This window comes from Oncorhynchus masou, chromosome 16, assembly GCF_036934945.1.
Source record: "Oncorhynchus masou masou isolate Uvic2021 chromosome 16, UVic_Omas_1.1, whole genome shotgun sequence".
Taxonomy (NCBI): domain Eukaryota; kingdom Metazoa; phylum Chordata; class Actinopteri; order Salmoniformes; family Salmonidae; genus Oncorhynchus; species Oncorhynchus masou.
The window spans coordinates 17,983,311-18,109,043 of record NC_088227.1 but is presented as its reverse complement, the minus strand read 5'-3'; the positions used below and the strand labels follow the sequence as shown (position 1 = coordinate 18,109,043).

The window sequence follows — 125,733 nt, the reverse complement described above, 5'->3', positions numbered from 1 at the left end:
GTTAAGCCTGGCTCGCAGTCGGCGTTCCAATTCATCCCAAAGGTGTTTGATGGGGTTGAGGTCAGGACTCTATGCAGGCCAGTCAAGTTCTTTCACACCGATCTTGACAAACCATTTTTGTATGGGCCTATCTTTGAGCATGGGGGCATTGTCATGCTGAAACAGGAAAGGGTGTTCTCCAAATTGTTGCCACAAAGTTAGAAGCACAGAATCATCTAGAATGTCATTGTATGCTGTAGCATTAAGATTTCCCTTCACTGGAACTAAGGAGCCTAACCATAAAAAACAGCCCCAGACCATTATTCCTCCTCCACCAAACTTTACAATTGGCACTATGCATTGGGGCAGGTAGAGTTCCCCTGGCATCCACCAAACCCAGATTCGTCCGTCAGACTGCCAGATTGTGAAGCGTGATTCATCACTCCGGAGAACGCTTTTCCACTGCTCCAGAGTCCTATGGCGGCGAGCTTTACACCACTCCAGCTGACACTTGACTTTGCTCATGGTGATCACAGGCTTGTGTGCGGCTGCTCGGCCATGGAAACCCATTCCATGAAGCTCTCGACGACCAGTTCTTGTGCTGACGTTGCATCCAGAGGCAGTTTGGAACTCAGTAGTGAGTGTTACAACCAAGGACAGACATTTTTTACTCGTTACGCACTTCAGCCCTCGGCGGTCCCGTTCTGTGAGCTTGTGTGGCCTACCACTTCAAAGCTGAGCCGTTGTTGGTCCTAGATGTTTTCACTTCACAATAACAGCACTTACAGTTGAACAGGGCAGCTCTAGCAGGGCCAAAATTAAACAAACTGACTTGTTGGAAAGTTGTCATCCTATGATGGTGCCACGTTGAAAGTCCTTCTCCAGCCAATGTCTGAAGATTGTCTATGGAGACTACATGGCTGTATGGTAGATGTTATACACCTGTCAGGAACGGGTGTGACTGAAATAGCAAAATCTACTAATTTGAAAGGGTGTCCACATACTTTTGTATATATAGTGTACATGTTTTTTTTTTTTTATCAATTAGACCATACCCATTTTAATCTTATCTTAAGAAATATACAGTACCAGTCAAAAGTTTGGACACACCTACTCATTCAAGGGTTTTTCTTTATTTGACTATTTTTTATACATTGTAGAATAATAGTGAAGACATCAAAACTATGGAATAACACATATGGTATCATGTAGTAACCAAAAAAGTGTTGAACAAATCTAAATATATTTTATATTTGAGATTCTTCAAAGTAGCCAACCTTTTGTGGAATTTCTTTCCTTCCTAATGTGTTTGGGCCAATCAGTTGTGTTGTAAAAAGGTAAGGGTGGTATACAGAAGATAGCCCTATTTGGTAAAAAACCAAGTCCATATTATGACAAGAACAGCTCAAGTAGACAAAGAGAAACAACAGTCCATTATTACGTTAAGACATGAAAGTCAATCAATCCGGAAAATTTGAAGAACTTTGAAAGTTTCTTCAAGTGCAGATGCAAAAACCATCAAGCACTATGATGAAACTGGCTCTCATGAGGACTGCCACAGGAAAGGAAGACCCAGAGTTACCTCTGCTGCAAAGAATAAGTTCATTAGAGTTATCTGCACCTCAGATTGCATCCCAAATAAATGCTTCACAGAGCTCAAGCAACAGACACACCTCAACATGAACAGTTCAGAGGAGGCTGCATGAATCAGGCCTTCATGGTCGAATTGCTGCAAAGACACCACTACTAACGTTTAGGGTAGCCTTCCAAAAGCTTCCCACAATAAGTTGGGTGAATTTTGGCCCATTCCTCCTGATGGGCCAAAATGAGTCAGGTTTGTAGGCCTCCTTGCTCGCACATGCTTTTTCAGTTCTGCCCACACATTTTCTAAAGGATTGAGGTCAGGGCTTTGTGATGGCCACTCCAATACCTTGACTTTGTTGTCCTTAAGCCATTTTGCCACAACATTGGAAGTCTGCTTGGGGTCATTGTCCATTTGGAAGACCCAATTGCGAACGCGCTTTAACTTCCTGACTGATGTCTTGAGATGTTGCTTCAATATATCCACATAATTTTCTTTCCTCATGATGCCATCTATTTTGTGAAGTGCACCAGTCCCTCCTGCAGCAAAGCAACCCCACAACATGATGCTGCCACCCCCGTGCTTCACGGTTGGGATGGTGTTCTTCGGCTTGCAAGCATCCCCCTTTTTCCTCCAAACATAACAATGGTCATTATGGCCAAACAGTTTTATTTTTGTTTCATCAGACCAGAGGACATTTCGCCAAAAAGTACAATCTTTGTCCCTATGTGCAGTTCCAAACTGTAGTCTGGCATTTTTATGGTGGTTTTGGAGCAGTGGCTTCTTCCTTGCAGAGAGGCCTTTCAGGTTATGTCGATGTTGGGACTCGTTTTACTGTGGATATAGATACTTTTGTATCGGTTTCCTCCAGCATCTTCACAAGGTCCTTTGCTGTTGTTCTGGGATTGATTTGCGCTTCTCGCACCAAGGTAGGTTCATCTCTAGGAGACAGAGCGCGTCTCCTTCCTGAGCGGTATGACGGCAGTGTTGACCCATAGTGTTTAAACTTGCGTACTATTGTTTGTACAGATGAACGTGGTACCTTCAGGCGTTTGGAAATTGCTCCCAAGGATGAACCAGACTTGTCGAGGTCTACAATTTATTTTCTGAGGTCTTGGCTGATTTCTTTTGAATTTTCCATGATGCCAAGCAAAGAGGCACTGAGTTTGAAGGCAGGTCTTGAAATACACTCAAAGGTACACCTCCAACTGACTAAAATGATGGCAATTAGCCTATCAGAAGCTTCTAAAGCCATGCCATCATTTTCTGGAATTTTCCAAGCTGTTAAAGGCATAGTAGTGTATGTAATCTTCTGAACCACTGGAATTGTGATAGAATGAATTATAAGTGAAATAATCTGACTGTAAACAATTGTTGGAAAAATGACTTGTGTCATGCACAACATATATGTCCTAACAGATTTGACAAAAAAATAGTTTGTTAACAAGAAACTAGTGGAGTGGTTGAAAAATGAGTTTTAATGACTCAAACCTAAGTGTATGTAAACATTCAACTTCAACTGTATGTAAATGTATTATGGGGTTTTGTGTGTACATTTATGAGGATAAAAAAAATCAATTTTAGAATAAGCCTGTAACATAACAAAATGTGGAAAAAGTCAAGGGGTCCGAATATTTTCAGAATGCACTGTATATATATCAGAATATTTAGGGAAGATAGCTGGCTCACTCGATGCTGCTTTGTAGTATACCCCTCAGGTTGAATAATGCTAGTACAACACTCACTACAAGCTTGCTAATCTCACCCACCAGCTTGCTGGAACACTTTGACTTTCTCAATTACCAACACTGAGCTAGGTATGTGTATTTTATTTGGAAGGATTATTACAGGGGTTTAAAACCAGTTTTGACATGTCCTTAAGGCACATTGGTCAATTTCACAAGCAGTGGAATCTTTCAAAGCATGGATCTACAATTACCCGCGACCACCTGAAACCTTTCATAAGACGTTTCCACCGTTTGAAAGCACTGAGCTGGGTCGGCACGCAAGGCTTCAGGAGATCTCTGTTTATTGGTTTTAACAGTATGTGCCCTGAGAACATGTGGGGATGAGTCTCTGTTCTAGCACTGCAGGCTACAGTGCTTCTACTTGACATGCCTTTTTGATTGGATAAGATACCGATACATACATTTACATTTAAGTCATTTAGCAGACGCTCTTATCCAGAGCGACTTACAAATTGGTGAATTCACCTTCTGACATCAGTGGAACAGCCACTTTACAATAGTGCATCTAAATCATTTAAGGGGGGGGTGAGAAGGATTGCTTTATCCTATCCTAGGTATTCCTTGAAGAGGTGGGGTTTCAGGTGTCTCCGGAAGGTGGTGATTGACTCCGCTGTCCTGGCGTCGTGAGGGAGTTTGTTCCACCATTGGGGGGCCAGAGCAGCGAACAGTTTTGACTGGGCTGAGCGGGAACTGTACTTCCTCAGTGGTAGGGAGGCGAGCAGGCCAGAGGTGGATGAACGCAGTGCCCTTGTTTGGGTGTAGGGCCTGATCAGAGCCTGGAGGTACTGCGGTGCCGTTCCCCTCACAGCTCCGTAGGCAAGCACCATGGTCTTGTAGCGGATGCGAGCTTCAACTGGAAGCCAGTGGAGAGAGCGGAGGAGCGGGGTGACGTGAGAGAACTTGGGAAGGTTGAACACCAGACGGGCTGCGGCGTTCTGGATGAGTTGTAGGGGTTTAATGGCACAGTCAGGGAGCCCAGCCAACAGCGAGTTGCAGTAATCCAGACGGGAGATGACAAGTGCCTGGATTAGGACCTGCGCCGCTTCCTGTGTGAGGCAGGGGCGTACTCTGCGGATGTTGTAGAGCATGAACCTACAGGAACGGGCCACCGCCTTGATGTTAGTTGAGAACGACAGGGTGTTGTCCAGGATCACGCCAAGGTTCTTAGCGCTCTGGGAGGAGGAAACAATGGAGTTGTCAACCGTGATGGCGAGATCATGGAACGGGCAGTCCTTCCCGGGAGGAAGAGCAGCTCCGTCTTGCCGAGGTTCAGCTTGAGGTGGTGATCCGTCATCCACACTGATATGTCTGCCAGACATGCAGAGATGCGATTGGTCATCAGAAGGGGAAAGGAGAAGATTAATTGTGTGTCGTCTGCATAGCAATGATAGGAGAGACCATGTGAGGTTATGACAGAGCCAAGTGACTTGGTGTATAGCGAGAATAGGAGAGGGCCTAGAACAGAGCCCTGGGGGACACCAGTGGTGAGAGCGCGTGGCGAGGAGACAGATTCTCGCCACGCCACCTGGTAGGAGCGACCTGTCAGGTAGGACGCAATCCAAGCGTGGGCCGCACCGGAGATGCCCAACTCGGAGAGGGTGGAGAGGAGGATCTGATGGTTCACAGTGTCGAAGGCAGCCGATAGGTCTAGAAGGATGAGAGCAGAGGAGAGAGAGTTAGCTTTAGCAGTGCGGAGCGCCTCCGTGATACAGAGAAGAGCAGTCTCAGTTGAATGACTAGTCTTGAAACCTGACTGATTTGGATCAAGAAGGTCATTCTGAGAGAGATAGCGGGAGAGCTGGCCAAGGACGGCACGTTCAAGAGTTTTGGAGAGAAAAGAAAGAAGGGATACTGGTCTGTAGTTGTTGACATCGGAGGGATCGAGTGTAGGTTTTTTCAGAAGGGGTGCAACTCTCGCTCTCTTGAAGACGGAAGGGACGTAGCCAGCGGTCAGGGATGAGTTGATGAGCGAGGTGAGGTAAGGGAGAAGGTCTCCGGAAATGGTCTGGAGAAGAGAGGAGGGGATAGGGTCAAGCGGGCAGGTTGTTGGGCGGCCGGCCGTCACAAGAAGCGAGATTTCATCTGGAGAGAGAGGGGAGAAAGAGGTCAGAGCACAGGGTAGGGCAGTGTGAGCAGAACCAGCGGTGTCGTTTGACTTAGCAAACGAGGATCGGATGTCGTCGACCTTCTTTTCAAAATGGTTGACGAAGTCATCTGCAGAGAGGGAGGAGGGGGGGAGGAGGAGGATTCAGGAGGGAGGAGAAGGTGGCAAAGAGCTTCCTAGGGTTAGAGGCAGATGCTTGGAATTTAGAGTGGAAGAAAGTGGCTTTAGCAGCAGAGACAGAGGAGGAAAATGTAGAGAGGAGGGAGTGAAAGGATGCCAGGTCCGCAGGGAGGCGAGTTTTCCTCCATTTCCGCTCGGCTGCCCGGAGCACTGTTCTGTGAGCTCGCAGTGAGTCGTCGAGCCACGGAACGGGAGGGAGGACCGAGCCAGCCTGGAGGATAGGGGACATAGAGAGTCAAAGGATGCAGAAAGGGAAGAGAGGAGGGTTGAGGAGGCAGAATCAGGAGATAGGTTGGAGAAGGTATGAGCAGAGGGAAGAGATGATAGGATGGAAGAGGAGAGAGTAGCGGGGAGAGAGAGCGAAGGTTGGGACGGCGCGATACCATCCGAGTAGGGGCAGTGTGGGAAGTGTTGGATGAGAGCGAGAGGGAAAAGCGATACTCTGTATTTATTCAGGATACACCTTTTAAATCTTCTCTCCTCTCATTCCACATTTGCTTGCAAGGCGTGCGGTCTAAAAACAATGACTGTTTGTCATCCTGGACCATTCAGACTGACAGATGCTCAGATCCAGTTGAGGTATCCGGGTAAAGATACCAAACAAAACATTCCAAGGCAAAGTTCACTCAACAATGTAAAGTCCTGTTACAACTTGTGAGCACACCGTGCATCTTGGCATTATATTTGAACCCGAGTTATGGCAGGAATGAGAAACATGTATTTTTTTAATCACTGTAAAAAAAGGAAGAGAGAAACAACAAATGAGACCTGCTGGAAAAAAATCAGTGAGTTATCAAAAATATACTTTTATTCACACTGACTTTAGGCTCTGTCTGCATACAACAACAGCATTTCCAGTGGACAGATTTATGTGCTTTATACAGTTAAGAAATACCAACAAAGCAGCTGGCTTTGGTCAGGAAATATGCAGACTGATATCTGGCTATGCACTACATAACCGATTAGATGGTCTCAAGGGGCCTTAGCACATAAAGCCAGCCTCTGTGAGCATGTGTGTCAAATGCTTATCATTCCACAGTTCCTAGTCTTAAATCATACAGGCTTGATCACCAAGAGAATATTGCTCTTTTTTTTTTACATCTTAAATTCAAAACAATTTAAGACAATAAATGTGTTTACTGTAAAGCCCATCAATGCTAATTATTTCTGTAACACACACACACACACACCTGTTCCATATCAAAGTAGGTTTTGCTTATACACAGCTTGTGGTTTTTGGCATTGTATGGAATTAAGAATACATTCACTATGTGCTACCTGGCTTTCTATAGTGGTAGATATTTTCACAAATAGCCTCAGGAATGTCCCGTGGCCTCAGTAACTCCAATCCCAACAGAGAGGTTGTTAGGTCCGTAGTGTCAGTATTTGCCTAGAAGTGTTGGGACAGTGACACGTGTTGTTGTTCTGGCTCTGTACTCCAGCACTTTGGTTTAGGAATGATACAATGACTATGAGGTTAAATTGCAGTTAATGTAGACTATCAGCTTTTTTATTTGATTATTATAAATGTTTTGGGTGAACCGTTTCAAAATTACAGCACCTTTTGTACATAGTCCCTCCCTTGTAGGGAACCAATGTATTTGGACAAATTCACTTATATGTGTATCAGCAGTTTAGTATTTGGTCCCATATTCCTAGCACTCAATGGCTAACTACATCAAGCTTGTGACTCTACAAACTTGTTGGATGCATTTGCAGTTTGTTTTGGTTGTACTTCAATAGAAATGAAGGGTAAATAATGTAGTGTCATTTTGGAGTCTCTTTTATTGCAAATAACAATAGAATATGTTTCTAAACACTTCTACATTAATGTGGATGCTACCATGATTACAGATCATCCTGAATGAATTGTGAATAATGATGAGTGAAAAAGTTAGAGGCATAAATATCATACCCCCCCCAAAAAAAATGCTAACCTGCCCTGTTATTGTAATGGTCAGAGGTTGTCTTGGGGGGTATGATATTTGTTCTTCTGTAACTCTCATTCATCATTATTTACGATTAATTACGATGAAGATTATCTATAATCATGTTAGCATCCACAATAATGTAGAACTGTTCCGAAACATATTCGATTCTTATTTACAATAAAAGTGACTCCAAAATGACAATACGTTATTTACCATTAATTTCTATTGGGCACAAAATAATCTGAAACACAATCAAAACAAACTGCAAATGTATCCAACAAGTTCGTAGAGTCACAAGCTTGATCTAGTCATATCATGCTAGGAATATGGGAACAATTACTAAAGTTTTGAATACCTTAATACACATAAGTGAATTTGTCCAATTACTTTTGGTTTCCTAAAATGGGGGGGACAATGTACAAAAAGTTCTGTAATTTCTGAACGGTTCAACTGATATGAAAATGGCCTCAAATTAAAGCCGACAGTCTGAACTTTAAAGGCCCAATGCAACTATTTTTTTAATAACAATTATCAAATAATTTCTGGGTAACAATTAGGTACCTTACTGTATTAGTTTTCCATCAAAATTAACAAAAATAGTGTTTTTAGCAAACAAATATTTCTCAAGCAGGAATTTTGCTAGGACAATCTGAGAGTGGTCTGAGTAGGGAAGAGAAAACTGAAAACTAGCTGTTACTGGCAGAAATGTTTGGAATTCTTTGTTGTTGGTTTATTAACCAATTACCACCTGCTGATGTCACCAGGCAAGCCAAAGCTCCCGCTCATGCAAACCTGCTGATTTAGAAGGTCATGTGTAGATTTTTATTTTCAACCAGAAACAAATCAGGAAATAACACTGATAAAATTGTTTACATTATTACAGTGTCAGTTTCCTCAGCTGTTGTACAATATGATACAAAACAGGAAAAAAATAATTTTTCACTGCACTGGGCCTTTAACATCAGTCCCCCCCAAAGAACTGTCACTGTCCAAATACTTGTGGAAATCACAAGGCACACTCCACACAGCACTGCCAGTCTCTCCTCACCACTCTAGTCCAGGGTGTAATAGGTGCCATTGTAACAGTGTGTTCTTCAGGACTGGCCTGAAACAGCTCACTGGAGCGGCAGGATGTCCTGTATGCTCCATGGAAGCGTCTGCAACGCCTGGGCTACGCACGTTTCTAACAGCAGACCCACACACACAGCCATCAGGGAGAGCCTTCTGCTGCAGCTTAGAATGACTGGAAAAGAGAGGAGAGAAAATGATCACGTCTTGCAAGGACACAAACATGACAATATGCAGGAAAAGTACTTCTTCTGAACATCTTTGGAATCATGTTGAACTCCTACTTGGTATAGAATAGAAAAACATTTATACGAATGAGATTAAAGCCCTATTCACACGGGACTTGTATTACTAGAGAACGTTGATTATATAATTATTACCCCAGAATGTCCGTTATTCGAGAAGACGATTCGGACAGGATTAGTATTTTCCAAACTGCAGCCTGTAATTCTTAATTATTTTCAATATATTGACAGTTATGATGGAAACCTGGAGGTTTTTTTTCTAGGTGTGAAGATATTTCAATAGGTCCAGGCCATAACAGGGCTACACTGATAACTTGAGCTTGGTTCCCGAGTTTCTAAACCATACCATCCATCATTGGTATAGTGTTGCAATAATATTTGAATTGAGAGGCAGTGTGAACATAATCATTCGGATATTTTAGCGATCTGCAGTAGATGTCCTAAATGCCAAAACCCCATAATGACAAAGAAAAAACAGGTTTATAGACATTTTTGCAAATTTATTACAAATAAAAACCGGAAATACCTTATTTACATAAGTATTCAGACCCTTTGCTCTGATTTTATTTTTAATTGTATTTGTGTTTATTTATTTAACTAGGCAGCCAGATAAGAACAAATTCTTATTTACAATGACGGCCTACGCCGGCCAAACCCTAACGACGCTGGGACAACTGTGTGCCGCCCTATGGGACTCCCAATCACGGCCGGTTGTGATACAGCCTGTAATCGAACCAGGGTCTGCAGTGATTCCTCTAGCACTGAGATGCAGTGCCTTAGACCGCTGCGCCACTCGGGAGCTATGAGACTCGAAATTGAGCTTAGGTGCATCCTATTTCCATTGATCATCCTTGAGATGTTTCTACAACTTGATTGGAGTCCACCTGTGGTAAATTCAATAGATTGGACATGACTTGGAAAGGCAGACACATGTCTATATAAAAAGGTCCCACAGTTGTCAGAGCAAAAACCAAGCCATGAGGTCGAAGGAATTGTCCGTAGAGCTCAGACAGGATTGTGTCGAGGCACAGATCATTCTTAAATGGAAGAAGTTCGGAACCACCAAAACTCTTTCTGGAGCTGGCCGCTCAGCCAAACTGAGCAATCAGGGGAGAAGGGCCTTGGTCAGGGAGGTGACCAAGAACCTGATGGTCACTCTGACAGAGCTCTGGAGTTTCTCAGTGGAGATGGGAGAACCTTCCAGAAGGACAACCATTTCTGCAGCACTCCACCATTCAGGCCTTTATGGTAGAGTGGCCAGACGGAAGCCCCTCCTCAGTAAAAGGCATGACAGCCTGCTTGGAGTTTGCCAAAAGGCACCTAAAGACTTTCAGACCATGAGAAACAAGATTCTCTGGTCTGATGAAACCAAGATTGAACTCTTTGGCCTGAACCCCAAGCATCGCGTCTGGAGGAAACCTGGCACCACCCCTACGGTGAAGCATGGGTGGCAGCATCATGCTGCAGGAATGTTTTTCTGCAGCAGGGACTAGGAGACTAGTCAGGATCGAGGGAAAGATGAACGGAGCAAAGGACAGAGAGATCCTTTATGAAGAGAGCTCTGGGGCGCTCAGGACCTCAGACTGGGGCGAAGGTTCACCTTCCAACAGGACAACAACCCTAAGCACACATCCAAGACAACACAGGAGTGGCTTCGGGACAAGTCTCTGAATGTCCTTGAATGGCCCAGCCAAAGGCCGGACTTGAACACAATCGAACATCTCTGAAGAGATCTGAAAATAGATGTGCCGCAATGCTCCCTATCCAAACTGATAGAGCTTGAGAGAATCTGCAGAGAAGAATGAGAGAAACTCCCCAAATACAGGTGTGCCAAGCTTGTAGCGTCATACCCAAGAAGTCAAAGCTGTAATCGTTGCCAAAGGTGCTTCAACAAAGTACTGAGTAAAGAGTCTGAATAGTTATTTAAATGTGATATTTCAGTTTATTTTTTATAAATTAGCAAAAATTTCTAAAAACCTGTTTTTGCTTATCATTGGGGTATTGTGTGTAGATTGATGAGGGGAAAAAAACAATTGAATCAATTTTAGGAAAAGGCTGTAACTGAACAAAATGTGGAAAAAGTCAAGGGGTCTGAATATTTTCTGAAGGCATCGTACATAAAAGCATTCACTGTGAATGTTGATACATGTAAGCCGTTCATATATAAACTATGTGCAGCACTTTGTTCAATTTATCAAATAAGTTATTGTTTTCTTGCTCAAACTCAGACATTACTCTCAAAACACAGGGATGTCTATTCGCAAGGGACTAGTATTATCAGAGGACTTTGGAGTTTACCAAAAAACAGTAGGTTATTCTGTCCGGAATTGTTACTCTCCTGCCATCCAAAAATTACTGACACGGCAGATTTGGACGGGACTAAAATGACATACGTGGTGTTTTGTGCTCGCGCACAGTTACATTACCCCAGTAAAACAATTCCCATACAAATAGGGTCTAATGATTAAATCACCTTATCCAATCCATTGCAGAAATAGTTCCATTTAATCATTATCGTCAGGAAACTGAATAACCCATCACTACAATAAACAGATACAAAAATCCAATAGGCCATTATCCTGTGAAATGTGACAAATCACAGCGGCACACAGAGACAAATGCTTGCCTTGCACGGCTGATTGTTTAACAACAAAAAAAGCATAATGCAAGAGTAAGCCAGTTAATTAATGGATTAGCTTTGGACAGTTTTGGAACAATTTATAAACTGCCTATTTTAGTGACTCTAGAGAACAACTGAATTCATGTTCTAACATAGATTCAATCTAGGAGTAAGAGCTGCCATCTGCTGGTGCACACTAGTGCTCCTAGCCTCCCAATCAATACCCTGTGAGCCGTCCATTTACCCTTTAATTGAAAATGTGATATCTATGGTGATTTTTGTACACTATATATATACAAAAGTATGTGGACACCCCTTCAAATTAGGGGTGTCACCATGCAGAATGCCAAGTGTTGGCTGGAGTGGTGTAAAGCTCGCTGCCATTGGATAATGGAGCAGTGGAAATGCGTTCTCTGGAGTGATGAATCACGCTTCACCATCTGGCAGTCCGACGGATGAATCTGGGTTTGTCGGACCCCATGGGAATGCTACCTGCCCCAATGCATAGTGCCAATTGTACAGTTTGGTGGATGTGATATAATGGTCTGGGGCTGTTTTTCATGGTTGGGACTAGGCCCCTTAGTTCCAGTGAAGGGAAATCTTAACGCCACAGCATATAATGACATTCTAGACGATTCTGTGCTTCCAACTTTGTGGCAACAGTTTGGGTAAGGCCCTTTCCTGTTACAGCATGATAATGCCCCCGTGTACAATGCGAGGTCCATAGAGAAATGGTTTGATGAAATTGGTGTGGAAGAACTTGACTGAGTCCTGACCTCAACACCATCGAACACCTTTGGGATGAATTGGAATGCCGACTGCGAGCCAGGACTAATCACCCAACATCAGTGGCCAACCTAACTAATGCTCTTGTGGCTGAATGGAAGAAAGTCCCGCAGACAATGTTCACACATCTAGTGGAAAGCATTCCCAGACAAGAGGAGGCTGTTATAGCAGCAAAAGGGGGGACCAACTCCATATTAATGCCCATGATTTTGGAATGAGATGTTCAACGAGCAGGTGTCCACATACTTTTGGTCATGTCACGTATGAAATAGGTTATATTCTAGTATCAATAATGAAAAATTTGAACTTTTCAATCAGTTTCCCCTCCAAAGCCCTCACTGAATTGTCAAGAATAGAGCTAGAGCTAGATGTGAGTGACTAATGGGAGCATTGCAACACTGATGGAGGAATTGTTTAACGTACCTCTTATGGCTTGAGAGTTGGACGTGAGCACAAACAGCTTGATGAGGCTGAAGCAGAGCGGGGAGTAGTCATGCTCCCATATGACTGCAGGGATGAGCAGGACTTTGCCATAGCTGGACAGCAGGAGGGCTTTCAGCAGTAAGCTCAGTTCAAAGTCAAAGCCAAGCAACCACTGAACCAGCCACAGGAAGGACAGCACTCCGACAGAAAACGCACCCAATTCTGTGGACAAATGAACATGAAATCAGTACAAAACATCAGAAGGCTGTTATTTGTATGGAATCAATGTGTAAAGAAAGCAGGATTTGTCACTTCCACTACACTTGGAAACATTGTTATAACAATGCTATTAACATTGTCATATGCATGTTTGCTAATGAAATGCATGAGTTGTAGTAATAATAATAATGTGACTGTCCTTTTTTCATGCTTTATATACCCACCAAGAGCTGCCACCCCAAACATGCAATAGAAATCCCATTCCTTGGTGTATCTAATGATGTCTGCAGGGTCATTGCTCTGCTCAGATCCCTGAAGTTGTGACCACCTCAGGTAGGCCTCACACAGCAGGCAAAACACACACAGCTTCCAGTGAATCTGTGGAAGAAACCATCAACAAGACATGGCATCATTTCTTGAGTCCTCTGTCTGCAGAGTAAATGCAATGCAATGTAGATGAAGCTGCATACATTGTCTAAAGCGTGCATTGTACTCTGACTCTAGTGAATAGTTTTTTTCAGTGTCTTACTGTACTTACGTTCAATGTAGTGTTGAACAGAATGTGTCTGAATGCTTGAGTTTTGCATAAAATGGCATCAATCAGAATAATGACGGGATCATATTCAATGTACTTGTCTACAGGCTTTTGGCAGGATCCCTGAAATAAATAGAGACAGACCACAAGCACTGACTTGCCTAGTTAAATAAAGGTTAAAAAACATTTTTAAAGAAAAAATAACATTTCTCCAGCTTTTATGGCTAAACTAAATAGCTAGCTTACTGTTTACTTTGTTATAAGGGTAGAGACCCAACCACTAAGTCTATATACATTTCAGCTAGCAATCCATCATCAGGCATCATAACTTGAATAGAAACAGCAGAGAAACCCAGCTAGCTAAGTTACACAGCTGGCAGTCATAGGTCCCTTTGGCTTAATTTCTAGCTAAGCCTAGCATCAGCAGTTAGCTAGCTAATATCTTAACCAATAAATCAACATGAGCCAGCTAGTCAACTCACACATATGGTTATCTTCAATATCCCATTACTGTAATCTCTGTGAAGCTCGTGGGCGTCCTTATTGCATTCAACACATCTAAACCGCTTTGCCATTCTGTTTTAGGTTGGCAACTATGGAGAAACCGGCTTGAAAAACCTGACTTCCTGGATTTGTGCGTGATAGGTTGGGAGTTGTAGTCGTTTACAGTTTGACTGGTAGTTCAGTTCACGATGGGGAGTATGGGACGGGAACTACATTACCAAAGCTCCAGCGCTCCTCACCTACACATCAAACACAACATGGCACCTGCTGGCAGTGTTGTTGTGGTAGCTCTCTCACTTCTGTACTTATCCCGTGCTATATTTTCCACGGAATACCTCTCCACACTCACTTTTTTCAATAGCGAACTGCACAAACATGGTTGCAGCTCTCCGTCAGAGTGGGAGGAATACACAACGGATTGCGGTAAGCGGTCTTTTAACACAGTTTTGCCACGTCCTCGTAACTCGCTGTGTAGGCAGCTAGCTAAACTAACCAAACCTATTCTTCCGCACCCGTTAACAGGAAGTTACATAGCAAGCGAGAGAGAACTCGTAGAGGTTAGGATTTGATTGTAAAGGTCAGGGTGGAATCAGAGACCCCGCAACTAATCTTTCAAGACTAACAGAAAGTACTTCGACAAGGTCCCCAGTTTCCCCGAATAATGCAGTGCTATGATATCCTTATGTATCTAAGTTTTTAACACGATGTCAGCAAGTACACGCCTTTCCTGAGCGTGAACGTAACCCAGAGCGCACCTCAACTCCCGCGGACTCATTCATTGTCTTGTTGGAACAGGTTATGTATTGGAATGTGCATTGTAGCGAAAGAAAATCAAATTACTTTGCAAATGAATAAAAAATATCCAGCTGAATGAATGAATGAGATCATCCCATGGGGTTCCCACTGAAGTGTCACAACTTGTTGAGGCTTTTATGACTCAATCAACAATACAGGATTAGTATTTGATGAGCAGTCCCTTCATTGCAGGTAGAAAGAAGCCTTGAAGCCTGCCAATGTTTGATCCTTATACACTCAGGGCCAGTTTATTGGGTACACCACCTTGTTCACGAGAATGATTCGCTTCTACAGTGTCACGAGGCCATGGCTTGCTATATAAAGCAGGCATTGAGTTACTGTTTGATTCAAAGTTAGACTGGACAAAACGAGTGACTTAAGCGACTTTGAGCTTGGTATGATCGTCGGTGCCAGGTGCCCTGGTTCCAGTATCTCAGAAACAGATGACACGCATGACAGTGTCTTTGGTGCGACAAACAAAAAACATCCAGTCGGCAGCAGTCCTGTGGGTGAAAACGGCCCGTTGAAGGAGAATGGCCAAGAATGGAGCAAGCTAACATGCTGGCCACAAACAGGCAAATAACAGTACGACAGTGGTGTTAAAATCGGCATCTCGGAACGCACAACTCGTCTGCCCTTGTCACGTATGGGCTATTGCAGTAGACGACCACACCGGGTTTCACTCCTATCAGCTAAAGTCAAGAAGAAGCAGCTCCTGGGCACGCGATCACCAAAACTGGACAGATAAGGAATGGAAAAACATATGCCCTGGCCCTGGTCCCATTCTGCCTGGTGTCAACAGTACAGGCTAGTGCTGGTGGTGTAATTGTGTGGGGAATGTTTCCTGGCACGCGTTAGGTCGCTTGATACCAATTGAGCAACATTTCCATGCCCTGAAAAATTCAGTCTGTTTTGGAGGCAAAAGGGGGTCCAACCCACTAGATGGCTGTACCTAATAAACGTGTGGTTTTATACACACACACACACACAGTCAGCAAAAAAAAGAAACGTCCCCTTTTTCAGGAGCCTGTCTTTCAAAGATAATTTGTAAAAATCCAAATAACTTCACAGATCTTCATTGTAAAGGGTTTAAACACTGTTTCCCATGCTTGTTCAATGAACCATAAACAATTAATGAACATGCACCTGTGGAACGGTCGTTAAGACACTAACATCTTACAGACGGTAGGCAATTAAGGTCAAAGTTATGAAAACTTAGGACACTAAAGAGGCCTTTCTACTGACTCTGAAAAACACCAAAAGAAAGATGCCCAAGGTCCCTGCTCATCTGCGTGAATGTGCCTTAGGCATGCTGCAAGGAGGCATGAGGACTGCAGATGTGGCCAGGGCAATAAATTGCAATGTCCGTACTGTGAGACATCTAAGACAGGGCTAAAGGGAGACAGGACAGACAGCTGATTGTCCTCGCAGTGGCAGACCACGTGTAACAACACTTGCACAGGATCGGTACATCCAAATATCACACCTGAGTTTATGTGTGTGTGTCACCATAATGACCAAGTTGGTAGCAGTCTGGGTGCTTTGTTGTCTGATGCTGTATATTTCCCTACAGAGTCCTTTATTCTACAGTTGGAGGACCCAGACTGTGAGGAAGGAAGTAACCCACCATGCGAGTCTGTCTTCTCTCTCAACGCAGAGAAAATCCTGGTGAGATGCAGCAAATTCACTGAGATCTCAGTGCTTTTGCCTGGGCATTTCTGTTTGACTGACTCATTGTAGTGGAATTAACTACCATTGTCTTCGTTCAAACAGAGACAAGCCAAGTTGTTCATAGAGCAGAAGCGATTCCCTTTTGCAGTGGACAACCACAACACAAATGAGGAGCTTGGTAAGAAGTTATTCCTGAAAGAGTTTGGTTTGTGGAGTGTTAGCTATACATTGCTTGACTCTCATTATTCATTTCATTGCAGCTATAGGATATGTTCTTATTGGCAATGGCCTGTACGATGAAGCCATCAAACACTTCTCCTTGTTACTACAGGTTGGTTAACATTCATTCATAGATGCATGAATTACAATACTCATCTTTGTACATGTCTTGGTCTGGCCTTCTTGACAATTCTGAATAATGCATGTTTTTTTGTTTAGACAAATATATTAATAGTAGAGAGACAGACATACAGACTTCATCGGCCCCCGAACTGTCGATCTGTCTCCGTTCGTCTCACTCAATCTCTCAGACAGCACTGGTGCGATTTTGACTACACTTGGGTGAATGATGCGTCTTGCCGTAGAGATCCTGCATTTAATAAATTACACTAATTGGCCATATGGTGGCGCTATAACAAGCGATTGAAAATGCTAACTTTGAAAGGTCACGCCCCTCACCCCATTTGAGATAAAGTCATGAAATTCAGTATGTAGGTCCCTCTCTTCACAAGGAACAAATGCGCCCCAGGAACCCCTATGGCCCGCCATGATGGCTTTTCCACCATTTTGAATTTTTTAAACACTTAAAACGGTACTCTTCTAGCAAAGAAGGACCAACCCGCATGAAACTTGTTATACGGCATCTAAGGTCAAAGGTCTCTCAATGCAATATTTTCCAGACTAGTACTTAAAATAACATGGCCGCTATTGACCAATGAACATTCACGTGGGCGTGGTCTGGCACATAAATGCATCTAAATCAGTCACAGATAATCATACTGTAACAACATTTGGTACACATGTTGCAAACACTCAAGACACAACATTCATATCGACGAGAACAATCATGGCGCTATAACGGGCACACATTTTGTTACTGTCAGTGTAGTCTGCTTTGAATTATTGTCACTAATTGCATCATTCGTGGGGGACGACATGTTTACTGTTGCCTTGTTTACGTTACAGTACTTCCCCTCTTTTCTCCCTGCTTTGAATATGTTGTGCAGTTTGCAATGGAGGACATATCAGTGTGTGTTGTCCTCTACTAGGGGGATCCAGAGGTGGTCAGTGCCATCTACGGGAGAGGGATAGCATACGGGAAAAAGAGTCTGCAGGTAAGTGATCACAGCGGCATGATACTAGTTCACAGAATGTTGATACCAGCAGTTTTATTCACAGCAAATGTTTTCAGTGTGACACATCATAAATAAAAATCTAATCTGCAATGCTCAGCAGTTAGCATATGTGCTTGTCAGTGGACGTGATTGATGTAGGCTGCGAGTGGCCTTCTTCTTTTTTTGTGTGTCCTGGTGAGTCCAATAGGGGTCACACTGTCTCTCTTCTTTTCTCCTTCTATGGAAGGACATCAAGAATGCAGACTTGGCACTGTTCGAGTTGAGCCGAGTCATCACTCTGGAGCCCAACCGCCCTGAGGTGTACGAGCAGCGGGCAGAGGTGAGGATAATGCTAGGCCTGTTAATGCTTCATGGGTTAACCCGCTGTTTGTGTTATACCTTGCATTAGGGTATTGGTTTTCATTGGTGTTTACTATCATGCTTTCATTGCATGTCTGTTTTTAAATGAGGCAAGTTTCTCTGTCACCCCATGCAAAAATGGTTACAAATGAGTGAGGGCAGTGTTATTCTCTTAAGCAGGCTTTAAAAAGAAATCTTACACAGGAGGCAACTGCTGTTGTATTAACGCTATGGCTTGAAGTAGTCTAGTTACTAGACCATTAGACCTTTTGGATTTCATTTGTGTCAAGTTTTACTTGAATAATATACTTGCAGATCCTTTCTCCGCTTGGGAGGATCAGTGAGGCTCTGAGTGATCTCTCCAAAGCCATCCAGCTCCAGCCCTCCGCCCGCCTCTACAGACACAGAGGAACTCTGCTCTTTATTGCCGAGGTCAGACTGACAAACCATGATCTGTAAATGGGGTCTCTGATTGGTGGTGTTGATATATAAAGTTCTCATAGTTGGTTTTCTGATTTTGTTTTTCCCCAAATAGGATTATGTGGCAGCTATGGAGGATTTTCAACAGTCTTTGGATCTGAAGAAAAATCAGCCCATTGCTATGCTATACAAAGGTCTAACATTCTTCCACAGAGGAATGCTAAAGGTATAGACATTTTTGTAGAAAATCACAGTTACTACCAGTGTAGCCTGTTTTGTTTTTGTTAAATCACTGCATGTTTACGACACAATCTTGTCTCCCATTCAGGAAGCCATCGAAACATTCAAGGAGGCCCTGAAATTAAAATCTGACTTCATAGATGCGTACAAAAGTCTCGGACAGGCCTACAGGTACAGTGGGCTCTATGACCTGCTTTGGTTCCAACCTGGTCAGTTCACATCGTTGGTCAGGAAAAGGTCAGGGCCTTAGTACTCATGGGGCCAATGCAGTGAGTGATCCATGTGTCCTGTCTGTAGGGAGCTTGGAGACTTTGAGGCAGCTATGGAGAGCTTCCAGAAAGCCCTGATGCTCAACCAGAACCACATCCAGTCTCTGCAGCTGAGAGGCATGATGCTGTACCACCATGGCAGTCTCCAGGAGGCAGTCGGCAACTTCAAGGTAATGGCCGCGTCGCACAGCTTCTTTCTCCGGACACGATATCAGTCTACCAATTACAGTACAGCTGAATTAGTTATTCTGCATCTCCCCTCTCATGATAACAGACTGCTTTACTGTGGGCTGTATGTGCAATAGTACTGGCTAGAGTGGGGCTGGCCTGCCATTCAAATGATTCTCATTTGCATCAGTTTTTCTAAGCAGGCTGCCTAGAGAGAACCCCCTTGGATCAATACTTGTCCCACTCCCTTTATAATATCAATCCAGCCGTTACAAGCGATTCTGCTGATGCTTTGTTTTCACTGTGGCATCAGGCGGTTGATGGCATCGCAGTCTAACGAACAGCAGTGCCGTGCCCCTGATCAGACTTGTGTCACGTAGGCCACACTTTGACTGTCGTCATCATTCCATATCCTCTCTCTGTCCCCATGATAGCATTTGGCAGTGTAAACGCCCTGCCTATTTGCCTACTGTCCCATCAGCAGCCCCGCTGTGGCGACTCAGTAGGCCTCACGCGTTACTATGACGGTTACTGTTACATCACCTTGCATGACTTTGTCATGTGCTTCCCAGGCTGCCTGTGGAGAATGTGTTTTGGTGGGGTCATGACTCACCAGGCTAGAGCTGTTAGCCTCAGGCTGTTCACACAGTCAACACCGAAAGGTTAAGTGACTGCAGTGACATCCACTTTGAGTCAGAGTTAATTTGAGGTTCCCTCCCTCTGTTTTTTAAATTCTTACACCTATGTGTGTCATTGGACTTGATGTGTAACATCTCCGTGTTGTGTTTTTCAGAGGTGTCTACAGTTGGAGCCCTACAACGAGGTATGTCAGTACATGAAGGGTCTGAGCCACGTGTCCATGGGCCAGTTCTATGAAGGCATCAAGGCTCAGACTAAAGTCATGTTGAATGACCCTCTGCTGGGCCAGAAGGCAAGCTCTGAATATCTCAAAGTGAAATACCTCCGAGGTGAGCGTAGCATTAGGGACCTTAGCTGACTAAACTCCACAGTGAAGGAAGTTCCTGATGAACTTCCCCAACGGAGGGGAGAAGAGACCAGGCTTTCTGGAATTCAGCTTACCTAAAATCGATTCACCCAAGGTCAATTCTTTAAAAAAACTTAAAAAAACGACATTTAAAATATGAAATTCTTACTATGTACTACCTATGTTTGTCCTCTGTATTTGCGTGCCGTTCTTTGCTGAAATTCATGCTTTTTCTGTAAACGTTAATCAAATACAGCCACCGTCTGTTTCCTTGTTGCGATTCAATTGCCGCATTTGCGCTGAGTTGCCATTTTAGAGCAACAGCAATGAGCAAACAGTCGGCGGTTGTATTTGATTGTTTATTGAAAAAGTGTGGATTTCAGCAAACGAAGAAAGGCACGCAACTACGGATGAAAAACATGGGTACAAGGTAAGCATTTCATCATTGAAATGTAAGTATTGACCTTGAGTGAGTCGATGTAGCCTACGTTGAATTCCACAAAGCCTGGTCTCAGCTCCACTCCTTTGGTGGAGTTCATCAGAAACTTCCTTCACCGAGGAGTTTAGCCAGCTATAGTGACCTCCCGAACTAACATTTCAACCTGGAGCGGAATGTTGTGTCTTTGATAATTTCTTGCCTATGGAGATATGGTTAGAATTTTCCTCATGTCATTTCCCCCCCACAGAATACTCTCGCTACTTGCACTCACATCTCGACAAACCTGTGGCAGAATACAATGTTGATCAGGATCTTCCAGGGAACTTCAAAAACCACTGGGCAAAACACCTTCCTTTCCTTATAGAGGACTATGAGGAGCAGCCAGGACTGCAGCCTCATATTAAGTGAGTTTTAAGCACCTGCTGCTGACTGAACATAGTACAGTATTTTCTGCCAGGTATAGGTAGTATAATAGTAGTATAGGCTAACTGATGGGTAATGGAGCAGGCTCATTTACAGTAGATGACTTTGACCTACTTAGTGTTTGTGCTATTCAACTCATTTGTAACCTGCCCAACTGATCTTGTTTCGTGCCTTGCCGTTGTAGGGATGTTCTACCTCAGAACTTTGAAAGCTACAACATTGAAGTTCAGAAGCTGATTTGCGCTGCTGATCACCTTGGTGCCCTTATGCAATACGACACACCAGGATTTCTTCCCAATCGCAGAATACACAGAGGTGGGTGAGATCCTGAGCACATTAGAGTTCAGACTCAAATCTATTGTACATTCTTGGCTGAAATCAGATGAAGTAATTCTGTCAGTTTCAATGTGACTAACAGCCCTGAACAACATGTCCTTTGTTTAAAAACAGTGTGCATGCTGGAACTCATTTCAACATAACAAACTATTGTACATGTTGGTCTTTCTAGAATACATATCGTCTCACCCCATCCTATGGCTTTAATCCAGTAGCTCCATAACAGTATATTTCCAAGTTCTGAAATTGAATGTGTGCTGTGTATCACCTCAATAGCCATGGGCCTAGCGACCCTGGAGGTCATGCAGGCTATGCAGCGCACCTGGAGCAATTCAAAGGTGCGAGTCAACGGCAAAACCAGGCAGATGCAGTGGAGAGACATGTTTGATATTGCCGTCAAATGGAGGAGGTGAGGCTTGGGTGTGAGATTGTTTTATAGTAACTTTTTTTTAAAACAAAATGTTATTACCACAATGGGCCATCTGCAGTGTCAATCACCACCCTGTCTGTTTCTGTATTGTCAGTCGGAGGTTTGGTACATGTTTCAAGTCATTGTGGTATTCTGTCCCTCTGAAGGATCGCTGATCCAGACCAGCCTGTTCTGTGGCTGGACCAGATGCCTGCCAGAAGTCTCAGCCGAGGGTTCAATAACCACATTAACCTCATCAGGTAACCTAAAGGAAAATGACATCAAATCGTCTCAAAGATAGTCGCTGTGTAAATCTGACACAACTGTTGAGTCAAGTTGTTTTTAGATATTCCTTTTCATTATGTGGTTTTCCTGTTTTGTTTGTTTCCACAGAGGACAAATCATCAACATAAGATACTTGGCCTACTTTGACAACATACTCAATTTCATCAAAGACAGAATATTGGTTTACCACAGGTGTGCCTTTTAAAGAAAATACAGATTGTTTATTAGAGAAATATTTTCTACACGGTGATATACAGTGCATTCAGAAAGTATTCAGACCCCTTGACTTTTTCCACATTTAGTTACGTTACAGCCTTATTCTGAAATGGATTAAATTGTTTTCCTCATCAATCTGCACACACAACCCCATAATGACAAAGCAAATGTATACAAAGTAAACGTATACAAGACCCTTTACTCTACTTTATTGAAGCACCTTTGCCAACGATTACAACCGCAAGTCTTCTTGGGTATGACACTACAAGCTTGGCACACCTGTATTTGGGGAGTTTCTCCCATTATTCTCTGCAGATCTTTTCAAGCTCTGTCAGGTTGGATGGGGAATGTCGCTGCACAGCTATTTTCCGGTCTCCGGGGTATTGTGTGTAGATTTATGGGGGGGGGGGGTGTGTAATATAATCCATTTTAGAATAAGGCTGTAACTTAATAAAATGTGGAAAAGGGGAAAGGGTCTGAATACTTTCAGAATGCACCGTATGTTGACTTACTGATGCATTGTCCTCAGGGCATACAACCCAAGAGGCCTACTGGAAGTCAGACAAGCACTGGAAAATGTGAACACGGTGGAAGACCTTCTCCCCATAATGAAGGTAATAAGAACACAGGGTTAGACATACAGGGGGGGTTTAGGAAACCCTCCGGGCCAGTCGATAATATCCATCAGTGGCCCACATGGGCTAGTGATTTTTGTTGTTGTAATAATGCTATTTTTAATCTAGGCTATATAATTGATTCAAAAAACTAAATTCCCGAAGCTGTTAGTTTGTTGATTATTTATCACATGCGCGTTGCACAGCCTAGATAATTTGTCAGGCAGAGAGGGTGTGCAGCTCTCAAACAGCTGGTTGTTTGGTGGAGCAGCTCATCAACGACCGACAGTGATACAGTAGGGGTAGGAAAGATGTTCCAAGTTGTGATATCTAGCTCACCAGTAAACGCTAAGGCAAGGCTTTTGAAGTTTAAAGTCTTGGTTGAATATTTGCGATGCACAATGAAGGCATCATTGAATATGCTTCCAGACACTTGTAGCAATATACTTATTCCGGGATTTAATTTCTGATCGGTTTTTAAGAGATTTTGCCGCTTTTGTTTGTTTCAATTGACGGGTGTTGCGCTAGTCTGTTGATTTCGTTAATAAGGTAAAGCCGAGCATTATGAGCAAGAGAGACAATGTCAAATGTTGGCCACAACTTGCTTTTCCATACAAAGCGTTCAATTACATTTTTTTACAATTTTATTTCGCTTTCTCGTTTTAGGATACAATAACCCCTCAATAACTCTTCTCAAATGGCAAGACCGAGTAAAGCTACCACATGGACAGACTTCATTAGTGTGTTTGTGTCAGGATAATCTATTGTTGTATTTAGTCAGTCAATGCCCACATTATTCTGACATATTTTAGAATGTAAACATAATGTGAATGTCAATGCATAATTACATTGTGTAGGGATATGAAAAATGCAATGTTCATCAAGTGGTAATGATACTTTTTTTGTATAATGTGTTTTTTGTTGTGGGTGGGGCGGAGATCTATAGACTAACAACAATGAAATGTAAAATGTAGGTCGTTGAATTTGGCTTGCCAGTATGAACTGTGTATATGGCTACTCAGCCTGCAAATGAAATATAAAATCACTTGCTATTGAAATTATGGGAGCATCATTCACTTTCCTGTCAGATCTTGACTCTGGACAGTATTTTATTTATTTTTTCATTTGCGTCAGTAGTTTTCAGTTGGCACTGTCCTGGTGAGCCACTGGCAAATTTACCTGAATGTCAAGCCCTGGAACAACACCCTGATAAGAAAATATTGACTCCTCAAAATAGTATGATAGTGTTTTCGGTTTGAGGCCTGACTTATTCATGGGAATAGCATCTAGGAACTACTGAGTTGTGTGTGTCATATCATGTAGATCAGAGTTGATCTAGGTCAACTTGGCTTGTGTTTCAACGCTGATAGAATGTCTGATTTGCTGCTGTTTTGCATTTCTATCCTGAAGCAGTTTAACAGTAAAACGAGAGATGGCTTCACAGTTAACTCCAAGGTGCCCAGTCTAAAAGACCCTGGCAAAGAATATGACGGCTTCACAATCACCATAACAGGAGACAGGTCAGTTTATTTGGTTCTAATACATGAATAAAGAACTGAGCTCTTGACATTATAGTCTATCTCCATCAGTGGTTTACCTAAGATTTTCCAATCAAATGGAAATTTGAGAATTTTTCACATCATTTATTGTGCGAAAATGGCAGGGTTTGGTATGTCAGTCACCAGATCTCAACCCAATTGAACACTAATGGGAGATTCTGGAGTGGAGCCCGAGACAGCGTTTTCCACCACTATCAACAAAACACCAAATGATGGAATTCCTTGTGGAAGAATGGTGTCGCGCCCCTCCAATAGAGTTCCAGACACTTGTAGAATCTATGCCGAGGTGCTGTGAAGCTGTTCACCGGGTTGTGGTGGCCCAACGCTCTATGTAGACGCTGTATGTTGCTGTTTCCTTTATTTTGGCAGTTACCTGTGCTTCAATGAATAACATTTTTGTTCATTTGAATTCACAGCTCAGATGTTTCTGTCTGGGAACTTTTTAACAAATGTTCTAGGTCTGTTTGTTGACATTGCATTCCAGTTACATTATGTAGTAGAAACAACTAATCCTTTCCTTGCTAAAACCATGTTGAACAGGGAAATAAAATCTACCTTTCCCAAAAAGCCCCGTGATGGGAAAGAACCAGACAATCAGTCCATTTGGGGTTGCAGAACAAAAACACAGAAACTGCAAGAGGCAAGAGCTGCAGTGAGAAACATATTGTATAGGATTCCTCAAGTGTGGAACATTATCAAAAAAATAAATGGTTGCGCTTGAGAAATGAAATACACTGCTAAAAAAATAAAGGGAACACTAAAATAACACATCCTCGATCTGAATGAATGAAATATTCTTATTAATTATTTTTTTCTTTACATAGTTGAATGTGCTGACAACAAAATCACACACAAATTATCAATGGAAATCAAATTTATCAACCCATGTAGGTCTGGATTTGGAGTCACACTCAAAATTAAAGTGGAAAACCACACTACAGGCTGATCCAACTTTGATGTAATGTCCTTAAAACAAGCCAAAATGAGGCTCAGTAGTGTGTGTGGCCTCCACGTGCCTGTATGACCTCCCTACAATGCCTGGTCATGCTCCTGATGAGGTGGCGGATGGTCTCCTGAGGGATCTCCTCCCAGACCTGGACTAAAGCATCCGCCAACTCCTGGACAGGCTGTGGTACAACGTGGCCTTGGTGGATGGAGCGAGACATGATGTTCCAGATGTGCTCAATTGGATTCAGGTCTGGGGAACGGGCAGGCCAGTCCATAGCATCAATGCCTTCCTGTTGCAGGAACTGCTGACACACTCCAGCCACATGAGGTCTAGCATTGTCTTGCATTAGGAGGAACCCAGGGCCAACCGCACAAGCATATGGTCTCACAAGGGGTCTGAGGATCTCATCTCGGTACCTAATGGCAGTCAGGCTACCTCTGGCGAGCACATGGAGGGCTGTGCGGCCCCCCAAAGAAATGCCACCTCACACCATGACTGACCCACCACCAAACCGGTCATGCTGGAGGATGTTGCAGGCAGCAGAATGTTCTCCACGGCGCCTCCAGACTCTGTCACGTCTGTCACATGTGCTTCGTGTTAACCTGCTTTCATCTGTGAAGAGCACAGGGCGCCAGTGGCGAATTTGCCAATCTTGGTGTTCTCTGGCAAATGCAAATGTCCTGCACGGTGTTGGGCTGTAAGCACAACCCCCACCTGTGGATGTCGGGCCCTCATACCACCCTCATGGTGTCTGTTTCTGACCGTTTGAGCAGACACATGCACATTTGTGGTCTGCTGGAAGTCATTTTGCAGGGCTCTGGCAGTGCTCCTCCTGCTCCTCCTTGCACAAAGGTGGAGGTAGCGGTCCCGCTGCTGGGTTGTTGCCCTCCTACGGCCTCCTCCACGTCTCCTGATGTACTGGACTGTCTCCTGGTAGCGCCTCCATGCTCTGGACACTACGCTGACAGACACAGCAAACCTTCTTGCCACAGCTCGCATTGATGTGCCATCCTGGATGAGCTGCACTACCTGAGCCACTTGTGTGGCTTGTAGACTCCGTCTCATGCTACCACTAGAGTGAAAGCACCGCCAGCATTCAAAAGTGACCAAAACATCAGCCAGGAAGCATAGGAACTGAGAAGTGGTCTGTGGTCACCACCTGCAGAACCACTCCTTTATTGGGGGTGTCTTGCTAATTGGCTATCATTTCCACATGTTGTCGATTCCATTTGCACAACAGCATGTGAAATTTATTGTCAATCAGTGTTGCTTCCTAAGTGGACAGTTTGATTTCACAGAAGTGAGATAGACTTGGAGTTACAATGTGTTGTTTAAGTGTTCCCTTTATTTTTTTGAGCAGTGTATAAACAGCCTAGCCCCTATGGTGTAGGCAATCATTGTAACTGACTTGCCTAGTTAAATCATTTGAACCGATATGAATTCTTTGTCATTCAGCTCAAGCTTTCTAAGACACCTTAGAATGCAAGGCTTGAAATACTATGATTCAGCTTCTTCTCAGCTCTAACCCTGTAGCTTTCACTAAAATGCACCTTGTTGTCTGTCCCTTGATGAATGTTGATGTACAGCACCACGGCGGTTGTATGGACCATGTTACAGACCACAGTGTTTGTTCAGACGGTGTGTATTTGTGTGGCCTTAGAGTGGGCAACATGCTGTTCTCAGTGGAGACCCAGACCACAGAGGAACGCACTCAGCAGTACCAGTCTGAGATTGAGTCCATCTATAAAGACCTGACTGCCAAGGGCAAGGCTCTCATGCTGTCCACTGAACTTGGGGTATGCTCTCTCTCTCTCACTTGTTTTCCATTGCCTCTGTTTTCTTTTGTCTGACTGTCAGTGTTGGCTTCCAGTTGTGAAATGAATTGCCATCTCAACAATCCGATCCATAATGTTGCTCTACTATCTGATGTAAATCCAAAACTGTCCTTTTGTCGTGTTGATAGATTCACTCTCTACCCCTGAAAAATTGGGAGCGGACAGTTTTGCACGGGGCTACCTAACCTTGTCCATTATTCCGTTCCTTATTGGACTTAGTAGGTCCCTCCCAAGTTAAAATTCAGTTATCAAACTTCAGACCTGACTTAAATCATGACGGCCCACATGCAGTATCAGTTTCCCATTGTTGTATAATGATATTACCTCTAGGTGGACCCTGTAGTATGAATTGGTTTTGTTTTCTCTCTTTCAGGATGCAGATGCAGTGTGTAATTTAATTCTCTCCCTGGTTTACTACTTCTGTAATCTCATGCCCCTCTCCAGAGGGTCCAGGTAAGGAGTTATCCAAGTCATTGTTTTTCTGCTGTGACCGTCAAGACATGATGTAACGACACAGTTTTCAGTCTGGTCGGTCTGAATTGTGATTTTAATTTGTGAACGTTTTTTTTAGTTATGAAATCTGTCTAATTTCTCTATGTTTTGTCCCCGTTTCCCTTTACAGTGTTGTGGCATACTCTGTTGTCATGGGAGCACTGATGGCCAGTGGAAAGGAGGTGATAGGCAGAATCCCCAAAGGGAAGGTAATATTGCTGAATAGTTTTGCTCTCTTTTACACCACGTCATTATAATACATTACATTTTCCAGTGGTGGAAAATGTGTTATTCATAATCATGTATACTATATGTAGTTATCGATGAGCCTGTTTTTAAGCATTTTCCTTGTTTATGATTTTTTTTAAATTTTTTATTCCTCCAGTTGGTTGATTTTGAAGCCATGACAACACACAGTCCTGACAGCTTTAGTAAAACAGCAAAAAACTGGATGAATTTAAAGAGGTGAGTAGTTCGGCATATCCACTTGCATCACCTTTAAACACACAAGTTGGCCAATTTATTTATTTCTATGTGTATTGATAACCATATACAGTTCCAGTCAAAAGTTTGGAGACACCTACTCATTTTCTTTATTTTGACTATTTTCCACTTTGTAGAATAATAGTGAAGATATCAAAACTATGAGATAACACATGGAATCATGTAGTCACTAAAAAAGTGTTAAACAAATTAAAATATGTTATGTTTTAGATTCTTCAAGTAGCAACCCTTTGCCTTAATGCCAAGAGAGTGCAAAGCTTTCATCCTCTCAACCAGCTTCATAAGGAATGCTTTTCCAACAGTTTTGAAGGAGTTCCCACATATACTGAGCACTTGTTTGGTGCCTTTCCTTCACTCTGCGGTCCAACTCATCCCACACCATCTCAATTGGGTTGAGGTTGGGGGATTGTGGAGGCCAGGTCATCTGGGGGCGGCAGGTAGCCTAGTGGTTAGAGCATTGGGCCAGTAACCGAAAGGTTGCTGGATAAAATCCCCGAACTGCCAAAGTAAAAAAATCTGTTGTTCTGCCCCTGAACAGTTAAGGCAGTTAACCCATTGTTCCCCGGTAGGCCGTCATTGTAAATAGGGATTTGTTCTTAACTGACTTGCCTAGTTAAATAAAAAAATCTGATGCAGCACTCTATAACTCTTCTTCTTGGTCAAATAGCCCTTACACAGCCTGGAGGTGTGTTGGGTCATTGTCCCACTGATAGTCCCACTAAGCTCAAACCAGATGGGATGTCGTATCACTGCAGACTGCTGTGGTTGCCGTGCTGGAATTCTAAATAAATCAGACTGTGTCACCAGCAAAGCACCATCGCACCACCACCGCCATGCTTCACGGTGGGAACCACACATGGGGAAATCATCCATTCACCTACTGTCTCACAAAGACACAGCGGTTTGAACCAAAAATCTCAAATTTGGACTCATCAGACCAAAGGACAGATTTCCACCGGTCTAATGTCCATTGCTTGTGTTTCTTGGCCCAAGCAAGTCCTATTATTGGTATCCTTTAGTAGTGGTTTCTTTGCTGCAATTCAATCATGAAGGCCTGATTCCCACAGTCTCCTCTGAACGGTTGATGTTGAGGTGTGTCTGTTACTTGAACGCTGAAGCATTTATTTGGGCGGCAAATTGAGGTGCAGTTAACTCTAATGAACTTAACATCTGCAGCAGAGATAACTCTGGGTCTTCCATTCCCGTTACAGTCCTCATGAGAGCCAGTTTCATCATAGTGCTTGATGGTTTTTGCATCTGCACTTGAAGAAACTTTCAAAGTTCTTGAAATGTTCCAGATTGACTGACCTTCATGTCTTAACGCAATGGTGGACTGTTCTCTTTGCTTATTTGAGCTGTTTGTGCCATAATATGGACTTGGTATTTTACCAAATAGGGCTTTCTTCTGTATACCACCCCTACCTTGTCACAACACAACTGATTGGCTCAAACACATGAAGAAGGAAATAAAAAATAAAAAATATATCCCATTTAGCAGACGCTTTTGTCCAAAGCGACTTACAAGTCGGCTGGGGCCACTACTTTTACATATGGGTGGCCCTAGCGGGAATCGAACCCACGACGCTTGGCGTTGCAAGCGCCATGCTCTACCGACTGAGCCACACAGGACCAAATAAATTCCACAAATTAACTTTTAACAAGGCACACCTGTTAATTGAAACAAATTCCTGCTAACTGCCTCATGAAGCTGGTTGAGAAAATGCAAAGCTGTCAAGGCAAAGGATGGCTACTTTGAAGAATCTGAAATATACTTTGATTTATTAACTTGTTTTGCTTACTACATGATTCCATATGTGTAATTTCATAGTCTTCACTATTATTCTGCAATGTAGAAAATAAGAAAAAATAAGAAAAACCCTTGAATGAGTAGGTGTGTCCAAACCTTTGACTGGTACTATGTGTGTATATATATATATATTTTTTTTTTATATTTATTCTCTTAGCCTACCAGTGTGGTACCAGAGTCTTCCGTCAGTAGCAGGAACCTTCCCAACGACTAGAACCATGATTGAGGTCCTCAACACGGACTCCACATCGCACTGTCCAAAGAAGTCCTAACACCCCTTCTTCTGATGAGAACAAGGGCCTGTCTGTCTGCTCATAGTCTCTGGCCAAGCTCAACCCCCAAAGCACAATGTCTGTCTAAAAATGATTCAGAGCAACGACATGTTGTTCAGGTATGGCCCTATGTATGCAATACCAGCAAAACCCTAGTGTCTAGTATGTAAAAGCTACGGAATGTAACTAATTACATTCATTTGAATGATAGGTAATCTCTCGATTGTGATTGCCACAATTCTGTTTTTAACAACCCTCACAGCTATTCAGTCTAAGCAGAGAAAGTGTGGGATGAGATTCTAAGATGTAAACTTAACTTCAGGGCTATGCAGTTCCACTTGGGATACTTGAACATTTAGAAAAGTGAAGCAATCATTTTATTTAGTCTTGTTGATATTGGACAGTGTTGCTCTGTGCCATTGCCATTTTCTGGAATTGTTTTTACCTTGACCCAAAAAGGGCACGAGGAAGGGTTGGTTTCAGGTTGTGTCCAACTTGTTTTGGGAGAAGAACACATTGTGCCATGATATCATTCCTCTGGGTTTATTTTGAGACCCCTGTGATTTTCATTGTTGCTTTTCTTTCTTTTTTTGTAAAATGTTCGAATAATTTGACCATGGTCTTATAGACACAACATTAAAACAAACGTTCAGGGATTCATTTTGGGGATTTTGTTCAATTGCTCTGAAGAACCTCATGTCAGGACAAGCTTTGGTTTTCAGTTTATGTTCCCCACTTCCCCTTTTACTGTTAATGACAGGATAGAATATGCATTGCCTGCTTGGGTCCTTATTGAATGAGCTCCAGAGGATCACAACAACAACAGGGATCACTGCTTAGTTGTCTTTTTTGGCAGAACTACTGTTTAATAATGTTTCCATATCAATGATTGTGCTGAATTGCTGGGATCTTTTTATTTTAGCACTGGGTGAATTAGCTATGTTTATTAAAGCTCAAATGTGGATTTTTAAGTGAGCAATATGTCCCATCTTGAAGTTTTAAACTTGAAGGAATGAAATCTGGAGATTTTGGGGAATTGGTATGTTCAATACAATTGGTTGACAAATGAGTGGTTTGTTTCTTATTTCAATTCAACCAGAGGTGATAATTACATGTTTATTTACAGTTGTGCCACATCACCCACAAAGATGTTTAATTTAATGAGCTTGCTTGCTTAACCTTTCCAACACACCTTACTTGTACTTCATGATTAATGTCAGCAGATGTCGCACAAGTGCTCCTAAATACTGTAAACCACCGTCCTTTAGCCAAGTCATGTGTGATGTTCGATAAGCAAGGATATGGTTTGCTTGCTTGCTGTACAGTAGCAGTTCAACACTAGTGATTCTGCTCTGCTGGAGGAGGCTGACCGGGTCCATACATGGCTGAAGATATCAGTGAGGCAGAGGATACTCTTATTTATGGTTTAACAGGCTTGAATACTATGGGAAGAATCCTACTTGAAAATGGCAAGCAAGAAGCAGCAGGTACAGTATATAACGTTTCTACCAGTATTTCTGTACCTATCTTGTTACATTATCTAGCTAACTCGCATGTAACCTACGCAAAATTGTAAAGTAAGGCAAAAGCAGTAGACTATAAATAGCTATTAATATTGACCGTGTGGTATCTGTAAGCACTAGAGTGAATTTTGCTACCATCAAATTTTTTAAAAATTTCCCTGAAATCTACTGATACATTACATGTAGCCTACAGGGCATGTTCTTTAAGTAGGAAAGTGTGTTAGGGATTAATAATTGAACAATGGGGAACTAAGCCCTGTCATGCGTTTGCCAACACTGACGTTTGCACAATCAACTGGCTGCATTGTTCCTTTGTCATTCCTCAGGTTCCATTGAAGATTTTGTCCCAAATAAAATTACAACTTTATTTGGACTAATGACTTGTGCTGCCAACTTCTACAAAAGGTGGGTGCATTTTAGAGACAGTTGCCAACCTATACAACAGGTGGGTGCATTTTAGAGAGGTTGTGGTACCAACTTCTACAACTGGTGGGTGCATTTTAGAGATGTGATGCCAACTTCTACAGCAGGTGGGTGCATTTTAGGTGGGTGCATTTTTTTAGAGATGGTTGTGGTACCAACTTCGACATTTTACAGGTGGGTACCAACTTCTACAACAGTGCATTTTAGAGATGTGATGCCAACTTCTACAACAGGTGGTTGCATTTTAGAGATGTGATGCCAACTTCATTTTAGAGATGTGATGCAACTTCTACAACAGGTGGGTGCATTTTAGAGATGTGATGCCAACTTCTACAACAGGTGGGTGCATTTTAGAGATGTGATGCCAACTTCTACAGCAGGTGGGTGCATTTTAGAGAGGTTGTGGTACCAACTTCTACAACAGGTGGGTGCATTTTAGAGAAGTTTGGCCTAATTTTATTTTCCTCATTTGTTTTGCTGACATACTGAGGGTTGGGGTCATTTTGGTTCAATTCTGCTGAATAATTTTGTTAACATCTGTTAGTATTGGTGTGAAGAAGAGGATCGACGCTGAAGACGTGTGGAAGAAGTCTTATCAGTGAGTTTGAAGATCAAGTATCAAAGAACTGTGTGACTCAAATCTACAAACAAATGTTATTTTAGAAGAAACTGACACCTCTTTGACAGACCTCTCTCCCAATATTTCACCAGCCATGCCAAGGTGCAAGAGCAAGTAGAGGAGCTCTTGCAGTTGGAGGTTAGTCTTCCAGTCTGCACAATGGTCCATTGTTATGTGGTTAAGGTGTACCCTTGGAAAGACTTGAGACATGAGGATGTGTGTGTGTGCTTTTGCTTCTAAAGGAGGAATGGGATGCCTTTCTGGACCGCATAGACACTGAGCTGAAGACAAGTGACAAACGGCTCACAGGAGGCCCAACTTCACAGAATCTGAGTGCTGATACACCCCTCACAGATGCCAGGAGTGGAGAGTGAGTCACCATAGATAGATACTGAACAAAAATATAAATGCAACATGCAATAATTTCAAAGGTTTTACTGAATTACAGTTCATTTAAGGAAATCAGTCAATTTAAATAATTAAATTAGGCCCTAATCTATGGGAGTACAGGTATGCATCTACTGGTCACAGATACCTTTAAATGCCTGGCTGTGCGAAGTTACTGGATATTGGCGGGAACTGGGACACGCTGTTGTACACGTCGATCCAGAGCATCCCGAACATGCTCAATGGGTGTCTGGTGAGTATGCAGACCATGGAAGAACTGGGACATTTTCAGCTTCCAGGAATTGTGTACAGATCCTTGCGACATGGGGCTGTGCATTATACTGAAACATGAGGTGATGGCGGCAGATAAATGGTCCGACAATGGGCCTCAGGATCTCGTTACGGTATCTCTGTGTCTTCAAATTGCCATCGATAAAATGCAATTGTGTTCATTGTCCATAACTTATGCCTGTCCATACCATAACCCCACCAACACCATGGGGCACTCTGTTCACAACGTGACATCAGCAAACTGCTCGCCCACCGACACCATACACATGGTCTGCGGTTGTGAGGTTGGTTAGACGTACTGCCAAATTCTCTAAAACGACATTGGAGGTGACTTGTGGTAGACAAATTGACATTCAATTCTCTGGCAACAGTTCTGGTGGACATTCCTGCAGTCAGCATGCCAATTGCACACTCCCTCAAAACATGAGACTATGGCATTGTGTTGTGTGACAAAACTGCACATTTTTAGAGGGGCCTTTTATTGTTCCCAGCACAATGTGCACCAGTGTAATGATCATGCTGTTTTAATACGCTGCTTGATATGCCACACCTGTCAGGTAGATGGATTATCTTGGCAAAGGAGAAATGCCTACTAACAGGGATGTAAACAAGAAATAAGCTTTTTGTGCGTATGACATTTTTTGGGGATATTTTATTTCGGCTCATGTAGCACGGGGACAACACTTCACATGTTGCGTTTATATTTTTGTTAAGCATATTTGTATTTTGTTTTAAATAACCTCTCCGAAGAACTAGGAGAAAGTTACAGAGAAAATCGTGTCTGCTATTTAGACAGAAATGACCCAAACAAACCCTCTGTTGTGTTGTGCAGGAATGTGACTCTGGGAATGTACTTTGGGAAAGGGGAAAATCTGCTGCTGGTCCTGATCCGACACTTTGGATGACTACCGTGACGCGAGCACGTGGCTGAGCTTGTGACCCAACAGGTCAGTCAACCTGAGAGGAGCGTGTCTCCTATCATCTCTCAGTGCTTCTGACTTCATGTAACATCACCTACCCTCTTTCAGTGCCCTTAACTTGTAACGTCCTCTAGCAGCCTAGTGTCAGTGCCCTTATTGTACTATGTATCTTCAGTAGGGATGGGCGTGAGTACTAAAATATTTTTGAGTACTCGATTCAAGGTTTGTATTCGATTGCTAATGATCAAGTACAAGTACTCAATGTACAAATGCAACTATTTAGCAGGTTGAATTAATAAGCACTGACAAAATGTAAATCTCTAAGATGTTTATTGTTTGTGGAGTATGTAAAATGCAGTGAAAACATTTTACATTTCGTTTTCAGGTGTGTATCGGAACAACCAGTAGACCTAATTGGAACAACCGATAGCATAGTACAAACTTATTTTGTATTTCAAACCCATTTTATACGCTAACAAGCGAGTACTTGAGTACATAAAATGATTTGCACAAGAGTACTCGAAACAGACATTCTTTCAAATGCCCATCCTTCATTTTCAGGGACTTCTAGATTCTCAGTCAACTCGGGTACTGGTGGTCTCCTTTGGCTGTCGGGAAGGTGCTCAGATTTGGCTAGATCAGACGGGCTGCAAGTACGACATGCTGCTTGACCCAGAGAGGAAGGTAAGAGCTGTGCCGCCACTATAGAGGGTCACTCAGGGTTGATCATGACCTATTGACCTCTGGTAGCTGAATGTAAAGCTTTTATGTACTCAGTGTTATGCCAATGTTTAGACAACTGGATACATATTCTCTGTTTCAGATTTACAAGGCATTTGGCCTGGGATCTTCCTATTCGAATGTGATGAATTTCGATGCCTTGCTTCAATATGCAGAGTATGTTGTGTTAGGCCAAGAGTTTCCTGACATCCCACCACGTTTCCTGGAAGACTTCTATCAGGTATTCAGATATATAACTGAACATATTTAATCCTACTTAAGATACGAACCTACAGTAGCTATACATTAAACACATATTTCCTCTTTCCATGAAGAATATCCATACAATGCCCAATTATTTTAGGATAGGTTTGTATAATCCATGTCCTCATTCTAACTCTGTTTTTGATATGATTTTAGATGGGCGGGGACTTTGTCCTGGATGAAGGCGGGACAGTGATCCTCTCTCATCCCTGCAAGAATCCAATGGACAGGCCTGAAGTAGCACAGATGGTGGCTACCATCTCATCTGTTGGCCGTCCTATCAGCTTCTAATGTAGTAGTGACTCACTGCATCTGAGTAGACATGGCAGTGACCCCTCAGAGGAAGCGCACCACCTTGGCTTATGTGGATGAAGACACTGATCACACTCATGACCTCATGAAGAGCAGTGTCTGATGGGAACTCACAAGCCAATGACAACCGCCTTTCCTTCTGAGGGATCAGTGCTGTGCTACTGCTATTATTCCTGACTGAATTCTAAGATTGTAGATTCTAATGTTTACTGACATTTAAATGAATTCTGAACTTAATTATGATTTTTAAGGATAATCATTAACTGAGTAAAAATAATCCTGATTATGTGAAAAAAATGAGCCTTTTCAAATATTTTATTGCACATGAGTTGCTGTTCTTGGGTTTACACTAACTGTGAAAAAGTACAGTAGTAAATGGTATACTTTTAATCATGATACATTTAATAAATATATTGATAATAAAAACAATTGTGTGAGTCTTTGATCCAAAGTATTCAGCGAAAGAGACTGGCTTAGTTTACTGTGAGTATTGAGTTCTGTATGTTTCTTTTTTCAGTGTGGATTAATGAGCACCATCTGTCTAACTTGTGTACAGTATGTTAAATGTGTTGTGAATTATTATTCAACAAGAGCACCATCAGCTAGTAAACATTTTCTTTGTCGATCAGCTTCATCCCCTATTGCTTTAAAAAAAAAGATTTTACATGAAATATATAAGACGCATGACTACCCATGATACACTATCCACTCAAAGTTGTCATCAAGCTTGGCTGGATTTGTTTTTCTGACATTTCTGATGAAAAAGGATCAGGCATCAAACTCACAGAGGTAATACATGTTCCTGTCACAATAGTTGTCCCACCAGTCCCCATCATCTGACGCCATGGCCACACAGTTCTCCCGCTTGCCTCCGTCCGGCTGGCTGGAGAGGAAGTGCTTGCGCCACTGGAAGTAGGTGACTCGTGTGTTGTCCTCAAACAGGTAGAGTCCCTCAGAGCGCAGGTCATTGATGCCCAGCCACACAGGCCAGTTCCCTGGCTGGAAGAAAGCCTTGACGTAGTCTGCCAGGGCTTCCTGCTCCTTCCTGTCCTGAGGCATGGCCATCCTGCCTCCCCGCTCCATGCACTTCTGAGCTGCACCTGGGTACGTCTCATATGTGCGGTAGATCAGATAGCACTTATACCCCACCCGCCGGCCCTTCTGACATCCTAGGAAGTGGAGGAAACATTTTACCTTTTTCACGATTTTGTCATTGTTTCTCAGTATTCCATTGTAAAACATTTCAACTAAACAGAGGAAAAGGGAGGTATATGAAGACATACCCTCCAAGCGGCCAATCTCTTTGCGGTTCTCCTTGGTGAGGAGGGATATCTGTTGCATGGTGTCCTGTACCTCCCCAATGGTGCCGTCCAGCTGGGACACTCTGTCCACCAGCTGGGTCACCTTCACGTCCAGTGTATAGTGGCCCACATTCAGCCTGTGAATGGCCTGATCCATCGCTGACAGCCTGGACACTGTGCAAGAGAAGACCTCGCAAGACGTTAATGTCTGACAACTCAGCAATCATTTGTACCGTGTGTAGCATATACTTTTGATGAGTTTGTGCAGACGTACAAATATAGTTGTATGTGTTGTCAAAATCTGAGACAGGACTGGTTGGCTCTGGCTCCTCCGGTACATCTCCTCTTGCCTGTTTCCCCTGAGTCTCTGGGATCTGAACGAAACAGTGAAGAGTAAACCGTGGAACCGATACTCCTGCTCCTTTGATGATTGTCTTTATAATGATGAGATTGTTATACTTATTCCACAAAAAGACACTAGTTAAAAACACACAAAACTAGTCTAGGGGTTTCCATGTAATTATGACAATATCACAAAGATGTTACAGTACTCTATTTGTGTTTATGTGCAGGGTGCTGCTGTACCTCAACTGATTTGATGTCTTAGCTCAAAATTTGCAAGCGAGTACTCACCTCAGTTGGTGTTGCATCGACAGGATCTCCAACTTTGGTGTCGCCGTCCGAAGCACTCAAGCTGAGTGAACACATACACAAGACGGTGACTAGGATGGCTGCTATTCCCATTTTCCTCTGTAATAACGTTGTTTTTCCTCAGTATCCCTCCTCTGTCCTGCCCTCTCTTTTTCAATCTCACTCCCTCCACACTCTGTCGTTCTGACTTGTCCTGAGCGCACCACCCCAACAACAGGAAATCTCTTTGTTTTTCCTATCACCTCCCACTTCCACGCTTTGTATTAAGTGTACTTTTACAGAGAAGGACCTTTGGTGGCACACATGTTCCTACAGTCCACTTTTAATGGTCTTATTAGGGCTAACCTTTGAGGCTTTGCCAATGGAAATAAATCATAGAGGCAGGGTTGTGGTGATTACATTGCAGGGGAAATGAGAGTCAATGTATGTGCTGAAGCAATGGCAGACATGAGGAACGCCAGTTAAAATGCCACACAAATCAGTTTACATTCCACAGGCCCCGGGACTTGGATATGAGCTAGCTAGGTCTGCTAGGATGTGGCTACAGCCAGACACCGAAAGGGCTGGGTATGTGGCTTAACTGAAATGTTCAGATTGCTGTGAAAGAATAACTCAGTACAATAAAAAAATGTTTTAAAGGATTTGCAGTATCCTCCGTCTACATGTCTTTGACAGTATATACTTCTGATTGGAGGAACTTGACCAATAGATATAAAAGTACCTATAGGTCTGATGCTTTGCTGGTTTTACATCTCGATTTCATCAGGGCAAGGGAAGTGCTGTTGAAACGTTTGCCCTTTGCAATAATTGATAGTTCACAGTTGATTCTCTATTTGTGGATTTAGAGATTCTCTCAAATGAACCCACAAGGTTTATGCTGCCACATGGTGGACTGATATTGTCACTGTGTCTAAAAATAACTTCATCCCTGAACAATGACCTGGTTCCATTTAATTTATTTGCTTTGAATCTGTGTTTTCAAAATGCATGAGTGCAATATAGCATATTATGATACAATGAATATAGTTTACATACAAAATTCAGTAAAATAGTACTCTCTAGTATTGTAAAATGGTTGTAGATCTACATTGCAAGTGGTATAAATCACTTAACATGCTGGCTTACCTAAACATACCAATTTGAGTGCTTCTCATTAGTGTACACTACTGTAATGCTTAGCACTAATACAAGGTCTGAGTAATAAAGGTAGAGAAACAGTTGAAAGGTGGGGGTTCTGGCAGTGGGGAAACAAAAGCACGCATGTAGTGAGATATGCCATAACAAGCCATTTTAAGATAAATAGAGATGGTCAGTTCAATAGTTGGCTTTCCATAAAATGGTCATCATAAGGGTCCTTCTAGTGTTGAGTTGATCCAGTCACTCAAGTTGTGTTGCTTGAAGCTGCTGTTACCAGTTGTCAAGAAAGTCAAATCCGGTCTTCAGGAGGTTACTGCTGGTATTAAACTGGTAAGAGAAAATAGGAAATCTTAATTAGAACTGTGCACACAACTTGAAGTAAATGTACTATGTAACATGTTATTTCAATGTTGTTAGCAGAGTAATTAGAATGCTAATACACAGGTAAGTGCTGTTGCCAATTTTTCTGGATCAAAATATCTTTGATCAGTTTTAACATTTACCTTTTAGCCATTCAGTGGACGCTCACAATAGGTTGTTCCAGAAACTCACCTGAGCGAAGGTGGGACTGGTTGCCAGTTGCGACTCAGTCTGAGCAGCAGCCTTTTCCTCTCGGTCTCTGGCAGTGTTGCCTGAGCGGGCAGGGGACTTGGTGAGCAGCCCCGGGGATTTGTTGGCCAGCCCTGAAGTGAAGACTTCCTCCACTGTGTTGCTGACTGAGGGGAGGGTGCTCTGAGCACGCTCCCAGCCAGCCACTGTGGATGACACACTGATAGGAGCAGGGGTAGGGGTCACGCTCATAGGGGTCACACTTATGGCTGTTAGGGGGGGCACACTGATGGGTACAGGGGGAGGAGGCGCAGGCGGCCTTGTGGCTCGCTGCTTGGTTACTCGTGGTGGAGGTGGAGTCTCCTCTGTCTCCTTGGGGGTGGGCTCCTGACGGAGATAAGAGGGCAGTGGCTTCTCCCCCTTCTCCAGGGACTTGATTTGGCTGGGGGTTAGGGAGTGGAAGTCTGCCTGTTCACCCTCCAGCCTGGATCTTTCAGCACTGATCTTCCAGAAGGAGGAGGACTCCTCTTTCCTGCCCAGGCCGAGGCTCTCGCCATTGGACACCTTGCTGCTCTGGATCATCTTGCCCACCTGGCTGCACTGGGTGACCTTGCTTGGCTTGTAATCAGCTGTCGAAGAGGAGATGCCCTGCACCGATTCCCCTGTTGTCAGGTTGAAGTCCAACTGGCTCTGTAAAATGAAAGGGAGATGATGTGTTGACAGAAAATAAAATGTGTAGTCCTACATCAATTTAAGGTCATCTTGTAAATGATAGAAGAAAACACAGTCATACGCACCTTGGTCTCCCAGGAGAATGGGGAAGAGTGCTCATCTTGCCAAGTTATGTCCTGAAATTGAACACAAAAACAGATGTTATCTTAAAAGTGTGATGATTCGTGATAAACCACTACTCTTCACATGCAGAAACAGTCTGCCAGTCAAATCACTGGATTATAGGACTGTACTACCTGGCTGTCTGAATATTTTGATAATCCAGCGAATTGAGTGCACAACATAAAAGTCTATTTCCCCAGTTTTGTCAAAATCAGACAGCGCATGGTATCGTATAAATAATTATTCCCATGGGGAAGGCAAAGACCATGATGAAAATTGCCATCAGATCCAACTCGCTCTCTTGCATTGTGTTGTTGGTGTGACGTTTACCACCAGCCCAAATATTCGTCGTGGCTAGCTAGCATGCTACTTTAGCGCACGTCTGACACGAATGTTGAATACAATTATATTTGAACTTTGTCTACGGTGATGGTCTTTCAGCAAGTCGAAATTAGACACATATCCACAAGAAATGGTTATTAAACCAACTTCAAAACGCGGGTACATTTATGTGGCAATCAAGATGTTTGCTCATGACCGGAGGTAGATGCGCAATATGTACATGCACGCATACTAATAGGTGTTTAACATTGGTTTGTGCATGTGCCAGGTGATAAAATATCCACATGAAAATATTGTTTACCCGACTTTTTAGAGCGCCAGTAGGCCTACTGAACTTGACATTTCTGTCTCAAATGTCGAGCAGTTTACCACCAGCCCAATTATTCGTCGTGGCTAGCTAGCATGCTACTTTAGCCATTTTTAACTAGCTGGAATCGTGCAACGAAACGTAGCTAATTCTCTCAAATTAATATGTGGCTACCAATGCAAATGGGGTAAAAGTCCATACCTCGTCACCAAAATGAACTATTTTCTGTCCTGTCTGAATGAGTAACTTAGGATAACAAATGATTTCTTCTCGGTCAACCCTATGCATAGCATATCGAGCACTAATATGGGGGTCCATCATTCCATTGTCGATTGCGCTGTCTTGTTCATTCGGTGTCATTTTCTCCCAATCGGATCCATGTCTCTCCTTGATGTTCTCCCTTTCTTGCATTATTTTCCTGGCCATGGAGTTGATGGATGAGAAATACTCCAACTTTTTCTGCTCCATCCTATGGACATCGGCCCCTTCCATCGACGGCGCAGTCATTTCTCTACCAGCTGTACAGTACTCTCCGTGGGCGTTGAAATGGAGCAGTCATTGATGACGTTTGCATGTAAACATGATCATTTCACGGATGTGCAAGCGCCATCTGGCGCCAGAAATAAACGATGCCCTATGTGCATTTTAGGATAAGAAGTAGTTCCTCAAAATCATTCATCGCAACAAACAGTGGATCATTTAATGTTACACCAAAGACAGATTTAGAAACTGCGGCTGAATTGCAGTTCAGCCATCTCGCTCTGTAGAAATGTTTGTTCTACGGTAGTCCATAAGGAGTAATAGCGACATCTAGTGTCCAGTTGGGCTAGTTCTACGGTAGGAATAAATAACACAATGGAAAAAGTGTAACAGAGCAACATCAAAGGCTGATGATGGACTGTCCAGTATTCATTTTGTTGCACTTTGAGAATATAAACAGAGCATAGATGACTTGTGATTTTAACCCCATTTCATTTGGCTGTCTTTTTTTCCTCCAGACATTTGTTGTGCTCTAAATTCAAATATATGTTTTCACGATGACTCATGGAAGGTCATACCACGTGACGTCTTATTTCGTGTGTTGAGTTTATCATGTGATTCACCTTGTTCCTGTACGACGACTTCTGTTGAATGATGTCGGACATTGTGCTCTAGAGTCTCGTTTCTAATACTGAATACAAAGCATGGACTCGCCGTGCAATTGGAACAAGGCTGTGCCTTGGAAAATCGTTGTAGCGTTACTTGTGTCGATCACAACGGTCCTGGTGACATTTCCCTCGGATACAACGGGCTCTGATGTCAGCCAGTGGTACCAAGACCTCTGCAGGTAAGGCACTGCTCGCTCTCATGGCAATAAACAAGGGCGTATAAAGCTTCTTAGCAAATGGAAAGTGTATTTAGCAACAAACGCAGCTTATACAGTGCATTTAGAGTGATACAGTACAATGTTTCTCTCTCTCTCTGTGTGTGTGTGTGTGTGTGTGTGTGTGTGTGTGTGTGTGTCCTATTGTCAGCAGCTTCTCATCTGTCACGAAACGTGGCGATGTCTTCAGTTGTGTAGGCAACACCACGCACGTCTGACACGAATGTTGAATACAATTATATTTGAACTTTGTCTATTGTCTGTGGTGATGGTCTTTCAGCTAGTCGAAATTAGACACATATTCACAGGAAATGGTTTTTAAACCAACTTCAAAACGCGGGTACATTTATGTGGCAATCAAGATGTTTGCTCATGACCGGAGGTAGATGCGCAATATGTACATGCACGCGATGCATGCATACTAACAGGTGTTTAACATTGGTTTGTGCATGTGCCAGGTGATATAATATCCACATGAAAATATTGTTTACCCGACCTTTTAGAGCGTCAGTAGGCCTACTGAACTTGACATTTCTGTCTCAAATGTCGAGCAGCTGAAGGACAACCGGTAGAGTAAGTTCAAATGTAATTGTATTCAACATTCTATCTTGTAAGGCACATTCCCACAATTTTGCAGTGTATTGTTTGACTGTATCCAAGATCCAATTGGTATTAAACGTATGATTTATTAGGCAAGCGTAGTTCCTGGTCCAGTTTTGACAAGGCAGTTTGGATAGAAAGGTGGTGTGTCCCCCGTTCAGTTGGCTGATCAGGCTATTATGAGACACTTTTATGTATTTTGTATTGTGTAGTGAGTGATACGTGGTTGTCTAGTCTGGCTATCTTGAAATGAATGCACTAGCTGTGGGTCCCTCTGGATGGGAGCATCTGCTAAATGACTAAATTGTGATGTAAATGTAGTGCTATGTATTTTATTTGTTGTGTTTTGACCCCAAGAAGAGTATTATTTTATTTTTTTTGTCCATATTTTGAGGACACATAGACAACTAAAGAGTCAAATGTGTGCTTTGAGATTGTGTGAATGTTTACAAAGGAATTCTAAATGTGATTTATTATTTTTATTTTTTTTCTCCACTTTTGCTCAAGTTACAAATGGGAGGCAATAGACCGGGACAGCAAAGTGAAATACACACTGAAGCTCTGTGATTCCTCACCTAACACAGGATGTGGAGCTGGTAGTGCTGTCTGTGCCCACAACCTCACCAGTCAAAAGAATCAGTCAGTGGGTGAGTATATTTAGTGACAGGTGTTTTCCCTGATAAGGTGATTTGGTCAGGACCAACTGGGAACAGGGCCTTGTCGCTCCTTAGAAGGCTCCAGAGTTTTTCCTGGTCTGGTATAATAATAATATTTTATTTTACTGCAAATGGCTGTCCTATCATTCTTAATTGTCATCAGTTGTTACCTTGATGATATAGAATGCATCACTATAGATTGAGCAAGGCTTTTCAAAAGTGCAATAGCAACTATATTTATATAGGTGATTAAAACAACCTTTATTGTATTTAAAAGTGCAACTGTAAACTGTTATCCATTACTGCATTCAGCTAATATAACAATCATAAAACTAACAATACAAAACAGTGTAATAATATTAATGTTGTAACAAGGAAACATGCTGACAGAACTTATACTTGGATAATGAAATAAATGTTTAATCTCTTCTCAGAATAACTAATCAACTTGCTGTTAGGGTTTAGGGTAGGGATGTCCCAAGCACCCCAGATAGCACTAACCCTCTTCCCGTATAGTGTCCGCGATGGTACCAATAATGTTTTTGCAGGACACTTTCCCTATGTCGGGTTGATTTGTCATCCATCATTTTTCTGGGTGGGTAACATGGGCCTGAATTTCGTAAAAGCCATCTCCTTTTTGGCAATGCAGTAAGCTGTGTTAATTTCAATTTCTATCTCAATTAGCTCTGCCTGTTGAACAGCTTGGGCTGCTGCCTGTTTCATGTCAAATACGTCTGCCTGGTAGTGTAGTTGCTCCCGCCAAAATTGGTCGCACTTTAAAGGACTGGCCCAAAGTCTAGTACAGGGCTCTGGCTCTGTCAGGAGGATGTGCTGATGGTTCATTAAGTGAGGCTGGCATCTGACGAGCTGCCCTGCTGACCAGGCAGAATGTTTTTCTGATGGAAGATAGATCACTGTAGGAGATGCTGCTGTCAGGACGCAGTAAGTGACAGCAGTAGCAACATGAGCACCTTGTCAGGATGGGCCTTAAAGGCTTCCAGTCAGATGCCAGTCAAGTCATAATGTCCTATGATTCAGTTTGTTTGTTTCAGTGATGTGTCGGTTTAGTGCTGTTCCACGAAGACACAATTTGTGATAAAGGACAAAGTATGCTTTAATGATTAAATGTCAAGAGTAAGGTCTGGTCAGTGAAACAACTTAAAAGGCAGGCTACCTTTTAGTGGGAGTGTATCTGATCAGACTGTTCCTCAATGATGACAGAAGCTTGGCTTTTCCTGTACTATTTGTAATGAATGTCATAAAATCCTCAAACTGAAAACACCTTATCCTCAGCTTTTGCTGTAAACAGAGGAAGCACTGATATCAAACTTATTGAATCACACAGATTGGTACTTAGCTTTGCTTCACTTTAGTGCTGATGTTGCTAAGCATTTCAGAGAAGTGGTTTTGCTCTTTCAGCTATAAATCTTTGGTGGTTTACATGGACTCATACATTTCTTTAAAGCTCAAATGAACCTGTATGAATGAATGTACATTTGTAAGAAGACCATTCAGAGAACAGGGCTACTGGGCTAGACTATTCCAAAACATGATGACTATATGTCCCGGCCCGGGGCACTTGGTCATGACCTTCGCTCAGTGACAAATCAGTGTTAGGTCACGCTCAGGAAGAAACAATTGGGTCGTGTGACCTCATGATTAAAGTCTACATGCGATAAATGCCTGCAGCTGGTATGACACCATGGTCTCAACCCGACAATGTCTGTGTGAGAGTAGGACAGGAAGGGGATCTAATGCTGATAACTACCGTAGCGACTAACCTGTCTTTTGTGTCGGAATAATCAGAGGTTAAAGGTGAACCCAAGCAGCTGCCTGTTCACATGATTCTTCATGCTATGGAACACAGAAGCACTGATAAGCATGGAACAGACCATTCGCACGCTTAGAAATCCTCTCACACAGCTTTGCTCTGAATTCCACCAGGTTGCTTCCATGCAGGTAATTGACCTTGCATAATATGTGTTGGAGTGGAGTGGCCTTTTTCATTCATTATTTGGAAGCATTAAACTTTCCGGTTAAAATAATACATGTCATAAAAATCTTTGTTAAATATCCTGAATCAAAATGTATACAAATAATACATTATCTGATGAAGTTGCTTAAGAAAGGGGTACGAGACAGGGATGTCCTCTCTCTCCCTTCTTGCACTGGCAATTGAACCACTTGCAGAAAGAATTAGACAGGACCCAAGCTTAACAGGTATCAGTATTGGTAAGCATGAATATAAACTAAACTTATTTGCCGACAATCTCTTGATATATACGTGACTAATATTGTAAAGTCAATGCCTCCCCTTGTTGAATCATTTTCAAAATAGTCTAAAATATCAGGATATAAAATTTACGTGATTAAAAAAATATATATTATAAGAAAAATAATTACTCATGACCTACACCAATACTTTTAGTGGATCACAAAAACTATTAAATACATAGGATCCTTAACTTAATAAAACAACCAAATATATAACAATGACTTTATCCCATTACTCAACAACACAAAAGCAGATCTAATTAAATGGAATAACCTCCCGATAAAATCTTACAAGTAGAACAAATCTCTTTTAGAATGGAAAGACTCACAAAGTTTTATATTTATTACCCCATGAAGACATTCTTTTAAAAAGTATACTTGTCCATAACAAACTTCAAATGGGCAAATAAAACTCATACAATAAATAGGAAAGTTTTGCAAGTGGCTAAATCTGAGGGTGGTTTTAACCTTGCAGATTTCAAATTGTATCAATTTGCCACCCAAGGCTTTTACTTGTGATTTATTGTTAAATGCACTAAAGATTAACAATGGGTATGTGTTGATGATGCGCATGCACATCCCCAGAATCTTTTCACGTGTAGATTTTCAAAGAATGGAGCTAAGATAATGAACAACTTCACAGTTAACAACATGGAAGATAACGAAACGGATTTTACAAGAACCAATATCACTCCCTAAAAACACCCCCCTATGGAACAATCCTTGGATAGCTTTTATGAATTTACCGATAAATTGGCCCACATGGAAAACTAAAGGCATAGAAACCATTAATGACATGGTAATAGGAAATACAATTTCCATGACAGATTTAAACATTTATTTTGGACTGTCCAATGTAGACATTTTCAAGTATATGCAACTTAAAGCTTAGAAATGTGAGTTATTGATCTGTCATTGTATTTGTAGCAACTCTAAAAAGCAGTATATATGTTCTATGTCCTCTATTTCTATGCTTCCCGTTCTTATGTTTCGTTTTTGCGTCTTTTACTTTTGGTTTTGAACACAAGCTATATTTCACAGCAGTTTAGAGCGTACAATGATTCTCTACACTATGCGTGCTGGTTTTGTGGCAAACTGTTATAATTTTAGCAACCAGGAAATGGTGGAGCAATTTCTGCATAGTGCACCTTTTAAATGTTGTAAATCATGATTTCGGCCTGAAAGCTTTTGGACATCAGAGCAATGTTGAGGGAATCCTATTTGGCTCGATAAAGATACTCATATCCTACGTAAGATAAACAAAACCTTTCAGAGAGCCTATCCAACTGACAATCTCTCATAAAAAAATATATAAACTATTGGAATCAAGACTTAAAATTAACTGATATAGGCACAAAATGGAGGGAGTGTTGGAACACAACTAACGAAATTAACGTCAACGAAAATGTACTCTTAATCCAGTATAAACTAATGTATAGAATGTATTATACAAATTCTACAGCACAACGGCAGAGTCATGTCTTAAGTGTAAAACTAACAATGACTCAATAATTCATGCCTTCTGGGAGTGCTAAGTCCAAAAGTTATGGGTGGAGTTAGAACGTTGCCTGTCAGAAGTTTTACATTGCAAGTTTACTTTTAATCCCTCTAACGGCATATTTTAAGACATGGCATATGAGGGTGCAGTGAGATACCCAATGGGGTAGACCATACTTTTCTCGTCAAGGATTTTGAAAAAAATTCTACTTAAAAACTGGAAATCAGATGATCTTCCATCACTACAACGGTGGATTAATCCAATTTAGTTGTATTTAAATATTGAAAATTGTGGGCTACGGAGGAAAATAGAACAATGCAATTTAAAGGAGAGAGAGTGCTACAACTACTGGAAAGTTCCAGGGGAAGGATGAGATGGAGTGTGGTTGTGAGATACGTGATGTGTATGCTTGCAGGGGGAACATGTGGGTTTGAGCAGGTGTGACGTCATTGATTTTAGTTGAAATTTGTGTGTGTCTGTTCATTGTCTTTTGTTGATTTATGGTTTGAGGAAAAAAATAAAATTGAACAAAAAAATAATCTAGGTCACCTCTAGTAATTTATCTTACTGGGTCAGCTGAGTAGCAAATTGTCAGCTCCAGGCTCTGCTGAGTAGCTTTCGTTTATGACATGGCAGATATCTAATGTTATATGAGCGATAAAGTATGGTGCAGCGAGCAGTAAGGGGATTACAATGGAACTTGTGAGTGTGACCGTGTTCAATAACACAGAGGTGGATACAGTCACTGCAATCAAATTACAGTACAATCAATAAAAGCTAATAGTGGCGTCTGTTTATTCAGTACTATCTGGGACAAGCGGCAGAACATGTTTAAATAGACTAGCGATGGTTACCTACAGCTTTGCAGTTGGTGCTGCACCCTAAACCTCATCACTTATCTCTGAGAAGGAGTTTTCTGCCGTGAAAAGCAGTTAGTCCTTGCTGTATTCTGCCCCTGGGAAACAGAAGGTCCAGCCAATGTGGTTAGAGGGGAATAACTGGTTAGAACTGGTCATAAAGTTTGTTCTCTCTGCTCTGTTCTCTCTCCAGTTGGAGTTGAACTGTATGTATGGAGCCTGCCCAGGGGCCGGGCTGTTGGCAGACCAGACAGAGATAGGCAGTGTTGTCCAATGGGTCATATTCCCATGCTATTTATCTCTCAGGGCTGTACACAGCCAGACAGCTCGGCAGAAAAAATGTCCTCGGCTACTTAACCTCCCTGACCCTGTGCCGTAATGCTTTGACCCCACCACTGTAGGGACTGTGGGAGTTGGTGGAGGCTTCAGATTCAGTTGAAATCTATATTAATCATCCGCTAGAAACCACTGGGAAAGTTCTGGGTTTTGGTGAACTGTTTGTTTTGTAGGTAGTGCACTGTTCAGTATAGCCGACTGAAATAAATCCTTCAACAATAATCTTTTAGCGTTTGCATGTTTAAAGAGGCATGCGTTTCTCACTCATCCACTTCTATTTCCAGGTGATCTGTCCTTGAAGAAGGCGACTGAGAGCAGCGTGATAGATTTCAACAGCACTGAGAAGTGCCCAGGCAGTAGTGGGACTAATGTCCAGAGCAGCATCAGTCTCCAGTGTGGGAAGACAATGGTAAAGTCATCCAGTCGCACCTGTCATTACAAATGAAGAGTAGTCATGGAAATAATACGTATTGAAGGCTGCTTGTTAATTTCCTGTCAGATCACACTTGTGGGTTTAGGTTGAGAAGGATTTTACCGCAAAGCATGTCTGTTCTTTGTCAGTCTGGTGGTGAAATGAAACAACAAACACTGTGGTGGTCTCTTTTTATTGAACATATTTAAGTTCTCTCTACAAACAGAAGCGTGAATGAAACATGATATTAAATAGCATACAGTGATGTAATATCTTTAGAATGAATACCTGGCCTGCTTATTGATAAGCAGTGGTGTGTAACCATGTGATTGCAGTATTGACAGTGATCATAGCTGGAATGGTAGCTTTGCAACAGAACAAAAACAGTTTTATGGTAGCCCAGTTCCTCTAGTGATGACATACAAGGAAGTCACTACATGTATTGAAGCAGAGAGGAGATGAAACTAACTGTCATGTCATATGTCAACTAAAACTATGTTTTTGCTCTTACCCCCCTCCCCCCCTCAGGGAACACCAGAGTTTGTAACTGTGGCCCAGTGTGTTCATTACTTTGAATGGAGAACATATGCAGCCTGCAAAAATAATAAATACAAGCCCGATAAAGAGGTATGTCTGAATAGTGAAGTGCAGCGGACACAACAGGATGTGTGTGTCACCTCTTAGTGGTTTGAATGTAGGCACGCGCGCGTGGCAGTGTGTGAGGCCGCAGTGGTCTCCATGTGTGGGGGGAGGTGAGTCTGTGACTGGCACATTCTCCACTGTGGAAATGTCACTCGCTGTCTCTTGTGTATTTTTATTTATTATTGAACCTTGATTTAACTAGGCAAGTTGGTTAAGAACACATTCTTATTTACAATGACAGCCTGGGTTAACAATGGGTTAACTGCCTTGTTCAGGGGAAGAACGACATATTTTTACCTTGTCAGTTCGGGGATTCAATCTAGCAACCTTTCAGTTACTGGCCCAATGCTCTAACCACTAGGCTACCTGTAGAGAGAAAAAAATAATTAAGAAATGTGTTTTCATTTAAATATGAACTCATTCCACTATTATATTGGACTTCAGTTACAGTATGTGCCAAAACACATCGGAAACTCTTCCTGTCATGTTGTAATTCTACCCTTTTAACTCTGTCTAGGTCCCCTGCTATGTCTTTGACACGGATGGGAAAAAGCATGATCTGAACCCACTCATCAAACTCACAGATGGTTACCTGGTGGATGACTCCGATGATGAAGTTCACTTTTATATTAACATATGCAGAAGCCTAAGTAAGTTTCTTTAATAGTAGTAATTATCTTGTGATTAATTGAAGATGTTTGTGCCAGTGGTTTTTCTTATTGCTTCGTATTGTGACAAAAATGGCTCTGCTTCCTCCCCAGACCGTCCAGGGAGCCTCTGCCCCGCGGGCTCTGCTGCCTGCTTGACCACCAGCAAGGGCTCCTTCAGCATGGGCCTACCCACCACCCAGCTAGAGCTGGAATCCAGTGACAGGTATAGCCATGCTAATGCTAACCTGTCCACGCACAAAGACCATGCTAACCGCTAGCTAGCATCCTCTGTCTCTAGCGTACCTCAAGCTTGATAATTGCTGTGCGACCTTCATGCTGACCGGTTATCGACCTGCCCCAGAGCTGCGTTGCCTTTCTGAATGGCTGATTTCTCTCTTTTTCTCACCGTGCCAGATTGAGGCTGCGATACGAGGAAGCCCCGGACAGCACGCCGGACTTCTGCAGCGGCCACACCCCTGCTGTCACCATCACCTTCATCTGCCCCTCACGCAGGCAGGAGGTAAGAGAGACCTGGGTGTCTGACCCATGGGATCATCCATTGGTCAAACCATACTACAGAATTAACACATAGAATAGTGGTAATTCATCAAATAGAAGTATGCTCCACATGTCAACCTACACGTATTAAAGTACAATATCTCCTTAATTTTGATTGTGTGTGTGACCTTTGACCTTGTCATTGCAGGGTACTGACCCCAAGATGACAGCCAAGTCCAACTGCAGGTATGAGGTAGAGTGGGTGACAGAGTATGCCTGCCACAGAGACTACCTAGAGAGTCACAACTGCACCCTGACCAGCAAGCAGCACGACATCAACATAGACCTCACCCACCTCACCCTTGGCTGTGAGTCCGCCCAGCCCCACACACAGGCTTTGCGAAACATTTGATGCTATGCATAATCATCTAATTCTAATTCTCACTGACTAATTCAATTCACAGTTGAAGCCAGTTCCTCTAACAGTGAATGATAACGTGTTGAGATACACGTAACTAATATCATTGTGTCACGTTCTGTGTGTGTAGCTACAGACGACCCCTATATGGCTGAGGCCAAGAGCAGCGATGGGAAGGACAACTATTTCTACTACCTGAATGTGTGCGGGGAAATCAAGGCAGGAGAGTGTGGTGGCGACCCGCACTATGTGTCCGCTTGCCAAGTCAAAGCAACGGGAGATCAAAGCAAAAAGATAGCTGGGAGATACCACAATCAAACACTAAGGTTGTTTTAATAGGAATACATATTTCCTCTTCATCTCTCGCCATCTCAGCTTGTCTCTCCTTCTCTTTGTAATTTGGAACATTACTCAACGTTTTGTTTCGCTCTATCCCAGGTACTCCGATGGCGACCTGACACTGATCTATCCAGATGGGAGCAGGTGCAGCTCTGGCTTTCAGCGCATGACCATCATCAACTTTGAGTGCAACAAAACAGCGGGTGAGCATAACCCATAGCATGCCTAAGGAGAAAACAACAAGGCCCTTTTGTAAATGAACAATACTTTCTTCCGTAGAGGTCACTCGCCTAAGTCTTGTCCATCACATTCTCATTATTCCTCTTCCTCATTTCCTCATTTGTGTGATTCACAGGAAACGACGGCAGAGGCTCGCCTGTGTTCGCTGGTGAAACAGACTGCACCTATTACTTTGACTGGCAGACGGCTTCCGCCTGTGTCGAGAAGGAGGAGGAGGATCTACTCTGCAGGGTCAGCCAGTATAAACACTATGACCTGTCCCCCTTAACACGCTACCCTGGTAAGATGGAGTCCTGGTTAATCTCTATTCACAGAGAGATGTTGCATGGGCTGTAGCAGACATAGTTTGAGTTTGAGTTTATTTTTATTTTTACAGGGACAGTGCACATTAATCAACGTTTCAGTAAAAGTGCCGGTTTTAGCCAGCCGGCTAATTTTCAACCGCAGTCCCTGGGCAGGTTATTAAAAACAATTACAATATAGACAATAGCAACATAGAACAAGCAAGACATAGCAACATAGGACAAGCAAGACGTAGTATACAGACAGAGCAACATAGAGCAAAAAGCAGCAAGACAAAATTCATAAAAGCAACAAAGTGTTTCCACACCTCACAAGCTACAGACAACAGACAACATGGAAAGCGGCAACACACAGCTAGGGACCATGTTCACAAATCTGATTGACCATTAGCCATGTCTTCAAGCATTTTGTGAAAGTGTGATATGTGGTGCAGTTATGTGTGTCTGATGGCAGTGTATTCCAGACATGGGAAGCTCTCACAGAGAATGCAGATTTACTAAAGGTGCTTTTCCTTAGGGGAACTATACAGTCACCTCTCATGGCAGACCTTGTGGATCTGCTGCCATATGTCTGGGTTTTCTGTTTAACAAAAATATTGAGTGGAGGGGGAGCCAGGCCATTAAGGATCTTGAATACAAGACATGCGTCGGTGTATTGCACAAGATTTTCCCAACTCAAGAGCTCATGCTTTCTAAGGATGTGACACTGATGATGGCTATTGGGCTTCCTATCAAGCACTTTGAGAGCCTGTTTGTAGACAGACTGAATAGGTTTTAATGTTGTACAGCAAGCTTGGGCCCAACTAGTCAAGCAGTATGTTAAGTGGGGGAGTATCATAGAGTTGAAGTACAGTTTTGCTACCTCTGTAGTCAAACAATTTCGTATAAATCGGAAATTAGCTAGGTTGAATTTAGTTATTTGAATTACCTTTTTCACATGCTTTTTAAAAGAGAGGTTGGAATCAAGTATGATGCCAAGGTACTTAAAATCGGATACCACCTGGAGCTTCTCCCCTGACACATAGACATCTGGCTCAGTAGCATCTGTTGCCCCCTTTGTGAAGAACATGCAAACAGTTTTTTTCACATTGAGATGCAAACACGAGTCACTGAGCCACTTTGTAACCTGGACTATTACAGTAGTGAGTTCTTGTGCAGCTTGTTGTTTGCTCTTTGCATGCACATATATCACTGTATCATCTGCATACATTTGAACTTCAGACCCAGTACAGACAGAAGGCAGATCATTAATGTACAGGCTGAACAGGAGGGGCCCCAGTATTGACCCTTGGGGCACGCCCACATCATAGCTACGATAGGGCGACAGCTCATTGCTCACTCTGACACACTGAGTTCTGCCTTCAAGGTATGATTTCATCCATCTCAAGGAATCAGGGGAAAAGTTGAATAGTACTGAAATGTTGTGTTGAACATCATTATTTATGAATGTAAATGCCCAGGACCTGACTTCCAATTTTACACTTGAAGTGAAAGTGATCCGAGCCCAACACATTTAAATATGGAGGTTACACCACGTAACATTCTGTACGTGGTGTTATTTGTCTTTCAGAGTCTGAGTCGGCCCAGAACTGGGAGGCTGTGGACGCCAACGCCTCCAAGTCAGACAAAATGCGCTTCTACGTCAATGTGTGTCACAAAGTCCTCCAGCAGGGGGCCACCAGTACATGCCCCGAGGACGCTGCCATCTGCGCCGTGGGTAAGTCTGGAGAAGATCTGGGTCTGTTTTCATAAAGCATCTCAGAGTTGGAGTGCTGATCTAGGATCAGTTTAGCCATTTAAATGATGAAAGAACAGGGGGACCCGATCAGTTCTCCTACTCTGAGATGCTAATCTATACAACGCGTTCTATCAAATCTGAGAAACAAAGATATTTGTTGTCCTTAACATGTATTCAATCCTCTCTTTTAGGAAAAGACAAAGTTGTCAGCTTGGGCAAATTCCTGACCTCCCCGACAAAAAGAAATGACAGCAACGACATACGCCTGGTCTACACAGAGGGAGATGAATGTAGGAAGAACATGAAAGTGAAGAGCATCATGATTCTGAAATGCAAGCCAGGTGAGTGTTCGATAGACTTGTAAGTTAGCTGCAGAGTTGAAAGTGAACAAGGAAGTGCCTGAAAGTGGAGCTAGCTAGCGTTCAGTCTACTTGTTCAACTCCTCCTAACTTTCGTTGTGTATTCCCCCCCCCCCAACCCTCCTGTCCTCTCCAGGTGATCTAGAGAGTGCTCCCATCATGCGGCACATGTCCAGTGATGGCTGTGTGTATGAGTTTGAGTGGTACACGGCTGCAGCCTGTGTTATGTCCAGGACAGTCGGGGACAACTGCAAGGTGGAAGACCCCTAGCTGGTAGGTCACGGACCCAGTGGACCCAGATGCCTACCAGCGATGGTGATATGATACACTATTGGCTGTTTAATGCAATAATACCACTCACTCTCTTTTGTCTTCTCTCTACAGGATTCTCATTTGACCTGTCCCCCTTGTCTAAACCCGGAGGAGGCTTTTACAATATGTCCAACGGAGATTATGACTATTTCATTAATGTCTGTGGCTCTGTCACTGCAGCCAAATGCCCTCTGAAAGCCGGGGCCTGTCAGGTGGACCAGAGGCATGTTTTATCATACTAAATAAATCTTTATGAATATAGAGGAGGGGGACATGCCCACTAACAGTAGTAGGAAAAGCTTGTATCTGGGCTTTGTACATGTGCTTTAGAGTTCTGACGAATGTTTGAGGTGGACTTAATGTTTTAGCTTCTGTTCTTCTGTTCGGTGTGTCTGTCTGCTACAGTGGCTCGAACTCATGGAGCCTGGGGGAGTTTAACTCTCAGCTGTCCTACTATGACGGGATGATCAAGCTGTCCTACAGCAACGGCTCTCGGTACAACAACGTGCAGCACACACTGCGCTCCACCATGATCTCATTCCTCTGTGACCGAGAGGCCGGCGCCGGCAAGCCTGAGTTCCAGGTACTGATTGGTTCCTGCCATGTGCTGCTGACAGAGCTCATCCAATCTCTAATAAGTAGCTCCTCGTATGGTTCACTTATGCGGTGATTAAACTGTAAAATCATTTACCATGAATATACCACTTTCATAACCATATTGATCCTCACAGGTTGAGGACAAGTACACCTATAACTTCAGGTGGTATACATCCTACGCCTGCCCAGAGAGGCCACATGAGTGTGTGGTGACAGACCCCAATACACTGGACCAGTATGACCTGTCCAGGTGAGACCCCTGCACAAGGATATGTTATGACTAGAGCCGGGAATCTTCCCGAACCATAAAGCTTGATCTGGAAAAACTCCAGGTATAGACAGTAACCACGTTTTACATGCACACTAATATCCCGTTATTATTCGGGTTACTCAAGTATTCTGTTTTTGAGTTGACGCATATAATCATCATATCCCATTTACAGTAACCCGAAAAAGCTTGTATCCTGGTTATGAGAAACCTGGATAAGATGCCTGGGATATGCTATCTTAAACGGGATACTGTGGCATGTAAACATCTTGTTTTTCGCCGTCTGAACAGGCTCTGTTTTGCATAGTGTGGGTGTTGTGTGATGTTTTAATCTGATTGTCAAACAAATAACTTAAAGTAGGCTACTTGCGCAGTTACTGCATATCCACCATAATAATATACTTTTCTCATACTCCGTACTGGACCGTATAGCCTACTGGCTACTTTCCCCTTGGATTTAGGAACGTTTCTTCTTGTACTTTCCGACATTTGGTAGGCCATATTATGTTTTCCTACTTTTGGTAGGCCATTTGTTTGTCAACTATACTGTCCTACCAAGCAAAAAGGCAGTAACTGCTCATTTGGTCGAAAATTAGTTAGTAATTTTTGCTACATTAAATACATGCTTAATCACGTGGACAAGTATCCTCCCTCGTATTGTGTTTTGGAGAAAATGGGGGTTATGTTAACAGTAACTGCATAAAGTGAATGTGAAACCAAGGTAAATAAAAGCCATTTTTCTCAGTTCCCCACTACAGTGCCTTGCGAAAGTATTCGGCCCCCTTGAACTTTGCGACCTTTTGCCACATTTCAGGTTTCAAACATAAAGATATAAAACTGTATTTTTTTGTAAAGAATCAACAACAAGTGGGACACAATCATGAAGTGGAACGACATTTATTGGATATTTCAAACTTTTTTAACAAATCAAAAACTGAAAAATTGGGTGTGCAAAATTATTCAGCCCCCTTAAGTTAATACTTTGTAGCGCCACCTTTTGCTGCGATTACAGCTGTAAGTCGCTTGGGGTATGTCTCTATCAGTTTTGCACATCGAGAGACTGAAATTTTTTCCCATTCCTCCTTGCAAAACAGCTCGAGCTCAATGAGGTTGGATGGAGAGCATTTGTGAACAGCAGTTTTCAGTTCTTTCCACAGATTCTCGATTGGATTCAGGTCTGGACTTTGACTTGGCCATTCTAACACCTGGATATGTTTATTTTTGAACCATTCCATTGTAGATTTTGCTTTATGTTTTGGATCATTGTCTTGTTGGAAGACAAATCTCCGTCCCAGTCTCAGGTCTTTTGCAGACTCCATCAGGTTTTCTTCCAGAATGGTCCAGTATTTGGCTCCATCCATCTTCCCATCAATTTTAACCATCTTCCCTGTCCCTGATGAAGAAAAGCAGGCCCAAACCATGATGCTGCCACCACCATGTTTGACAGTGGGGATGATGTGGTCAGGGTGATGAGCTGTGTTGCTTTTACGCCAAACATAACGTTTTGCATTGTTGCCAAAAAGTTCAATTTTGGTTTCATCTGACCAGAGCACCTTCTTCCACATGTTTGGTGTGTCTCCCAGGTGGCTTGTGGCAAACTTTAAACGACACTTTTTATGGATATCTTTAAGAAATGGCTTTCTTCTTGCCACTCTTCCATAAAGGCCAGATTTGTGCAATATACGACTGATTGTTGTCCTATGGACAGAGTCTCCCACCTCAGCTGTAGATCTCTGCAGTTCATCCAGAGTGATCATGGGCCTCTTGGCTGCATCTCTGATCAGTCTTCTCCTTGTATGAGCTGAAAGTTTAGAGGGATGGCAAGGTCTTGGTAGATTTGCAGTGGTCTGATACTCCTTCCATTTCAATATTATCGCTTGCACAGTGCTCCTTGGGATGTTTAAAGCTTGGAAAATCTTTTTGTATCCAAATCCGGCTTTAAACTTCTTCACAACAGTATCTCGGACCTGCCTGGTGTGTTCCTTGTTCTTTATGATGCTCTCTACGCTTTTAATGGACCTTTGAGACTATCACAGTGCAGGTGCATTTATATAGAGACTTGATTACACACAGATGGATTGTATTTATCATCATTAGTCATTTAGGTCAACATTGGATCATTCAGAGATCCTCACTGAACTTCTGGAGAGAGTTTGCTGCACTGAAAGTAAAGGGGCTGAATAATTTTGCATGCCCAATTTTTCAGTTTTTGATTTGTTAAAAAAGTTTGAAATATCCAATAAATGTCGTTCCACTTCATGATTGTGTCCCACTTGTTGTTGATTCTTCACAAAAAAATACAGTTTTATATCTTTATGTTTGAAGCCTGAAATGTGGCAAAAGGTCTCAAAGTTCAAGGGGGCCGAATACTTTCGCAAACACAAAGATATAAAACTGTATTTTTTGTGAAGAATCAACAACAAGTGAGACACAATCATGAAGTGGAACGACATTTATTGGATATTTCAAACTTTTTTAACAAATCAAAAACTGAAAAAAGAAAAAAATTTGCACGCCCATTTTTTCAGTTTTTGATTTGTTAAAAAAGTTTGAAATATCCAATAAATGTCGTTCCACTTCATGATTGTGTCTCACTTGTTGTTGATTCTTCACAAAAAATACAGTTTTATATCTTTGTGTTTGAAGCCTGAAATGTGGCAAAAGGTCGGCAAAGTTCAAGGGGGCCGAATACTTTCGCAAGGCACTGTATATCTCAACATCAACTGTTCTGAGGAATCTGCGTGAAATCAGGCCTTTGTGGTCAAATTGCTGCAAAGAAACCACTACTAAAGAATACTTTCGCAAGGCACTGTATGAGCAGTTACTGCCTTTTTGCTTGGTAGGGCAGTATAGTTTGTTAGATATATGCAGCTTCTCTTCTGTCATAACTTGTTCCCCCAGAAGACTAAATAAAGATGTGTTCACCAGAATAACGTCTTACATTGAAAAAATGAATATATTCGTGATCTAGTTGACACTGGTCTGTTTCATTAAGGGAATGCAACAACTCCAAAACAGATTGTTCCTGTGCAAAATGTCCAAATGTCAACAGTTTGACCGGTTTTATGGAAGTGAAAAGCTGAGAAAACGAAACACTTTACTGATAACCTGAAGTCTTATCTTGGCTGCATATTTGATGTGTTTTGAAATACTGTCTGCTTGCATAAGTGTCAAAGATAACACGTTATATGTGCATTCACATTTTCTCCACTCCTGTTCCCTGAAATGTTTCAGTTTCTGTTCCATTTAATCCATATGAACTTAAATGAGGAACATTCTGTTTATTCATGAATACAGGGATACTCGTGAGTGGGATATCAAAGGTGCATGTAAACCGCTTATCCCGAATAAAACCTTAAGCGGGATATGAGTTACTGTTCGGAATACTGTGTGCATGTAAACGTGGTCAATGACTACGGCTTAGAATTTGTACTGGTCAGGTCATGGAAAAACTCCCAGTCCTAGTTAAGTCCGTAGAAGGCAGACATGAAATAATATTTGAGGAATAATGTGTGTAACCCTCCTCTCTGTCCTCTCTCCCAGTCTCTCCCGGTCTAGTGGAGGGAGGAACTGGCAGGCCATGGACCTGTCTGACCCTAACAACCTGAGGAAGTACTACATCAATGTGTGTCGTCCTCTGAATGCTGTGCAGGGCTGTGACCGCCAAGCCTCTGTCTGCCAGATGAAATACCAGCCTCAGCAGGTTAGTGTCAGAGCTGTGGGATATCCTGTAGGATGAGTTTCACACACTCGGATGTGTGCTAAACACTGTTTGGGTCATGGAATGTCAGTTTCACAATTTCTGACAATAGCTCATTAATAAACAGTATTTAAAAGGTTCTGAGACTATTCCTAAAAAATTATTACAATTTTAGTTGTTGATATAAATTGAAGGTAAGGTTGGTAGTATCCCTCTTCTGGTTCTGGTAGCCATCCACTGTGGGTCTGTCTTAGTACTGGACTGTAGCTCGATGTGACTGGACTTTCTCTGTGTTGTTGTCATCAGGGCATTCTGTCTGAAACAGTGTCTGTCAGTAATATGGGCCTGGCTAAGAGAGGTCCAGCGATCGAGGAGAAGGATCGCCTGCTGCTGGAGTACTCAGACGGCTCCGAGTGCATCTCAGACGGCCTGAAACTCACCTACACCACACGTATCCACCTGGTCTGCTCCAGAGGATTTGTGGTAAGTGGAATGGCATATTTTTTTTTTTTTTGGGGCCCTGTGTCAAAAAGAAATCAGATTTAGTTGAATCTTTTATGTCATTATGTCTGCCTAGGATTGTAACACTGCGACGTGCCTGTCTTTTTCTGTATTTGCAGTCGTCCGGCCCTCGTTTCCTCAATTATGGGAACTGTACTGCCAACTTCATGTGGGAGACCGGGGCAGCTTGTGCCATCAGTACTGCTGACGACCAGAACATGGTGAGCTGTTACATTCCACATCAACTGGATGCATTATAGTGTTTGTCATGATGTCTAACCTAACATAGCAGGTGTAAAAGAAATGCCTGAGTGGGGTTTCTTTCTAGTAACTGTCGGAGGAGGTTCTCTTCACTGTTCAACCAATCCAGTAAACGTGGAGGAGTTAAGATGGAGTTTCGCTTTGTTACGGCCAAAAGCGGACGTTGCGTCACAGGCTCTCTTTCCATTTCCCCTGAAATGGGCGCATGATGTTTGTAAAGACCTGTTTTAGATTGGCCGAGGTCTCATCAATCATTTTTCTTGATCGTTCTATTGTATGGCAGACCTGCTCTGTGAGGGATCCCAACACTGGCTTTGAGTTCAATCTGCTTCCTCTGGCCTCCAAGACTGGCTACAAGGCTGAAGGCAATGGGAAAACCTTTGTGGTAAGTCACAGTCAAGCACTCTCAGTGTTGTGGCCTCAGGTAATAGCAGAAATTGTGAATAATGTGCATTTTCCAATCCATTTCCCCGGGCTTTCCCCCCAGGTGAATATCTGTGGCGAGGTGGCAGAGTGTGGGAAGGACCAGGGGAAGCCTGTAGCTGGGTGTGAGCTGGACAATGGCCTGGTTGTTGGTCCTGTGGGAGTGGAGAGATCTCTACAGTACTCTACTGATGGCCTGCTCACACTCACATACAAAGGAGACATGAACAAGCCTACAGGTACATTCAATGGATCCAACCATCATCACTCACTAAGGGCTAACCCTGGGGGCTCCATTAGCATTGCTGGAATATGGAAGTCTGAACGAAATGCATGTTGTGACACTAAAGTCAGGTTATGAATGTTTTAGTCTGAGCACTAACTTGTTTCCTCCCTCTCCCCCCCCAGGCACCAGGGACACCTTCACCATTAGTTTTGTTTGTGACCAGGACGCCCACCTCGGCACTCTGAAACTGGTCCGAGAGGAGCTCAGCTCGTCCACACTCGTCACACACGATGTCTTATTTGAGTTTTCCACAGCCCTGGCATGCATCCCTGCCCCTGTGGACTGTCGTGTCACTGGTAGGAACAAAACTGTTAAGGCAGCAGTTCCCAAACTAGGGGTCGCAAACCCATGTGGGGTCCAAAAAACACATTTTGTATAAAGAAATGTATCTCAAAATCATTGTAATGTGGTTAACCTTCAAAATCTAAGATTTGTTTTTGTATTGAAATCTAAAATATACAATTCCACCATAGAGAGCCCTTAGATGCGTGGGAAAAGGCCGCAACTTGACCGATGAATCATTCCGATTCAAGCGCAAAGTCAAGTGGGGCCTCTCAAGCTGTCATGTGACTGAATGCTGTAGACAATGGTTTCACGGGTCACTACAGAGGACTTTTGGTTCCTGACTCAAAGGGAATAATACCCTGCCTCCCCCCACAGAGCGTTAAAACCCATGGTACCCTTCGCCAGCTCATATCTGTGTGAAGCTGGATTCAGATCTAAGGTCTGCATTAAAACCAAGTATCAATCCAGTTTTGATGTGACAGCAGAGTTGCGGTGCGCACTGTTGACCACGCCCCCTGACTTTGAGAAGCTCTGACGTGACATTTTTATTTATTTTACCTTTATTTAACCAGGTAGGCAAGTTGAGAACAAGTTCTCATTTACAATTGCGACCTGGCCAAGATAAAGCAAAGCAGTTCGACACACAACGACACAGTTACACATGGAGTAAAACAAATATACAGTCAATAATACAGTAGAAACAAGTCTATATACGAGGTGAGATAAGGGAGGTAAAGGCAAAAAAAGGCCATGGTGGCAAAGTAAATACAATATAGCAAGTAAAACACTGGAATGGTAGATTTGCAATGGAAGAATGTGCAAAGTAGAAATAAAATTAATGGGGTGCAAAGGAGCAAAAATAAATAAATTAAATACAGTATGGAAAGAGGTAGTTGTTTGGGCTAAAATATAGGTGGGCTATGTACAGGTGCAGTAATCTGTGAGCAGCTCTGACAGTTGGTGCTTAAAGCTAGTGAGGGAGATAAGTGTTTCCAGTTTCAGAGATTTTTGTAGTTCGTTCCAGTCATTGGCAGCAGAGAACTGGAAGGAGAGGCGGCCAAAGGAAGAATTGGTTTTGGAGGTGACTAGAGAGATATACCTGCTGGAGCGTGTGCTACAGGTGGGAGATGCTATGGTGACCAGCAAGCTGAGATAAGGGGGGACTTTACCTAGCAGGGTCTTGTAGATGACATGGAGCCAGTGGGTTTGGCGACGAGTATGAAGCGAGGGCCAGGCGAACGAGAGCTTACAGGTCGCAATGGTGGGTAGTATATGGGGCTTTGGTGACAAAACGGATTGCACTGTGATAGACTGCATCCAATTTGTTGAGTAGGGTATTGGAGGCTATTTTGTAAATGACATCGCCAAAGTCGAGGATTGGTAGGATGGTCAGTTTTACAAGGGTATGTTTGGCAGCATGAGTGAAGAATGCTTTGTTGTGAAATAGGAAGCCAATTCTAGATTTAACTTTGGATTGGAGATGTTTGATATGGGTCTGGAAGGAGAGTTTACAGTCTAACCAGACACCTAAGTATTTGTAGTTATCCACGTATTCTAAGTCAGAGCTGTCCAGAGTAGTGATGTTGGACAGGCGGGTAGGTGCAGGTAGCGATCGGTTGAAGAGCATGCATTTAGTTTTACTTGTATTTAAGAGCAGTTGGAGGCCACGGAAGGAGAGTTGTATAGCATTGAAGCTTGCCTGGAGGGTTGTTAACACAGTGTCCAAAGAAGGGCCAGAAGTATACAGAATGGTGTCGTCTGCGTAGAGGTGGATCAGAGACTCACCAAGGCTTGGGCGAGTTGCTGTGGGGGGTGCAGTGCTGTTTACCGGGGTAGGAGTAGCCAGGTGGAAAGCATGGCCAGCTGTAGAAAAATGCTTATTGAAATTCTCAATTATGGTGGATTTATCAGTGGTGACAGTGTTTCCTACCTTCAGTGCAGTGGGCAGCTGGGAGGAGGTGTTCTTATTCTCCATGGACTTTACAGTGTCCCAGAACTTTTTTGAGTTTGTGTTGCAGGAAGCAAATTTCTGCTTGAAAAAGCTAGCCTTGGCTTTTCTAACTGCCTGTGTATAATGGTTTCTAGCTTCCCTGAACAGCTGCATATCACGGGGGCTGTTCGATGCTAATGCAGAACGCCATAGGATGTTTTTGTGTTGGTTAAGGGCAGTCAGGTCTGGGGAGAACCAAGGGCGATATCTGTTCCTGGTTCTAAATTTCTTGAATGGGGCATGTTTATTTAAGCATTTAAAAAAATATCCAGGCATCCTCTACTGACGGGATGAGATCAATATCCTTCCAGGATACCCCAGCCAGGTCGATTAGAAAGGCCTGCTCGCTTAGAAAGGCCTGCTCGCTGAAGTGTTTCAGGGAGCGTTTGACAGTGATGAGTGGAGGTTGTTTGACCGCTGACCCATTACGGATGCTGGCAATGAGGCAGTGATAGCTGAGATCTTGGTTGAAGACAGCAGAGGAGTATTTAGAGGGCAAGTTGGTTAGGATGATATCTATGAGGGTGCCCGTGTTTAAGGCTTTGTGGAGGTACCTGGTAGGTTCATTGATAATTTGTGTGAGATTGAGGGCATCAAGTTTAGATTGTAGGATGGCTGGGGTGTTAAGCATGTTCCAGTTTAGGTCGCCTAGCAGCACGAGCTCTGAAGATAGATGGGGGGCAATCAGTTCACATATGGTGTCCAGAGCACAGCTGGGGGCAGAGGGTGGTCTATAGCAGGTGGCAACGGTGAGAGACTTGTTTTTAGAGAGGTGGATTTTTAAAAGTAGAAGTTCAAATTGTTTGGGTACAGACCTGGATAGTAGGACAGAACTCTGCAGGCTATCTTTGCAGTAGATTGCAACACCGCCCCCTTTGGCAGTTCTATCTTGTCTGAAAATGTTGTAGTTTGGAATTAAAATTTCAGAATTTTTGGTGGTCTTCCTAAGCCAGGATTCAGAGACAGCTAGAACATCCAGGTTGGCAGAGTGTGCTAAAGAAGTGAATAGAACAAACTTAGGGAGGAGGCTTCTAATGTTAACATGCATGAATCCAAGGCTATTACGGTTACAGAAGTCGTCAAAAGAGAGCGCCTGGGGAATAGGAGTGGAGCTAGGCACTGCAGGGCCTGGATTCACCTCTACATCACCATGAGGAACAGAGGAGGAGTAGAATAAGGGTACGGCTAAAAGCAATAAGAATTGGTCGTCTGGAACGTCTGGAACAGAGAGTAAAATGAGGTTTCTGGGGGTGATAAAATAGCATCAAGGTATAATGTACAGACAAAGGTATGTTAGGATGTGAATACAGTGGAGGTAAACCTAGGTATTGAGTGATGAAGAGAGAGATATTGTCTCTAGAAACATCATTGAAATCAGGAGATGTCATTGCATGTGTGGGTGGTGGAACTAATAGGTTGGATAAGGTATAGTGAGCAGGACTAGAGGCTCTACAGTGAAATAAGCCAATAAACACTAACCAGAACAGCAATGGACAAGGCATATTGACATTAAGGAGAGGGATGCTTAGTCGAGTGATCAAAAGGGTCCAGTGAGTAGAGAGGTTGGTTGGGGGTCACAGCGATTTAGACAGCTAGCCAGGCCATCGTTAGCAAGCTAGCATAGGATGGAGATCTGTTATTAGCCACCTCTTGCGTTCCGTCAGTAGATTAGTGGGGTTCCGTGTGGTAGAGGGGATTAATCCAAATCACACAACAACAAAAAAACAATAGATATAGTTATAGAGGCCCAAGAAGAAGAAAACATTACAAAATAATAATAAATGCATCAAGCACACCCATCTCATTAGTGGTGGTAAGATAATGGTGCTTTCAAGACATCAGTGATCTTTCAGGTCAGAACTTTAGAAAAAGGCAAGAGTTCCCGAGTTGGAATTCCGAGTTCGTTGACCGTTCAAAACGATATTTCCCAGCCGGAGCTTGTTTTTTACGAGTTGAATGCTCGGAAGTCTGAGATTTCCTAGTTCCCAGTTGTTTTGAACGCGGCATTCGAGACATGTTAGACCAATTTGCAATTGACTGTCATAGCCCCACATTAAATGTACTGTATGTGATAGTGAGGTGAGAAGACAATCAGAAATACTGTTATAATTTTTAGCAATTGACTACCCAAATAAAAAAGTGAACATTGTCTGTAAGTGACATATTTCTTTCAACGTGATTGGGATCGCTTGAATTTTGAGAACCCCTGTATTAATGTCTTCAAAACGGTATCGATGTCTTCAGTATGGCTCTAAAGTGGCATATAATTTTATTCACTTTAGAAAACTCTGGTCATACAAATGGGTCTTCATATTAATTGAAAGATATTGTTCAGCTTCTCATCCTGGATTCACAGAGTGATTGTTGTTCTACTCTTTCAGATTCCCACGGTAACGTGTATGACCTGAGTCACCTGAGCAGGGACAGTGACGACAGTCCCTGGGTGGCCATCGACACGTCTGAGCAGGCCAAGGAACGCCGCTTCTTCATCAACGTGTGTAAACCTCTGCCTCCAGTCCAGGGATGTCCCGGTGAGTCGCATGCAATTAGCCTATGTGAAGGCCAGGCAATGAGTCATCGCTTGGCCTTTACGAGGATAAAAAGGGTGCTGTTCAATCGGTATTAATTGATTTTCAGCTTTTGCTTTTGACTACATGCATGTGTACAGTATAGAAGAGTGTTTAAGTGTTTCAGTCAGACTGTATACTAACAGATGAGTGTCTTGTCTTTTTATACGTTTGTACCACGAAGGAGTCGATTAGTTTATCTCTCCGTGTGTGAGGTGCTGTCCGTGTTAATGCCGTCCTTTGCTAACTGTCTTCCTCCGTCTGTAGATGTTCTCCTGGGTGCATGTGGTACCTTGGAGGGTAAAGGTGTGAACCTGGGCTACATCCAGTCCAGCCCCCAGGTGGCATCTGACGGCTCCATCAGCATCGTCTACCTCAACGGCGACCGCTGTGACAAAGGCCACCACTCTACACGTATCATCTTCCAGTGTGACGACAACCCTGTGAGTGACCTACACTTGCTCTCTATAGGAATGCTCTTCCATGTTATGGCCGTAGAGTGGCAAGAATCTGTTTGAAATGTTACTTATCGATGTTGCTGATCCCATTTACCATATATGTTCCTTCCTAATCCCTACAGTACCAGTCAAAGTTTGGACACTGTTAGAGGAATTCAATTCCTATATGTTTAATACCCAATTAAATTATTACACTCAGCCCATTTCTAAGGATTTGTAAGAAACTTATTTGCATAAAATGGACGGAGACCAGTCTCAAAATCGAGCACTAGCGTTTATTCTCGAGAGTACTGAACATGATACATGATACAACAGGTTAGCCTAGTGGTTAGAGTGTTGGACTAGTAACCGGTAGGTTGCAAGTTCAAACCCCCGAGCTGACAAGGTACAAATCTGTCTTTCTGCCCCTGAACAGGCAGTTAACCCACTGTTCTTAGGCCGTCATTGAAAATAAAAATTTGTTCTTAACTGACTTGCCTAGTTAAATAAAGGTGAAATAAATAAATAAAAAATAAACTGAAAATGATGTCATTAGTTTTCGAACTGTCCCGTCTCTCCTCCACTCCGGTACAATGGCAGTATAGTTCTCAAGCCTTCCAACATCGTCTCCCACCAATTTAGATAATTTATGACCAAGCCAAGGTCTTCCTGTGTAGATAAGCATTCTAGCCTGTCTGACGACAAGTTAATTTGTTTCTACCAAGGAACAGACAGTCATTGTTCTAATTCTTGATTATAATTACACACATTATATTCAGTACTAGGATTAAAATAAAATTCATACATCTATACTGTAACATAATAGTATTCTGATTAGTCAGTCCTGATTTGAAATGTATACATAATTAGTCATTATTGATAAAACAAATCCCTTAACAGACACACCTACTCATTCTAGGGTTTTTCTTTATTTTTTAAAACTATTTTCTACATTGTAGAATAATAGTGAAGACATAAACTATGAATTAACACATGGAATCATATAGTAACCAAATAAGTGTTAAACAAATCAAAATATATATGCCTTGACAGCCATTCTTTGCCTTGATGACAGCTTTGCACACTCTTGGCATTCTCTCAACCAGCTTCACCTGGAATGCTTTTCCAACAGTCTTGAAGGAGTTCCCATTATGCTGAGCACTTGTTGGCTTTATGCTGAGCACTTGTTGTCTGCTTTTCCTTCACTCTGCAGTCTAACTCATCCCAAACCATCTCAATTGGGTTGAGGTCTGGTGAATGTGGAGACCAGGTTGTCTGATGCAGCACTCCATCATTCTCCTTGGTCAAATAGCCCTTACACAGCCTGAAGGTGTGTTGGGTCATTGTCCTGGTGAAAAGCAAATGATAGTCCCACTAAGCGCAACGCAGATGGGATGGCGTACAACTGCAGAATGCTATGGTAGCCATGCTGGTTAAGTGCCTTGAATTATAAATAAATCACTGACAGTGTCACCAGCAAAGCACCATCACACCACTTCTTCCATGCTTCACGGTAGGGAACCACACAAGCGGAGATCATCCATTCACCTACAGTACTCTGCGTCTCACAAATACACAGAGGTTGGAACCAAAATTCTCAAATTTGGACTCATCAGACCAAAAGACAGATTTCTACCGGTCTAATGTCCATTGCTTGTGCTTCTTGGCCCAAGTAAGTCTCTTATTCTCATTGGTGTTCTTTAGTAGTGGTTTCTTTGCAGCAATTTGACCACAAAGGCCTGATTTCACGCAGATTCCTCAGAACAGTTGATGTTGAGATATACAGTGCCTTGCGAAAGTATTCGGCCCCCTTGAACTTTGCGACCTTTTGCCACATTTCAGGTTTCAAACATAAAGATATAAAACTGTATTTTTTTGTGAAGAATCAACAACAAGTGGGACACAATCATGAAGTGGAACGACATTTATTGGATATTTCAAACTTTTTTAACAAATCAAAAACTGAAAAATTGGGTGTGCAAAATTATTCAGCCCCCTTAAGTTAATACTTTGTAGCGCCACCTTTTGCTGCGATTACAGCTGTAAGTCGCTTGGGGTATGTCTCTATCAGTTTTGCACATCGAGAGACTGAAATTTTTTCCCATTCCTCCTTGCAAAACAGCTCGAGCTCAATGAGGTTGGATGGAGAGCATTTGTGAACAGCAGTTTTCAGTTCTTTCCACAGATTCTCGATTGGATTCAGGTCTGGACTTTGACTTGGCCATTCTAACACCTGGATATGTTTATTTTTGAACCATTCCATTGTAGATTTTGCTTTATGTTTTGGATCATTGTCTTGTTGGAAGACAAATCTCCGTCCCAGTCTCAGGTCTTTTGCAGACTCCATCAGGTTTTCTTCCAGAATGGTCCAGTATTTGGCTCCATCCATCTTCCCATCAATTTTAACCATCTTCCCTGTCCCTGCTGAAGAAAAGCAGGCCCAAACCATGATGCTGCCACCACCATGTTTGACAGTGGGGATGATGTGGTCAGGGTGATGAGCTGTGTTGCTTTTACGCCAAACATAACGTTTTGCATTGTTGCCAAAAAGTTCAATTTTGGTTTCATCTGACCAGAGCACCTTCTTCCACATGTTTGGTGTGTCTCCCAGGTGGCTTGTGGCAAACTTTAAACGACACTTTTTATGGATATCTTTAAGAAATGGCTTTCTTCTTGCCACTCTTCCATAAAGGCCAGATTTGTGCAATATACGACTGATTGTTGTCCTATGGACAGAGTCTCCCACCTCAGCTGTAGATCTCTGCAGTTCATCCAGAGTGATCATGGGCCTCTTGGCTGCATCTCTGATCAGTCTTCTCCTTGTATGAGCTGAAAGTTTAGAGGGATGGCAAGGTCTTGGTAGATTTGCAGTGGTCTGATACTCCTTCCATTTCAATATTATCGCTTGCACAGTGCTCCTTGGGATGTTTAAAGCTTGGGAAATCTTTTTGTATCCAAATCCGGCTTTAAACTTCTTCACAACAGTATCTCGGACCTGCCTGGTGTGTTCCTTGTTCTTTATGATGCTCTCTACGCTTTTAACGGACCTTTGAGACTATCACAGTGCAGGTGCATTTATATAGAGACTTGATTACACACAGGTGGATTGTATTTATCATCATTAGTCATTTAGGTCAACATTGGATCATTCAGAGATCCTCACTGAACTTCTGGAGAGAGTTTGCTGCACTGAAAGTAAAGGGGCTGAATAATTTTGCATGCCCAATTTTTCAGTTTTTGATTTGTTAAAAAAGTTTGAAATATCCAATAAATGTCGTTCCACTTCATGATTGTGTCCCACTTGTTGTTGATTCTTCACAAAAAAATACAGTTTTATATCTTTATGTTTGAAGCCTGAAATGTGGCAAAAGGTCGCAAAGTTCTAGGGGGCCGAATACTTTCGCAAGGCACTGTATCTGTGTTACTTGAACTCTGTGAAGCAGTTATTTGGGCTGCATTTTCTGAAGCTGGTAACTCTAAAGAACTTATCCTCTGCAGCAGAGAGAACTCTGGGTCTTCCTTTCCTGTGGAGGTCCTCATGAGAAACAGTTTCATCATAGTGCTTGATGGTTTTTGCGACTGCACTTGAAGAAACTTTCAAAGTTCTTGAAATGTTCTGGATTGACTGACCATGTCTTAAAGTAATGATGGACTGTCGTTTCTCTTTGCTTATTTGAGCTGTTCTTGCCATAATATGGGCGTGGTCTTTTTTCCAAATAGGGCTATCTTCTGTATACCACCCCTACCTTGTCACAACACAACTGATTGGCTCAAACGCATTAAGAAAAAAATAAATTTAAAAAAATAAAATAAATTATAATTGGTTACTACATGATTTCATAGTGTTGATGTCTTCACTATTATTCTACAATGTCGAAAATAGTAAAAATAAAGAAAAATCCTTAAATGAGTAGGTGTGTCCAAACTTTTATCTGGTACGCTATATTTTTCATGCTTGGTTCATTTACCAACAGGGCTCTCCTGTATTTGACCGTCAAGACGGCTGTGAGTATGTGTTCATCTGGAGAACCTCCGAGGCGTGTCCTCTCACCAGTGCAAAGGGTAGGTTTTGGAGGAGGAGGCTGCCATGTTTAGTGTCCTGGCTCTGGCTAAGACTGGTACTTTTCTCCACCAGTGTCATCATCGTGCTTAAGGTAACTCTCCTCTCCCTGACTCCTGCAGGTGAAAACTGTAAAGTCAAGGACCCCAGAAGTGGCTACATGTTTGACATGAGTTCCCTGTCAGGGAAGGACTACATGGTGAAGAGTGGCCAGTACCAATACCACTTCTCTGTCTGCGGGGGGCTTAAGAGCGGGATCTGCACACACAAAGACACAGGAAGTGACCAGGTGTCAGCCTGTCAGGTGAAAGACAGCACCCACAGAATCGCTGGTATGTAAATCTGTCCAGAAATATCTTGAGTTGGTTCAACTCCTTTATAAAGCGTTGATGTTCTTTCGGTAGTAATTGATAAAACCTCCTGAGAAATGTCTGGTTGATTATTCATCACAGGGATGGCCTCACAGACTCTGAGCTATGTTGGAGATCAGATCGTCCTCAACTACACTGGTGGGGAGACATGCCACAAGATCTACCAGAGATCCACAGAGATCTACTTCTCCTGTCATCCTAAAATGAACCCTGTGAGTCGGAGTGAAGCTCCAGAGCAAACGTGTATTATGACATCTATGCTCGTCCCAAAGTGTTTGTGAATGTGGGAGTTACTGGGTTGTTGTGGTGTTTCTGCCTGTAGGGGGTGCCAGAGTTCATCAAGGAGACTGCGGAGTGCACCTACCTGTTTACCTGGCGTACTGCTCTCGCCTGTATCCCAGTCAAGACTACCAGCTGTTCCTACCAGTATGGATAGTCCTATTCCATTCTGGGAGCTCTCTTCCCAACACAACCTCCTCTTCCTCCCAGACAATGACTAGTTCCCCCTTTGTCAGTTATTTCCGACTGACTGTTCGGTATTTTTCCCCACACAGAGATTCTAATGGGAACTCGTACGACCTCTCTTCTCTGGCCCTGGACTCCAGAAACTGGGTGGTGGAGACCAGCACTGGGAAGCAGGAGCGCTACTACATCAACGTCTGCAAGTCTCTGGTGCAACAGGGGGGTAAGTGCCTATCCTCAACACCAGCATCCGTTATATGAAGGACACTGGTGGTTCCTGTGTAGCTTTAATTGACCCATTTGTGTGAACAAACATCAACCTTCTCGTAAAGTCTTCAGTTTGAATGTGGTGCAATTATGCTCGCCTTCTGAACCATGGGATACATCTTTCTTTCCTCTCCTCGTGTTGTAGGCTCCTGGAAGTGTCCGTCCAACGCAGCGTCCTGTCTGAAGAGCGGGGAACACTATGTGAGTCTGGGAGAGGCCGAGTCGGCGCCACAGTGGGACCAGAACATCCTGGTACTCAAGTACACCAACGGAGAGTTGTGTCCCGGCGGACAGAGGAATAAGAGTACCATTGTACGCTTCAAATGTGACCGGGACAAAGTGGTAAGGGATCATAGACATCAGACACACACACACGTAACACAGGCTGAGTAGACTGAACATGTTTTTCCCGTCCCTGCCCCAGGACTCGAGGCCTACACTGATAACGGCCATAGAGGAGTGTGTCTACACCTTTGTGTGGTTCACTGCAGCCGCCTGCCCCCTCAACAGCACCCAGCACGGAGATTGCAGAGTCACCAATCCAGTCACCGGTTAGTCACACTGCCTGTACTAGGCCATGTTACCATTCTGAAAAGGTATTTGCATTAAGTATGATTAACGTAGGATCTCAGTGCAGTCAGGCAGGCCACTGCAAAGAGTTAGTGAGCAACTTCTCCATGTGCTATTGTTTTGTTTTGACACCTGTCTGTACTGTGCTGCCCTCCTGACCCCAGGCCACCTCTTTGACCTGAACGGACTAAGCCAGGAGGGAGGCTACACTGTGTACGACAACCTGGACCCTAGGAAGATGTTCCGGCTCAACGTGTGTGGGGAAATAGCCAACGCAGGCTGTGGACCAGACACCGGTACAACAATGTTATATCTCACAGGCTCTGGTTTGGCTGGGAAATCTCTGCCCCTTACTGGTAAAATCCTGATTCCCACAGCAATCATTTAACAGTCCTGCCAATGTCAGCTGGTCAGCAATGATGAGGTCACTGAGCCATGGACCAGACACGGGTCCCAAGACAGCTGTTTAAAGATTAAACCCACTTTTCAAGAAGATGGTGGTTCATGCAGCTGGGTTATGTAATGGGCTTTGTCTCTGCATAAAATGTAGTCCCTATTGTCTTGAAATGTATCAACGAAGACGGTCACTTATGGTCGTTTTGATGTGTGTGCAGGTGTGTGTATCAAGGACACCAAGAGTGCTCTGAGTGGTGGGCGGGCCAGCAAGGAGCTGTCATACCTGGACCAGGTGGTGGAGCTAACCTATGAGGGCGGGGCTGTGTGTGCCGCCAACCCCGCCCTCACACACAAGAGCATCATCAGCTTTGTGTGCAAGGCCCACGGTGAGGCCAGCACGGCGCCAGTACTGGTGGACTCGGACAAGAACACGTGCACACACTTCTTCTCCTGGCACACGGCCTTGGTGTGTGAACACCAGGTAATGACCGGTGGCGCTTCCCAATTCCAAAACAACCCGTAGCCTCCTACCCCTTAAACTTAGTAGATCTGAAAGAATTGGATAGATGTAACCATTATGGCAATTTGCCTTTTGATACGCTAGCTGGAATTTCTTCAACCGTGCTTACCAGTCATGCCATACAGATCAGGCAACCAGTGAGTCCTTGATGTAGAGTCATTTCAAACAAGTCAGTGTGCTGCTTGATAAGGTAGCAGTGTGGTAGACATCAGATAGAGGCCCCATCTACTGTAACTGATCACTGAGGCTCACTGTCTGTGTTGACTAACTAAACTAAGTAGTTCATGTGCTATTTCCGTAAATGACTCTACTGTTAGTTACCACTATGAGGTGGAAGAAAAAAGGCAATGTGAGTACATCCTGTTTAGTCTGCTGAATGGTAGACCATTAGAGATTACTTGTATGTTGAGTTTAACCTGACATATAGAGGTGTACAAATCTTAACAGCTGTCCATTTTGCATTAGAATTGGTTTACTGTGATAGGTGTATTATATCTGTACATTTTTGTAATAGCGACTTTAATATTTAAACATCAACTTTGCTGCCTGTGGTATGCCTTTTGTCCTTGCTAGCCCCCTCGTCTGTCTCACAATCGTGATGTGTTCCGTAGGTCAAGTGTTCAGTCCTGAACGGCTCTACCCTAATCGACCTGACCCCTCTGATCCACGTGACGGGCTACGACACAGCCACCAACGAGGACCTGGTGGACAAGGACCAGTCCCCTGACTTCTACATCAACATCTGCCAGCCCCTAAACCCCATCCCTAGGGTCACCTGTCCCCCAGGGGCCGCTGTCTGCATGGACCCAGTTCAAGGACCCCCCATAGTGAGTCTCCAAACACAGAAACATGCGCGCGCACACACACACACACACACACACACAGCAGAAATGAACACTCATCAATAGTATTCCGTCTGTGTTTACAAACCAACATGTTCAATTATATATTTCCCTGTGTCTCTCTCTCTTGCTAACAGGACATTGGTCGAATCACCTCCGGTCCGGAGTTCAACAGCGTGACCAATGAAGTGTCAATCACCTTCAACAGCACCACCGCCTGCCCCTCTGACCCCACCCAGAACTACACCTCCACCATCATGTTCACCTGCCAGAGGGGCCTGGAGCTGGTCAGTACCACATTAGTGGCACAGATGACGTGTCTGTATATTAGAGACCTCTCATTGTCTTGTTTTCTCTCTTGTGTTGAAATAGTTTTCATCTAAAATTAGGTTTGGCGTCTTGGAAAGCTTGTGCATGTTTAGTCTTTGTGGTATTAAAGCCACTCTCCTGTCCTGTCCTGTCCTGTCCCCCCCCCCAGGGCTCACCCCAGATGATCAGGAAGCACAAGTGTATGTATGTGTTTGAGTGGGCCACTCCCGTGGTCTGTTCTGACGCCACGCAGACCAAAGGCTGCACCCTGACAGACTCACAGCTGCAGTTCACCTTTGACCTCTCACCCCTCTCTGGGGAGATTCAGGTGGGTAGACCTTTTTATATATGTGACCTCTTACCCTCAACATATCTACCTGTTCTGTTCTACTTAGCTATACGTGGAAAGTATTTCTTTTTCATGATGCCTTTTCATCCATTGTCTTTCTCTTCCAGGTGCCTGTCGGCTCAGAGACCTATAAGATCAATGTGTGTGGGGAGGTGGCAGACCCCAGCTGTAAGAACAGTGCAGTGTGTGTGCAGTCGCCGGGCGGATCAGCGTTCTCCTATGGCATCAGCCAGGCCATGACTATGGACTACAAACACGAGGAGCAGGCTGTCATCATGCAGTATGGAGGAGGAGACGTCTGCCCTCCAGGTTAGACAGGCTATCCTCTGTACCACACCCTGGTGTCTATGGGCAAGTCAAATGACAACCTTCACGCCACATATATTGCACAATGTTTGACCAGTGTCCAGTGTAGCAGTGGTTTATAGGGAATAGGGTGTCACATAAGAGTGCAGCCTGTAATGCTTTGATGTTTATCAGCCTGTTGTTGTGCTGTATCTCAAACGGAAGCTCGTTTGGGCCTTATATGCTTTCCATTTCTCCATTTCAGTGACTGAGAATGAGGAGGTTTGCGTTTTTCCCTTCAACTTCCTGAAGAAGTCGTATACGGTGTGTACAACCGAGGGCAGGATGGACGGGAGACTATGGTGTGCCACCACCAGTGACTTTGACAAGGACAAGAAATGGGGATTCTGCGTTGACGGTAATGACTGTGTTGAAATGTGTGTAAAAAAAAAAGAAACTATTTTGAGTGTGTGTCTCCCAGGGGCTCTGGGCGTAGCTGTGCTCAACTCTGTTGTGTGTGTCGTGTCTCAGTGAAAGGGAAGAGGCAGTCGTCCATCCTGTTCACCTGTGACCAGTCAGCCGGCCATGGCACCCCACAGCTGCTGAGTGAGACTGGGGGCTGCGCTGCCACCTTCCAGTGGAAAACTATGGCCGTGTGCCCACCGAAGAAGATGGAGTGTAAGCTGGTGAACCAGCACCAGACCTTCAACCTGCGCACCCTCTCCTCTCTCACCGAGCCGTGGAAGTTCAGCCACAACAAAGCAGCGTATGTTTAGCTTTTCCCTACTGCTTCTCTTTCTCTCTCCTCCTCTCCCTTTCTTCCTCTCCCTCTGTACCACTTGACGAGGATTGAACATGCACAGTAGTGGTTAGGCGCTAGAAAACATTTTGCCATCTGCAGGTATTACATCAACCTGTGCCAGGGGATCCATGGGGGCCTGCCAGACTGCCCCGAGGGCGCCACGGTGTGCCGGAAGACCAGCGATGGGAAGACCCAGACCCTGGGCCTCGTCTACACCCAGAAGATGGCAGTCTCTGGTGGGTTTTACAGACTTACTTACTGACACTTACTTCAAGTTGCATGTTTGTGTAATGAACTGAAACGTCTTACGTTCTTCTTAGGTTTGTGTGTTTTGTTAGGAACCCAGTAATATTAGTCCTGATACTTATCCCCTTTAAGGAACCCAGTAATATTAGTCCTGGTAGACTTATCCCCTTTAAGGAACCCAGTAATATTAGTCCTGGTAGACTTATCCCCTTTAAGGAACTCAGTAATTTGAGTCCTGGCAGACTTATCCCCTTTAAGGAACCCAGTAATTTGAGTCCTGGCAGACTTATCCCCTTTAAGGAACCCAGTAATATTAGTCCTGGTAGACTTATCCCCTTTAACCATCCCTCTTTTTCCCAGATAAGAAGATCCTAGTGAGCTACGCTATGGGAGACACTGTGTGTGGGAATGGCCTCCAGGCCAAGACAGTGGTCCAGCTGACATGTGGTCCTAATATAGGCCATCCCAAGCTGCTGAGGTGAGTGAGCGAGCTGTGAGTAGCTAGCCTGGGAGAGCTTCCTCTCCTGTAACCCTGTCCCATATCTCTTTGTGACTTATATAACCAACTTGTATTGTTGTTGGCTATTCAGCACAAACAGATCTGGGACCAGGTTACCTATCCTACAGAGGAAAGCCAACTGGCCTCCAGCCAGCAAAATGATGTAGCCATGTGGGCAAAATAAACCTGTATCCAACTGAATAACACTAGGAAAAGTTACTGAATGTTCAAGTTGAAGGGGCACATCTAAACTCCTTCTGAGTTGAAAATTGACCACTTAAAGGCTATATTCAATTTTCTCGTTAAACTTTTCCATCTCTCGTGGTTTCATTTGTCACTCTTTGAAGGATGTTTAACTCTCACTGTACCACACACATACTGTACACACACACACACTCTCAGTGTCTCTGTCTCTTTGTGCCTAGCATGGATGATGCCTCGTGTGAATTCGTGCTGGGCTGGGAGACGCGTGCGGCATGCGCTGTTCAACAACATGAGGTGGTGATGGTCAATGGAACCATCAAAGTCCCCGATACAGGGGCTATCTTCAGCCTGGGGGCCCTCTACCACAGGTGAAACCTCTCATCACCAACACAGTTCAATCAACTCACTTTGTCACAACAATCCAGGCCAATTATCACATTCACCCTTCAGATCCACTAATGAGGATATTGACATACAGGAACTATCATTCAGCCAGAGTTAAAACATCTTATGTTGAAACCTGTTATGTGTCAAGTTCATGTGCTGGGCCAAAAAACTGTTTTTCTTCAGGTCATTGAGGTTATATATTGCAAAACAAGATTCTTTGCATCCAATCGGTATCACATAACGACTTTACTTGCTAAATTAATGTAAAGTCAGGAGTGCCTGTGAATTGATTCACATCAGGATTTCCTGAACCCAGACAGAGCGAGATCACAGGTCAAAGCCTCTTATATCAGAGAGTCAGATGATGCTCCGAACTGCATGAACGCCTATCACAACAACAGTGGGCCTCCTCGGACACAGTTGAACCTCTCTACGGTTGCAACAGGGAACAGAAAACATTTATCAATGTACTAGAGGAAAGATGAAATAAGCCTTTTATAAACGTCCTCAGAACAGGTTTTTTGTCCCCCTGTCCACTCTGTAGGCTCTACCAGGCCTCTGGGGACATCCGCGCCAACGGGGACAAGTACATCTATGATATCCAGCTGTCAGGCATCACCAACAGCTCCTCCTCCAAGTGTCTGGGGGCCAACATTTGCCAGGTGAAGATCAATGGAGACCACAGGAGGAAGATCGGCTTCTCCAGCAAGGCCAAGTACTACATCAAAGGTACAAGACACAGGTGCCAAACACAGGTTTACTCCAAAGTGGTCTGGGCTTTTGGGTAATACAGTGTGAGTGGGTTTGGGGAATAGTTTTGAATGTCTCACCTTGCATTTATTAAATATTAAACAGATTTCAACATCACTCACAAGATACAGTACTTGGGAATCAAGTAATGCAACAAGTGCACTCCATTAAGCTGCTTGTGATTGACAGATGGTATCTCTCTCTCTTCTTTCTCTCTCTTTCTCTCTACTCAGATGGTAACCTGGACGTGCTGGTCCCATCTGAGTCTGTGTGTGGGCGGGACAAGTCCACGATGGTGTCGTCGGCCATCTTGTTCCACTGTAACCCCTCAGCAGGAGAGGGCATCCCAGAGTTCCTGTTGGAGACGGATGGATGCCAGTACCTCTTTACCTGGCACACCGCCACTGTTTGTGGTCTAGTGTGAGTCGACAACACTTTACACACGGACATCAGGGTAGTGTTCAGTTGTCTCGAAAAAGGAGAAAGGGCTTTGAAACAGAGGAAGTACTACCTAAAGTTGTCCTATAAAAATGCTACGATTTTCATCTTACACTTTAAAGCTCTTTCTTCCATTCATTGAATTGGACTTTGAATTTGAATGAAAGATGCTGTATAAAGTAAAGAGGTGTGACATTTTGTCTGGTGTGCCATGCAGAACCTCCGTGTCCAAGAAGACTACTGACGATGGAGGGCAGGACAGTACAGGCCTGTCTGGAAGGAGACGGGCAGTCCTGAGCATGCTATTGGTTGTGGTGGCCATCTGTCTGCTGGTTCTGCTACTGCACAAACGAGAGCGAAGGTAAGAGATACCTACCATTATTTTCCTCCCCGCAGCTTTGTACAGTTATTACAAAATCTATATGTTTGAAAACAAAATATAGAAAAAGCTCCTCCTATAATCTTTTCCTAAATCTCAAATGTTCTGTTTCCAGGGAGCTGGTGATGCAGAAAATCACTGGATGTTGTAGGAGAGGAAATCCTGTCTCTTATAAATACTCAAAGGTATGCATGTTAATAAATACTATAGTACACCAAATCAAATCAAATTTTATTTGTCACATACACATGGTTAGCAGATGTTAATGCGAGTTAAGCGAAATGCTTGTGCTTCTAGTTCCGACAATGCAGTAATAACCAACGAGTAATCTAGCTAACAATTCTAAAACTACTACCTTATACACATAAGTGTAAAGGGATAAAGAATATGTACATAAAGATATATGAATTAGTGATGGTATAGAGCGGCATAGGCAAGATGCAGTAGATGGTATCGAGTACAGTATATACATATGAGATGGGGGGGGGGGGGGGTTGTTTTACGACCTGCTGCACTGGAAGCTAGCATGAGCCACTTTATCCTATTGTTCTCAGGCGTGAGCTGCACTTTGAAATCTTGAAAATGGAACCGAAGCATAAGTTAGAGCAGTACGAGTCTCTTGATAAGCCGGCGCATGTTCTGCAAACGTTACACATCCGGTGTAGCTCCGACGTTAAATCACATTATGCTATAGTTTCTCTTTCAATTCAGTGTTTATTTTTTCACAGCTATTGATTCTATGTCAATGTACAGTCGTGGCCAAAAGTTTTGAGAATGACAAACATATTAATTTCCACGAAGTTTGCTGCTTCAGTGTTTTTAGATATTTTTGTCAGATGTTACTATGGAAAAAACTGACGTATAATTACAAGCATTTTATAAGTGTCAAAGGCTTTTATTGACAATTACATTAAGTTGATGCAAAGAGTCAATATTTTCAGTGTTGACCCTTCTTTTTCAAGACCTCTGCAATCCGTCCTAGCATGCTGTCAATTAACTTCTGGGCCACATCCTGACTGATGGCAGCCCATTCTTGCATAATCAATGCTTGGAGTTTGTCAGAATTTGGGAGGTTTTGTTTGTCCACACACCTTGATAATTGACCAAAAGTTCTCAATGGGATTAAGGTCTGGGGAGTTTCCTGGTCATGGACCCAAAATATCAATGTTTTGTTCCCCAAGCCACTTAGTTATCACTTCTGCTGATGATTTTAAAAAATGGTTCTAGTCAGGATTCTGGCAGCCGTATTTAGCACTATTTAAGTTCATTTAGTGTTTTATCCGGGTAGCCGGATAACCTAGAAGTGACAAAAGCATGGATTCATTTTTCTGCATCATTTTTGGACAGAAACTTTCTGATTTTTGCAATGTTACGTAGATGTAAAAAAGCTGTCCTTGAAACAGTCTTGATATGTTTGTCAAAAGAGAGATCAAGGTCCAGAGTAACGCCGAGGTCCTTCACAGTTTTATTTGAGACGACTGTACAACCATCAAGATTAATTGTCAGATTCAACAGAAGATCTCTTTGTTGAACAAGCATCTCTGTTTTGTCCGAGTTTAAAAGTAGAACATTTACAGCCATCCACTTCCTTATGTCTGAAACACAGGCTTCCAGCGAGGGCAATTTTGGGGCTTCACCATGTTTCATCGAAATGTACAGCTGCGTGTCATCCGCATAGCAGTGAAAGTTAACATTTATATTTTCGAATGACATCCCCAAGAGGTAAAATGTGTATATATAATGAAAACAATAGTGGTCCTAAAACGGAACCTTGAGGAACACTGAAATGTACAGTTGATTTGTCAGAGAACAAACCATCCACAGAGACCAACTGATATCTTTCCGACAGATAAGATCTAAACCAGGCCAGAACTTGTCCGTGGAGACCAATTTGGGTTTCCAATCTCTCCAAAAGAATGTGGTGATTGATGGTATCAAAAGCAGCACTAAGGTCTCGATAAATGTTTGATTTCGGTGCAATCTTACTGGCACCAATATCCTTGCCTGTGAAGCCCTTTTTGTGCAAAGCAATTATGACGGCACGTGTTTCCTTGCAAGTAACCATGGTTGTCAGAGGAAGAACAATGATTCCAAGCACCACCCTCCTTTTGAAGCTTCCAGTCTGTTATTTGAACTCAATCAGCATGACAGAGTGATCTCCAGCCTTGTCCTTGTCAACACTCACACCTGTGTTAACAAGAGAATCACTGACATGATGTCAGCTGGTCCTTTTTGTGGCAGGGCTGAAATGCAGTGGAAATGTATTTTTGGGATTCAGTTCATTTGTATGGCAAAGAGGGACTTTGCAATTATTTGCAATTCATCTGATCACTCTTCATAACATTCTGGAGTATATGCAAATTGCCATCATACAAACTGAGGCAGCAGACTTTGTGAAAATGAATATTTGTGTCATTCTCAAAACTTTTGGCCACGACTGTAGGTGTTGGTGTGGTGAGTTCCCAGTGCTAAATCTCACCCCTGTCTGTCTTGTCTGTCCCTGCAGGTGAACATGGATGATGAGGGAGGGGAGGATGAGATGGAGTGGCTAATGGAGGAGATTGAGGCACCAGCCATGTCCTCCCGCCTGGGGAAGGAGCACCAGGAAAACGGCCACATCACCACCAAGCCCGTCAATGCCGACGCCCTACGCTCCTTTTCCCTGGAAGAGCAGGAGGACAGCGAGGAGGAGGAGGTCTTGTCCGTCCCCGGGGTTTGCGTCCTCGGTGGCCGGACCACCCTGCGGCCCTCAGGATCCAGGACCCGCTCCACGGGGCCCCTCCGCAGTGCCCTGTTGGAGGAGGAGATTGACGAGGACCTGGTGGGGCTCCTGGGGGACGGAGACAGGAGGGGTAGGGCCAAGCCTTGCCATAACAGACCCCCCCACAGGAAACAACAAAACTCCCAGGATGACAGCGATGAGGACCTGCTGACAGTGTGAGGGACTCTCCATCCTCCCCCTTTCCACCTAAACTATTACCTCTCTCCTCTTCTCTCCTCTCTCTTTGAATGTCTCCACACAACGATGACAACGCAAGAAAGCAGAAACCCTTAGAGGCTTGTTTTTTTCCCTAAAGAAAACGATGCAGAATGTCTGTTGGCTGTTTTACAGTTTTAAAAAGCAGATTTGTTTTTGTCCCCTCTTCAAAAGAAAGTTGATTCCTTCTTGATGACAAATGGTGTTTTCATCAAATAATTGTATTTGGACTATTTGATTTAGTTGATGTACATTGGTAATGTTATAAAGTGCCTTCAGAAAGTATTCATGCCCCTTGACTTATTCCACATTTTGTTGTTACAGCCTCAATTCAAAATGGATTAAAAACACACAATACCCCATAATGAACAAGTGAAAACATGTTTTTAGACATTTTTGCACATTTTTTGAAAATGAAATACATACTGTAATTGGACAGGGAAATGTGCGGTACAGAGTTTTATTGGACAAGTTTAAAAAGATTGACGTTTCGGACTTCAATGGCCTTCAGAAGAATCACAAAGGGAATGTAATATGGAAAATGAAAACTTATTGACTCAAAACATTTCCGCTTGTTATGTTTAATTAATCGTAAACATTTCTAAAAACATAATTCCACTTTGACATAATTTTGTATTGTATGTAGGCCAGTGACACAAAGTCTCAATTTTAATCAATTTAAAATTCAGGCTGTAACACAACAGAATGTGGAAGAAGTCAAGGGTTATGAATACCTTCTGAAGACACTGTGCATATATGGATTTAAAATTTGTCACTTGCATTTTCCAGAGAATCACTTATTCACATTTTAAATTAATTTTGTGGACTGATTTTCACGTTGAATCTCTATACTGCTAACCTTGCAAGGTTTGGGCATGAAAAACCTCTTAAGTTATTGGGGGAAAAAAGGGACTGGAAACTGTGGTGCTCATTTCATGAATCATAGCAATGGTTAATAGGATTGTTAGGTTGTATTATTCAGAGATCCTCAAATCATTATGGGGTTTTGTACTTGCGCACCAAATATGCGTCACAGGCACAGCTAGTTGCTGTATCTGTTAAGTGCTAAACATTAACTCTGCTTCTAGAGCAGGGCTATTCAACTCTTACCCTATGAAGTTCAGAGCCTGGGTTTTCTCTTCTACCCACCTGGTCTAAATTAGTCCCTGATTAGAGGGGAACAATGAAAGAATTCAGTGGATCGAGCTTCAAGGTCCAGAGTTAAGTTTGAGGGTTCTAGATGTTGCCTTGTCAAAGTCATGACCTAAGTTTATTTGAAAAGGGAAGTTTTCTGTCGAGCAACAACTCCCCTTTTTGTCAAACTGCATGTGCTATCCCTCATAAATGGAAGTAAGGAAAGCTGTAGTGCCATGATTAAATGTATTTGTGAGCTTGAGATCCCCTTTCAGTCTTGCTCAGCAGTATCTATCCCATGCAGTCTCTACTGCAGGGGTGTCAAACTCATTCCATGGAGGGCCTCGTGTCTGGGTTTTTCCTTTCAATAAAGACCTAGACAACCAGGCGAGGGGAGTTCTTTACTAATTAGTGACCTTCATTATCAAGTACAGGGGAGACAGCGAAAGTCTGCAGGCACCCGGCCCTCCATGGAATGGGGTTACAGCAGCCATCGCAGTGAGTATTTTTCTAGGAAAATACAGTGAGCTACGAAGTATTGGGACACATTTTTGTTGTTGTTTTAGCTAAGTACTCCAGCACATTTAGAAGTTACTGCACTTTTTGTACATAGTCCCCCCATTTTAGGGGACCAAAAATATTGTGACATATTCACTTGTGTGCATTAAAGTATTCAAAAGTTTAGTGTTTAGTCCCATATTCCTAGCACACGATGGCTCTACAAACTTGTTGGATGCGTTTGTGGTTTGTTTTGATTGTGTTTCAGATTATTTTTTGCCCAATAGAAATGAATGGTAATAATGTATTTTGGAGTCCACTTTTATTGTAAGTAAGAATAGAATATGTTTCTCAACACTTCTACATTTAATGTGGATACTACCATGATTATTGAGAGTCTTGACGGGATCGTGAATAAAGACAAATTATACCCCCCAAAAATGCTACCCTTCCCTGTTATTGTAATGGTGAGAGGTTAGCATGTCTTGGGGGTATGGTATTTGGGAAAATACCCTCAAATTAAAGCTGACAGTCTGTACTTTAACCTCATAGTCATTGTATAATTTCAAATCCAAAGTTTACAGAGACAAAACAACAACAAAGTGTAACACTGTCCCAATACTTTTGGAGCTCACTGTATGGATTATTTGAAATTAATTGAGCATTTATCAGTTGGCATATATATACACACACACACACACACACACACAGTACACAAACCATATGTACACAGGCAGTCACTAATTCTACTCTCATGTATCTTTAGTTGGGACAATGTCTCATAAATGTCAGTGGTACAGAATAGAAATGAGAAAATGCTTTTGAAGTGGAACTCACCTCACTAACAAGTCTGACTATATGATTCTTTGACAAAGTTCTCTCTCTTGGACTGGACTTCAAGTCGGACTTTAAGATGGAGAGTTTATTTGTAATGCCACTGTTTTATCACTAGTGTTGAAGCTAATATTCACACCGTAGCAAACGGCCGGCCACATAGCGACCTTATCCAAAAAATAATGGTTCACCTTTCAGGGTATTAAGGTTTGTACACGTTATTAATAGGAGAAAAGTTTTGCCGAGGTGGTCCTCCCCGCAGCAGAAGAAAAAGCTTCACAGTATTTTCAATTTTTTTTTTTTTTTTTAATCACATTTTTGTATTTATTTTCATGTTTCCACACCTCCAAGATCATGAATTGAATTTGTGACATAACTGCACAAGGGTACTTTGATATGGGGAAAGAGCACTTGTTACTGTACCTTCTCTGGAGCGATAGAAAGTCATCCTGTGTGGTAATGATGCAACGAGTAATGCTTGTTGCATCATGTCTAGCTCTGCTGTAAGCACCAAAGCACGTCTGCTTGGTTCATTTATTTGGGTACGAAACATGGGGAAGGGGCTCCTTGAGCTCCATTCTGATGATGTAATTTTGTTCTTGTATGTTATGTTCTCAAATGTGTTTTACTGCATTTTTCTGTTTTTCATATTTCAAATGTAAAAAAAAAAATATTGCATTATTTTAATAAATAAAGAGATCAGCTGTCTGACAGTTTAAAGAGTAACATAATTTATCACTTCCAGGATTGTGGAGATTTTTTGAAGGTCAACCGTTTGACCTCAACACATTGATGCATGTATTAAACAGAACCTCAGAAGTCTCTGTACTGTACACCAGTACTGTTTGTTTCTAAGTCACTACACGTTTCCCTATTGTAATAAATCACTGAGGCCTCACATGGCAAACTTGAGGTGGGCCTACATTGCTGTTGCTTCTAAAACTCCCCAAGACCAGGTAATCAAGTAAGTAAACAAAGACAAGTATTAAAAACTAATGTACACTGCTCAAAAAAATTAAGGGAACACTAAAATAACACATCCTAGATCTGAATGAATGAAATATTTTTCTTTACATAGTTGAATGTACTGACAACAAAATCACACATTGTGATTGGAAATCAAATTTATCAACCCATGGAGGTCTAGATTTGGAGTCACACTCAAAATTAAAGTGGAAAACCACACTACAGGCTGATCCAACTTTGATGTAATGTCCTTAAAACAAGTCAAAATGAGGCTCAGTAGTGTATGTGGCCTCCACGTGCCTGTATGACCTCCCAACAATGCCTGGGCATGCTCCTGATAATAATAATAATAATAATATCCCATTTAGCAGACGCTTTTGTCCAAAGCGACTTACAAATCGGCTGGGGCCACTACTTTTACATATGGGTGGTCCCAGCGGGAATCGAACCCACGACGCTTGGCGTTGCAAGCGCCATGCTCTACCGACTGAGCCACACAGGACCATCTGATGACCACCTGATGAGGTGACGGATGGTCTCCTGAGGGATCTCCTCCCAGACCTGGACTAAAGCATCCGCCAACACCTGCACGGTGTTGGGCTGTAAGCACAACCCCCACCTGTAGACGTCGGGCCCTCATACCACCCTCATGGAGTCTGTTTCTGACCGTTTGAGCAGACACATGCACATTTGTGGTCTGCTGGAGGTCAATTTTCAGGGCTCTGGCAGTGCTCCTCCTTGCACAAAGGCGGAGGTATCTGTCCTGCTGCTGGGTTGTTGCCCTCCTACGGCCTCATCCACGTCTCCTGATGTACTGGCCTGTCTCCTGGTAGCGCCTTAATGCTCTGGACACTACACTGACAGACACAGCAAACCTTCTTGCCACAGCTCGCATTGATGTGCCACCCTGGATGAGCTGCACTACCTGAGCCACTTGTGTGGGTTGTAGACTCAGTGTCTCATGCTACCACTAGAGTGAAAGCACCGCCAGCATTCAAAAGTGACCAAAACATCAGCCAGGAAGCATAGGAACTGAGAAGTGGTCTGTGGTCCCCACCTGCAGAACCACTCCTTTATTGGGGGTGTCTTGCTAATTGCCTATAATTTCCACCTGTTGTCTATTCCATTTGCACAACAGCATGTGACATTTATTGTCAATCAGTGTTGCTTCCTAAGTGGACAGTTTGATTTCACAGAAGTGTGATTGACTTGGAGTTACATTGTGTTGTTTAAGTGTTCCCTTTATTTTTTTGAGCAGTGTATAATGTAACAATGAAAAAATGATGGATATCCTTTGTGGTTTGTGATGGACCATCAGTGAATATGTAATTGGATTGGAAACTTTACCAAAAACCAAAAGCTAATCATTCTAAAGTGATGTTCAAAGTTCCCCATGTCTGCAGCCTGCTCTAGTGAACATGTCTAAATGCGTTGTTGGTCACTAGTAGGTCGAAGGTCAAATTCTCTGTTGGACCCTTGATGTCTTCACACAGTTAAAAACCCTGCACAGGTCCCTCTGCAGTCACAAATGTCTTTGAGGCCGAAAGAACTGCTACCATGTACTCATACACTTTTGATGATATCCTAGAGGAGGCGGGCAAGTTCGGCCGATCGCAGAAGCGTATCTTTGCCCTGCTATGCATGGTCTCCATGCCATGGGCCGGTGTCTACGTAGGTATTGTATTCCAAGGGTTCACCCCAGAGCACTGGTGCCGAGACTCAGGGGTGAGTCAGATCCGGAAGAGCTGTGGCTGGAACCTGATGGACACTAGAAAGATCACGGTCCCGGTGGTCAACACCTCAGGAGTGTTGGTCCACAGCCAGTGTGAGCAGTATGAACTGGACTGGAATGCTACGGGTCTGACATGTGACAACCCAGAGTCTGACCTCACTGACGCCCTTCGCAGCAAAGCTCCCATGACCTCCTGCAAGGAAGGATGGGAGTATGACTACAAGGGGAGACAGTCCTTTGTGACAGAGGTGAGAACTCCATGAAGTATTCCTGAAAATGTTCAAGACATTTAATTTAAATTGGATGTCAGAACAAAGAACAGATGAAGATGGCAGTAAATGACAAGGTATTTGATCATTTCAGTTTGACCTGGTGTGTGCTGATGCCTGGGTGGTGGACATGTACCAGGCTACACTCAATGTGGGCTTCTTCATAGGGAGCATAGCCATTGGATACCTAGCTGACAGGTAAGGAAGTCTATGTGGATGGTCAGACAGAAGATCCCACCAGTGCAGATGTCTTACTGACTTTTAGAAGGACTTAAAAACAGCAAAGTGAAGGGAATGGACTTGCTAAAAGGGTGAACCCTGGATGAAAGAAGTAAACTTCTGAAATACTGTATGGAGATGGAAACATTAAATTTACATCCCCGTATTTACCTTCTCTTTCATTTTAGATTTGGCAGAAAGGCGAGCTTCTTGGTGTCCAACCTCTTGAATGGGATTTTTGGAATTCTTGTGGCATGGTCTCCAAATTGGGTATCCATGCTGGTCTTCCGAGCATTATATGGCTTCGGTGTCAAGGGAGGCTGGGTGGCTGGATATGTTCTGAGTAAGACAACATTACTTACTTAAACAATGTCTAAAATTGTAATTTTACATTTGAAGTTGTAGTTTTACATATTGTAGTTGTAATATTTACATTTCAAGTTGTAGTTTTGCTCTTGTGGAGATAATATTTCAGCTTCATGTCAGAAGCTACCTCACTTTCCCTATGTATTCTCGGGGTCCTGTCCTCATGCCCTGCTTCTCTCCCCTCTCCTCAGTCACTGAGCTGGTAGGAGTAGAGTACAGGAGGACTGTGGGAGTCGTCTACCAGATGTTCTTCAGTGTTGGAATTCTCATCCTGCCCCTCATCTCCTACTTCATCACAGACTGGCGCTGGTTGCAGGTGGTCATCACTGCACCTTATATCCTCTTCCTGTCCTACTACTGGTAAGACCTGGAACTGCCTCATACTGTAGATATTCAGGTATATTTAAGTTTATGTTTCATGTCTTCAAGCTTTTTATAATGAGTTTTTTGTTCTGGCTTCCAGGTTTATCCCGGAGTCTCCAAGATGGCTTCTCTCTCAGCACAATGCAAAGAAAGCTGTGGAGATCACTGAGGCAATAGCGAAAGAAAACAAGAAAACCCTCTCCAAGAACATTGAGGTGAGAAATTACGGCTGAAATGAGTAACTGAAATGTAGTTTAAAATGACTCACATTTGGCCATTGTATCTTACAGATACTCAAAGATGCCATTTCATGGTAAAATAGGTTGTAACTTACATAATGCTACTGTACTTACAGACGATGAGAGACGACAATGCCGATACCTCAACCGCCTCGTTCATGGACCTAATCAGAACTCCAAAAATGAGAAAACACACCTTCATCCTTAGTTTCAACTGGTAAAATCTATTCGACAAACAGCAAGAACATTACTGGAACTTTAATAGCCTTATTAGTCACAGCTCACGACTATAATGTTTCCTTTACAGCCACCGTAGACCACTCAGTAAATAACTGGTGTCTTTCTTCCAGGTTCACTAGTGCTGTCGTCTACCAGGGTCTTATCATGCGTCTAGGAATCCTGGGAGGAAATGTCTACATTGACTTTCTCATCTCTGGTCTGGTGGAATTCCCTGCTGCCTTCCTCATCCTCTTTACCATCGATCGTATCGGACGGCGTCTTCCCTTTGCCACAGCCAACATTGTAGCTGGAGCTGCATGCTTCATTACTGCCATGATCCCCGAGAGTGAGTCTACGATAACGTCGATGTCAAATGGCAATGACCTGCCTGGTTGAATTTGTGTTACGCTTTTCTCTCATTGTTCTTTCTCGCACATACAGCCATGTTCTGGTTCAAAACAGCGGTGGCCTGCATAGGCCGGTTGGGCATCACCATGGCTTTTGAGATGGTGGTGTTTGTGAACACTGAATTGTACCCTACGTTTGTCAGGTAAGAGTAACCCGCAGGGCTTTTGAAGGCAGTCAATTCAGGAAGTAAACTGAAGTAACAATTCAAAATTTGAAAAAGAAAACGGCATCCATTTCCAATGACTTGTAAATGACCTGAGGAATAGAAGCTATTTGTTTTCTATTAAAATGCTTTCCTGAATACTGACATAACAGAAAGTTTAGTTTAAAGCTGAAATTCCAGACAGTGACAGTTGTTTCCATCCTCAGGAACCTGGGTGTGTCTGTGTGCTCCACTCTGTGTGACATCGGAGGCATCGTGGCCCCGTTCCTTCTCTACAGACTGGCTGCCATCTGGCTGGAGCTGCCACTCATCATCTTTGGTACCTAATTACAATGTTAGAAGATGATTATACATATGCGTCAGTAATATTTTAACACGGCAACGCTGTAAGAAGTTGAATCAGGTACTGTACCAGTATCTCAATATCTTGAGCTTGAAACTAATACTTTTGGCTAATGTAGCCTCAAGCTGTTTAGAGAATGCAGGCACTCATATGCTGATGGTGATTTATTTGTGTTGTACAACACAGGGGCCCTTGCGTTTCTGGCTGGAGCTTTGGTTTTGCTGTTGCCTGAGACCAGAGGTGTACCACTTCCTGACACCATCGATGACATTGAGTTTCCAGAAAAGTGAGATTTCTAACCATCAGTTTCTATTATTTCTACAAGTGACTGTGTTGAAACATCATGCTTTCAAACAGTAAGGTTAATATTTCAATAAAATGTCAGCGGGGAACAATCTATTCATTGTGTATGTATGTGTTCATCTTACCGTCTCAGATGCGAAGAAAAAGCTCTGAGGAGTAAAGAGCTGAGGAGGAAAGAGATGATAATGCTCTTACCCACCGCCACGATGACCAACAAAGAACCCGAGACTGTCTGATTCCTTCCTGGGAACTTCACGTTTTGTGATGAAAGTATGAGAAAGTAGTGATGAGCAGTATTTTATTATTTTATGTTAAAATGACCTGTTTGTTTCATTTGTTGTCTCTAATACGAATTAAGGATTTCCTTCACCTTTACCATGTTTCCTGGTTTTACTTATCCGTTAGTTACAGTATGATTTTCCTCTCAGATCATGCGCGTTGTTTGTTTTTTTGATCGTGTGTTTAAAGCAATATACTGATTTTTTTTGTCGTCGTTTTTGCCCAAGCTTTTTTATAAATGTTGGTAATATTGTCGTCATATAAAGTGCATTCAGAAAGTATTCAGATCCCTTCCCCTTTTCCACATGTTGTTACATTACAGCCTTATTCTAAAATGGATTAAATACACGTTTCCTTATCAATCTACACACAATACCCAATGATGCAAAAGCGGAAAAATAACAGAAATTATTTTCACAAGTATTCAGACCCTTTGCTATGAGACTCGAAAGGTGCATTCTGTTTCCATTGATCATCCTTGAGATGATTCTACAACTTGATTGGAGTCCACCTGTGGTAAATTCAATTGATTGGACATGATTTGGAAAGGCACACACCTGTCTATATAAGGTCCCACAGTTGACAGTGCATGTCAGAGCAAAATCCAAAAGAGCAGCACCCTACCGACAAAAAAAACTCTTAAACGATGCCGAAAGATAATTATTTTCCTGACACTGGTCATAGACCCATACAAGATTACTTTGAATGTAGCCAAAGGGAGAGTGACCTCTCGAAAGAACTGTTAAATGTATCTAAGCGCCAGGCGAGAATGCGTCACTCTTAGTGATTATGTGCGTCAAGGCAATATTCCACCGGGCCTCAGGTGGCAAAAAGAACCATCATTGGGACAGCGCACAGATGATTACTGTGAACGCTGGTGTGCCACCCTGAACAAATGCTCTATTGATTTAATGACATTAATTGTTGACCAGTTGAAGAAGGATTTTATTGAAATGGATAACACGATTAAAGACAAATGCACAGCTCTACAATTAGCTGTTAATGATGATGGCATATTCAATGAACTGATGAAAACTAACCAAGCGCTCCAGGACAAGTTGTCAACAGAAATAAAGGAACTTAAAATCAAGAAATTCAACCAAGACAAAAAAGGCCGAGGATAAAGTCTACTTCTGGAGAAACCCTGACAAGGGAGGTCCTGCTCCCCCTCTCCATGGCAGACGCAGGAGGGATACCGCTTACTTCGATCCACCCCAGTCTGATCAACGCTCTACAACCAGCGCCTCATCGGCTTCCAGTTTTTTATTCAACGAGAGACTGGACGGACGGAAGGGCGGAGGTGGCCGCAATCACGCGCATCGACGAGATGCCGCACCCGAAGGGGTAAGAAGAAACGACTATCAGAGGCAGAGGAGACCGTTCACACGGTCCCAGAACCCACGGGACTGTGTCTATAATTTATATTAAATATTGATATTGAGCCCTGCCCATGTCTCTTTGCTTAATAAAGGGTTATCTTTTGTGCTTACAACCCAGTGCAACGATTTTGATGTTACGGTAGGTAGACATGTTTTAAATTTAAGGGAATATTTTAGCTCCCCTAATTCTGACACTTCTATTGAACCAGTAGGTGGCTCTCCTGCACATACTCCGACCCCTTTTAGAAGCTAGAGTTATTTTATACCTCCAGCAAATCGCAATCACTCTCACTCTATCGAGACAAATTGCAGACTTGTGGAAAAAGATGTTGGACATCTCCTTGAGAATAAACAGGGGTCCAAATCTTTCCATAATTTACCTAAGGGTGAAAAACAAGCTTTGCTTGATATACAAGCCGATACGTCAGTCCTTATTCGTCCTGCTGATAAGGGTGGGTCGGTTGTACTCATGGATAGGACTGTTTATGTAAATTAGTGTCATAGACAGCTGCTTGACAACACCTTTTACAAGAAACTCAGAAGTGACCCTACTTCCCAATTTCAGAATACTATCTTTACTGTCCTAGATGGTTATTTAGGTTCTGGTCAGATAACCAAAAAAGAACATGCTTTTTTGGCTATTCAACACCCTAAAATTTCCACTTTCTATACTTTGCCGATGTTACAAAACTTCCAGGGCACCATATTGTAGCGGTCATTGATGCAGTAACGGCCCCTCTATCTTCTTTTGTTGACTTTTTTTATTAGACCACTGGCAGATCAGCTCCCCTCTGTTGTGAAAGACACCAGCAGTGTATAATCTCTATCATTAAATCTCTTGATCCTCTCCCTGAGAATACCTTGTTAGTTACTTTTAATGTTGAGTCGTTATACACAAATATTCCACACGAGGACGGTATTGAAGCTATGGAACATTTTCTTCTGCAACGTGACCCTAATGAACTACCTTCCAGTGCATGCATTATAACATTGGCTGAAATAGTACTCACACATAACTATTTCATGTTTCTAAATGATTTCTTTATTCAGATGAAGGGTGCTGCTATGGGATCCCCCGTGGCTCCTAACTATGCTCAGTTGTATGTGGGTTACATGGAGAAACAGTCTATTTTCAATCCTCTCAAAAATGTTTTCTTGCCTATCATTATTTGGAAACGGTATATTGATGATATTTTTGTTCTATGGAGGGATGATGCAAAACAGCTCCAGGCGTTCCATGCTTTTCTTAACTCCTGTTCTGAGCATCTGAGATTTACTATGCAATCTGACACACATCAAATCAGTTTCCTTGATCTTCTGATCTTGTGTGGGGATAACGTTCTATACACTGATCTTTACAGGAAACCTAAAGATCGTAACAGTTTGTTGAGGGCTGACAGTTGTCACCCACTTCCCTTGAAAAATAGTTTGCCCTACAGCCAATTCTGTCGAATCAAAAGAATTTGCAAAAAATAATCAGATTTCGACAGAAATATGGCTGAGAAGCAAAGAAAGTTCAAGGAGAGGGGCTACAAAAATGATCAGATTAATATTGCCATTGAGAAAATTCAAAACAAAATGAGACATGACCTTTATCAAGGTCAGTCTCGCAAAAAGACGCATTCTTGTGTTCTAACTACCCGCTATTCAAAGCGTTCTGAACAAATTAAGGGGATTGTTCACAAACATTGGCACATTCTAAAATCCGATGATAGGCTCGGTAATGTGTTTTCGGACCTTCCCTTTGTCGTATTCTCACGGGGCAGAAATCTCAGAGACCAATTGGTATACTCTGATTTACCACCCCAAGATATTCCTGAACAACGTCTATTTGCGCCCCTACTGGATGGAAATTACAAATGTAATTGCTGTGCTCAATGCAATGGCACTTACAAATGTAGATCCTTCAAACACCCACAAACAGGGAAATCGATCCCAATCAAAGGTGTTATCACGTGCTCCACTAAGGCAGTTATTTATCTTATAACTTGTCCTTGTGGGTAAAAAAAGCGCGAATTAAAAGTACGTATCTCAGAGCATTGTAGCACCATTAGGTGTACAAACTTTACTTACCCAGTTGCGGCCCACTTCTTGGAGGCAGGCCACTCGATTTTGTCTCTGCTTAATATTGGCATCGAAAATGTCACCCTCCCTAGGAGAGGGGGTGACCTTGATAATTTATTGTTAAAACGAGAGGCTGTCTGGATCTTTAACTTAAAGACCCTTGTTCCCTTCGGTCTCAACGTAGATTGATCTGAAGCCATTCTGGTGATTATTGTGACTTGCCATTGTAATTGTTTGTAATCTTGTGTAGTCTAAAGGGTATTTATGATCATATGCTTTCCATTTGTTGTTTGTATGCTGTTCTTTTGTATGCCATTTTAATATTTAATAATTAACCAATGATATTAGGCCACTCTTGGCCATGATTACAAACACCTGTGCCTTTTGACACTACATAAACGAGTCATCCTGCAGTGTTTGTGATTATACCCTGATGAAGACAGCTTGGCTGTCGAAACGTTGGTTTTTGCATCTGAGCTCCTAGAGTGTTCGGCTCTCTTTTATTTTCAAGAGCAAAATCCAAGCCATGAGGTCGAAGGAATTGTCTGTTGTGCTCCGAGACAGGATTGTGTCGAGGCATAGATCTGGGGAATGGTACCAAAAACTTTCTGCAGCTCTGAAGGTCCTTAAGAACACATGGCCTCCATCATTTTTAAATGGAAGAATTTTGGAACCACCAAGACTCTTCCAAGAGCTGGCCGCCTCGCCAAACTGAGCAATCGGGGGAGAAGGGCCTTGGTGAGGGAGGTGACCAAGAACCCGATGGTCACTCTGACAGAGCTTCCTCTGTGGAGATGGGAGAACCTTCCAGAAGAACAACAGTCTCTGCAGCACCACCAATCAGGCCTTTATGGTTGAGTGGCCAGACGGAAGTCACACCTCAGTAAAAGGCACATGACAGCCAGCTTGGAGTTTGCCAAAAGGCACCTAAAGGACTCTCAGATCATGAGAAACAAGATTCTCTGGTCTGATGAATCCAACATTGAACTCTTTTTCCTGAATGCCACGTGTCATGTCTGTAGGAAACCTGGCACCATCCCTACAGTAAAGCATGGTGGTGGCAGTATCATGTTGTGGGGATGTTTTTCAGCGGCAGGGACTGAGAGACTAGTCAGCATCGAGGCAAAGATGAACGGAGAAAAGTACAGAAAAATCCTTGATGAAAACCTGCTCCAGAGCACTCAGAACCTCAGACTGGGGCGAAGGTTCACCTTCCAACAGGTCAACGACAATAAGCACATAGCCAAGACAACGCAAGAGTGACTTCTGGTCAAGTCTCTGAATGTCCTTGAGTGGCCCAGCCAGAGCCTGTATGTGAACCCGATCGAACATCTCTGGAGAGACCTGAAAATAGCTGTCTAGCGACGCTCCCCATCCAGCCTGGCAAAGAGAGAAGATCTGCGGAGAAGAATAGGAGAAACTCCCCAAATACAGGCGTGCCAAGCTTATGTCGTCATACCCAAGAAGACTTGAGGCTGTAATCGCTACCAAAGTTTCTTCAACAAAGTACAGATTAAAGGCTCTGAATAGTTATGTAAATGTGATATTTCATATTCTTTTAGTTTTACACATTTGCAAACATTTCTAAAAAACCTGTTTTTGCTTTGTCACTCAGGGGTATTGGGTGTAGATAATATTTGTTTTATTTAATCCTATTTAGAATAAGGCTGTAATGTATCAAACTGTGAAAAGAGGGAAGGGGTCTGATACATTCCTGAATGCACTGTAACAGTGAGTGGATTTTTGACAGTTACTTACATGCCATTCTATAGAAGTGAATGGATTGTGTTGTTTCTGTGAATTTACATTATGCTGTGTGAGCATAGAATATTAAAGATGTGTATCTTTACTGATGGTAACTCTAATACTATTTAAAAGGTTACACCCCCCCTCCCCACACACACACAAGTGACAATTATTTAATTGTATTATCTTGCAGGAGTATACCCAGAATTCCACAGTGTCCAATTTGCACAATAACCACCCAACTTAGAATAAACTATGCTCCAAGTTCACTTTTTGAGAGTAAAGTATTTGCATAATAAAAGTACACTCAGTGACAGAGCATTTTGGGGCGGCAGGGTAGCCTAGTGGTTAGAGCGTTGGACTAGTAACCAGAAGGTTGAAAGTTCAAACCCCCGAGTTAGGCCGTCATTGTAAATAAGAATTTGTTCTTATCTGACTTGCCTAGTAGAATAAACTATAAATATGTCAAACTATTTTTATTGCGGAAATAAATCTAAGAGTTTTCAAGAGCTCTCTTTCTTAGTGAAACAGTAAGAACGTGTCTTATATACAGACATGTTACACAGTGAAATTGCATAACTTCAGCCATCTCTAGCTCTTCAGCCAGACAACTGCAGCCAGCTCTTTAAAGGGTAACATGCTGAGTCAGTTGACGATTCAGTGCTTCGTTGGTCAACCTCTCGATTGGACTCTTGATCTGATCTGTGATTTTTAAAACCCCGGCACAGATCCCACTGAGGTCTCACGTGTAGTGTCTCTGCTTCTGACACCTAACTGTGCAACCATGACCACTCTCGTTGAAATTCTGGAGCAGGCACTGAATTTTGGTCAAAAGTGCGTATTTTCTCTGGTGTGTACTGTCTTTGCCTTTTTCTGGGGTCTATGTGAGCATTGTGTTCTAGGGGTTCACCCCAGAGCATTGGTGCTGGGACACAGGGGTGAGTCAGATTCAGCAGAGTTGTGGCTGGAACCTGATGGACACTAGAAAGATCACGGTCCCAGTGGTCAACACCTCAGGAGTGTTGGTCCACAGCCAGTGTGAGCAGTATGAACTGGACTGGAATGCTACGGGTCTGACCTGTGACAACTCAGTCTGACCTCACTGACGCCCTCCGCAGCAAAGCTCCCATGAACTCCTGCAAGGAAGGATGGGAGTATGACTACAAGGGGAGACAGTCCTTTGTGACTGAGGTAAGAACTTTACTCACTCAGTGAGATTACGATTTTCTGATTAGACAATAACTTGTATTGTTATGCAACTCTGAACAATTGAATGTATTAGGACATTCAAATGGCAGTAAATTATAAGGTATTTGTTCATTTCAGTTTGACTTGGTGTGTAATGATGCCTGGGTGAAGTACCAAGCTACATTCAGCTTCTTGATGTTCAACCACTTGAATGGGGTTGCTTGAATACTTGTAGCAGTGGCTCCAAACTATACTGACCTAAAATGTAAACAGAGCAATTTCAAAGTTTTTCTTGAATTACAGTTCATATAAAGAAATCAGTCAATTGAAACAAATTCATTAGGCCCTAATCTATGGATTTCACATGACTGGGCAGGGGCACAGCCATGGGGTGGGGCCCACTTGGAAGCGAGACCCACACACTGGAGAGGCGGGCCCAGCCAATCAAAATGAGTTTCACCCCACAAAAGGGCTTTATTACAGACAGAAATACTCCTCAGCACCCCCGTACTGCCAAATTCTCTAAGATTACAGTGGAGACAGCTTATGGTAGAGAATTGAATGTTAAATTCTCTGGAAACAGCTCCCAGTGGACATTACTGCAGTCAGCATGCCAATTGCACACTCCATCAAAACTTAAGACATCTGTGGTATTGTGTTGCGTGTCAAAACTGCACATTTTAGAGTGGATTTTTATTGTCCCCAGCACAAGGTGCATCTGTGTAATTATCATGCTGTTTAATCAGCTTCTTGACATGCCACACCTGTCAGGTGAACGGATTATCTTGGCAAAGGAGAAATGCTCACTAACAGGGATGTAAACAAATTTGTGCACAAAATTTGAGAGAAATAAGCTTTTTGTGCGTATGGAACATTTCTGGGATATTTTATTTCAGCTCATGAAACATGGGACCTGCAATTTACATTTTTGTTCAGTGTATGCTTGTATTTTGCACAAGCTTTGGCTTTGCTGTCAAGGGAGGCTGGATGTCTGGATATGTGCTTAGTATGAAAAACACAATTTGCCCCACAAAAGTTAATGCACGCAGGCATAACGTTAAGTCGCTTTGGATAAAAGTGTCTGCTAAATGGCATATATTGTAAAAGTTAATAGATTAACTACAGAGTATATGATTTTGATAAATAATTAACAGCAAATGAGTCTGTTTTAGCAAATATTAAGTTATATTTGATTTCTTATACAACATTCAACTGAGGAGGATGGTGAAATTACAGTATGTTTTAGTAATAACTCTTGCTTGATTAAAGTTACTTGCTTTACTATAAAGTAAGTGTCTTTTCTGTCTCCTCAGTCACTGAGCTGGTGGGAGTTGAGTAGATGAGGATGGTGGGTATGCTTTCACAGATGTTCTTCAGTGTGGGCATTTTCATCCTTACCCTCATTGCCTACCTCATCACTGACTGCCACTGGCTACAGATGGCCTTCACTGTGTCATACTTCATTTTTTCTGTCCTACTTCTAGTAAGGATATACAGTGCCTTGCGAAAGTATTCGGCCCCCTTGAACTTTGCGACCTTTTGCCACATTTCAGGCTTCAAACATAAAGATATAAAACTGTATTCTTTTTGTGAAGAATCAACAACAAGTGGGACACAATCATGAAGTGGAACAACATTTATTGGATATTTCAAACTTTTTTAACAAATGAAAAAATGAAAAATTGGGCGTGCAAAATTATTCTGCCCCTTTACTTTCAGTGCAGCAAACACTCTCCAGAAGTTCAGTGAGGATCTCTGAATGATCCAATGTTGACCTAAATGACTAATGATGATAAATACAATCCACCTGTGTGTAATCAAGTCTCCGTATAAATGCACCTGCACTGTGATAGTCTCAGAGGTCCGTTAAAAGCGCAGAGAGCATCATGAAGAACAAGGAACACACCAGGCAGGTCCGAGATACTGTTGTGAAGAAGTTTAAAGCCGGATTTGGATACAAAAAGATTTCCCAAGCTTTAAACATCCCAAGGAGCACTGTGCAAGCGATAATATTGAAATGGAAGGAGTATCAGACCACTGCAAATCTACCAAGACCTGGCCGTCCCTCTAAACTTTCAGCTCATACAAGGAGAAGACTGATCAGAGATGCAGCCAAGAGGCCCATGATCACTCTGGATGAACTGCAGAGATCTACAGCTGAGGTGGGAGACTCTGTCCATAGGACAACAATCAGTCGTATATTGCACAAATCTGGCCTTTATGGAAGAGTGGCAAGAAGAAAGCCATTTCTTAAAGATATCCATAAAAAGTGTCGTTTAAAGTTTGCCACAAGACACCTGGGAGACACACCAAACATGTGGAAGAAGGTGCTCTGGTCAGATGAAACCAAAATTGAACTTTTTGGCAACAATGCAAAACGTTATGTTTGGCGTAAAAGCAACACAGCTCATCACACTGAACACACCATCCCCACTGTCAAACATGGTGGTGGCAGAATCATGGTTTGGGCCTGCTTTTCCTCAGCAGGGACAGGGAAGATGGTTAAAATTGATGGGAAGATGGATGGAGCCAAATACAGGACCATTCTGGAAGAAAACCTGATGGAGTCTGCAAAAGACCTGAGACTGGGACAGAGATTTGTCTTCCAACAAGACAATGATCCAAAACATAAAGCAAAATCTACAATGGAATGGTTCAAAAATAAACATATCCAGGTTTTAGAATGGCCAAGTCAAAATCCAGACCTGAATCCAATCGAGAATCTGTGGAAAGAACTGAAAACTGCTGTTCACAAATGCTCTCCATCCAACCTCACTGAGCTCGAGCTGTTTTGCAAGGAGGAATGGGTAAAAACTTCAGTCTCTCGATGTGCAAAACTGATAGAGACATACCCCAAGCGACTTACAGCTGTAATCGCAGCAAAAGGTGGCGCTACAAAGTATTAACTTTAAGGAGGCTGAATAATTTTGCACGCCCAATTTTTCATTTTTTGATTTGTTAAAAAAGTTTGAAATATCCAAAAAATGTCGTTCCACTTCATGATTGTGTCCCACTTGTTGTTGATTCTTCACAAAAAAAATACAGTTTTATATCTTTATGTTTGAAGCCTGAAATGTGGCAAAGGTCGCAAAGTTCAAGGGGGCCGAATACTTTCGCAAGGCACTGTATATCGTTAAGGCCTGCTGTCCATGGGCAATGCCCTACTTTACTGCATGATTCTAAAATACACATGTTGAGCATCCTGCTTCATACCAGCTATGATCAAAGATAGTAAGTGTGCAATATCTGAGAGAAAGCCTGATATAAAATGGTAATACCGCCCCGTAGCACTCCCATCTGTTGGCATGAAATGCTTTGAAAGGCTGGTCATGGCTCACATCAACATTATCATCCCAGAAATCATAGACCCTCTCCAATTCACATACCGTCCCAACAGGTCCACAGATGGCTCAATCTCTATTGCACTTCACACTACCATTTCCCACCTGGACAAAAGGAATACTGTTACGACTTCTATAAATGGTGCGGTGGAGGAGTCAAATGCAGAGAGCAGGTAATATCATACGTGAATCTATTTATTCCAATGACAGCGGAGACATGGACATGCCAACACTAGGGCGTATGAAACCACCCATCCAAAATACACAGGACTAAAACTGTCTGGAAAATAAAGAGATAACACTTATACACTAAAATAACAGAGAACAAGCCCGCACAAATACCCAGCGGGCCTAGTGCCCTTAAATAGCCTTCAAACAACACTAACTCAAAACAGGTGTACCCAATTAAACCCAATAAACAAAACAAACGGAAAGGGAATCGATGGCAGCTAATAGGCCGACGGCGACCGCCGAGCGCCGCCCGAACAGGAAGAGGCACCATCTTTGGTGAGATTCGTGACAGTACCCCCCCTGACGCGCGGCTCCCGCCGCGCTGGCCTCGAGGACGACCTGGAGGACGAGGCGTGGGGCGATCCGGGTGGAGGCGGTTGAAATCCCTTAAGAGGGAAGGATCTAAAATGTCCCTCCCCGGTACCCAGCACCTCTCCTCCGGATCATACCCCTCCCAGTCCACGAGGTACTGCAGGCCCCTCACCCGGCGTCTCGAGTCCAGAATAGCTCGTACTGTGTACGCCGGGGACCCCTCGATGTCCAGAGGGGGTGGAGGGACCTCCGGTACCTCACTGTCTTGTAGGGGACCAGCTACCACCGGCCTGAGGAGAGACACATGAAACAAGGGGTTAATGCGATAGTAAGAAGGTAGTTGTAACCTATAACACACCTCGTTTATCCTCCTCAGGACTTTAAATGGCCCCACACACTGCGGCCCCAGCTTCTGGCAGGGCAGGCAGAGTGGCAGGTTTCGGGTCGAGAGCCAGACCCTGTCCCCTGGTGCGAACACCGGGGCCTCACTGCGGTGGCGGTCAGCGTTTCTTCTCTGTTGTTCACTGGCCTGCCTGAGAGAATCCTGGACTGCCCACCAGGTCTCTCTAGAGAGCTGTACCCACTACTCCACCGCAGGAGCTTCGGTCTGACTCTGATGCCACAGAGCCAGGACCGGCTGGTAGTCCAATACGCATTCAAATGGCAACATGTCCAACATGGATGAATGACGAAGTGAGTTCTGGGCCAACTCTGCCCACGGGACGTACCTCGCCCATTCTCCTGGCCGGTCCTGGCAATACGACCTCAGAAACCTACCCACTTCCTGGTTTACTCTCTCCACCTGCCCATTACTTTCGGGGTGATAACCAGAGGTAAGGCTGACCGAGACCCCCAGATGCTCCATAAACGCCTTCCAAACCCGGGATGTGAACTGGGGACCCCGATCAGATGCGATGTCCAGATACGATGTCCTCTGGAACTGGACTGACTAATCAGAATACTATTATGTTACTGTATATGTACTAATCAGAATACTATTATACTATTATGTTACTGTATATGTATGAATTTTCTTTCTTAATCCTAGTACTGAATATGATGTGTGGAAATATAATCAAGAATTAGAACAATGACTGTCTGTTCCTTGGTAGAAATGAATGAACGATATTTTCAGACTGGCTAGAATGCTTATCTACACAAGAAGACCTTGGCTCATAAATTATATTAAATTGTTTGGGAGACGATGTGGGAAGGCTTGAGATACTGCCTTTGTACCAGGGTGGGAGAAGAGACGGGTTGTTACTGGAACTAATGACGTTATTTTCAGTTTATAACCTGTGGTAACCTGTATCGTGTTCAGTACTCTCGTGAATAAACTCTGCTGATTGACTTTAAGACTGGGCTCTGTCCATTATTATAGAATAAGGGTCTTACAAATCCTTATGAATTGACAGTGTTTCATTTTTATTAGGTGTTAAAACATAGATAATTGTTAGAGCAATTTAATTCCTGTATCTTGATTGCCTAGTCACTTTCACCCCTACCCTCCTATACATACTATATTACCTCAACTACCTCTTACCCCTGCACATTGACCCGGTACTGGTACTCCTTGTATATAGCCTCGTTGTTTTTATTGTGTAACAATTTCCTTTTTATTTGACAAATATTTGTCTTACTTTTTAACTCTGGATTGTTGGGAATGGGCTCGTAAGCATTTTACTGTAAAGTCTACACCTGTGGTATTCAGCGATTGTGACCAATAAAATTAGATTTGATTTAATACAGTACCCCTCTTATTTAATGTGCAGAGTGCATACGGAACATAATGTCTCTCTCTAACAGCTTACTTCAGGGTCATGGGTCAAGACAGTTCTGGCCCGCATAGGCCGGTTGAGCATCACCATGGCTTTTGATATGGTGATGTTTGTGAACAGTGAATTATACCACACTGTTGTCAGGTAAGTGTAACCAGGGGGACATACAAAACGAAGAGGTAGCATTTCAAAATGGAGAACTAATAACTAAGAGAGGACAAAATGTATGGAAATTGCTTGGAAATACGACAATTGTTTCTTTCTTCAGGAACCTCGTTGTGTCAGTGTGCTCCACTCTGTGTGACATCGGAGGCACCGTGGCCCTGTTCCTTCTCTACAGACTCGCTGCCATCTGGCTGGAGCTGCCACTCATCATCTTCGGTACATAATTAAAACATGAATTAACCTGTTATAAGATGCTTATACACCTGAGTCCATTGCTGGGTGAAACTCAATGTGTTCATATGTTGTGTTGTACATACCACATAGGGGCAATAGCATTCGTAGCTGGAGGCCAGAGGTGTTGATGACCATTGATGACATTGAGTTCCCAAACAGGTGAGATTACTTCAACATTGTTAAAAATTAAACTAAGTTGCATTTTAGAAAGTTATATGGGGAATATTAATTAATTTACATATTCCATTGGTGATCAGAAACAAAGAAAATCACCTGAAGAGTCAACAGCTGACAAATCTCTTGCCCACTAACATGGCAACCAACACAGAATCCACAATCATCTGATTGGTCTTCCTCCTATACCATATATATGTATCTATGTAGCATAGCCTATATCCTACAATATGTTTGTTGCATTTGATGTTTCCAAAAACATGATGTGAATCCTATTTTTTTGTTGTTGCGATATTGGTATTTAAATATATGTTTCACTATACATACCGGGTGTCACTTTCTGACCTTAGTTCCTTTGTTTTGTCTTTTGTTTTAGTATGGTCAGGGAGTGAGTTGGGTGGGTTGTCTATGTTAGTTTGTCTATGATTTTCTATTTCTGTGTTTGGCCTGGTATGGTTCTCAAACAGAGGCAGCTGTCAATCGTTGTCCCTGATTGTGAACCATATTTAGGTAGCCTGTTTTCCATTGTGTTTTGTGGGTGGTTATTTTCTGTTTAGTGTTGTGTTGCACCTTACAGGACTGTTCGTTGGTTGTTTATTGTTTTGTTTTCAGTGTTCATAAAAATATTTAAAATATGGACACTTACCACACTGCACCTTGGTCCTCCTCTCTATCTCCAGACGACAAGCGTTACAGAACCACCCACCAAGAAAGGACCAAGCAGCATGGTAACGGGCAGCAGCGGCCGGAATCGCAGGACTCCTGGACATGGGAGGAGATTCTGGACGACAAGGGACCATGGGCACAGGCTGGAGAATATCACCGCCCCAAGACTGAGCTGGAGGCAGCGAAAGCTGAGAGGCGGTGGTATGAGGAGGCAGCACGGCAGCGCGGCTGGAAGCCCGAGAGACAGCCCCAATAATGTATTGGGGAGGGGACACGGGGAGTGTGGCGAAGGCAGGTAGGAGACTTGCGCCAACTTCCCGTGCTTACCGGAGAGAGAGAGGGACCGGGCAGGCACGGTGCGGTACATCCCAGTTCCTCGTATCGGCCGGGCTAGAGTGGGCATCGAGCCAGGTGCCATGAAACCGGCTCAGCGCATCTGGTCTCCAGTGCGTCTCCTCTGGCCAGTGTACATGGCACCAGCCTTACGCATGGTGTCCCCGGTTCGCCAGCACAGCCCAGTGCGGGCTATTCCACCTCGCCGCACTGGCCTGACTACGGGGAGCATTCAACCAGGTAAGGTTGGGCAGGTTCGGTGCTCGAGAACTCCTGTGCGCCTTCATGGTCCGGTCTATCCGGTGCCACCTCCACGTACCAGCCCTCCGGTGGCAGCCCCCCGCACCAGGCTGTCTCTCTGTCTCCTCCCTACAGGTGCTCCCGCCTGTCCAGCGCTGGCAGAGCCTTCCTCCTCTCCAGCGGCTGCCAGAGTCCCCCGTCTGTCCCGAGCTGCCGGAGTCCCCCGTCTGTCCCGAGCTGCCGGAGTCCCCCGTCTGTCCCGAGCTGCCGGAGTCCCCGTCTGTCCCGAGCTGCCGGAGTCCCCCGTCTGTCCCGAGCTGCCGGAGTCCCCCGTCTGTCCCGAGCTGCCGGAGTCCCCCGTCTGTCCCGAGCTGCCGGAGTCCCCCGTCTGTCCCGAGCTGCCGGAGTCCCCCGTCTGTCCCGAGCTGCCGGAGTCCCCCGTCTGTCCCGAGCTGACGGAGTCTCCCGTCTGTCTGTCCCGAGCTGCCGGAGTCTCCCGTCTGTCTGTCCCGAGCTGCCAGAGCTGCCTGTCTGTCCTGAGCTGCCAGTCAGCCAGGACCAGCCGGAGCCGTCAGTCAGCCAGGACCAGCCGGAGCCGTCAGTCAGCCAGGAGCTGCCGGAGCCGTCAGTCAGCCAGGAGCTGCCAGAGCCGGCTGTCACGCCGGCGAGGCCGGAATCGCCCTTCACTCCGGAGCTGCCGGAGTCTTCTGACTGTCCGGCGCTGCCGGAATCTCCCGTCCATTCGGGACCCATGGCGAGAGTCCCCAGTCCGAGGTTGGTGGCGAGAGTCGCCGCTCTTAAGAGGCCACGGAGGTGGTTAAGGAGGCGGAGAAAGACTATGGTGGAGTGGGGTCCACGTCCCGCGCCAGAGCCACCACCGTGGACAGACACCCACCCAGACCCTCCCCTATAGGTTCAGGTTTTGCGGCCGGAGTCCGCACCTTTGGGGAGGGGGTACTGTCACGTTCTGACCTTAGTTCCTTTGTTTTGTCTTTTGTTTTAGTATGGTCAGGGCGTGAGTTGGGTGGGTTGTCTATGTTAGTTTGTCTATGATTTTCTATTTCTGTGTTTGGCCTGGTATGGTTCTCAATCAGAGGCAGCTGTCAATCGTTGTCCCTGATTGAGAACCATATTTTGGTAGCCTGTTTTCCATTGTGTTTTGTAGGTGGTTATTTTCTGTTTGGTGTTGTGTTGCACCTTACAGGACTGTTCGTTGGTGGTTTATTGTTTTGTTTTCAGTGTTCATTAAAATATTTAAAATATGGACATTTACCACGCTGCACCTTGGTCCTCCTCTCTATCTCCAGATGACAAGCGTTACACCCGGCAATCTCCTCATTAAAGTAAGTGTTTTGAGAGAATTTTCTCATTCTTAAATTGCAACTATCTCAAGTTATCCCAAATGTTAATATAACCCCAGTTGTGTTAATGTTATATACTTTTTTTTTTGACTGACCTGACAGAACTTAATAAAGAGGTTTCCCATTCAAGATCCCAATTGCACACAATCTGCTACACAATGTCAGCTGTTTAATTTTATTTTTTTAACATGTGGCCGAACACCATCGCTGTCTACCAGGCTAGAACATAATTGCATTGCTAAACAATTGAATGATTTTGTTTTCTTAACAAAAATAATGAACCTTGACATTTCTGACACTCACCACAAGTATTTAATTTGTACTTTCAATTCTTAACAAAACTAGATTTGTGGCTCAAATGACACATTTCTCCAGATTATGGAGAGTAAGGGAGTTAAGAATGAATCTTCATCTGACTGTTAATCCAATCCGTAAACTTTGATACTCTGGCGTACACTCCTGGCTTCAAGGCGTTGGCACAGCCCAGACCCCAGGATGTCACTCCCTGGAGGACAAAGCTGTTCTGGGCATGGCACACCAGAGGGCCACCACTGTCACCCTGGAAGAGGTCAAAAACATCATCACCACCATTATCATCATCACTCTAAAACAGTTATGTTTAAAATCACTGCAGTTTACAACCAACCACACAGTCCTCACTGATATTGAATGACTTCTAGTTGTTGCTGAGCATGTATACCTGACAGCTGTCTGTTCCCCCTTCAATGTTCCCAGCACACATTTCATGGTCCTTGACTCTGTTGTTCAGGTAGGCAGGACGATTACACACTTTATTTTCTATAACAGGGAAGCCCGTCTCCTTGAGGAGCCCATCTCCACCAGTTCCTACAAACACAAAGATCGATGTTTCATGTCAGAAAATATAGAAAAGAATTGCTACATTTGCAACAACAAAAGTAATGGAGTCCTGAACAGAAGAATTACTTAATTCTGTCTAATGTTATGAGAGAAATCACAAGGGTAAAAAAACATGCGTGACTCTTGAACCTTGTGTCTCTCCCCATCCTGTCACGTAGCACTCTGTTCCAGGTGGTACCACATAATCCTTCTCGGGTAAGCATGCTGGTAAAACCTTGTCATTTATGAGTGCAGGGCTGCAACCAATCACACAAGTGTTTTTACAGCCTCTGACTTCCAAACAGCAAGACAAATGTGACAAATTTTATTGAGTTATTCTGGCCTCACTCACGTTTCTAGCTTCAGCAGTGCAATGTCTGTCCTGTCAGGTCCCAGGATCAGTTTCTCCAGGTTACGCTCCTGCTTGGTCGCTTCATTTGCCCTCTCTGTGTGGGTTCCCATGAACACCTTGTAGGCAGATGGCCTCTTTGATCTGATACGCACAAACATAGAAAGACAAACTTTTTTTAAATCCGTAATTAGGGCCTCACAGTAAACATTACTAAAAAGTAATGCTCTTCTTCTGTTGTGTAAGAGGCTATCACTCAGCCACTACTACACAGTATAGTGTATGTACAGCTGCTCTTCTTGTTGGTATACATTTATTGAGTAATAAACCTCAAGACAACTGAGTTAATGCGGACTGCTCTCTCACCTCTCCAGGCAGTGGGCAGCGGTGAGGACCCATTGAGGGGCAATCAGAGTTCCCCCACAGAAATGAACACCAGTGCTTTAGGAGGACAGACAGAAGAGTGAAGAAGTTAGTTATCCAAGAGATATATTGTTTTATCTGTCTGGATGGAAATATCAATACATTAATACAATTTGTGAAAGGGAATGGGATGCTATCCTCCATACTTGGTCCTCAGGCTGATCTGCCAGGGCCATGAGTGGGGTTTGGACACACAGCCTCCAACGATGCGACCAAAACACCTCTTGGGTTTTGTAACCGGCTGCCCACATTTCAAGCCAGCTGAAGAGCAAAAAGACAGTTTTATTTGTGCATTCTACCATGTACACAGTAACCAAATTGATCTGGATGTAACACGTTTGTTTCAGCACAGCCATATGTATAATGATTAACAGAAACTGTATTTCAATGTAGGCCACATACCGCAATCTGGGATTTGGCAGTAGTCCCATTTTTTGTTTCTGTCTGTGGTGTAGCACCATGGTCCATTCACGTCATTGTCAGGGTTTCTGCAATTCTAACAGTGAAAAAAGACGCTGAATTAATTGAAGTGCATCTTCCCAAATGTTTCCTCTATCATATGCAGTACTTCCACAGTATTGTTTGGCATTATTTAAAGGCCCAATGCAGCTCAATATCAAATAACTTCTGGGTAACAATTAAGTAGCTTACTGTTTTCAATTAAAATGGTCAAAAAGAGCCTTTAAATACAGTACATCTAAATTCCATGGACTTACGTTGGACTCCAGGCCTTTGTCAGGGTGGGATTCAGGGTTGAAACTGGCATGCTGATGGGGGCTTTGGGAGCTCCACCTCTGACATGTGACACCCAACATGGTCATAGAAGTAGGACCCCTGTATGTCCCCCCATTGCCCACCTTGCAATCTGAACGTCAACAGAAAACGATATCAGTATATAATATAACCAATTGCTTCCCTGAACATTGACAATGTAGATTGAATGGATGGATTAAAGGATTAAAAAGGATGACCATCTAAGGGTGTCTGAACGGGTGTTGGTTTGGGCTGATCGGGTTTGTCAGGCTTGTCAGGTTGGTCAGGCTTAGAAGTAGGCTTGGGAGGCGTTGGGCATTTCTCCACAGCGCAGAACTCCCAACGAACAGAGGGGTCAGTGGTGTAGCACCATGGAGCACGGTCTCCATCAGGGTTCCTACACAGGTTTCTTCTCAAATCGCTGTGAAACATAGGTAAAAGACATGTCATCTAATGTCCTCAGACACTGAATAATGACATATTACCTTGTTCGGCTTAAAATCGGGGTTGGGAATTGCCAGGGATCTCACGATACGATATTATCATCATACTTACACGACCGGTCTAACGTTTTAGAACACCTGTTCATTCAAGGATTTTTCTTTAATTTGACTATTTTCTACATTGTAGAATAATAGTGAAGACATCAAAACTATGAAATAACACATATGGAATCATGTAGTAACCAAAAAAAGTGTTCAAAAAAATCCAAATATATTTGAGATTCTTGAAATAGCCACCCTTTGCCTAGATGACAGCTTTGCACACTCTTGGCATTCTCTCAACCAGCTTCATGAGGTAGTCACCTGGAATGCATTTCTATTAGCAGGTGTGCCTTGTTAAAAGTTCATTTGTGGAATTTCTTTCCTTAATGTATTTGGTCTTTTACCAAATAGGTCACAACCCAAGCTAGGGATGGTATACAGAAGATAGCCCTATTTGGTAAAAGACCAAGTCCATATTATGGCAAGAACAGCTCAAATAAGCAAAGAGAAACGATAGTCCATCATTACTTTAAGACATGAAGGTCAGTCAATACGGACCATTTCAAGAACTTTGAAAGTTTCTTCAAGAGCAGTCGCAAAAACCATCAAACGCTATGATGAAACTGGCTCTCATGAGGACCGCCACAGGAATGGAAGACCCAGAGTTACCTCTGCTGCAGAGGGTAAGTTCGTTAGATTTACCAGCCTCAGAAATTGCAGCCCAATTAAATGCTTCACAGAGTTCAAGTAACAGACACATCTCAATAACAACTGTTCAGATGAGACTGTGTGAATCAGGCCTTCATGGTCAAATTGCTGCAAAGGAACCACTACTAAAGGACACCAATAAGAAGAAGAGACTTGCTTGGGCCAAGAAACACAAGCAATGGACATTAGACCAGTGGAAATTTGTCCTTTGGTCTAGAGTCCAAATTGGAGATTTTTGGTTCCAACCGCCGTGTCTTTGTGAGACGCTGTGTGGGTGAACGGATGATCTCCGCATGTCAATTTCCCACTGTAAAGCATGGAGGAGGAGGTGTTATGGTGTGGGGGTGCTTTAATGGTAACACTGCCTGTGATTTATTTAAAATCACAGGCAGTGTTATCCGCAGTGTTAACTACTTTATTTAAAACCACAGGCACACTTAACCAGCATGGCTACCACAGCATTCTGCAGCCATATGCCATCCAATCAGGTTTGGGCTTAGTGGGACTATCATTTGTTTTTCAACAAGAAAATGACCCAACAACCCTCCAGGCTGTGTAAGGGCTATTTTACCAAGAAGGAAAGTAATGGAGTGCTGCATCAGATGACCTGGCCTCCACAATCCCCCGAACTCAACCCAATTGAAATGGTTTGGGATGAGTCGGACCACAGTGTTATGTACTTGAGTGAAGACCCAAAAGCGGTTTTAACAGAAAACAGAGTTCTTTAATGAAAAAACAGGAATGGCATAAATCCTCTTCCAACGTAGTCAATGGAACAAAAGAACGTAGTATAATGCAGGATGCACCTGCCAGGCAGACTCCGACAGGATAGGACAAGGTGGAAGCAAACGGGACGACAGCTTGCTTCTGGCATCAAAAAACACAAACAAGAATCAGACACTGAAAGTAGCAGGAACAGAGAGAGAAATAGAGACCTAATCAGAGGGGGAAGAGAGAACAGGTGGGGAAAGAGTGAATGAGCTAGTTAGGGAAATGTAGAACAGCTGAAGAATGAGAGACAGAGAAGGTAACCTAAAAAGACCAGCAGAGAGAGACAGAGTGAAGAGAAAGGACAGGAACAGACATAACAAGACATGACAGTACCCCCCCACTCACCGAGCGCCTCCTGGCGCACTCGAGAGGAAACCTGGCGGCAACGGAGGAAATCATCGATCAGCGAACGGTCCAGCACGTCCCGAGAGGGAACCCAACTCCTCTCCTCAGGACCGTACCCCTCCCAATCCACTAGGTACTGATGACCACGGCCCCGAGGGCGCATGTCCAAAATCTTACGAACCCTGTAGATGGGTGCGCCCTCGACAAGGATGGGGGGGGAGGGACGAGCGGGGGCGCGAAGAACGGGCTTAACACAGGAGACATGGAAGACCGGGTGAACGCGACGAAGATAGCAGAAGAAGTCGCACTGCGACAGGATTAATGACCTGAGAAATACGGAACGGACCAATGAACCGCGGGGCCAACTTGCGAGAAGCTGTCTTAAGGGGAAGGTTCTGAGTGGAGAGCCATACTCTCTGACCGCAACAATATCTAGGACTCTTGGTCCTACGCTATTAGCGGCCCTCACAGTCTGCGCCCTATTACGGCAAAGTGCCGACCTGACCCCCTTCCAGGTGCGCTAACGCTGGACAAAAGCCTGAGCGGAGGGGACGCAGGACTCGGCGAGCTGAGATGAGAACAGCGGAGGCTGGTACCCGAGGCTACTCTGAAAAGGGGATAGACCGGTAGCAGACGAGGGAAGCGAGTTGTGGGCGTACTCTGCCCAGGGGAGCTGTTCTGACCAAGACGCAGGGTTACGAAAAGAAAGACTGCGTAAATGCGACCAACAGTCTGATTGGCCCGTTCGGCTTGACCGTTAGACTGGGGATGAAAGCCGGACGAGAGACTGACGGAAGCCCCAATCAAACGGCAAAACTCCCTCCAAAATTGGGACGTGAACTGCGGGCCTCTGTCGGAAACGACGTCAGAAGGAAGGCCATGAATACGGAAAACATTCTCGATAATGATCTGAGCCGTCTCCTTAGCAGAAGGGAGCTTATCGAGAGGAATGAAATGAGCCGCCTTAGAGAATCTATCGACAACCGTAAGAATAACTGTCTTCCCCGCTGATGAAGGCAGTCCGGTGATAAAATCTAAAGCGATGTGAGACCACGGTCGAGAGGGAATGGGAAGCGGTCTGAGACGGCCGGCAGGAGGAGAGTTCCCAGATTTAGTCTGCGCGCAGACCGAACAAGCGGCGACAAATCGACGCGCGTCACGTTCCCGAGTGGGCCACCAGAAACGCTGGCGAATGGAAGCGAGCGTACCCCGAACGCCGGGGTGGCCGGCTAACTTGGCAGGGTGGGCCCACTGAAGAACGGCCGGACGAGTAGGAACGGGAACGAACAGAAGGTTCCTAGGACAAGCTCGCGGCGACGGAGTGTGAGCGAGTGCTTGCTTTACCTGCCTCTCAATTCCCCAGACAGTCAACCCGACAACACGCCCGTCAGGGAGAATCCCCTCGGGGTCGGTGGAGACCTCAGAAGAACTGAAGAGACAAGATAAAGCATCAGGCTTGGTGTTTTTGAGCCCGGACGATAAGAAATAATAAACTCGAAACGAGCGAAAAACAGAGCCCAACGAGCCTGACGCGCATTAAGTCGTTTGGCTGAACGGATGTACTCAAGGTTCCTATGGTCAGTCCAAACGACAAAAGGAACGGTCGCCCCTCCAACCACTGTCGCCATTCGCCTAGGGCTAAGCGGATGGCGAGCAGTTCGCGATTACCAACATCATAGTTACGTTCTGACGGCGATAAGCGATGAGAGAAAAACGCGCAAGGATGGACCTTGCCGTCAGAGAAGAGCGCTGAGAAAGAATGGCTCCCACGCCCACCTCTGACGCGTCAACCTCAACAACAAACTGTCTAGAGATGTCAGGTGTAACAAGAATAGGAGCGGATGTAAAACGATTCTTAAGAAGATCAAAAGCTCCCTGGGCGGAAACGGACCACTTAAAGCACGTCTTAACAGAAGTAAGGGCTGTGAGGGGAGCTGCCACCTGACCGAAATTACGGATGAAACGACGATAGAAATTAGCGAAGCCCAGAAAGCGCTGCAGCTCGACGCGTGACTTAGGAACGGGCCAATCAATGACAGCCTGGACCTTAGCGGGATCCATCTTAATGCCCTCAGCGGAAATAACGGAACTGAGAAAAGGGACAGAGGCGGCATGAAAAATGCACTTCTCAGCCTTCACATAAAGACAGTTCTCCAAAAGGCGCTGGAGGACGCGTCGCACGTGCTGAACATGAATCGAGAGAGACGGAGAAAAATCAGGATATCGTCCATGTAAACGAAAACAAAAATGTTCAGCATGTCTCTCAGGACGTCGTTAACTAGTGCCTGAAAGACAGCTGGAGCGTTAACGAGGCCGAAAGGAAGAACCCGGTATTCAAAGTGCCCTAACGGAGTGTTAAACGCCGTCTTCCACTCGTCCCCCTCCCTGATGCGCACGAGATGGTAGGCGTTACGAAGGTCCAATTTGGTGAAAAACCTGGCTCCCTGCAGGATCTCGAAGGCTGAAGACATAAGAGGAAGCGGGTAACGATTCTTAACTGTTATGTCATTCAGCCCTCGATAATCCACGCATGGGCGCAGGGACCCGTCCTTCTTCTGAACAAAAAAAACCCCGCTCCGGCGGGAGAGGAGGAGGAGACTATGGTACCGGCGTTGAGCGAAACCGACAAATAATCCTCGAGAGCCTTGCGTTCGGGAGCCGACAGAGAGTATAATCTACCCCGGGGGGAGTAGTTCCCGGAAGGAGATCAATACTACAGTCATACGACCGGTGTGGAGGGAGAGAAGTGGCCTTGGAACGACTGAACACCGTGCGCAGATCGTGATACTCCTCCGGCACCCCTGTCAAATCGCCAGGCTCCTCCTGTGAAGAAGAGACAGAGGAAACAGGAGGGATAGCAGACATTAAACAGGTCACATGACAAGAAACATTCCAGGATAGGATAGTATTACTAGACCAATTAATAGAAGGGTTATGGCGCACTAGCCAGGGATGACCCAAAACAACAGGTGTAAAAGGTGAACGAAAAATTAAAAAAGAAATGGTTTCGCTATGATTACCAGAGACAGTGAGGGTTAAAGGCAGCGTCTCACGCTGAATCTTGGGGAGAGAACTACCATCTAAAGCGAACAAGGCCGTGGGCTCCCCTAACTGTCTGAGAGGAATGTCATGTTCCCGAGCCCAGGTCTCGTCCATAAAACAGCCCTCCGCCCCAGAGTCTATCAAGGCACTGCAGGAAGCAGATGAACCGGGCCAGCGGAGATGGACCGGAAAGGTAGTGCGTGATCCAGAAGGAGAGGCCTGAGTAGTTGCGCTCACCAGTAGCCCTCCCTTTACTGATGAGCTCTGGCTTTTACTGGACATGAGGTGACAAAATGACCAGCGGAGCCGCAGTAGAGACAGAGGCGATTGGTGATTCTCCGTTCCTTCTCCTTGGCCGAGATGCGGATACCCCCAGCTGCATAGGCTCAGCATCCGAGCCGGCGGAGGAGGGTGGCAGTGATGCGGCAGGTGGCAGTGATGTGGAGAGGGGAGCAACGGAGAACGCGAGCTCCTTTCCACGAGCTCGGCGACGAAGATCAAACCGTCGCTCTATGCGAATAGCGAGAGCTATTAAGGAGTCCAGACAGGAAGGAACCTCCCGGGAGAGGATCTCATCCTTAACCTCGACGAGGAGACCCTCCAGAAAACGAGCGAGCAAAGCCGGCTCGTTCCAGTCACTAGAGGCAGCGAGAGTGCGAAACTCAATAGAATAATCCGTTATGGATCTATTCCCCTGACATAGGGAAGACAGGGCCCTGGAAGCCTCCTCGCCAAAAACAGAACGGTCAAAAACCCGTATCATCTCCTCCTTAAAGTCCTGATACTGGTTAATACACTCAGCCCTCGCCTCCCAGATTGCCGTGCCCCACTCACGCGCCCGTCCGGTAAGGAGAGAAATGACGTAGGCGATGCGGGCTGCGCTCCTGGAGTAAGTGTTGGGCTGGAGAGGGAACACCACATCACACTGAGTGAGGAATGAGCGGCACTCAGTGGGCTCCCCAGAGTAACACGGCGGGTTGTTGATCCTGGGCTTCGGAGACTCGGAAACCCTGGAAGTGGGCGGTGGATCGAGGTGGAGTTGGTGAACCTGTCTTGTGAGGTCGGAGACTTGGACGGCCAGGGTCTCAACGGCATGTCGAGCAGCAGGCAATTCCTCCTCGTGTCTGCCTAGCATCGCTCCCTGGATCTCGACGGCGGAGTGAAAAGGGTCCGGAGCCTGCTGGTCCATTCTTGGTCTGATTCTTCTGTTATGTACTTGAGTGAAGACCCAAAAGCGGTTTTAACAGAAAACAGAGTTCTTTAATGAAAAAACAGGAATGGCATAAATCCTCTTCCAACGTAGTCAATGGAACAAAAGAACGTAGTATAATGCAGGATGCACCTGCCAGGCAGACTCCGACAGGATAGGACAAGGTGGAAGCAAACGGGACGACAGCTTGCTTCTGGCATCAAAAAACACAAACAAGAATCAGACACTGAAAGTAGCAGGAACAGAGAGAGAAATAGAGACCTAATCAGAGGGGGAAGAGAGAACAGGTGGGGAAAGAGTGAATGAGCTAGTTAGGGGAAATGTAGAACAGCTGAAGAATGAGAGACAGAGAAGGTAACCTAAAAAGACCAGCAGAGAGAGACAGAGTGAAGAGAAAGGACAGGAACAGACATAACAAGACATGACACACAGAGTGAAGGAAAAGCATCCAACAAGTTCTCACGATATGTGGGAACTCCTTCAAGACTGTAGGAAAAGCATTCCAGATGAAGCTAGTTAAGACAATGCCAAGAGTGTTCAAATCAGTCATCAAGGCAAAGGGTGGCTATTTGAAGAAACTCAAATCTCAAATATATTTTGTTTAACACTTTTTTGGTTACTACTTGATTCCATATGTGTTATTTCATAGTTTTGATATCTTCACTATTATTCCACAATGCAGAAAATAGTAAAAATAAAGAAAAACCCTTGAATGAGTAGGTGTTCTAAAACTTTTGACCGGTAGTGTAGGTGCCATGTTTTTTTTATTTCACCTTTATTTAACCAGGTAGGCTAGTTGAGATCAAGTTCTCATTTGCAACCCCGACCTGGCCAAGATAAAGCTTAGCAGTGTGAGCAGACAACACAGAGTTACACATGGAGTAGACAATTAACAAGTCAATAACACAGTACAAAAAAGGCGAGTCTATATACATTGTGTGCAAAATGCATGAGGAGGTAGGCAAATAATTACAACCTTGCAGATTAGCACTGGAGTGATAAATGATCAGATGGTCATGTACAGGTAGAGATACTGGTGTGCAAAAGAGCAGAAAAGTAAATAAATAAAAACAGTGTGGGGATGAGGTAGGTGAAAATGGGTGGGTTATTTACCAATAGACTATGTACAGCTGCAGCGATCGGTTAGCTGCTCAGATAGCACATGTTTGAAGTTGGTGAGGGAGATAAAAGTCTCCAACTTCAGGGATTTTTGCAATTCATTCCAGTCACAGGCAGCAGAGTACTGGAACGAAAGGCGGCCAAATAAGGTGTTGGCTTTAGGGATGATCAGTGAGATACACCTGCTGGAGCGCGTGCTACGGATGGGTGTTGCCATCGTGACCAGTGAACTGAGATAAAGCGGAGCTTTACCTAGCATGGACTTGTAGATGACCTGGAGCCAGTGGGTCTGGCGACGAATATGTAGCGAGGGCCAGCCGACTAGAGCATACAAGTCGCAGTGGTGGGTGGTATAAGGTGCTTTAGTGACAAAACGGATGGCACTGTGATAAACTGCATCCAGTTTGCTGAGTAGAGTGTTGGAGGCAATTTTGTAGATGACATCGCCGAAGTCGAGGATCGGTAGGATAGTCAGTTTTACTAGGGTAAGTTTGGCGGCGTGAGTGAAGGAGGCTTTGTTGCGGAATAGAAAGCCGACTCTTGATTTGATTTTCGATTGGAGATGTTTGATATGAGTCTGGAAGGAGAGTTTACAGTCTAGCCAGACACCTAGATACTTATAGGTGTCCACATATTCAAGGTCGGAACCATCCAGGGTGGTGATGCTCGTCGGGCATGCGGGTGCAGGCAGTGATCGGTTGAAAAGCATGCATTTGGTTTTACTAGCGTTTAAGAGCAGTTGGAGGCCACGGAAGGAGTGTTGTATGGCATTGAAGCTCGTTTGGAGGTTAGATAGCACAGTGTCCAAGGACGGGCCGGAAGTATATAGAATGGTGTCGTCTGCGTAGAGGTGGATCAGGGAATCGCCCGCAGCAAGAGCAACATCACTGATATATACAGAGAAAAGAGTCAGCCCGAGAATTGAACCCTGTGGCACCCCCATAGAGACTGCCAGAGGACCGGACAGCATGCCCTCCGATTTGACACACTGAACTCTGTCTGCAAAGTAATTGGTGAACCAGGCAAGGCAGTCATCCGAAAAACCGAGGCTACTGAGTCTGCCGATAAGAATATGGTGATTGACAGAGTCGAAAGCCTTGGCAAGGTCGATGAAGACGGCTGCACAGTACTGTCTTTTATCGATGGCGGTTATGATATCCGTTTAGTACCTTGAGTGTGGCTGAGGTGCACCCGTGACCGGCTCGGAAACCAGATTGCACAGCGGAGAAGGTACGGTGGGATTCGAGATGGTCAGTGACCTGTTTGTTGACTTGGCTTTCGAAGACCTTAGATAGGCAGGGCAGGATGGATATAGGTCTGTAACAGTTTGGGTCCAGGGTGTCTCCCCCTTTGAAGAGGGGGATGACTGCGGCAGCTTTCCAATCCTTGGGGATCTCAGACGATATGAGAGAGAAGTTGAACAGGCTGGTAATAGGGGTTGCGACAATGGCGGCGGATAGTTTCAGAAATAGAGGGTCCAGATTGTCAAGCCCAGCTGATTTGTACGGGTCCAGGTTTTGCAGCTCTTTCAGAACATCTGCTATCTGGATTTGGGTAAAGGAGAACCTGGAAGGGCTTGGGCGAGAAGTTGTGGTGGGGGCGGAGCTATTGGCCGATGATGGAGTAGCCAGGCGGAAGGCATGGCCAGCCGTTGAGAAATGCTTGTTGAAGTTTTCGATAATCATGGATTTATCGGTGGTGACCGTGTTACCTAGCCTCAGTGCAGTGGGCAGCTGGAAGGAGGTGCTCTTGTTCTCCATGGACTTCACAGTGTCCCAGAACTTTTTGGAGTTGGAGCTACAGGATGCAAACTTCTGCCTGAAGAAGCTGGCCTTAGCTTTCCTGACTGACTGCGTGTATTGGTTCCTGACTTCCCTGAACAGTTGCATATCGCGGGGACTATTCGATGCTATTGCAGTCCGCCACAGGATGTTTTTGTGCTGGTCGAGGGCAGTCAGGTCTGGAGTGAACCAAGGGCTGTATCTGTTCTCAGTTCTGCATTTTTTGAACGGAACATGCTTATCTAAAATGGTGAGGAAGTTACTTTTAAAGAATGACCAGCCATCCTCAACTGACGGGATGAGGTCAATGTCCTTCCAAGATACCCGGGCCAGGTCGATTAGGAAGGCCTGCTCCCAGAAGTATTTTAGGGAGCGTTTGACAGTGATGAGGGGTGGTCGTTTGACTGCGGCTCCATAGCGGATACAGGCAATGAGGCAGTGATCGCTGAGATCCTGGTTGAAGACAGCAGAGGTGTATCTGGAGGGCCAGTTGGTCAGGATGACGTCTATGAGGGTGCCCTTGCTTACAGAGTTAGGGTTGTACCTGGTGGGTTCCTTGATGATTTGTGTGAGATTGAGGGCATCTAGCTTAGATTGTAGGACTGCCGGGGTGTTAAGCATATCCCAGTTTAGGTCACCTAAAAGAACAAACTCTGAAGCTAGATGGGGGGCGATCAATTCACAAATGGTGTCCAGTGCACAGCTGGGAGCTGAGGGGGGTCGGTAGCAGGCGGCAACAGTGAGAGACTTATTTCTGGAGAGAGTAATTTTCAAAATTAGTGGTTCGAACTGTTTGGGTATGGACCTGGAAAGTATGACATTACTTTGCAGGCTATCTCTGCAGTAGACTGCAACTCCTCCCCCTTTGGCAGTTCTATCTTGACGGAAGATGTTATAGTTGGGTATGGAAATCTCAGAATTTTTGGTGGCCTTCCTGAGCCAGGACTCAGACACGGCAAGGACATCAGGGTTAGCAGAGTGTGCTAAAGCGGTGAGTAAAACAAACTTAGGGAGGAGGCTTCTGATGTTGACATGCATGAAACCAAGGCTTTTTCGATCACAGAAGTCAACAAATGAGGGTGCCTGGGGACATGCAGGGCCTGGGTTTATGTAATTCGATTCTTGCGATTCTCACGATTCTGTATGTACTGCGATTCAATACTGCAATTCTATTGCGATTCGATGTTCCAAACATATTGCTCACCATGTCTGCTGCAGAGGGACAAGAGAGAGCCATTACAAAACGATCAGTCATGGAAATAAAAGTGCTGAAAACATGTTGGCTCACCAGTTAAAAAGAAGATCACTCTAGAGAAGGAGAAATACCTGAGGTTTTGAGCAGGTACAGCCAACTACCGCTAGTTAAGTTAATGGGATACTTTAGGATTTTGGCAATGAGGTCCTTTATCTTCTTCCCCGGAGTCAGTATAGTATATTTTTGCAAGTCAGTTAGGACATCTACTTTGTGCATGACACAAGTACATTTTCCAACAATTTCACTTATAATTCACTATATCACAATTCCAATGGGTCAGAAGTTAACATACACTAAGAAGACAAGACAAGTGCCTTTAAACAGAAAATTATGTCATGGCTTTAGAAGCTTCTGATAGGCAAATTGACATAATTTGAGTCAATTGGAGGTGTACCTGTGGATGTATTTCAAGGCCTACCTTCAAACTCAGTGCCTCTTTGCTTGACATCATGGGAAAATCAAAAGAAATCAGCCTCAGAAATTTTTTTGTAGACCTCCACAAGTCTGGTTCATCCTTGGGAGCAATTTCCAAACGCCGGAAGGTACCACGTTCAACTGTACAAACAATAGTACGCAAGTATAAACACCATGCGACCACGCAGCCGTCATACCGCTCAGGATGGAGGCACGTTCTGTCTTCTAGAGATGAGTGTAATTTGGTGCGAAAAGTGCAAATCAATTCCAGAACAACAGCAATGGACCTTGTGAAGATGCTGGAGGAAACAGGTACAAAAGTATCTATATCCACAGCAATATACTGTATATAGTCCTATATCGACATAACCTGAAAGGCCGCTCAGCAAGGAAGAAGCCACTGCTGAAAAACCACAATAAAAATCTGCACAACGGGACAAAGATCGTACTTTTTGGAGAAATATCCTCTGGTCTGATAAAACAAAAATATAACTATTTGGCCATAATGACCTTCGTTATGTTTGGAGGAAAAAGGGGGAGGCTTGCAAGCCGAAGAACACCATCCCAACTGTGAAGCTCAAGGGTGGCAGCATCTTGTTGTGGGAGTGCTTTGCTGCAGGAGGGACTGATGCACTGCACAAAATCGATGGCATCATGAGGATAGAAAATTATGTGGATATATTGAAGCAACATCTCAAGACATCAGTCAGGAACTTAAAGCTTGGTCGCAAATGGGTCTTCCAAATAGACAATGACCCCAAGCATACTTCCAAAATTATGGCTTAAGGACAACAAAGTCAAGGTATTGGAGTGACCATCACAAAGCCCTGACCTCAACTCTACAGAAAATTTGTGGACCGAGCTGAAAAAGTGTGTGCGAGCAAGGAGGCCTACAAACCTGACTCAGTTACACCAGCTCTGTCAGGAAGAATGGGCCAAAATTGACCCAACTTATTGTGGGAAGCTTGTGGAAGGCTACCCGAAACATTTGACCCATGTTAAACAATTTAAAGGCAATGCTACCAAATACTAATTGAGTGTATGTAAACTTCTGACCCACTGGGAATGTGATGAAAGAAATAAAATCTGAAATAAATCATTCTCTACTATTATTCTGACATTTCACATTCTTAAAATAAATTGATGATCCTAACTGACCTAAGACAGGGAATTTTTTAACAGGATTAAATGTCAGGAATTGTGAAAAACTGAGTTTAAATGTATTTGGCTAAGGTTTATGTAAACTTCCGACTTCAACTGTATGTACTGTGTATATATATTACATTTACATTTAAGTCATTTAGCAGACGCTCTTATCCAGAGCGACTTACAAATTGGTGAATTCACCTTCTGACATCCAGTGGAACAGCCACTTACAATAATTCTTATTTTCAATGATGGCCTGGGAACAGTGGGTTAACTGCCCTGTTCAAGGGCAGAACGACAGATTTGTACCTTGTCAGCTCGGGGGTTTGAACTCACAACCTTTCGGGTAGTGGTACAACGCTCTAACCGCTAGGCCACCCTGCCGCCCAATATATAAATACTCACTTGATACTTGGGGTCATAGAATCAATTTCATTGATCCCCCCCCATTTCTACTTTAAATGACCAGATAGTAGAATACAGAAATAAAGTTACAGATGATCTCGATAGAGATTATATTTGACTATGCTCTCGGCCTCACGCTTTAGGGAAGTCCTGAGGTGTCTTCTTGTGACTGTGAGGTGTCATCGAGCTCCAGGACTGGCATTTCTTCCCACTGATGGTCTCTGTCACCATGCCACGATATTCACTCCCGCTGCCCACATAACAGTCTTCCTCAGCTGGAGTGGGAGCTGCGTCATCTGAACATCAAAAATATTATGAACCCTGTTAACTAAATATTAATTTTGGTGAAAAATGTAGGATGTATGGATTGATAGTGGATGATATGAGGTTCATTATGTAGTTAGTGTATAGCAATTTTAGCACCCTATATAAATCCAATGCATTATCATCATCATCACACGACAGTGTAAAGTGACCTGGTCCAGGAACGTCTCCACAGCTAGGCACCTTGCAGTACTCCCAACGTGTCTCTGGGTCTGTAGTGTAGCACCAGGGCATCCTCTCATTGTCTGGGTTCCTGCAGTAGTTCAGGTCCAGGCCTCTGACAGGAACACAAACAACCACTCATATTGGTTAAGTCACAGTCAGTCTGCATCTTCAAGACATTAAAACACTGACAAATGCAATGCTCTGCTCTTGTTTAAGTAAAAACAAGTTGCCCACTCCCGTGGGTTGATCTTACTTGCATGGGTAGTTGTCTGGAGTTCTGTTGTGCTTTTGGGGTGTCTGAGCTGCCCAGACCTGACAGGCTTTCCCAGACGTTGTCACAGCAACAGTTCCCCTGTAGGCACCGCCGTCGCCTGTGCTACAGGTGAGCTCCTCCACCACTGTGGGAGGCTCAGAAGCTAGGGGAGAGGGAGAGAGAAGGGAGAGTGAGTAAACTCACGTTTGAATTATTTTTATGTGAAAGAGCAGGGGTCATGGGGAGGGTCCTGCTTTTTGCTCCATAAATGAGGCACTGTGCTTTTACTGATATTTCCAGCATTATCCTGCAAGTGTTGCTGCAGGTAGAAAATCTTAGGAAATATTCTGTAATTGACACAAGTTGTCTTCAAATAATCCACCAACGTCTGGTTGTGATCGTGTGTTCGGGCGAGGTATCACCTGAGCCAGGAAAAACCTATCTTATTTGGCAAGGGAATACTATTTGTAGATCAGTCGTTCTACACCTCACTTTGCTCAAGCTGATCTTCTCCAACAGACTCGGAAGTTGTAGCTACAAATTGGTCAATTAGGTGCAGTTAAAGGGGAGAGTCAATGAAACCAAACATGGAAGTGCAGTCTATATAAAAGTACAGTAAATGGAAAGACCAGAATATAGTGTGTAAAAATTCTGCTGGGACATTTGCTGCATATGACAATAATATACACTGAGTATAACAAACATTAGGAACTTCCTAATATTGAGACAGGGCTTGGACTCTACAAGGTGTCAAAAGTATTCCACAGGGATGTTGGCCCATGTTGACTCCAATACTTCCCACAGTTATGTCAAGTTGGCTGGATGTCCTTTGGGTGGTGGACCATTCTTGATACACACGGGAAACTGTTGAGAGTGAAAAACACAGCAGCGTTGCAGCTCTTGACACAAACCGGTGCGCCTGGCACCTAATACCCTGTTCAAAGACATTTAAATATTTAGTCTTGCCAATTCACCCTCTGAATGGCACATATACACGATTCATGTCTCAAAAAGTCTACTATACTACAAACAAAAATGTGCAAAAGACCGTGTTTGAAATCAAGAAATAGAAAAGCCTCTCGATAACAACGGAGAAATTCACTGACACAAACAACCAATATGTGAACAAGTATGGTCAAATGAAATAGTGAATTTTGCTTAAAAATATTTTGGACTAATCGGATAATTAAGTGGTACACACACAACAATTTATTTACACGTGGTGTGAGAAGGTGCTATATTGGTCTCTTGTGGTGAGACGATGAAAATGTGGAGTAGAAAAACAACTTGACCAAAAGGTAGATGGGAAACCAATGAGAGAAAAGACTAAAAGACATTAATGGGATGACAGTCACTAGTAGGGTCATGGTGGGCAGAGGGGACAGGGGAGAGATAGAAAAGATAGGGTGAAAGCTCACTGCAACGAGGGATGGAGCAGAAGTCCCAGCGTTTGGAGGGGCTGGTGGTGAAGCACCAGGGTTTGGGGTCTCCATCTGGGTTCCTACAGTAGTCCTCCTCCAGGTACTTCTCAGGAAGACTAGAGAGACAGGGAAAGGGACACAGGAACAGGTCAAGAGGGGCAGATGAAGGAGCACATGGTAAACATATAAACTGTAGATAGCCTAGTGGTTAGAGCGTTGGGCCAGTAACTGCAATGTCACTGGATCGAATCCTCAAGTTGACCAGGTAAAAATCTGTCATTCTGCATCTGAGCAAGGCAGTTAACCCACTGTGCCCCAGGTGCCAAAGACTGGATGTCAATTATGGCAGCCCACCTGCACCTCTCTGACTCAGAGGGGTTGGGTTAAATGCAGAAGACACATTTCAGTTGAAGGCATTCAGTAGTACAACTGACTAGGTATCCCCCTTTCCCTATTTATCCAATATTACATAGAGAGTCTCTTACGCGCTGGGACTGTAGCCGTGGTTGTGAGGTTTCTGGGCATCCCAGCGCTGACAGGTGTAACCATTCTCAGTGGTAGAGATCTTTCCCCTGTAGTCCTCACCACTGCAGTGCATACATTCCTCTGTGGGACAAACAACAGCACTTTAGAAATAAAACACTTCCAAATTACACCTACTATATTAACAAAGTGATGTTGTGATGAGGAAAAGTGACTAAGAAAGCGAGTCAACTATTTGTTTAAAGATGTATACACCTTTTTGTTTCTTGGTAGGACTCTTTTGGGTTCTATGTAGAACCCTCTGTGGAAAGGGTTCTACATGGAACCTAAAAGGGATCTACCTGGAACCAAAAAAAAGGGGGTTCTTCAAAGGGTTCTTCTATGCGGACAGCCGAAGAACCCTTTTAGGTTCTAGATAGCACTTTTGTTTCTAAGAGTGTAATCTGCTTTTGGGATTTTAACTTTTTATACCAACATGACATCAGCTATTTGATCATCTTATTGGCAGTGGGGCAATAACAAGATATTAAGGGTACCGCTGCAGTCCTGGACGTTGCAGGTCTCCCACCTGGTCTCAGGGTCTCTGGTGTAGCACCAAGGTCCTTTGCTGTCGCCATCTGGGTTTCTACAGAAGTTGGACTCCAGGTCGGCATTGGGGTGTGTTGCAGGGGTCATGCTGTGGGAATGATTCTGTGAATTTACTTCTGCTGCAAAGAAAGCTAACCACACAAGTTGCTTGTAGTCAATAGTATGTAAATAAAATACTTTATAGGAATATGAGAAATATTGTAGGTGTGTGTGTGAGCATACTTGGGGTTATGGGGATATTTTGATGCCCATCTCTGGCATTTCTTCCCTGATTTTGTTTTTGACTTCGTTCCTCTGTAGTCCATACCGATTCCATTCACACACTCCATCAAGTACACTATGAAGACGTAGAATAGCATGTCTCAACAGTAGTAGGTGGGTGGATTGGTTAATAATCTTTAAGATTTTATTAGGCAAGTTCAGCAATGTACTAAACACCCCTCTTGGATAATCAAAAAGCATCATCAGGCCTTTACTATCTGAGACGTTGTCATATATGGTCATTATGTATTTGATCTACCGTATGCACCTCCCACTGAAAGATTGATTGGACTGGGTTGTTTAGATAATCTGCATCATCTCTTCTGTTTGCTTACAGACACAGTCCAAACCTCTTACTGGACTCTCCACAGAGGTTAACTAAATATTAACCGAAAATAATGTGGACTAATACAATCACATGAAACTCACAGTCCTACATTTAGATCATTATGCATTAATGATGATAGGAAGCCCTTTCAGGCCTTAGCTACTTATCGAGAGAATCTGAAAGGCTTTATAGAACTTACCTTTCTTTTCGTAGAGAGCTGTGCTGGTTCTTCTCAGAACTTGCTCTGTTTTGGTGTTTGCGGGTATTGTCAAACATTCTTGATCCTTTTCAATGTATATAAAGGACCTGCCAAGAAACATTCAGAATGAAATCTGACTATGTAACTCACGTGTAAATCATTATCGCTGTTCATGTAATGGCCATAAGCCTTAAATTACCTGCAAGTGAAAGCTGTTTCAGCATTACACTTGATGGCACATTCTATGACCGTGCCTACTGAGTACTCCCTTTTCAGTATAGACATAATCCGGGCGCCCTCTGTTTTTGCATATTCATCCAGGATACCCGCACTGACTGAATCGACAAACAGATAAGAAATAATTAGTAAGACTGAATTTGCTTACAATTGCTCTGTGATGCAAAGCTAAAACTCAATGGTTTCAGGGCTAAACTGCTGTTAAAGACCACTATAGGATAGAGGTTGCAACATGAAGGTATATTGACAGATTAGCCATTTGTGGAGTGGACATACACCACAGACAAAACCATTTACAACTAAGAGAAATACATAGAAATGTTTGTGTAATGAACAGTGTTTTAACACAACATTGTTCCTTTTACTCTTAAATACAGTGCAAAACGTATTGTATTTACTCATTCTTCCACAGTAGCCTACTTATTATACAGCAGTAAATCTAGCCCAATAAGGCACGAGGGGTTGTGGTATATGGCCAATATGCCACAGCTAAGGGCTGTTCTTAGGCACGACGCATCAAGGAGTGCCTGGACACAGCCCTTAGCCGTGGTATATTTTCCATAACCCCACAAATCCCAGAGGTGCCTTACTGCTATTATGAACTGGTTACCAATGTAATTAGAGCAGTAAAAATAAATGTTTTGTCATACCCGTGGTATACGTCTGATATACCACGGCTGTCAGCCAATCAGCATTCAGGGGTCGAACCACCTAGTTTATGAATAGTAATTCAACTGGTTGTGGTAGAATATGGACACATAGGATATACAGTATAAATGATGAGGGTGTCAGGTGGCCTAGCGTTCACGAGGGTTGGACCAGTAACTGAAAAGCTGCTGGTTCGAATCCCTGAGCGGACGAGGTGAAAACTCTGTCGATGGGCACTTGAGCAAGGCACTTAACCTTAATTGCTCCTGTAAATCGCTCCGTATAGCCAATCAGTATTCAGGACTCGAACCCCCCAGTTTGTAAAGGCTAATAATGAGTTACAATACACTGTACAGTAGGCCTATCTGCAAAATTAATTACACAGTAAGAAGAAGAATACAGGTTAAGGTTTGACAGAAGATAATCTTACAAAATTATTAGATAAAAGAACTAAGCACACCTGAAGTAAATTCATAAACACAGGAACCTAGCAAAAAACGTCAGTGTACAGATAGGACTCATTTGTGAATAAAAGCTCAATTTGCAAGTATAAACACTGTGTGGGAGTCCTTCAGTTCACTTCAACTTAAAATGTGTAAAATGATGCCAGCTGTATCTTACCTGCAGAGAAAAGGAAGCCTAGCAACACTGCTTTGTACAGGTCCATGATGCAGCACTGTCAAGCAGTGCGTACAAACTCACCAGTGGGATACGTTTTGTGTCGTTTAAACCATTTCAGTGAGACAAAATAGATAGATTTCAGTCATCAGTCAATCATTGGCCTAACAAGGACATGGAGCAGAGGTCAGGCTCTGTTTGTCAATGGGCTTTTATTCCTTTCACATACATAGTACTGTCATGATGTACAGTAGGCTACAGCTCCTTTCAGCCTAACTGATTGTGAAATCTTTCATCCATAACTAATTTTTATACTGTATGAGGGATTTGTATTCTAATCAATAATGTTGTGTCACTCTGTATGTACAGCCACACCTCAAACCCCCTATTAGAAATCAAAGACAGAGGTAGTGTTTAGTGACATGTTTTAGTGCAAAAATCAATAGGTTAATGCAATAAATGAAAGTAGATTTAAATTTTTCAGATGTTTTGTTTCAGAGCATTTCATTTTGATAACAAATTATCTGTGTATACTAGTTTTGTGTAAAATCGATATTGGTGGTTAATTATCAGCTAATAGAGACCAATGTCCTCTTTTACAAACAGAACTTTACCAAACAACCTACTTATGTAATTGAGTAATTCACTGAATCGCCTCATTTCAGGTACTTGATATTCTTTTTGCAAGAATTACTGAAACGGCTTCCCTCTCATTCATTCATTATGCCTCAGGTATGAGAGACAGGGAGGGGGAACCGAGAGGGGTAATTATAGGTATATAATGATACC

The 125,733-nt window shown here is 43.6% G+C and overlaps 8 protein-coding genes and 1 pseudogene across 9 annotated transcripts; 5 read left to right on the top strand and 4 right to left on the bottom strand.

The window, feature by feature from the left end:
• Nucleotides 1-6,379: 6,379 nt before the first annotated feature.
• On the bottom strand, nt 6,380-14,180 carry LOC135557585 (protein ARV1-like). Its single transcript, XM_064990997.1, has 5 exons — nt 13,903-14,180; nt 13,424-13,543; nt 13,110-13,263; nt 12,667-12,888; nt 6,380-8,767 (listed from the first exon to the last, which is right to left on the bottom strand). Exons 1-5 carry the CDS (start codon nt 13,993-13,995, stop codon nt 8,640-8,642), a joined length of 717 nt encoding a protein of 238 aa, XP_064847069.1. The 5' UTR covers nt 13,996-14,180; the 3' UTR covers nt 6,380-8,639.
• A 1-nt stretch (nt 14,181) lies between these two features.
• On the top strand, nt 14,182-31,375 carry LOC135557584 (tetratricopeptide repeat protein 13-like). Its single transcript, XM_064990996.1, has 23 exons — nt 14,182-14,347; nt 16,293-16,387; nt 16,493-16,568; nt 16,651-16,721; nt 17,659-17,724; nt 17,972-18,064; nt 18,400-18,516; nt 18,620-18,730; nt 18,833-18,915; nt 19,042-19,183; nt 19,975-20,149; nt 20,853-21,009; nt 21,213-21,343; nt 21,641-21,773; nt 21,941-22,033; nt 22,167-22,250; nt 22,804-22,888; nt 24,299-24,408; nt 27,057-27,192; nt 27,605-27,684; nt 27,854-27,932; nt 28,109-28,188; nt 30,192-31,375. Exons 1-23 carry the CDS (start codon nt 14,182-14,184, stop codon nt 30,304-30,306), a joined length of 2,478 nt encoding a protein of 825 aa, XP_064847068.1. The 3' UTR covers nt 30,307-31,375.
• A 267-nt stretch (nt 31,376-31,642) lies between these two features.
• selenol (selenoprotein L) lies at nt 31,643-36,050 on the top strand. 2 transcript variants are annotated; one of them, XM_064990993.1, is made up of 9 exons: nt 31,643-31,793; nt 32,156-32,234; nt 32,797-32,850; nt 32,964-33,009; nt 33,117-33,241; nt 34,382-34,496; nt 35,031-35,153; nt 35,293-35,430; nt 35,610-36,050. In XM_064990993.1, exons 1-9 carry the CDS (start codon nt 31,688-31,690, stop codon nt 35,742-35,744), a joined length of 921 nt encoding a protein of 306 aa, XP_064847065.1. In that variant the 5' UTR covers nt 31,643-31,687; the 3' UTR covers nt 35,745-36,050. The 2 variants fall into 2 exon arrangements, with proteins under 2 accessions (XP_064847065.1, XP_064847064.1); XM_064990992.1 differs by having other exon boundaries at nt 33,114-33,241.
• A 14-nt stretch (nt 36,051-36,064) lies between these two features.
• Nucleotides 36,065-37,915, bottom strand: LOC135557583 (C-type lectin domain family 11 member A-like). The gene is made up of 4 exons (XM_064990995.1): nt 37,700-37,915; nt 37,341-37,440; nt 37,049-37,240; nt 36,065-36,934 (listed from the first exon to the last, which is right to left on the bottom strand). The coding sequence occupies exons 1-4, from the start codon at nt 37,808-37,810 to the stop codon at nt 36,534-36,536; spliced, it is 804 nt and encodes a 267-aa protein (XP_064847067.1). The 5' UTR covers nt 37,811-37,915; the 3' UTR covers nt 36,065-36,533.
• Nucleotides 37,916-38,655: 740 nt separating this feature from the next.
• On the bottom strand, nt 38,656-41,602 carry LOC135557581 (uncharacterized protein C1orf198 homolog). The gene is made up of 4 exons (XM_064990991.1): nt 41,088-41,602; nt 40,201-40,251; nt 39,407-40,093; nt 38,656-39,181 (listed from the first exon to the last, which is right to left on the bottom strand). The coding sequence occupies exons 1-4, from the start codon at nt 41,391-41,393 to the stop codon at nt 39,125-39,127; spliced, it is 1,101 nt and encodes a 366-aa protein (XP_064847063.1). The 5' UTR covers nt 41,394-41,602; the 3' UTR covers nt 38,656-39,124.
• A 392-nt stretch (nt 41,603-41,994) lies between these two features.
• LOC135557580 (cation-independent mannose-6-phosphate receptor-like) lies at nt 41,995-83,982 on the top strand. Its single transcript, XM_064990990.1, is given in 48 exon segments — nt 41,995-42,213; nt 43,357-43,496; nt 48,755-48,879; nt 49,411-49,509; nt 50,042-50,174; nt 50,286-50,397; nt 50,589-50,694; nt 50,881-51,040; nt 51,221-51,416; nt 51,529-51,632; nt 51,785-51,949; nt 53,542-53,688; nt 53,901-54,050; nt 54,205-54,345; nt 54,453-54,603; nt 54,786-54,963; nt 55,112-55,227; nt 58,789-58,948; nt 59,252-59,428; nt 59,566-59,667; nt 59,991-60,092; nt 60,195-60,369; nt 60,539-60,712; nt 65,073-65,222; nt 65,526-65,701; nt 69,670-69,757; nt 69,878-70,087; nt 70,208-70,338; nt 70,449-70,552; nt 70,681-70,811; nt 71,001-71,197; nt 71,280-71,406; nt 71,590-71,721; nt 72,040-72,302; nt 72,953-73,168; nt 73,321-73,470; nt 73,662-73,820; nt 73,949-74,150; nt 74,392-74,544; nt 74,658-74,892; nt 75,028-75,164; nt 75,535-75,652; nt 76,099-76,245; nt 76,809-76,993; nt 77,248-77,434; nt 77,670-77,813; nt 77,947-78,016; nt 80,338-83,982. Coding segments are annotated over 48 exon segments (7,503 nt in total). The 5' UTR covers nt 41,995-42,070; the 3' UTR covers nt 80,773-83,982.
• Nucleotides 83,983-85,797: 1,815 nt separating this feature from the next.
• Nucleotides 85,798-89,100, top strand: LOC135557195 (solute carrier family 22 member 2-like). The gene is made up of 11 exons (XM_064990398.1): nt 85,798-86,220; nt 86,336-86,439; nt 86,649-86,803; nt 87,018-87,186; nt 87,290-87,404; nt 87,545-87,645; nt 87,779-87,993; nt 88,089-88,197; nt 88,425-88,537; nt 88,748-88,847; nt 88,998-89,100. The coding sequence occupies exons 1-11, from the start codon at nt 85,798-85,800 to the stop codon at nt 89,098-89,100; spliced, it is 1,707 nt and encodes a 568-aa protein (XP_064846470.1).
• A 6,016-nt stretch (nt 89,101-95,116) lies between these two features.
• LOC135557284 (solute carrier family 22 member 2-like) lies at nt 95,117-101,926 on the top strand (annotated as a pseudogene).
• A 2,578-nt stretch (nt 101,927-104,504) lies between these two features.
• Nucleotides 104,505-125,104, bottom strand: plg (plasminogen). The gene is made up of 19 exons (XM_064990989.1): nt 124,948-125,104; nt 123,641-123,776; nt 123,442-123,548; nt 122,876-122,990; nt 122,602-122,741; nt 122,068-122,188; nt 121,580-121,698; nt 120,162-120,324; nt 119,896-120,020; nt 119,556-119,715; nt 106,957-107,159; nt 106,702-106,850; nt 106,388-106,481; nt 106,132-106,246; nt 105,929-106,003; nt 105,566-105,706; nt 105,364-105,470; nt 105,056-105,201; nt 104,505-104,914 (listed from the first exon to the last, which is right to left on the bottom strand). The coding sequence occupies exons 1-19, from the start codon at nt 124,991-124,993 to the stop codon at nt 104,750-104,752; spliced, it is 2,427 nt and encodes an 808-aa protein (XP_064847061.1). The 5' UTR covers nt 124,994-125,104; the 3' UTR covers nt 104,505-104,749.
• Nucleotides 125,105-125,733: the final 629 nt, after the last annotated feature.

What these genes read in the sequence shown, in the direction of transcription:
- LOC135557585 (XM_064990997.1), bottom strand. Translation starts at nt 13,995, where the DNA reads ATGGCAAAGCGGTTTAGATGTGTTGAATGCAATAAGGACGCCCACGAG. An exon ending in TGTTCAACACTACATTGAAC is followed by an intron (nt 13,264 to 13,423) that starts GTAAGTACAGTA and finishes TTTCTTCCACAG; the next exon opens with ATTCACTGGAAGCTGTGTGT. An exon ending in GTTTGGGGTGGCAGCTCTTG is followed by an intron (nt 12,889 to 13,109) that starts GTGGGTATATAA and finishes ATTTGTCCACAG; the next exon opens with AATTGGGTGCGTTTTCTGTC.
- LOC135557584 (XM_064990996.1), top strand. Translation starts at nt 14,182, where the DNA reads ATGGCACCTGCTGGCAGTGTTGTTGTGGTAGCTCTCTCACTTCTGTAC. An exon ending in ACTTCTCCTTGTTACTACAG is followed by an intron (nt 16,722 to 17,658) that starts GTTGGTTAACAT and finishes GTCCTCTACTAG; the next exon opens with GGGGATCCAGAGGTGGTCAG. An exon ending in ACCTTCTCCCCATAATGAAG is followed by an intron (nt 22,889 to 24,298) that starts GTAATAAGAACA and finishes TCTATCCTGAAG; the next exon opens with CAGTTTAACAGTAAAACGAG.
- LOC135557583 (XM_064990995.1), bottom strand. Translation starts at nt 37,810, where the DNA reads ATGGGAATAGCAGCCATCCTAGTCACCGTCTTGTGTATGTGTTCACTC. An exon ending in TCGATGCAACACCAACTGAG is followed by an intron (nt 37,441 to 37,699) that starts GTGAGTACTCGC and finishes TGTTTCGTTCAG; the next exon opens with ATCCCAGAGACTCAGGGGAA. An exon ending in CAACACATACAACTATATTT is followed by an intron (nt 37,241 to 37,340) that starts GTACGTCTGCAC and finishes TCTCTTGCACAG; the next exon opens with TGTCCAGGCTGTCAGCGATG.
- LOC135557581 (XM_064990991.1), bottom strand. Translation starts at nt 41,393, where the DNA reads ATGACTGCGCCGTCGATGGAAGGGGCCGATGTCCATAGGATGGAGCAG. An exon ending in TAGTTCATTTTGGTGACGAG is followed by an intron (nt 40,252 to 41,087) that starts GTATGGACTTTT and finishes GTTCAATTTCAG; the next exon opens with GACATAACTTGGCAAGATGA. An exon ending in CATTCTCCTGGGAGACCAAG is followed by an intron (nt 40,094 to 40,200) that starts GTGCGTATGACT and finishes TTCATTTTACAG; the next exon opens with AGCCAGTTGGACTTCAACCT.
- LOC135557195 (XM_064990398.1), top strand. Translation starts at nt 85,798, where the DNA reads ATGTACTCATACACTTTTGATGATATCCTAGAGGAGGCGGGCAAGTTC. An exon ending in CCCTCTCCAAGAACATTGAG is followed by an intron (nt 87,405 to 87,544) that starts GTGAGAAATTAC and finishes CTGTACTTACAG; the next exon opens with ACGATGAGAGACGACAATGC. An exon ending in GACATTGAGTTTCCAGAAAA is followed by an intron (nt 88,848 to 88,997) that starts GTGAGATTTCTA and finishes TTACCGTCTCAG; the next exon opens with ATGCGAAGAAAAAGCTCTGA.
- plg (XM_064990989.1), bottom strand. Translation starts at nt 124,993, where the DNA reads ATGGACCTGTACAAAGCAGTGTTGCTAGGCTTCCTTTTCTCTGCAG. An exon ending in CCTCAGGACTTCCCTAAAGC is followed by an intron (nt 107,160 to 119,555) that starts GTGAGGCCGAGA and finishes TATGTTTCACAG; the next exon opens with CGATTTGAGAAGAAACCTGT. An exon ending in ACAAAGGCCTGGAGTCCAAC is followed by an intron (nt 106,482 to 106,701) that starts GTAAGTCCATGG and finishes TTTCACTGTTAG; the next exon opens with AATTGCAGAAACCCTGACAA.